The sequence below is a fragment of the Schistocerca piceifrons genome, chromosome 1 (genome assembly GCF_021461385.2).
Source record: "Schistocerca piceifrons isolate TAMUIC-IGC-003096 chromosome 1, iqSchPice1.1, whole genome shotgun sequence".
NCBI lineage: Eukaryota > Metazoa > Arthropoda > Insecta > Orthoptera > Acrididae > Schistocerca > Schistocerca piceifrons.
This window is the reverse complement of record NC_060138.1, coordinates 1219177875-1219322053: the sequence shown is the minus strand read 5'-3', so window position 1 is coordinate 1219322053 and position 144179 is coordinate 1219177875. Positions and strand designations below refer to the sequence as shown.

At 41.4% G+C, this 144179-nt stretch overlaps 2 protein-coding genes across 3 annotated transcripts; one reads left to right on the top strand and one right to left on the bottom strand.

Annotated features, from left to right (window-relative positions):
- Window positions 1-62429: 62429 nt before the first annotated feature.
- Window positions 62430-64615, top strand: LOC124802788 (28S ribosomal protein S2, mitochondrial). Its single transcript, XM_047263792.1, has 2 exons — window positions 62430-62493; window positions 63707-64615. Exons 1-2 carry the CDS (start codon window positions 62460-62462, stop codon window positions 64417-64419), a joined length of 747 nt encoding a protein of 248 aa, XP_047119748.1. The 5' UTR covers window positions 62430-62459; the 3' UTR covers window positions 64420-64615.
- Window positions 64616-78967: 14352 nt separating this feature from the next.
- On the bottom strand, window positions 78968-142138 carry LOC124781866 (alpha-(1,3)-fucosyltransferase 10-like). Of its 2 annotated transcripts, XM_047253895.1 has the most exons (7): window positions 141630-142135; window positions 141473-141551; window positions 136001-136128; window positions 128544-128766; window positions 103093-103276; window positions 97270-97444; window positions 78968-79466 (listed from the first exon to the last, which is right to left on the bottom strand). In XM_047253895.1, the coding sequence occupies exons 1-7, from the start codon at window positions 141711-141713 to the stop codon at window positions 78975-78977; spliced, it is 1365 nt and encodes a 454-aa protein (XP_047109851.1). In that variant the 5' UTR covers window positions 141714-142135; the 3' UTR covers window positions 78968-78974. The 2 variants fall into 2 exon arrangements, with proteins under 2 accessions (XP_047109851.1, XP_047109852.1); XM_047253896.1 differs by lacking the exon at window positions 136001-136128 and having other exon boundaries at window positions 141630-142138.
- Window positions 142139-144179: the final 2041 nt, after the last annotated feature.

The window sequence follows — 144179 nt, the reverse complement described above, 5'->3', positions numbered from 1 at the left end:
TTACTCTGCTCAATATTGACGAACACTGATAGCATGTCAGCCGAGGTCTTATTAAGGCGTTCAGTATGCCCAGTAGTTTGCGGATGGTAGGCAGACGTCATGTGATGAGTAATGTTGCACCGACGGTTTATCTCTGTCACAAGATTCGATTGAAAAACTTTCCCTCGATCCATAATTAACGACCTTGGGGCACCGTGTTTTAATACAATGTCTTCCACGATGAATTTGGCTACCTCGGATGCTTCGGCTGTTTTCACGGCTTTTGTAATGGAATAGCGTGTCAGATAATCAGCGCAAACAATAATCCATCTACTGCCACTAGCAGACGTTGGAAATCGTCCGAGGAGGTCAAACCCAACACGCTGGAAAGGCGTTTCGGCTGATGGAATTGGTGTAAGTCGGCTAGGTGGTTTATGAGGAACTGACTTTCTCCTCTGGCACTTTCTACAGTGCGACACATAGCGACAGACACTCCTAAATAAACCTGGCTAGAAAAATATCTGGCATTGGTTTTTAACAATTCTTGGAGTGGTCTGGCTTCGATACAAAGGTCTTGGATAAAACGACGGCAATAAGAACATAAGCCGAGGAAGCTTTTCACATCTCTAATACTTTTAGGAATAGAAAATTTCGTTTCAGATCTCACCTTTCCTGGGTCTGGCCGCACACGTCGTTTGACACAAGGTGTCCAAGTATTTTGATTTATTTTGCTCGAAAGAGACGCTTTCTTGGATTAATTTTCAGTCCGCCTTGTTGGAGACACTTAAGAACGGCCCTGAGTCTTTTTATATGTTCATCATATGTCTCTGATAACACTATAATGTCATCTTAATAACAAAGACACATCGTCCACCTCAGGTGACGTAGAAGATTATCTGTCATCTGTTCAAAAGTTACTGGTGCATTACACAAACCAAAATGCATTATCTTAAACTCATACAGGCCCTCAGGGGTGATGAATGCAGTTTCCTCGCGATCAGCCTCATCTACCTCGACTTGCCAGCATCCTGAGTGCATGTCCATGGTTGAGAAAAACTTAGCCCCAATCAGACAATCTAGTGTATCGTCAATTCGTGGAAGAGGGTAAACGTCCTTTTTAATTATCTTATAAAGCTTCCTGTGATCAACACAAAAACGCCAATTGCCATCCTTCTTCCTGACGAGGACCACTGGTGACGACCATGGGCTTTGCTAAGGCTGAATGATGTTATTCTTCATCATTTTCTCTACCTCATCGCGAATTATTCGACGTTCCGTTGCTGGCACACGGTATGCTCTCTGGCTTATTGGTTGATGGTCTCCAGTGCTACTACGGTGCTTCACTGTCGATTTATCTAATTTGCTCTTCACCTGTGGAATGAAGCATTCAGAGAACTCTTGAAGAATGGCAAGTAGCTTCTTCTGTTGTTCCTTAGTGAGATTTGGTGATAGTCAAGCTACAAGATATTGTCCCGTAGTGGTAGCACTAATTTCGGCCACAGACTCGGCATGGGAGGTTTCTATGACACTCAGCTGTTCTGCAATTAACAGCTCAGCGTTTGCTACGCACATACGTCTTGGAAGGATCTGCGGTTATCGGCGACAGTTAACTATCCACAATTCAACGAATCCGTTCTTAAACGAGATGACAGAGGCAGGGATGACCAAGTTATTCTCCAGTGGTACGCTTCTCTTACATCCTACTACAAGATCCATGGGTTGATGCATGGCATGACACATGACAGTTATCATTCTAGTGCCGAGTGCAGGAATGATCACTTCATCCAGCATACATAGTCTCCACACATTCGGATGTGCATCTTCCTGTCCACAGTATCTCATCTCGTCTAGCATAATCTAAGGGCTGTGTATGTCCACTTATACCCACACGATGGTACATCTTCCTGAAGGTTTTACATATTTCCCATTAGCCACCTTCAGCAGAAATGTTTTGTTGTCGATGAATACGGTTTTCTGCAACTGGCGACAGTACTTCTCCGAAATGACTGAATATGATGCTCCAGAGTCCGCAAGAGCTTGGGCTGGTCAGCCATCTATGAGGATACCGACGTAGTTTCCTATCATTTCTGTAGTGATCGACGGCGGAGGATTTTTCTCTTCGGCAGCCTCACCTCCAAGCAAGGTCGCACCTTTTAATTTTCCAGGTTGCTGTGGCAGCTAGGGGATTGATCGGCTGGAGCTTCTAAATGGCGATGGAGACCTTGATTGGCGAATTGTGGAGCGTCCTCTCCAGCGGCTAGCTCGTGGTGATGGTGACCTACATCGTCCTGCACCCACAACTTCTTGTTCATCGTCGTTGTCCCGGAGTCGGAGTCGGCTAAGGTTGGTCTGCTGTCTTCTGGCGCGGGCGTCATCAAATATCTGCCGCCTTTCTCGACAATAGCGCACCACATATCCTGGCCGTCCACAGTGGAAACATACTGGTTGGTTATCCTGGGTCCTCCAGACGTCAGTCTTCCTTGGTGCCCAAACAGGTTCCTCATGCGGCATTGTAGGAACATAACCCCACCTAGGTCTCGACGTTTTCACCGTTTTAAAGGGAAATGAAGGACGAGAGATTGGGTTCAATGTCTGTTCCACTTCCTCCCTTATGACCTCTTGAAGCGTCTTGGTTTATTGCTCGCCGTGCAATCCAAGTGCCTTCTGAACTTCCTCTCTCACTATCTGACGAAGAACACTTGTGAAATCAGTTGCTTCCTCCATCGCAGACATTCATACGACGTTTGGAAGCCGTTCAAATTTCTTGCGTGTAATTCTTTTATGATGCATTGTCTCGATATATTGGCACCATTTTATGAAGTCGTCTGCTGTCGAAACTTCCTTCAGGAGTATGGCTTCATACATGTCCTCAGCAACACCATTCATGAGATGTGTAACCTAATCTTCCTCCTCCATTCTAGGCTCAAATGGCTCTGAGCACTATGCGACTTAACTTCTGAGGTCATCAGTCGCCTAGAACTTAGAACTAATTAAACCTAACTAACCTAAGGACTTCACACACATCCATGCCCGAGGCAGGATTCGAACCTGCGACCGTAGCGGTCACGCGGTTCCAGACTGAAGCGCCTTTAACCGCACGGCCACACCGGCCGGCCTCCATTCTAGGATCCACTATTTTACACAGCTCCAAGACGTCTTGAATGTAGGATGCTGTAGTTTCTCCTGGACGCTGTGCCCCGCACTTTAATTTATCTTCAGCCTTGCACTTCTGTCATTGTGTGTCACCGAAGTACTTGTGCGGTTCCGCCTGGAATACTTCCCAGCTTGTGAACTTCTCCTCGTCGTTCTCATAACATTGCTTGGCAGTGCCCTCCAAATAGAAAAATACGTTAGCCAAACACACGGTGTCATCACAGTTGGTAAATTTGGCTATACGCTCTTATACCTTCAGCCACTTGTTTGGGTCTTGGCCATTGTCACTAGAAAACCCGGAAGGATGTCTCATGTGGTGGCACACAGATGCTGTCATTGTAACGTCCTCTTTTTCTTCTGTCTCTGGTAGACTGCGATCTGTTGAATATGGTTTGAAGTTGGGCCACTGTGTCATCGATAATGTGCACTGTCACAAGTTCCAATACCCAGCATCTCCACCAGACTATTGTCACGTAGAAGGAGGTGTAGTTAGGTGAATGATGAACACTAACTTCAGTTAACAAAGGTTTATTCAGCACTTGCACATACAAGAGCATGGAGTGAACTGCCTCCGGCCAGAACACATACAGTATATATACAGCTACAGGACATTCCAGTACAATGTTCTTGACATTTGTGGATGCTTCTAGAATGTACTTGAATCGAATATAGAAATTAAAACTGTACAGTCCAGGTAAGTTTTGAACTCATGACCCTCCATGAAACAGTTTAGTATCATAACCACTATACCACAGTGCTATTTAGCTTCTTCCATGACAATATAGTCAGTTGTTGCAACCTACAAAGTGGGGTGACATCACAAGGTGGCAATCTGAGGTGAGTACTAAGTTTTGTAAGCTTCAGACATGAAGTGAAGATCGGATTTGCAGTACTGTCTCTTGCAACAGGCAAGGTGGCTGAGATTGTGCATGAAACCCAGTTTGTTGCAGCGAAACAGTAAGCAACTGAACTTTTGCATTTCGTGATGCAGAAGACCCAGGAGGCTTGCAGTTTGAGTTATACATATGTTCCACTCAGTTTCCAATGGCTGTATTGCCAGTGAACACACTATCCAGCAAATCTTAAAGCAGGTCCATAGTGAGAGGCAACACAGTTGGCAATTGTTTATAACACATGAATGGTTGCTGCGAGGCAGTACATGGATGTTCATATTGCACACACTATGCAGAAGGCGCAGATCACGTGACAAAGTTCCTACACTTACTCTGGAATTATTGTACACCAGTAACACAATTAACAGCAAAGTTGCACTCATAGATTCATAAGTGGCAGGCGCTGTTGATGTAATGAAGGTTCAACGATGTGCACACTGAGAACACTTCACATCCTGCACTGCGGTTCTTTTGTCACTGTTATTCAGAGAGAGTGTTTTGTGGCAGCCACATTGTTGTGATGAGAAATGACAAAAATCCAAAGACCCATGCATTTCATGACTAATGTTGGTCATCAATGTGGGTAGATTTTCGTAAGAGCCAGTATTTATGACTACCACAAATAACACATGTAGTGGATACATCTATATAAACTTTATTAGCCAACATAAATACATGCAACTGCTTCAGACCAAGACTCAGATCACACTATTCTCTCTGTGCACAGTCCAAAAAATCATTCTCTTCATGAGGCAGAGAGTCTCTGGAGACTGCATTGAGAGCGATACTCCCACAGCCATCAAAGAAATTTTTTTTAAGTAGCAAATTACTTATGTATTGATACAACTTTCTTTGATGTTATTTTAAAAGATCATAAGTAACAGTTCTAATGTCAGTTACTTGAAAATCAATTAGAATTTGAAAATAAATCAAATATATGAAAAACTGTTATGTTATCTGAAAAGTAATTATATTAATACCATTCATATCAGGTTCAAGATTTGCACATATATTCTTATATTTGATCATGAATAAAAGAATACTTTACCATTTGATTGCTCAAAAATCAAATTTTTTGCAATTTCCGAGAATGTCCCTGTACTAATTAATCCTTTTGTTTCTGAAACTTCCTGGCAGATTAAAACTGTGTGCCCAACCGAGACTCGAACTCGGGTATCAAGTAAACCGAATGCTGGTGAGTAAACTGAGTGTTTGTGTGTATTGTCAAGTCAAATACAAGGAGGAAATGAAATACTGATCAGTTTCATTATTGGTGGGATAGTGCCGCTGCTGGCAGGGTAGGTACTAGACGCCCCAGAGGTAATTGTAACACTTGCTTCTGCCATTGGCATTTCTTACAAAGGTGCACATAGTGTCTAACAGATCAGTTAAGACCTGATGAATGCAGCATCTGATTTTCTCTAGAGTTGTCACATATTCCAGGAGACCAGAGTGTCAGGGTAGCTGGCCATAGGTGGTTTGGGATGAGGAGCAACCATTTATGCCACACTGGATCTTAGCTGCTCTTGAAAAATGTTTTGTTTATTAATCAAAATTCTCCTTTGGTCAGTGTCTCCTTCTTCAAGGCTTCTAGGGTTTTCAGCAATGCTAGATCTTCTCTCTATTCACCAGCAATATCATTTAATGCAATGATGACCGAGATTTCATCCACGCCACTGTGTTCTGCCAAAGGATTCCTGGCATCTGCTTTTGTCGATCACTGCCACTTCATTCAACTGAAATGTAAGTGCCCATTTTGCAGTTGGCCCAACAAATTCTTCAGGTTGGTCAGCTAACATAGAGATTGGTGATCTGGCTCAGTTGCAAATGGTTTGTCAAATAAATATAGCCAAAACTTATTGATGGCCCAAAAAACTAAAAGGCACTCTTTCTCATTTGTAGACTAGTTCATCTTGGAGAGTAATGTAATCTGGAGGGCTAAGTTATCACCTTTCCAGCACCTTCCTGTATTATTACTAGAACTGCCCGTATTCCAAAATCACTTGTGTCAATGTGAAGTTCTGTCTCATAATTTTCATCATCCTATGCTACAACTGGAGAAGCTGTTAGCATAAGGAAAATCTCCCTGCAGTAGATCTTGCAAGGGAGGTGTCTTAGTACAGAAGTCCCTAATGAATCGCCAACAGTATGAGTAAATTCTGACAAAACTTTTCACATTACAAATATGCTAAGGACTCGATAAGTCTGTGTCTGCTCTTATTTTCTATTTATCTGGATGGACTCCATCACCATTCACTTGATGCCACAAAACTGCGTTTCCTTGGGTGACCATGAATTACTTTTTTGGATTCAGGCAGAGACCTACAGTCTGAATGCACTCCAACACAGTTGTCAGGTGGCTGAGATGTTCATCAAATATCTTCAAAAAACTCAGTGCCATCCAGACAACAAAGACACATCATTCATTTAAGATGCCAAAGCAGGTTGTCAATCATATATTTGAAGGTGGCTGGAGCATTACATTGTCCAAGCCATAACATTACATTGTCCAAGCCATAACTGTGAATTCATAGATGCCATCTGGAGTTATGAAGCCAGTCTTTTCCCAGTCACCTGCCAGTATATCCACATTTGAAAAATACTTTGCTCCTTTCAAGCAGTTTAGGATGTCATCAGTGTGTGGCAATGGACAGACACCTTTCTGTGTGATTTTGTTCAGTCATCAGTAGTTGACACAGAAATGCATTTGCTGTCCTTCTTCACAAGAACTGTAGGAGAGGACCAAGATCTCTCTGAAGGTTAAATGATCTTGAAGTATCTTCTCCACTTCTTCCTGCATTATCCATCATTCAGCTTGTGACATTCTATATGAGCACAGGATAGTTGTTGGATGATCCCTAGTAATGATGCAGTGTTTTCCTATGGGCCACTTGGTCTGTATTTTCTCCACTTTGGGATTTGAAAGCATCTGAAAATTGACATAGAATGGATTTTACTAGCAGATGTTGTTCCTCTGCCAGGCCAAATATTATTGGCACTTCAATAGTAACTTCCGGCCCTGCATTGTCTGCAGTGCTAGTAGAGCAAATTTGTCACTGATGACACTAAGCTGCCTTTCCTGGACTGTCCAGCTGCCCCTATGCACGTACCTTTGGGGATAAGTTGTAGCTGCTCTTGATACTTTGTGATCCAAAGTTCTCTCTCACTACCATAAACATCTGACATTAAGGAAAAGGAGTTGACTAGCACCTGGACAGGTTGGCTGTTGATGATGATGTCAGTGAGATTTCCTGACATCTTGGTGACTGTCATCCATGGAGGATATGCTTCACTTCCATAGATGCTTGCCTCAATAAGTTTTCCAGAAGTCAGCAGCCAAGCGAGCAGCTGGTACCTCTGTATGGTGATGGAAAATGGTTACAACACATTGGAGAGCAAACATGTCCATGATTTGGTGATGAGCTTTGCCCCACAGTTCAACTATAATTGTCTGCATCTGACTGACATCTATAGAATAGTTTTGATGTTTAAGTAGTAAGTAGTTATATTGTGTATGTATGGATCACAAAACACACCAAAAGAACTCAAGAAAGGGTCATTGAAACGATAACACTCTAGCTGATAAGTAGTGGCATATCTATAATAGTTCTAAGACTGATTATTATCTTATCTCATGGTCGGAGATAAACACCTTTTGTGTCAGGACTCGTTAGATTCAAGGCTGTACCCCAGGGAGCCACTTGAAATTGTTCAAGAACACACAGGAGACCCCCCCCCCCCTGTACCCACAACCCTTTCCCCACTCCCCTCCTCCCCCTGGACCAAAAAGACTCAAGTTACTCCCCCTCCTCCCACTTGTCCTTCATAACGTGTTCAATTGCATAGGACACTTCATTCAAGGTCTGCGCATCATAGGAAGAGATTCAGGTTTGTTACAAACATATTAATATTAACAATAACCCTGTGGTGAAAGGGTCAAGAAATAACAGTAATAATGATTTTCCAAATTAACTTATGTTTTATTTGTAGCAATTACTTTGGCAATACAATTTGTAACAGTATTGTTTGATTTTTTACAAACAATTTTTATTCTTTTGATGGTTTCTTTAAAAACCTATTTGTTTCTGATAAACAATAACATGCAAAGTTACTTTTAAACCTTTTGTTGGTTTATTTAGAAGCCTGTTTTTCTGATGAACAATAATTTTGCAAAGCTAATTTTTCTTGTGACATGTTTACATTGGATTACTTACAAAGCATTTTCTTAGAGTTTCTTCCTGAAGACTTATATACATTACTAATGCTACCAAGTACAGTAAGAATTTAACCACTATGTTTCCCATTTAATTTGCAATAGCTTTTTTTCAGTCTGTATACAGTTTATACATTTTAATCACAGACCATTCTGTACAGGGTGGTCAGAAACAGCCTAAAAAGCTTATAAGGGTGTTGCAGAGGAAACTGTGCAGAGAAGTAATTGTTAAGAAAAAATTCGATATGTTGCACCATTTCTGAGTTATTTAGCACTGAAGTTAGCCAATAAAGCAGCCCACCAGAGATAGTGTCACCAGAGTTGTTCATCATTTGTTTTCATCAGACAGAGCAAACGTAGCTTTCTCACCTAGTTTAAATTTATCACTTCTGAAAAAGCACATTTTCAACTGGTAATGAACATCTGAACAAGCAGTAGCTCACAGACCCACAGATATCTGTGCATTACTGCATTTTTACCGTGTGCAAATGCTTTAATTTGCACATTTAATGACCTGCTGGCTATCTTCAATGCCAAATAAGTTGTAAATGGCACAAGTTGTCGTATTTTTTTCTTAATTATTATTTCTCAGCACAACCTTCCTTGGAACACATTTAAAAGCTGTTCAGTCTGTTTCTGATCACTCTGTATACTTGTTTGATCAGCCTATATACGTTTAAATCACTTTTCTGTATAAAATATATATGAGAAATGAGGGCTAGCAGTGGCAGGAGAGTAATAATAATAGTAATATTTCAGTCAATGTCAAATGATTCACTGCATATGTATAAAAACAGGTTACAGTTCTTGATACATAGAACAATAACACATTCTTCTGAATATGTCGTTAATTAAAAGAATAAATAAATTACAAACAAGATGGTGCTTAACACTATTTACATTTTTTTTTCGAAGCACTTCTTATTCTGCATGTAAGTATGTTATTCTTATAATGTGCAAAATGGATTTTGTAACAGGAATTTCTTTAGTTGAAATGTAAGGTTAATTGTGGATAGGGTCATAACTTTACTGTGTAATGCATTGGCTAATTTTAAACCTGCATATTGTGGACCCTTTTCATAGAGTGCTGCTCTGTGGCTGTTGATGTAAAATTTTTCTTTATTTTTGGTACTGTACAGATACAAATCAGAACAAATGTTGGTTTGTAGTCTCCTAGAGCGGGCGTCACGTATCTTGGCGGGTGGTGGGGGAGTTCTGCACAACCAGCCGCTCCATTCGACTGTCGGCTACTGCCGCCGCGCATTGCAGTACGCGCCCATGCAGGAAAGGAGACGAGCGCAGTAATACCTACCGTATACGTCTTTGTGAGAAAGGCGTTGTCACCGAACCGTCTGCCTTTAAAATATGGAGTTGTATAAATTGTGTAAAAAAAAGAAGCTATGAACATTGGCAAGAATAATAGACAGACTTGCAATGTTTATTGTGTCTGTCGATCAACACAAGAATACCGACTTGAGTAACTGGGAAAACTGCTGCACATTTATTTATCTTTCCTACTCTGGCTCAGAAAATACAATCTTCTTGTGCTGCCTTGAAAAATAAAATTAGAAAAGTAGAAGAAACCTCGCGAAAAAATGTATACCTACTGATACTCAAACGATTTTTATAATACACTTAAAATGCTTTGCAATACGTGCGAGTACTGGGAAAAATCGTGGCACATACAGGGGTATTTCTGTCTCCCTTTCAGCCCCCGAGAATACGTTCATCCTGTGATGGCTTACCATCTGTAGTCAAAATTATTTATTTGGATTGCAAGGGAAATATTCGCACATGTGAAATTTTTACACACCAGTTCTTTTACGTGACCTGAGCAAACGTCTATACGCAGAGCATCGTTTCGGCACATAGCTGAATCATATTTCATAAAATATAAAATGAGCCTGTCATACATTAAAAATCGTTATTAAATCGTTTTAACTAAAAGAACTACAGGCACTTTCTGTTTCTAGACACCTCGCTAACAACAAATAATTTATATTTGATGATATTGTGTCTATTGTACACAGTTATTGTCATACATAATATAAAACAAGTTTCCACGTGCTGTTTGTTGGGACTAATTTTCGGGAAAGCAAGAACAGTTACTTTTTCAGAAATGAAGACAGCATCCCGACTAACATAAACACAAACGAAATTTTACGTATTTTGACGGATAATTCAGTAAGAAAATCAAAGAGTGTAATCACTGAAGACAAGCTTTAAACAAAGTCCACAACGAAATTGTGTAAGAAACTAAAATATTTTTATAATTACTTTACCAGCCAGACAAACCTAGACTCTAGTTATATAATATAGGCTTATGATTTAGAATATATGTTTAAATGCTTATTGCATCATTGCAGTACTGTCACAGGTGTCCCAAAGCATCGTCTTCATCTTCGCTGTCTGATAAAGACGAATCAGAATCGTGAAGATTAATTATGAAAGGCTCCATCACCGAGTCTATGTCGATTTCCTTTTTAAAATCTTCTTCCTGGAGTGTTTCCGAATGTCTGACGCAGTTTGCCCGTGCGGATATGCTTACATTGTCCACTGCTTCATGTGTGAGTCTTTCCACGTCAGCAATTCGGAAGGTGCTGTTTCTTTCTGAGATATGGGCTTTAACTTGCGGCCATACCAACTCAATAGGATTGTACTGGCAGTGATATGGCGATAACCTGATTACTCGGTAACCATGCTGTCTTGCCAGTTCAGCTATCTCGTAAGTGCGGTATTTAGGCTTGTATGCATTTAACAGCATGAGTAACTCTGCCCTGGTCTGTGACGCTGAGTGAGGAATTCCATTAGACGACAACCATGAAATAATTTCATCCTTCCTGGTATTTGAAGTAGGAGCCTTATTCACTTGTACAGAGTGCACGCTTGCGTTGTCCATGACAATAACAGAATTCCCTGCAATGTACGGAAGTAGCTGTTGCACAAACCACCGCTTGTAGACAGCATAGGTCATTTCAGAGCGATAGTCATCTGATTCCTTCGTCTTCGATGCTTTAAATATTAATTTACTCTCTGGTATGAAGCCTGTCTCTGCAGAACCACCATGAAGCACAATAAAGCGTCTCCCTTTTCCCACAGGAACCTTCAGGCCAGCAACATCGTCACTTGTCTTCCAGCACATTGGTCTTGAATGGTTCTGGTGAATGTATGTTTCATCGAGTTAATAAATACGTGCTTTTCCGGCTAGTTTTATCTCGTGCATTTCTCTCAAGAATACAGTTCTTGCTGCTACAATGTCACTTCTCTCTAAGAGTAGCTTTCTTCCGTCATTGCTCTTTCTGTATTTAAATCCCATCCCCCTTAATATTCTGAGCATGGTAGATCTGCTGCCGTTGAAACTTTCAGTTTCTTTCATGTAGGGACATAATTTATCTGCCGTAGGATATGCACTTTGGCTATACATGTTAAATATCTAGCGCCGTAACATATTCTTGCTGAAATCGTCGAGCTCACTTGCAAATTTCTTTCGATTTCGGCACTTACCAGGCGACTTAAAAAATAGGTGATTCGTTCTCTTCAGTAGATACTTTGGCTTCGCTGGCGATCCCTTGTACAGCTCTCAAACCGATACCGCACGCCTCAGCTGTTCGTTCTTGGCACTTTTTTGTCAGCTGTGGCTGCCGCTTCCAGCTCCCGTCTAAAGAACTGCTACACGCGAAATATTATTTCTCTCGCCTGCCTGTGTAATACTGGGTGAGATTTGCTGCTGCCACTCATATTACCACAATGCCTTGCAATAACTTCCGAAAAAGCACGACACACAATGCTAAAACCAGCCGTAAACTTGCTCCGCACAGAACGACTTTAAATCGGGCGCTCGTTACGGCTGACTGACTCCCATTGGTTGGCAGGTCACGTGACTTCCATGCTACTGCGTATCCAGTCCTCACCCGCCAAGTTACATGACGCCCGCCCTAACAAATAATATGTCTTTTAGGATGTACATGTGTACTACAGTTAGTACACCAGTTTTTGGGGACAAGTCACGACATGATTCCTTACATTTTGCTCCATAGATGATTCTTATAACCCTTTTTTGAAGTAGCGATAGCTTATTTAGATTTGCTTTTGTCGTTGCTCCCCAAATTTCTAATCTGTAATTTAGGTGAGAGGAAAACAGAGCATGGTATGAAGTCCTTAGGACATTAGTGTCGTTGCAGAACTTGCTAATCACATTTATTGCAAATATATTCTTAGACAACTTACATACTAGAGTGTCTACATGTGTGTTCCATTTTAGACTGCTTTGATTTGTTAGACCAAGGAATTTTACACTAAACTCTGTTTTTACTAATTCATTGCCTATGTATAATTTCATTTTATCATTAATACTACTGTTGTTAAACTCCATGAGACATGTTTTGCCACAACTAACATTTAAGTGGCTCTCATCAAAGTACTGAGCAATTTCATTTGTCATGTTATTACAGTGAGTCTCTACCTCATTAAATGATTCCTTTTTACAAACAATGGATATATCATCCACATAAAGAACTATTTTGGAACTCTGATTGCAATATCTTAGGTCACTTACATAAATCAAAACCCACACACAGACACAAGTACATACAACATTTTCAACAAAAACAATAAAATATTGACAAAATTATTTAATCGGATTCTTCAAGCAGAAGGGTTGAAGGGGAAGGAAGAAGGGTGAAAGGGAAGTATTGGAGACATCTAGGAAAAGGGGTAGATTTCAGGAAAGTCGCTCAAAATCACAGGTCAGGGGAGACTTACCATATGGGATGAGAAGGAAAGACTGGTTGTTGGGGACTGCAACAGGCAAGATTCGAAAACCTGAGAGCTTAAAGGTGGAAGACAGGGTAATATGCAAACAGAGATTGCTGCTTAACCGTCATGCATGAGTTAATAAGAGTGAAAAGCTAAGTGCATTGTACGTAACAGACGTTGGAGGGGGGGGAGCATGAAAAATAGATGGAAAAGGCAATGAAAGATGTAGAAAACTAAAATGGAGTGAAGCAAAGAGTAGTTACAGTGGAGAAATGCTGGGACAGAAGAAATCAACATAAATTAAGGCCAGGTGGGTGGAAAGAACCAAGGACATGTTGTAGTGCCTGTGGTGAAACAGACACCAAGGTCTTGAATGTCATTTTTTAAAGCACGCTGTGCAACAGGATATTGCGAGTTGCCACTATACACCCTCTGCCTATGCCCATTCATCCTAATTGATAACTTGGTGGCAGCTAAGCTGATGTAGAAGGCCAAGCAGTGATTACATAATAGCTGGTATATGACCTGTGTCATTTTGCAGGTGGCTCTCCCTCTGATAGTATATATTTTGCCGGTTACAGGGCTGGTATAGGTGGTGGTAGAAGGGTGCATATGGCAAGTCTTGCAGTGGGGCTGATCACAGGGGTATGAGCCATAGGGAGATGGGTGCAGAAGGAGCATAGGATCTGGCACGAATATTGCGGAGATTGGGAGGGCGATGGAAAGCTATTCTAATCTATGGTGGGCAAAATTTCGAACAATGGATCTCATTTCAGAGCATGATTTTAGGAAGTCATGGTGATTTTAGAAAGTCATGGCCCTGTTGAAGTAGCTGATTAACACGTTCCAGGCCAGGATAATACTGCGACACCAATGGTGTGCTCCGAAGCTGTTTTGTGGAGGGATCAGCAGTACTAAGACTGGATGTGATGGCGTGGGAAATATAATTTTTAACTAGGCTGCTGGGGTAATTATGTGCAGTGAAGGTTGGGGTGAGAATGGTGGTGTACTGCTGTAAAGAGTCTGCATCTGAACAAATATGTTTGCATTGGATGCCAGGTCGTATGGGAGGGAAAGTTTGATATGGAAAGGATGGCAACTGTCAAAATGTAGGTACTGTTGTTTGTTGGTATGTTTGATGTGGACAGGAGTGTGTTGCTGGTCTTCAGTGAGGACGAGATCAACATCAAGGAAATGGCATGGGATTCGGAAACGGACCATGTGAAATTTAATTGGGAGAATGCATTCAGAGATTCCAGGAATTTTAGCAGGTCAGCTTCACCTTGAGTCCATATGGTAAAGATGTCATCAAGATCTACCTTTAAGCTGTCAGGTTTTCAAATCTTGTCCAATGCAGTCCCCAACAATCAGTCTTTCCTTCTCATCCCGTATGATAAGGCTCCCCTGACCCGCAGTTCTGGGTGACTTTCATGAAACCTACCACTTTTCCTAGACCTCTGCAGTCCTTTTCCTTCATCCTTCTTCCTTCCCCTTCAACCCTTCTGCTGGAAGAGGGAGCCAATGGCTCCAAAGCTTGACAATTACAACCATCTTTTATGCGTGTGCTCTGCCGCCACTTGGTGAGTAGATATTTTATGTACCCAATACAATATTTTCACAAGCATATAACTTGCAATTGTCGTACCCACACAGTGTGCAGTCATTTACACATACTCACACTTACAACCATAACAAGTGGTTCATCCAGCTACATTGCACAAGCGTCCACTATTTAAAAATAAATTTACCAGCCACACACTCAATTACTCAATGAATAGCGTGAGTATGGGAGGATACCTGTTCCATTCTGTGTTGTAGTGCAAGCATGATTTAAAAACTAGCTTTCAGTTTTTATAAATGTCGTACGATTTTCTGAAGTATGGAATACATTTATAACTTTCTCTACTTTCCTTATGTCTGCGAGACCATTGTGTAAATTAAAGCAGGCTGTTTATCGTTATTATTATATATCACTAAAAAAAATTTCTCCATGTTTTTTGCTGTATCTACAATGCTACTACTATTACTACTACTACTACTAGTACTACTATTGACCATCTGTTATCATTGTTATTACGTAAAAATATTTTTTATTTAATGAATTTGTAAGACATTTGTCTTTTGTGCTTATAACTTTCAAAATTACATGTCTAATATCATTGTAAAACATGGTTTATGGACTAAATAAACTAAGCAATCTATCTTCAGTAATCAAATGCGAACAAAACCTAGAACTTAAACTAAATGCAAAGTAATTTTAGTTCTCATCAAAAATTAATTAGTTCTGAGTCACTGAAAAACTGCATCCCATTCTTCTTGATGGAAACCAAGCACCGTTCAGAAAATGGGGAAGAACATGAGTGTCAGTTTTAATACGTAAGAAGCTATGCTGGCCAGAAAATTCAGTTGTTACGGTTAGAAAAATTTCTACTTGGCCCTATGCCCTCTAAAAGTTTCAGAACGTATTTCCAGAGAGTACGAAACATACAATTGTGCACTCACCTATTCTGTGTTAAGTTTCATTTATCTTGACCTCAAAAATAAATTCTGTTTTTTTCTGCTGATTCTTAATATAATATGTTTGACGAACGAATGCCATATGTATTATAGCTTTAGATTAATTTTAATACTCTGTATAGAGTTTTACAATTGACTAGTCACCTATGTCACAAACTTTGTGTGAGTCATGTTATATGATAGTAAAGATCTGGTTTGGTATATTCAGGTCTGGCACTTAAATAAAAGTGGAAATCATCATCAGCAAAGAAATGATATTACAAGATGACAAAGTAGATGACATCTGATTGGCTTATAAGGAGAAGTGGGCACAGGACTGAACACTGTGGCCCTCCAGAGAGAATACCAAAAGCTAAACTGAAGTTTGACAGTATCAATATCGTGGCCTTACAGTTGTGGATGACATTTCAAGTCACCATATACCTGAATTAATGCAGTGTTTGTGTTATGGAACTTATAAAACTACACAGATATTTGTCGCACAAGTTTAGTTTGTGTAAGTGTTCAGTAATTTGGTCATAAACTACCCTGGTGTCCAAAATTAAAGCAACATACTGCTATTTCCCCTTCTTCTGTGTAATTCACGATATAATCATACAAACTGTCAACAGATGTCTGTGCATTCGTGTTCTGCACACAAGATGGCATTTTGGTCAATGGAAAACCACACTGACGATGATGTCAGGCCATTTATCAAACAGAGTAGTGTTTGCTGGGTAGTACCACATCTACAATTTCTGCGTACGCAGTCACAGACAATGCAGTATCGCACAGAGAAGAGCCTACCAGACCCTCTGTGGTGGTGGCCATAGGAATAATGGAAGTGGGTCAGTCGCAAACTCATAAGGCCCGATGGCTTAACCTGAATCCTTCTGTTGTTTTTGGGTTGTGGTGACAGTTTATAGAGACCAAAACTGTATCACAAATACCAGGGCAGACCCAACCACTTGTGACATCAGAAAGAGACAACCATTATGCGGCTGTAAGGGCATGACTGTACTGCCTCAGTACTGTGCAGTGACTGGAATCTGCCCTCACAGCATCCACTTGGAGGCAAATGGTGTAGAGAAGACAATGACAGAGTGGCAGTTATTGTTGGACGTGTGTTGTATGTGTGCCTCTGATGCATTTTCAACAAAAAGGAACATCTAGAGTGGAGTCATCAACATGCCACCTGTACAGTTGAACAGTGAACCAATGTTGTTTTCACAGATGAGTCACGATTTGGTCTGGAGGGTGGTTCTCAATGGATTCGCATCTGAAGAGAATGTGGAACACAATTCTGAGAGCTCAAAATTTCGGAAAAAAGGCCAAAATCTAGGAGGATCGTTAATTGTGTGGGCAGGGATTATGTTGATCACTCAAACATCTTTTCATGAAATTGTATGGGTGAATTGGAAAGGTTTAACTAATAACAGGTATCATGATGAGGTCTTGGGGCCTCATGTACAGTTGTTGCAAAGTGCTGTGCATGCAGACTTGGTACTGATGGACGAGTTGCTCGACCTCTTAGAGCACGAGTGGTTGATGTTTTCTTGGAAATGGAAGATACTGCTTATATGATGTGGCCTGTTCGCTCTCCCAACTTCAATACCAAATATCTCTGGGATGTTTCAGGGAGATGGCTTGCATCACAACAGCATCCACCAATGACTCTACACTCTCTAAGACTTGCGAGCAGTTCTGCGGGAAGAACAGACATTAAGGCCTCAATATGTCATTGATGATGTTACTCACAGCATGCTCCATTGTTGTCAGGCCTATCTTGTTGCCAGAGGTGGTCACACCCCATAGTGACCACATTAACCAGTTATTGGAATATGTGTGCAAATCTGTTAAGCTGGAAAAAACGAAAAATATTTTTTTCTGTTTGTTGCTTTAATTTTGGACACCAGTGTATATGTTTCAAATCACTAGAAACAGCAGATAAGATACTAATTGACCAGCAATCAAAAGGTAATTATGGGTTTTCATTCTTAGGAATAGATTAACTATGTTCCTTTTCCATTGAGTAGACCAAAAGCCATGAAAGAAAAGCCTTTCAACACTACTATCTGCAACTTTCCCTGTCATGCTTAAGCTGATACCATCATTGCCTGTCTCTCCAAGAGATTCTCATTATTACTTCTATTGTAACGTTTTTTTAAATAAAAAGTGGAAAACATCAGGGTTAGGTATATAATGCAGGTATTCTTGTGCATGCTAGTTCTTTGTAGCATTGGATCTGACGGTGCTGAAAGAAACTGATGCGATTGATGCACTAACAATTGAATAAAAGTTTCTGATTTTGTCTTTTCTACAAGCAAGCTACAGAGATTCTTTCATAGAATGGCATGGCTCAAATCGCTGCACGCAATGAACCGAGAATGCCTGATTTTGGCATTGCATTGAAGATGGCGCCGATATAAGAGTGCTGTAACACATCTTAGTCCTCAAAAAAAGGTTAAATTAAATAGTTCATCGTGTCGGAAATGTTCGAAACGCGTCATGAAAGGCATCTTGTGAGTGAAATGTAACAACTGGCTTCACGAAAAATATGCGAAAGTGAATTTAAAACTCATAAAAGACGATTTTCCATGGTCGTGTTCACATTGTTTATGTTTTGAGACAACCTAACTCGTAAGTTCTGTGAACTCAAAAGAAGAAATTATTACTTCAAAGTGACATTGAAGCGCTGAAGGCGGAAATTTTAGCATTGAAACAAAAAAGTTCTAAACTAGTTACTCAAAGAAAATCCTGCGTCTGTAGAAATCAACCCATTACTGAACAAATTGGCAAAAATCCGTTTATGTGTAATACGGCGAATAATGCCACGGACTACAGAGAAATAAGTGATAAGTATACAATTTTCTATTAATAGGTGATTGTAACTAAAAAATGTTTTTGTGCCGGACTGTAAGATCGATGTTCGACCTGGAATTCTATCGCATCAACTCAGCAAACATTTTTAACAGTGTATTGTGCATGAAAAGAAACACAGCGAAACTGGTAACAAAACTTTAAGTACCGACGATTAGAGAGGTGTCTTAATCCTCATGGGCACAAACTCCATCTGCAGTAACAGTGAGGAAGAAATCGTGAATGAAACACAGAATCTGATTAGATAGGTGAAAACTGTACATCCAACATCCAGGCTGGTAATTAGTGGAATTATTCACTGAAGATTGGTAAGTGATACTTACATCAACAGGATAAATACTGGCATTAGGGAACAGTGCAACAGACTTGGTGCAGTGTTCATTGACCCAAACAAGTTCTTAAACGATAAGTGTCTGGGAAAAGACGGCCTGCACTTGAATAGATTAGGCTCTGTAAACCTTAGTAAAATGTTCATAGAAGTGTGTAAAATCCTAAGAAGTAAAGGAAACAAATTCATTCTGATAGGGGTGACAAAAAAAGTACTCAAACTGAAAATAATAAGTTTAGGTACCCAACAAAGGATGCACATTTTCATTTATTTATTTGTTTATTTAGCCATCTGTGGACATTTTAAAATGTATGGATGTTGTCAGTTGCGTACATTCATATATTTATACAGTTTGTTGTTACATGTAGTTAAACACTGTGATATATAAGTTATTTACAATCATTTTTGCTAATTATCAAAATATTGTGAAACAAAAGCTATTTACAATCATTTTGTACTAAGGAATTCACTTATAGTGTAAAAGCAGTGTTCCTGCAAAAACAATTTAAGATTTTTCCTAAAGCGGTACATGTTATCTGCTTCTTTTATTTTCTCTGGCAGTTTATTATACAGTTTTACACGTTCATACAAGAAGCTATTTTGAGTCTTATGTTTATTCTTCCTGTCTAGGTGAAGACAGTGACTTGTTCTTGTACTATAGTTATGAAAACTGCTATTTGTGATATAATTTTCTGTATTTTTATTGATGTATGCTATGGTTTGAAATATAAATTCACAAGAAACAGTTAGAATTTCTAACACTTTGAAAAGTTCTCTGCAGTGGTCCCACTTACTACTTTTTGTTATAATTCTTACTGCTCTCTATTGCATTTTAAATACTGCTTGTAAATTCTGAGCACTGTTTCCCCAGAGAATAATCCCATAACAGATTACTGAATGAACATAACTAAAGTATACAGTTCTCAAACATTCACTACTGCATGCAGATACAAGTACTCTAAGTGCATAACATGTTGTGGATATCTTTTTCGAGAGTTTCATAGCATGTTCATTCGACTTCATTTGGCTGTCAATGTGCAACCCTAAGAATTTTGTTGTGGGTACATCATCTATGGAGATGTTATCTAGTTTTAAATTTAAGGGACTCTGTTTTCTGTTCTTTCTAAAGCATATTGTATTTGTTTTTTACGTTAATACAGGGCCTAGTACACGTCCTTGAAGGACCCCCAATATTGATATATTGTGGATCAGATATATGTTTCTCAACGTCCTTCGATCCACTGGAGACATGTGTGATCTCTAAGGACTGTACTCTGTTTTCTAAATATGAACGAAACCATTTGACAACCACTCCCCTTACTCCTAGTGCCTCTAATTTATATGACACCTTCTGGTGGTCAACTGTATCAAATGCCTTAGACACGTCTAGGAAAAGGCCAGTTACATAGCTGTTTTCATCTAGTGCTTCTAAAATTGTTTTTGTAAATTGTTCTATTGCAGATACTGTACTTCTACCAGGCCTGAAACCATGCTGGTCATTGCAGAGGAGGTTGAATTTACTTAGATAGCTCAATAGCCTGTTTTTCATTATTGTTTCTATCAGTTTGGAAAAGCATGACAATAGGGCTATTGGTCTGTAGTTCTCAAAGTTTTCTACGTCACCTTTCTTAAGAACTCGTAAAATTTTGGCATGCTTCAGACAGTCAGGGACTCCAGAGTTCGAGTCTCGGTTGGGCACACAGTTTTAATATGCCAGGAAGTTTCATATCAGCGCACACTCCGCTGCAGAGTGAAAATCTCATTCTGGAAACATCCCCCAGGCTGTGGCTAAGCCATGTCTCCGCAATATCCTTTCTTTCAGAAGTGCTAGTTCTGCAGAGTTCGCAGGAGAGCTTCTGTAAAGTTTGGAAGATAGGAGACGACATACTGGCAGAAGTAAAGCTGTGAGGAGCGGGCGTGAGTCGTGCTTCAGTAGCTCAGATGGTAGAGCACGTGCCCGCGAAAGGCAAAGGTCCCGAGTTCGAGTCTCGGTCGGGACACAGTTTTAATCTGCCAGGAAGTTTCAGTATAAAGCTGAATTTAGAAAAGTTGTAGTGGCAGCTAAAAAAAAGGCAAATAATAAATACATACGAGATCCAGAAAATTATATGTGAAAATGAAATTACAGTAAACGCAGTTCAGATGTCAAGTTGTTTCATTGAATTCTTCCTAAATGTTGTAAGATCAGATGTGGATATGACATTCTACCAAAGCATCACAAATTTGGAAAACAGCCAGCACACATCTTTAAACAATTTGAAAAAATCACCCAAAGGGATGTGAAAAAGGAAATATTGTCTCCAAAAAACAAAACCTCATGTGGTTATTCCTGATGTGCGGAGCGGCGGCGATCATTAAATAACACACTAACATGCGCTAATACAACTTTATTATGCGAGAATATTTACGTCTTATACAGTCGGCAGTACACAACAGAATGGGAAGCAATATGGCGGCGCACAATAAGTCCACATGGGTCAGAGAGCCTGCTATGGCGGAGATATCTCACTCGTAGAGTCGATAGTCGCCACAGAGCCCCCCCCTTGCAGTGCGGAGCACGGTGGTGCGCCAAGTCCTGTGCCGGCCCAGTGAGGGTGGGGCACTTGATGGTCACAAAAGCACTTGTCCCTGGTGAAATCACACGCACAACACTTAGGGGTAGGTGTAGCAAGCTCAACTGAAGCTAGGACATAATCCCTGTGCCAACGGGGTGGAACCATAGGTCGTCCAGCCCGTGATGTAGGCTGCAAGGGGGGAGGAAGGGGGGGAGGGGTGGTGGGCCCGTCCAAATCATGATGGGGTTCCTGGGAAGGAGGGCAGGCGTCGTGTACATCGGTGTCACTTGCAGAGTGCTCTTGCAAGGTCCACGCAGGTTTCACCCGGTGGAGTGAAACAGTTACTTGTTTGCCATTGTTAAGTATCGACAATGTGGAAGGGCCTCGGGACAGGACTTTAAACGGACCAGTGTAGGGAGGCTGCAGGGTTGTCCGTACTGTGTCGTCACGTAACATGATAAATTCACATGTGGCCAGTTCCTTATGCACGAACACACGAGGCCTACAGTGGGCAGATGGCAAGGGAGGTTTGATGAGTGCGATGTGCCCTCGGACGCTCTCGACGAGTGCTGGGAGCTCGGAAGAGCTTGGTAGCGGTATATCCTCAATGAATTCGGCTGGTAAAACCAGAGGCTCCCCGTAAAGGATCTCGGCGAGGGAGGCTTGCAAGTCCTCTTTGTATGCGGTGCGGAGGCCTAGCAAAACCCAGGGGAGAGATTCAGACCACTGGCCACCGTGGCACATAAGTGCGGTGCCAGCGTTCCACAAGTCCATTGGCCTGGGGGTGATAAGCAGTTGTGTGAAACTTTGCGACGCCACAGTATGAACAGAGGGAGGCGAACAGCTGTGATTCAAACTGCCTACCTTGGTCGGTGGTCAGTGAGGTAGGGCTTCCGAATCGGGAAATCCAAGTGGCAATGAAGGCCCGAGCCACAGACACAGCCGAAATATCTTCCAAAGGGACTGCCTCGACCCATCTAGTGACCCTATCAATAACGGACAGGATATATCGAAAGCCCTTGGATGGAGGGAGGGGACCTACAATATCAATATGGGCATGTCGCAGACGTCCTTTAGGTATGTCGAAAGTGCCTGGCGGAGGAAGTGCATGGCGGCCCACTTTAGCTCTCTGACATGGTATGCAGGCGCGAGCCCACATCCTACAATCATGTTTAACACCGGGCCAGACGTACCTTTCCGTGACCAATCTGGTGGACGCTTTGATGCCTGGGTGAGCTAGGTTGTGGAGTGCATCAAAAACAGAGTGGCGGAGAGCTGCGGGTACGAGAGGGCGGGGGCTACCAGTGGAAACATCGCACCAGACTAGTTCTGTGGTGCCGGGGAATGCACGTTGTTCCAGTTTGAGGGAAGAGGTAGTGTCTTGTTGCAAGGCACGAATATCGGGGTCTTCAGTTTGCCGGCGGGCCAGGTCAGTAAGGTCAAGTGGGGTAGTGATGATGTTGACGCAAGACAGGTAGTCAGCGACTACATTGTCAGCGCCTCGGATATATTGTGCATCAGTGGAATATTGGGATATGAAATCCATATGGCGGAAGCGTCGTGGGGGGAGATCGCGTGAGGGGTTACGGATTGCATCTGCCAAGGGTCTGTGATCTGTATAAATCGTGAACGGGCGACCCTCGACATCGGCTCTGAAATATTTGACCGCCTCGTACAAGGCGAGGAGTTCACGGTCAAAAGCGGACCATTTGGACTGGGATTTGGTTAATTTCTTGGAGAAGAAACGGAGGGGTTGGGGGGTGTCCAATACATGTTGCTGAAGGACCGCACCAATTGCAGTGTCACTCGCATCAGCTGTAATAGAAATTGGTGCGTCGGGAGCGGGGTGAGCGAGTGTGACAGCTTTAGAGAGGGCGGTTTTGAGGTTTTTGAATGAATCGGCCATCTCCAGTGTCCAGACGAGTTTGCGTTTGCCTTTAGTATCCTTACCCGCCAGAGCGTCGGTCAGAGGGATCTGGATAGACGCAGCATGGGGCAGGTGGCACCTGTAGAAATTCACCATGCCTAGAAAACGGCGAAGTTCAGCGAAGTCCTCTGGGGAAGGGAGGCTAAGTATGAGTTCAACCCGAGAGGAGGTAGGGCAGACACCCTCGGCCGTGACTGTGTGACCTAAGAAGGTGACCTCAGGACTGCTAAGCTGAGACTTCTCGTGGTTGATCTCCACTCCATTAGCAGCGAGCAGTGCAAGCACTCTGGAGAGACGGAGAGTGTGTTCCTCAGGTGAGGGAGAGAAAATCAGGATATCGTCTAAGTAGGCATAGGCGAAAGGGAGGTCAAACAACAGAGCGTCGATGAAGCGTTGCCATGTCTGTGCGGCATTTTTGAGACCATACGGCATGGAACAGTACTCAAAGAGGCCAAATGGAGTGATTATGGCTGTCTTGGGGATGTCGTCAGGGAACATGGGAATCTGATGATATGCTTTGCTACAATCGAGAACGGAGAAGATCTGGGAACCATGCAACATCTGGGTGAAATCTTGAATGTGGGGGATAGGGTAATTATCGATGGTAGTGCGTGCGTTAAGAGCACGGTAGTCACCACAGAGGCGGAAAGTACCGTCCTTCTTTGGCACGAGATGGATTGGTGACGACCAGTTACTATCAGATTGACGGAGAATGTTGGAATCCAAAAGATCTTTAACAATGTCTTTAGCACGGCGAAGTTTCTGCGTGTTTAGGCGGCGCGCCTTATGCCGCACAGGGGGTCCTTCAGTTGTGTTTATTCTGTGGCACGTGCCATTGGCAATTGCACGCAAAAATGTGGGAGAAGCAGGGGGGGTAGGGGCAGGGGGGATAGGGGCAGGGGCTGGCCGAACCGTTAATGGGATCACAGCTGCGGCACAATGACCCGGCTGCTGAGGCTTGTCCACGATTGCAAGAGAGAGCGTACAGAGTTGTAGAAGCTGCTCTTGTGTCTGCAACAGTTGTGCATGGACTTCGTCAATGCGAACACGCAGGTCGACATTCTGAGTACGCAATGCATCGACGTCTGAACACTCGCGCAAGAAAGCTGAGAGAGCAGAAGAAAGGTTTGCAGCAAGTGACATACACTCTGAAAGGGCAGAGTGTGAACAGTCAGTAGGAACTTCGGGCTGAGGGGAGGAATGTTGTGACACACCAGGAACACTCGAACCGGAGACGTGAGTCAGACAGCCGGCTTGCAGATTAGGGGAGAGGGCATAGTGATGAAGAAAATCGAGGCCCAGTACAGGTGCATCAACTTCCGCAACGTAAAATGTCCAGGCGAAAACCTGATCTGGGGCAAATTTAAGCAGGAGATGTGAGGAACCTAGCACCAGAATCGGGGAATTGTTAGCAGCTATCAGTGGCGGTGCACATAAGGGATCTATGTTAGGAGCGAGGGAGGGTGGGATAACACTAATGTCGGCTCCAGTGTCCACTAGAAAACGGAGTTCGGTGTTGGTGTCCTCGACGAAGAGGCGCAAAGCAGAAGACAGAGCAGCAGGAGTTGGACGAGATGCCGGTAGGCGCCGTGAGGCAGTGCGGCGGGACGTGGCGCCTAGACGTGCCCGCCATAAGCGTTTGGGAAAGCGCACGGGGGCTTGCAGTTGCGAGCCGCATCACCGAATTTAGCGTGGAACCAGCAATAAGGAGAGCCAGCTTGCACTGCAGGAGCATGGCTGGGCGGTGAGGCGGCCAGAGTGTACTCCGGTGCTCGCTCGGCCGTCTCCAGTGACCTTTGGGGCGGCAACGTAAAAGTAGGTGGTGCAGTCGGGCGCCCACGGGGTGGTGTGGCCGTTGCTTGCGCTGACAGCGTGGCGCGTGTCCTGCCGCGGCCAGGCTTGGCTTCTGTTACTGCATAACGCGTGGGGGCGGCGGATGCCGGACTCGAATGCTGGAGGTACCGGTGTTGAATGATACTATAGGCACGGTCAGCAATGCGCAGGCGTGCTTCGAGGGGCTCAGAGACATGGGACAATAACTGCAGTTGTAGCTCAGAAGGGAGTTTAAGCAGCCAAATTGTCCAAAGTGCGACGTCTGGTAGAAAGTCTGTGTCCACCAGGGCGCGTAAGTGGCGCCACAGCTGTGATGGGGTACGGTCATCGATGTGTTCCTCATGGATGATGCGTTGGATCGACTCAGCAGGGGGATGGGATAAGCGTTCAATGATACAAGCTTTAGCAAATTCATACTTATTCTGCATGGGAGGCGAAAGCAGCAGGTCACTAATAAGATCTGTGTGATCGTGCAGGTGACTAAGAAGGCACACAAATCGGGCTCCGTCGTCTAGCACGCTGTGAATGTCCAACATTTTACCCACTAATGCAAACCATGTCTTAGGGTTCTCTGTTTGTAGGGCTGGCAGTTTTGGGAATCTGCTAGGCGCGAGGTTCTGAGGAACGGTCGGTGCAGACGGTGTAGCAGTGTAGAGTGGTGCCAAATCGGGATTGTAGGCACCAGGAGACTGGCACACAGTAGCTGTACTAATCTGGTTATTAGGGACAAAACCACATGATTTACAAACAGCAGGAGTGCAAGAAGAGAGTTCAGTCTTGACATGTGAGTTCGGTTGCACAGTGTAGGCAGGTACAGTTGCTGGGGCCCCGGCTGGTGGGGGCACAATTGGGTGTGGAAAACTCTCCAGTACCGTGGAAACAGGTGCAGTTCGGACTGGTGAGCACGCAACCGGTGTTTGCCACGCGAAAGAACCCGGCGCGGAAGTCAATAAAACGTTGTGGACCGGCGCGGGTGGGGCGGCCGGTGCCGCCGCGGGCGCGGGCGGTAGGCATGCCGGAGCCGTTAACAACGGGTTCGGGAGTGTAGCGGGCGCGGTTGAAACCGACGCGGCAGAGACGGACGAAACCGTCGGGAAAACGTGCGGAAGACGAACAGGAGCCGGGATGGCGCGCGGCGCGGGAGACGCGGCTGCATCATACCTGAGAGGTTGTAAGATGTCCGTGGAGAGGCGCGTAGTCTGCGGCTGTGGAGCAGGCGTCCTGTGTGGTTGCAGCAGATGAGCAGGAACGGCAGGTGCTGGCAGTGCTGGGGCGTCAATAAGCAGAATGCAGTCCGACGGTCGTGAGGCAGCTGTAGGTGCGGGAAAGTGCTGTGGCGGCCAAGCGGGAACCGTAAAGTTTATCTCGGGGCCACGTAGGTAAAAATCCGGTTGACAGCGGAGTTCACTTTGGCACTGAAACTGCGGCGTGATTTCCGGAATGGATTCATTTTCCGCTTTGAAAAACTGCGTCTGAGGAGTCGCATCACAGGGACTGAACGGTTGTTGAAACATTGTTCGTAGCACAATACAAATCACTGTTAATAGCACTCGCGAATTGAACTAAAACAGATCGGGGTCACCAATGTGGTTATTCCTGATGTGCGGAGCGGCGGCGATCATTAAATAACACACTAACATGCGCTAATACAACTTTATTATGCGAGAATATTTACAACGTCTTATACAGTCGGCAGTACACAACAGAATGGGAAGCAATATGGCGGCGCACAATAAGTCCACATGGGTCAGAGAGCCTGCTATGGCGGAGATATCTCACTCGTAGAGTCGATAGTCGCCACACCTCACATGGTTGAGATGAAATAACCACATCTGTAATCAAGTGTGTGTAAGATATTATTTCTCAACCACTGTCAATTATTACAAATCAATCTTTCGAACCGGGATGCTTTCCAAATGTACTGAAATATGCTGAGATCAAGACTCTATTCAGAAAAGGATCGACAGAAGATATGGGAAATTACCACCCTATCTCTCTTTTGCCAGTCTTTTCTAAAGTGTTTGGAAAGATTGCAACAAAACAAATTAATAAATTTTTACTGTAAATGATATAACTTTAAAAACCAGTTTGGATACCAACGGGTAAAAGCACTGTGAATGCTATAAATGAGTTTATCCAAAAAATATGCTCCACATTAGATAAGGGTAGAAAGGTCACAGGAATATTCTGTGATCTAACTAAACCTTTCGATTTAGTGAACCATGCATTACTCCACCAAAAATTACAGATGTGTGGAATTGGGGACCTGCTTTAAAATGTTTTAGCTCTTACCTGTCAGATAGCAAACAAAGAGTAATTTTAACTTCAAATTGAACCAGTTATTCCTCAGACTGGAAAACAGTTCCCCCAGGGGTGCCACAAGGTTCGATATTGGGTCGCGGTCTGTTTCTTTTTTACGTAAATGACCTACCTCTTGCTGTTGATGTTCATTCAGTCTTATTTGCTGATGATACATCAGTTCTAATTGAAAATGTGGTATCTGAAAGTATTCCAGAAAAAGCCAAAAATATTTTTGAAAAACTTGAATCTTGTTTCCATCAAAACGGACTAAAATTAAAAGTAACTAAAACCAAAATGGTGCAGTTTGAAGCTAAATCAGTAGAAAGGACTGAAATAAAGATAACTTTCAATGACCAGGATATCACAGAAGCAAACCATGTATAAAGTTCCTAGTCCTAAATCTTGATAAAAATATAAATTGGAAGGTACACATAGATTACTTAGCAAATAAACTGAACAGCTTGGCGTTTGCAATGTGTATATTGTCAGGTGCCACAAACATGGATACCAGAAAGATAGTTTATCACTGCTACTTTGAGTCAGTTATTCGTTATGGCATTATCTCCTGGGGAAATTCATCAAATGTCACTATTCTCCTAGTATTACAAAAGAAAGTAATTAGAAACAAGTGCTGAAAAAAACAGAATCCTGTCGACCACTGTTAAAAAATTTGAAAGTACTATCTATCTCTTCACTTTACATATATGAGGTGGTGGTGTTCTTATATAAAAATCAACGTACACTAGACACTTCCCGTTTTGACCACAGTTACACTACTCACCACAGAGAGAATTTCAAACTTCCAACACATCATTTAAAACTTTATGCCCAAAAGCCAGAGTACCGGGAGATCAAAAAGTCAGTATAAATTTGAAAACTTAATAAACCATGGAATAACGTAGATAGAGAGGTGAAAATTGACACACATGCTTTGAATGACATGGGGTTTTATTAGAAACAAAAAAACAAAGTTCACAAAATGTCCGACAGATGGCGCTGGACAGAAAAACGTCAGTGACTGAGCATGACAATCGTGTATAAAAGGAGCTGTAATGAGAGAGAATCTGATGCGCCAGCAGTCGCAGCATGTTGACATTACCTGAAAAGGCGCTTTTAGTGAAGCTGTATTATCAGAATGGGGAATGTGCTAGTTCAGCGTTACGATCCTATCGCCATAGGAAGGGATTCGAACGGGTAAAGGCCCGTTGACAAATGTAGCTGTGGCGAGAATGATTTCGAAGTTCGAAGCCACGGGTTGTTTAGATGATAGACCCCGTAGTGGCCGACCGAGCACAAGGAGTAATACTGCTGAGAGAGCTCAGGAAGAAACGGAGACTGTAGCGGGTTTGTCTATGCACGGGGAAGTCAGCGCTCGTGCTGTTGCACATCGCACCGGCATTCCATACACTACTGTTTGGTTGGCACTTAGACTTACCCTCCAATGCTATCCGTACAAAATCCATCGGCATCATAATCTGTTACCTGGCGATTTAGTGAAGCAGAGGGCATTTGCGGTGTGGGCGTTTCAAAAGATGGCGGAAGATGACGATTGGTTGAGTAACGTGTTGTGGACTGACGAAGCTCATTCTGTCAACGCGCACAACTGCAGAATTTGGACTACCGAAAATCCTAGAACTGTCGTGGAAACTCCATTGCACGACGAGAAAGTCATGGTATGGGTTGGATTTACCACATCTACCGTTATCGGGGCTTTTTCCTTCGAGGAAATGCGTGATTCTGGTTTTATAACTGCTACCGTGACGGATGAGAGGTACGCCGATATCTTGCAGAATCGCATCATCCCCAGCCTGGCTGATAAACATCTGCTGGAACGTACGATGTTTATACAGGATGGCGCTCCACCCCATATTGCTAGACACATGAAAGATCTATTGCGCTCGTCGTTTGGCGATGATTGTGTGCTCAACCGCCACTTTCGTCATGCTTGGTCTCCCAGGTCCCCAGACCTTAGTCTGTGCGATTATTGGCTTGGGGTTACTTGAAGTCGCAACTATATCGTGACCAACCGACATCTCTAGGGATGCTGAAAGACAACATCCGACGCCAATGCCTCACCATAACTCCGGATGTACTTTACAATGCTGTTCACAACATCTTTCCTCGACTACAGCTATTGTTGAGGAATGATGGTGGACATAATGATCATTTCCTCTAAAGAACATCATATTCGCTTTATCTTACTTTGTTATGCTAATTATTGCTATTCTGATCAGATGAAGCGCCATCTGTGGGATATTTTTTGAACTTTTGTATTTTTTTTTTTTTTGTTCTAATAAAACCCGATGTCATTCCAACCATGTGTGTCAATTTGTACCTCTCTATCTACATTATCCCATGATTTATTCAGTTTTCACATTTATACTGACCTTTTGATCACCTGGTACATGGGGTTAAAAATTTTCAATAAAATAAAAGGCAGTACTATATTGAAGATGGAGCTTGGTTCACTGAAAAGATTGCTCTTTAATCTTCTGGTGGAAAAGTGTTATTGTTCTGTCGAAGAATTCATTGAGGACAGTTTCACAGTCTGAACACAGGGATTGTATTACATGTATTATTTTATATACTTGTGTATCTGTAACTTAGAAATGTAAAATATAATGTAAACTTTTGTATTTCTCTTAAAAATAAAAGATAAATTTTCTTATTTAAACCTTGACACATCTCCTGTACATCAAATCAGATGAGATGAATAAATCATATATCACACACACATATCACATACATATTTCTTTAGCCTATTTTGCAGTTTTCTATATTCTTCTTGAAATATCTGTGAGCAGCATCCCTGTCACTCATCGCTCAAAATAAATCCATTGATCATCAAGGAGCAGGAGTTTTTCTTACTCATTCTAAATACATAGGGCCTGTTTTTCATAGAAAGCTGTGATATTAACAGTAAATTTATTAATTTTGTCATTATTGTGGCTCTCAGATTATTTTAAGTCATTAGGTTTCAGAGTAATCAGCTATTACAGCATACAGCCTGTATGCTTAATGTGACTATAAATTACTGGAAATGGCAATATCCATGACATTTCCAACACATTAACAGCAATGGGAAGTGGGAAAATACAGCCAGTCTGCATAGGAGACAGTTTGCAAAATATTTGTGCACCCCATGTAACGATATTGTTGAAGTGTTTGGGACCCATACCAAAAAGTATTAATGGAGGATTTTGATATTATTCAGATCATATCAGTTTCCATGAATGTAGTGGAAGTTTTTGTCGAACACACTTCCAAATATATTCAAATAAGTCTTTACAAAGATAGTAATCATCTTAATTGTCTGATTGTTGGTTTTATGCAGTCTTCCTAGTACTGAAATGAAAAATAGTGGGGATATATTACCATTGTTGACACTGCTACTTGTTTAGTAAGGAGAGCACAGGACAGCAGTCCTGATGGAGCAGATATCGTGACAAACAATCCTGCTTGGCTGCTGAAAGTGGGAGATCAGTTCATCATTCAGCTGAGCAGGATAACATCAAGCATTTCCCAACAGACAAGTTGTAAATATGGTTCTCGCATGATACATTGGATGTCATTGTGAAAGCTCCACAATATTTCGTTGGTATTACTGACTGACATCTTCAGGTGTCGCGAACACACTACTTGGGCCGTGACTAAAGCCTCATATTTATGGCAATCAGAGAAGAAACTGTGTAGGCGTGAATGCGCCAAATTTCGGTGACCAATAGTGTAGATATGAAGGTTGCTAGCGAGAGAGACAAGTACAAAGAATGCAAGGGAAGAGGCTGCCAGTCATAGTGTGCATTGCTAATGGCTGCCCCAGCACCCTCTGTTGGGAGCTGCCTGGCGAAATGTGTGTCCACGCTGCCATTGTCAACCAAACATCTGTGTCACCACCGCAGAGTCGTCCATTGTATGACCAAGTTCTTTTTTGTGTTTGCTGCGATTTTAATGTTGAGCTGCAGATTTCCACTGCTTCTTTAATAATGGTGTCGTGGTTCGAAAACATCCACAAAAGAATTTCGGTGTTTTGTATTCCACACAACATCCTATATGCAATGCTTGGCCACTGCAGATTTCTCCAGCTGGTGTAGACATGTGTCTTGTTGACGTTTGACACTTATGTCCACTACGGTGTGACAAGTTTGTCCAGTGTATGACATCACACTGCTACAGGAAATATCATGACCACCAGGCCTTTTTAAACTAAGATCATCTTTCATTGAGGCTAAAAGAGGTCAGAGTTTTGTTGGCAGACAAAAGACACATTTAACTTTGTGTTTCTCCGGAAATCTTCTTAGTTTTTTAAGAAACACCACTGACAATGGCAAAACAACCATTCCGTTCTGTTCATCACTTTCTTCCAGCTCCTCACTTTCTCCATCATGCACTGGACGTAAGGCACAGCGAATCTCCTGTTCAGAATATCCATTCTCTAAAAATATGGTATGGGGGTGGCATAGTTCATCAGACAAGCTGTGAGAACCCGATATGACTCATGCTCCGTGGACCAATATCCTAAGCAAAGTTAACGCTGCTTTTGGGTCAGCCTGGAATTGTCGTCCGATGAGGACCCATATGTGCTCAGTTGGAGACAGATATGAAGATCGAGCAGCCCAAGGCAACATGTCGAAACCCTCTAGAGCATGTTGGGTTACAACAGTGGTACGTGGGCGAGCATTGTCCTGCTGGAAAACACCTCCTGGTCTGCTGGTCATGAATGGTAGCACAACAGTTCAAATCACTAGACTGACGAACAAATTTGCAGTCAGAGTGCGTGGGGTAACCACAATAGTGCTCCTGCTGTCATACGAAGCTGCACCCCAGGCCATAACTCCAGGTGTAGGTCCAGTGTGTAGGTGCAATGTGTGTAGCCGCCTTGTAACCAAACATGACCATCACTTGCACCGAGCCAGCACCAGCTTTCATCACAAAACACGACAGACCTCTACCCTACCTTCTTATGAGCTCCCTCTTGACCCCACTGAAGTCATAATTGGAGTCATTGGAACACATACTGTACAGCATATGGCTCGGAGGTGTCCCTAAAGTATCTGATTTGTAACAGTTCATTGTGTCAATGTCATGCCAACTGTTGCTCATATTGGTGCAGCAGATGCAATAAGATGCACTAGAGTCAGATACCAGACATGATGGCCTTCTCTCTCGATGATGCCACATGGTCCTCTTAGCCCAGTCATCTTGTGACCACACGTACCATCACCACCAGAAATCATGTACAGTGGCTACATACCTGCCATGTCTTTCAACAATATCACAGAAGGAACATCCAGCTTCTCATAGGTCTATTACATGACCACGTTCAAACTGAATGAGGTTAGTTAGGTTTAAGTAGTTCTAAGTCTAGGGGACTGATGACCTCAGATGTTAAGTCTCATAGTGCTTAGAGTCATTTGAACCATTTGAAGTTATGTGATCCTTCCACTTCATACCTCTACAAAGTGTTACACCAAGTATTTGTACGATTTATCTGATTCTAACAGTGACTCATTAATATTACAGTCATAGGATACTATGTTTTTTCATTTTATGGAGTGCACAGTTCTACATTTTTGAACATTTAAAACTAGTTGCCAATCCTTGCACAGCTTTGAAATCTTAACAAGATCTGACTGAATATTTATGCAGCTTCTATCAGATAGTGCTTCATTATAGATAACTGCATCACCTGCAAAAAGCCTTATGTTACCATTAATATTATCTGCGAAGTCGTTAACCTACAACATGAAAACCATGGGTCCCAACACACTTCCCTGGCGCACACCCAAAGTTATTTCTACATGAGACAATGGCAGTCCATCCAAGATAACATGCTGTGTCCTCCCTATGAAAAATCCCAGAATCACATCAAAAATTTCACTTGATACCCCATATGATCATACTTTTGACAGTAAATCATGATGCATTACTCAGTCAAATGCTTTTCGGAAATCAAGAAATGCAACATCTACCTCTTTGCCTTGATCCAAAGCTTTCAGTGTGTTTCGAGGAATGTGCAAGTTGGGTTTCACATGATCAGTGTTTCCAGAGTCCATGCTGGTTGGCATTGAGGAGGTTATTCTGTTCAAAATACCTCAGTATGTTTGAGATCAGAATATGTTCTAAGATTCTACAACAAATCTGTGTCAAGGATATTGGACAGTAGTTGTGTGGATCACTTCTACTGTCCTTCTCATAGACAGGTGTGACCTGTGCTCTTTTTAAGGAACTGGCCATGCCTTTTGTTTCAGAGATCTACAACAGAATATAGTTGGAAAAAGGGCTACATTAGCTGCAAATTCAGTACAGAATCTGACAGAGATTCCATTGGGCCCTGGAGCTTTGTTCAATTTTAATGATTTCAGCTGTTTCTCAATACAGCTGACACTTATACTGATTTCACTCATCTTTCAGTGATATGAGGATTAAATTGGGTCAATTCACCTGGGCTTTCCATTGTAAAAGAACACTTGAAAATGGAGTACCTGCACTTTCAGTTCCGGTCTCATTCATTAGGAACTGGGCACTAACTTTAGTGCCACTAAAAGCCTTGATTTGCATCCTAACACTGGCACTACTGTGTTTAAAGCAATACATAAACTTTGCTTGCAAATCTGCAATAGCTACTTCTTTTTTGAAATTTACCCTCCTGCAGGGACATAGAACCACTAGTTTTATCATCCCTCCCCGTAATGTCGCTGCCCAACCACAGCAAGAACAACTGTATCTTTGCCAGATCAAATGAGTCCTCAGTCCCCTATAGTACGCACTCTACACTACACCCATTGTGTATGCACTGCGTCAATAAAAGTATTCATATCAATTGATGGGAGTGCGATTTATTATTTATTGTCACAATTCCCATGCCCGCTCTCCATAACCTACAGTAGTGTCCCCGAATTCTCCATCCTGAAGGGCCGTTTCCAATATGTCCACATAGACCTTGGGGGGCCACTCCCAGATTCTCAAACAGATACAAGTACATCTTGTCAGCCATAGACACAACAACTTGATGGGTGTAGGCCATGCCTCTGACTGATATCTCAGTCAATACCAGCTTTCATCACACTATGGATTGCATGCTTCAGCTGGCCCAAATCCCTGACAACGGACCATGGCCGGCAGTTCTAGTCGCTGAGCTATGCCACCTCTGCGGGTGCCAGCGGTTCTATGCGACAGCCTACCATCCTCAATACAATGGACTTGTGGAACGGTGGCACCGCACCCTCAAGACAGTATCCCACGACCAGGAGTGGATGTAGGCCCTCCCCTGGGTGCTACTGGGCATACATGCTGCCTACAAAGAAGATCTGGACCCCTCACTGGCAGATGTGCTCCAAGAGGAACCGATCACCCTCCTAACAGAGTTTGTATCAGAAACCACTGGCCCCATAGGTGTCAACCTGCCGGCCCTAGTAAAATGTGTCAGGGACCACATCTCCCATGTCCACATCCCACTGCCATCCCACCACGCCAAACTGACCATCTTTGTGCACAAGGACCTTCAATCATGTACACACATCTTGCTCAGGACTGACACCGTGAAACCCACCCTCCATCCTGTGTACAGGGGCCCATACAATTTGTTGAAACAAGAGCCAAACACTTTTGATAACTTGCAAGCTGGAAAAACGAGAAGTGTCACTGAACCACCTAAAACCTGTGTGGACTTCAGCAGACACACCCAGTGTTTACCCTCCATCATCCCCAGCTCCAGGTCCCTCAGGCCCATTTACAGTCGGCCTAGACCTGTGAGACTACCTCCCAGAAGACATTTCTGTAACACTGCAGGATTCACTACTCTTCACTACTCACAGGCCAGCCACCCTTTACAGCAACCCAGGCACATCACGACATAAACCAGTCACCATGCTCCTCACTTGTGGGGGAGAGGTGCAGCTCTGTGGGAATGGAGAACCACTGGCTCTACCTCCCAATAATATCGCTGCCCTACTGCAGCGAGAACAACTATATCTTTGCCAGATCATTCCTCTGTAGTACGCACTCTATGCTACACTCATAGTGTAAACATTGAGAGAATGAAAATATTCATAGTAAGTAATGGGAGTGCAAGCTATTACTTATCATTGTAATTACACTGCCTGCTCTCCGCTACCTACACTCTCTTTATGACATTCGTCTCTTCCATATACTCCAGTTTTTGTTTCTTGACTTCAAAGTCCTCTTATTCTACAACAGGAGCGCATCCAGTTTGAACAGTCCCTTGCAACAATCCTACCATTGTCCCCAGTCACAAAGCAGCTCTCCTGACAGTCTATTGGCAAAGTTCTGCGTTATGTCCAAGTCTGAAAGGTAATAGTTGTCGACATTAAGCTGTTGCAATATTCCAGGCATCTCTTGTGTCCGAATACCTGTTCTTATGTTGGCCATTTCCCCTTCATATGGTATAGCAACAGGATTTTTATATTTCTTCAAAATGATTTCCAGTGTCTCCTTACTAATACTGATTTTTCCCAATATTCCTCTTGCTGTTAACTGTCATGTTCATGTAGGAGAAAAGGAGATTTGCCTTAACATTATGTCTTGTAGTGACGAAGTTGGAGAAATTGCTACATGGACAATAATTAAATGATCCACACACATTCTTCTTTAACATTGCTGACCGCCTGATCTCTAATTGCTTCTGACAGTCCACTTGATTTTGACAACCGAATGGTTCTGTAATGGGTCTAAGCATATTTAAATTCTTCTTGCTAAGGAACACGCAATTTTTGGCATAATTTATACTACTAATGTCAGTAACAAGATTGTCCAGATATATGTTTGTAGACTTTCATGATCAGTATCATTTTGGATAAAATAATTTTGGGTACTGGATCACATCATTGCAAACTACTAACTTGCCAACATTTCGATCACCCTGATGAGGACCGCAGCAAGTCGGTCGAAACATCAGTAGTTTCACTAGTTTTCAATGACACAGCCCAGTACCCACAATTATTTTATCCAAGATAGTCGAAGTTCTCCAGTAATAATGGTTGGTCAGTTTTTCTCTCTAATAGGGATGTTTAGCACTTTGGAGGAATCCAAGGTGTACAAATAAATTATAATTTTTTTTTGAAAGCTTACATTACTGGTGGAACTATAGCTATAAAGACCCATCCACATGCAATGATTGGTTTGCGCAGATATCCATGCTTACTGTAAATCGTTGAAAATGTGGAGACTTCACACAACTCAAGTTCCAATCTCTCCTTGTCCACTGAGGGTTGTGTTAGGATTCCTGACAATAGGAGTACAAGGATCTAGAATTCGCTACTGCAATTTTGGAACAAGCACTGAGTGAAACCGTACCTATCACATGGAAAGCTTACAATGTGCTGAAAGATGATTTCATCAAAGTAAGTAACGTACTGTATCTCAATATTCTGCCAAATTTCAGATAATATTTTTACAGTTTTAGGGTGTTTGAGATACAGTATATTCTTAGAAGCTATAAGAGATGTTTCAAAATGAATGACCTGATTTCAAAACTCCGTATCTATTGAAAAAAACATAGTACAAATACGTGATACATTGCAAAATACCTGAACTTTTAGATATGCTATTGCAAATGTTCTGTGTTTTCTCTAGCAGCTTGATCAACTTCTAGACAAAGCTAAATTCGTTTGTTGTCCTTGGTGTCGACATACTGGCTGAAAAATATAGGGGTTAGATGTGCAACTACTGTAAATGATTTACCCAAGAGATGCACAGTTGCGTTTCACAGTGTTTTGCTTTCACTTTTCACAACCGCCCAATAGCATATAGTTATACATGTATACGGCCAATGCATTATTGTTCTACCTTCCCATAATCCTCATTAATAGTTAGCAAGCAAACATCCACATACTGCTATAATAGTTTCCTGTTGAATACATATAAGCAGTAAAAGCCTAACCACAAAGTTCACAGTTCTTGAAGAATAGAATCTGAAACTCAGCCATGGACTGACTGTCTCTTGACCAAAAATCGGGCCCTTATATATCCTCACAATACTGCCAAGATGGCCGCCGAGTAAGTGACGCCAGAAACCATTTCCAGAAAGTTAAGTGATTTAGACAGGAATATAATTTAGTTTAACGCCGACAACAAATTAAATACGTGCATTAGTGTATCGTTTAGTCTTGCCATTAAAGGTTTGACTTTTCTTTGCGTATTTTTTCAGAAAACACGAAAAGATCGTAACTTCGCGAAGTCGCGCTTAGGCTTAAATTTTGTAATCGTGTTTGTTTCTTGTTTCACGGTAATTTAACTAGTTTATCGGTAACAAATAAGTAAACTACCGTAAATAGCGCATAACTTCATTGTTTTAATACAGATTTCAGAGAAACAGCGTAACTTTATATCAGAAACTTGCCTATATACATTTGTTTATAGGCCTAATTCTCGTAACGTTTTTGGAGAATCAAAGTTAAAGTATCTCGTTTAATTGTCCTTTTTTTCATTCCATCGTGTGAAATATATAATAAATAGCGTATACCTGCATTGTTTTAATACAGATCTCAGAAAAACAGCGGAATTTTAAATCAGAAACTTGCTTATATACATTTGTGAATAGGCTTAATTCTTGTAACGTCTTTTTTGATTTTCGGTAATTTAATTGATTTATTCTAGCTAAAGTATTATTTTTGCCATGAGTGAGAAGTGCCTGACTTGCCGTAGAATTGTTAGTTCCGGGGTTTCGTGTGATGGATGCAGTAGTTTTTTTCACTGGGGGGACTGCAGTGGCGTGGGTGTTGGGAAAGTTGATCAGGCTCATCAGTGGTTATGTAGGATTTGCAGCAGAGATAGGAAGATAGTGGAACAGGAGGGGAAAATTGCTGCCCTTCAGGCTGAGCTAGATCAGGCTAGGGAAGATCTGGACAGGTTAAGGAGGGAGAAGGGCAAAGAGAGGTGGGAAGTGGCAACAGGTAGCAGAAGGAACAGGCCTAGAACTAAGTCTGACAGTTTTGTGGTGAATGTCAAAAATAAGTTTGACCTGTTGCTTCAGTTAGAAACTGATGAGCCTCAAGCAGAGGTAGGTGTAGACAGGACACAACAAACTTTCAATAGGAAATTTAAAAAGAATGTAGGAAAGTCATCGAAAAGGAAGAAAGTTTTGTTGTTAGGCAGTTCTCATGCCAGAGGTGTAGGCCAACTTCTGCAGGAGGAATTAGGACCAGAATACCAGGTCACAAATTTTTTCAAACTAAGTGCTAGTCTGGATCAGGTGACAGAGGATTTAGGTTCACTCTGTAAAGGATTTACCAGGGAAGACACCGTGGTTATTGTGGGAGGGCCGGGGAACAGCATCGACAGAGATCCTGGGTACAGTATAGAGTGTGACTGGTAAAGATTGCGTCGGCATCGAGACACACCAATGTTGAATTTGTATCTGTCCTGAGACGCCATGACCGGCCTCATTTGAACTCTTCTGTTGGGAGAGTTAATTTGGAGTTGGAACAGCTGCTTGGGTCGGGTGCGGGGGCTCATATTGGTGTGGTTCCTGTTGATTATCTCAGTAGGTGGGACTATACCAGGCACGGCCTACATCTCAACAGGAAAGAGAAGGGGAAACCGGCTGGGGTAATAGCAGGAAATTTAAGGGGGGGAGGCACTGCCATGAATGGTAAAATACCAGTGGTTACAGGTGTTGGAGCAGCACCTTTTTTAGGATAGGTAAGACAGAAAGATGTCAAGTTCTACGAGAGGTCAGGATTGAAACAAATCTTCAGTTTAGGAAAGAAATTAAACAGCACAATTCTAGCACATTTGATCACCAATCACAGCTATCAATTATAAATTTTCACCAATCACCAGAAATTTTATCTCCACCAAGTTGTATCTCAGTCCTAGGTAATTGCATTGATGAATTAAAGTCACCCAACCCAGTTGACATAATCTGCCTCTCTGAACACCATGTGACCACTGGTATAGGAACTAGGCCTAAGCACAATGAGAAACTCAGACAGGAGAGTACTGCAAATGTTAGAATAAGGAAAGGTTCTCATAAAAGTATAATTAAAAATAATGTAAGTATATTTCATCAAAATATTGGGAGTTTAAAGAATAAAGTAGATGAGCTTCTGGTTTGTTTAGAAGATTTAGAAGCTGAGAATGAAATAGATATACTATGCCTGTCTGAGCATCACATTGTTACTGATATGGATAAGGTAAATGTAAGTGGATATAAGCTCTCTGCACATGTAATGAGAGAAAATATGGAGAAAGGAGGAGTTGTCATATATGTCAAAAGTTATCATTGTGCAAAAAGTATAGAAACAAAAAAGTTTTGTGTAGAGAAACATATAGAAGCATGTGCCTGTGAGCTTAAATTAAATAAAGGCACATTTATAATTGTAACTATATATAGGTCCCCATCAGGAAATTTTAATCTATTTCTGAAAAATTTGGACTCCTTGTTGTGCTATCTGTCAGACAGGGGGAAGCAAATTATTATTTGTGGGGACTTCAATGTAGATTCTCTGAAAGAGGGTAATAGGAAAAATGACCTTGAAGTATTACTCGGTTCTTTCAATTTGACACCCGTTATTGATTTTCCTACTCGGGTGGTAAAGGATAGCAGCTCACTGATAGATAACTTCTTTATAGACCAAGATAAGTTTAACCAGATAAATGCTCAGCCTGTTGAAAATGGTCTTTCTGATCATGGTGCACAGCTAGTTACAATATATGACATAGCTCCATTCAGCAATATTAAACAGTCCTCCAAAGTAGTACGTTCAGTCAACGATTTAACAATTGCAAATTTCAGGGAAAGCCTACAGCAGTTAGACTGGGATGAGGTGTACCGTGAACCTGATGCCAATTTAAAATATAATTTATTTCATGACATTTTTGTAAATGCATTTGAAAACAGCTTCCCCAAGAAAATAGTTAAATATACTCGTAAGAAACCTTGTAACAAACCATGGCTTACTAAGGGTATAAAAATATCTTGTAACCAGAAAAGGGAAATGTATCTGACAGCAAGAAAGAGTAGTGACCCAGAAACTATCAAAAATTATAAAAACTACTGTGTTATATTAAGAAAAGTTACTAAAAATCCAGGAGTATGTGTATCATGTCTGAAATCAGCAGTTCTGATAATAAAATTAAAACAATTTGGAATATTATTAAAAGAGAAACAGGTCAACCAAGAGCAGAGGAAGACAGTATTACCATCAAATTGAATGAAAACTTTACGAACAAAAGTCAGAAGTTGAAAATATTTTTAATAATCATTTTCTAAATGTTGTGGATATAGTAGGATCCAGCTGTTCATTAGAAGATGCTAGGCTGTTAATGGAAGAGGCCATACCTATGCAATTTGATACAATTGAAATCTCACCCACTTCTCCCTCTGAAATTAGGAAAATAATGAACTTGCTTAAAAGCAAAAACTCACATGGAATTGATGGCATTTCCAGCAAAATACTAAAAGCTTGTTCTCAACAGATAAGTAAGATTCTCAGTCACCTGTGTAATAGCTCTCTGGAACAGGGCATTTTCCCTGATAGACTGAAATATGCTATTGTTATACCTTTGCATAAAAAGGGGGATAGATCTGGTGTCAACAATTACCGTCCAATCTCCCTTCTAACAACTTTATCCAAAATTTTTGAGAAAGTAATGTATTCAAGAGTAGCTTCACATATCTGTAAAAATGAAGTACTAACAAAATGTCAGTTTGGTTTCCAGAAAGGTTTTTCAACAGAAAATGCCATATATGCTTTCACCAGTCAAATTTTGAATGATCTGAATAACCGAACACCACCCATTGGGATTTTTTGTGATCTCTCAAAGGCTTTTGATTGTGTAAATCATGAAATTCTGCTAGACAAGCTCAAGTATTGTGGCATGAGTGGGACAGTGCACAAATGGTTTAATTCATACCTAACTGGAAGAGTGCAGAAAGTTGAAATAAGTAGTTCTCATAACATGCAAAGATCAGCACATTCCTCAAACTGGGGAACTATCAAGATTGGGGTTCCACAAGGGTCAGTCTTGGGTCCTTTGTTGTTCTTATTATATATTAATGACTTGCCATTCTATATTCATGAAGAGGCAAAGTTAGTTCTCTTTGCTGATGATACAAGTATAGTAATCACACCTGACAAACAAGAATTCACTGATGAAATTGTCAATACTGTCTTTCAGAAAATTACTAAGTGGTTCCTTGTAAACAGACTCTCACTGAATTTTGATAAGACACAGTACATACAGTTCCATACAGGGAATGGTATGACGCCATTACTAAATATAGACCTTAATCAGAAGCATATAGCTAAGGTAGAATATTCAAAATTTTTAGGTGTGTCCATTGATGAGAGATTAAATTGGAAGAAACACATTGATGATCTGCTGAAACGTTTGAGTTCAACTACTTATGCAATAAGGGTCATTGCAAATTTTGGTGATAATCATCTTAGTAAATTAGCTTACTACGCCTATTTTCACTCATTGCTTTCATATGGCATCATATTTTGGGGGAATTCATCACTGAGGAATAAAATATTTATTGCACAAAAGCGTGTAATCAGAATAATAGCTGGAGTCCACCCAAAATCATCCTGCAGACATTTATTTAAGGATCTAGGGATATTCACAGTAGCTTCTCAGTATATATACTCTCTTATGAAATTTGTTATTAACAACCAAACCCAATTCAAAAGTAATAGCAGTGTGCATAACTACAATACTAGGAGAAAGGATGATCTTCACTATTCAAGGTTAAATCTAACTTTGGCACAGAAAGGGGTGAATTATACTGGCACTAAAGTCTTTGGTCACTTACCAAATAGTATCAGAAGTCTGACAGACAACCAAGAAGTATTTAAGAAGAAATTAAAAGAATTTCTGAATGACAACTCCTTCTACTCCATAGAGGAATTTTTAGATATAAATTAAGAAAAAAAAGAAAAAAAAATTTAAAAAATAAAAAAATAAAAATAAAAAATAAAGAAAAACAAAAAACACAAAAAAATAAAGTTGTTATATTAACTTAAGTATGTTGTTAAATTAACCTAATTATGTCATGTATTAGAAAATTCGACTCGTTCCACATCATTACGAAATATCGTATTCATGATGCATGGAACTAGTATTAATCTAATCTAATCTAATCTACAATAATAGGTGCAGAAGCTACACCATGTTCAAAGCTAAATTTACAGAAATTACAATTAAAACTTAACTCATTTAATTAATTGAATACATCGAAAAATTGGTTCCTTTTAACAGTTTCTTCTACTACAATGGTTAGGCCGAATTATTTGTGTAAATCATGAAATTAATGAATGTATGTATGCAATCAAATTTTTGGACAAAACTGTTAATTACTTTGAAATTAATTAAGGGTGGCTTTGCTAACGTGTTTCCGACTTGAGCCAAATATATACTTTAAGATTACTAGTATTTTGTGTTCCAAATGTTTATACTGTACAGAATTTATATTTGTTTATAAGTCAACAATAGAATTTAAGTTATGAAACAATTATTAATTTCAGCTGTAACAAAAGATGCCAACTAGGAATAGTCAATTACATACATAAAATTAAAAACAAAAGTAGATCTGGTGTTAAATTCTTTTAAACTGAGGGTCAAACTTTCTCACTTATGCTACTAGTAAATAGCTAACAGTAACAAAACGAATTTAAGGAGGCAGATGGCAAAACGAGAGAGGAAGTAAAATTATCCTAGCTGGCTTCATCACACAGTGTCTCAAGGTTCCATGTGCTCTATCCAGGGTGTAGAAAGTGTTTTTGAGGAACTGTGATATATTTTTGTGCCAGTATTGTGGAGTTGCACCATATTGGAAAATGAAGTCATCAGAGTCCCCAGAAAAAGCCAATCCTGTAACATTTGAAGACAGATTAGTAGTTATCTGTCCACACGTTTCTACTTGTCTGCACAGATATGATTTGAACACACAAATTTGAGAAGTTCCAATGAAACCCGCAGTTTCAATGAAACCTTCAACTCCAAGGTTTGCACACATATCACACAGGCCAATTCCCACTGCCTGGCAAGTCAAGTCAATCCAAGTCACATGATCTCAATTCACAGTGCTATCCTCAGCTGTTCTTTCCATGGGAATTGCTATCTTTGCAAGATGATTCTTAACTGTTTTTACATGTGAAATGTGCATACACAATGTGGTGTGTGATATACACTCCTGGAAATGGAAAAAAGAACACATTGACACTGGTGTGTCAGACCCACCATACTTGCTCCGGACACTGCGAGAGGGCTGTGCAAGCAATGATCACACGCACGGCACAGCGGACACACCAGGAACCGCGGTGTTGGCCGTCGAATGGCGCTAGCTGCGCAGCATTTGTGCACCGCCGCCGTCAGTGTCAGCCAGTTTTCCGTGGCATACGGAGCTCCATCGCAGTCTTTAACACTGGTAGCATGCCGCAACAGCGTGGACGTGAACCGTATGTGCAGTTGACGGACTTTGAGCGAGGGCGTATAGTGGGCATGCGGGAGGCCGGGTGGACGTACCGCCGAATTGCTCAACACGTGGGGCGTGAGGTCTCCACAGTACATCGATGTTGTCGCCAGTGGTCGGCGGAAGGTGCACGTGCCCGTCGACCTGGGACCGGACCGCAGCGACGCACGGATGCACGCCAAGACCGTAGGATCCTACGCAGTGCCGTAGGGGACCGCACCGCCACTTCCCAGCAAATTAGGGACACTGTTGCTCCTGGGGGTATCGGCGAGGACCATTCGTAACCGTCTCCATGAAGCTGGGCTACGGTCCCGCACACCGTTAGGCCGTCTTCCGCTCACGCCCCAACATCGTGCAGCCCGCCTCCAGTGGTGTCGCGACAGGCGTGGATGGAGGGACGAATGGAGACGTGTCGTCTTCAGCGATGAGAGTCGCTTCTGCCTTGGTGCCAATGATGGTCGTATGCGTGTTTGGCGCCGTGCAGGTGAGCGCCACAATCAGGACTGCATACGACCGAGGCACACAGGGCCAACACCCGGCATCATGGTGTGGGGAGCGATCTCCTACACTGGCCGTACACCACTGGTGATCGTCGAGGGGACACTGAATAGTGCACGGTACATCCAAACCGTCATCGAACCCATCGTTCTACCATTCCTAGACCGGCAAGGGAACTTGATGTTCCAACAGGACAATGCACGTCCGCATGTATCCCGTGCCACCCAACGTGCTCTAGAAGGTGTAAGTCAACTACCCTGGCCAGCAAGATCTCCGGATCTGTCCCCCATTGAGCATGTTTGGGACTGGATGAAGCGTCGTCTCACGTGGTCTGCACGTCCAGCACGAACGCTGGTCCAACTGAGGCGCCAGGTGGAAATGGCATGGTAAGCCGTTCCACAGGACTACATCCAGCATCTCTACGATCGTCTCCATGGGAGAATAGCAGCCTGCATTGCTGCGAAAGGTGGATATACACTGTACTAGTGCCGACATTGTGCATGCTCTGTTGCCTGTGTCTATGTGCCTGTGGTTCTGTCAGTGTGATCATGTGATGTATCTGACCCCAGGAATGTGTCAATAAAGTTTCCCCTTCCTGGGACAATGAATTCGCGGTGTTCTTATTTCAATTTCCAGGAGTGTATGTGGATGCTGGCATCCATATTTCTACGAAAATGATATTAATTGGAAATTAAATGGTTTGCAGCTTGCAGGGATAGTTTGTATATTAGAGAAAGAAGATACAAGTGGAAAACAACATGAGAAAAATGCTTGGGTCCGAAAAAATTTCGTTAAGTGGTACAGAAGGGGAATTTCATACACCGACAATGAGCTTGCAGAAGAGGAATCTGCATTCTATACTTTGGAAAGTCAAAGCATCAGTCTTTTTCTCATTTTTTATGTCAAACTGCATCCAGAACTACTACAAGGAACACAGGCTTACGAGCAGCTGTCACATACCATGAAAATTTGTTTTAAGGTTAATAGTTGTTAATCCAGTGCAATTTTTTTCAGTAGTCATATCTCCCTAAATACATTTCCCTTCCAAGATATATAGGTTTTCTTTACACACAGTATTTGCCATTTAATAGTTCAATTGCCATGTTTGTACTGGGGCTAGATCACATAAATATTGACCACTGGCGCTTGAAAAACTGTTCCATACACACTTCAGATAGCTACTTAACAATAAACAGGCCTGCCACAAATACATATTTAAAATAAACAATTTGCAGTGTCTGAAGGTTTTCACTGCATTTGTTCATGTAACAATGAAAATGCCTGATGACATAAAAATAAATTCCACAGACCAATCTATCTGATTCTACGCAGCACTTTTGTCACTTGAAGTTGCAATCCATTTCACTGTAAAATATTAAATACAGTACTGGCATGTATCATACTCTGAGCTGAAACATACTGAGGTATTTTGAACAGAATAACCTCCTCAATGACAACCAGCAAGGATTCTGAAAACATTGTTCATGTAAATGTAGTAGAGGGCAAGCAATTTACTATGCTCATATCGTACAACTGTCTCACTGCTTCAGTTAATCTGCCATCATTTATTGCCGATTTTAACAAAAGAAATAAAAAAACGAAACAATTTATATCAAATAACGAGCAACAATTACTGATATCAATCACGAAAACTAGGACGAAACGAGATATGGAGATCCACACATGACCGTTGTAATGGTCGCCTAGTCGTAGATATTGCTCATTGCTGTGATCGCACTATTTCACTCCCATTTACGGAGCTTGTTAGCACTTGATGTTAGGTTGGCGCCATTAAAATGCATTGTAGTAATCGCTGCTGCTTGCTGGATCGCTGCTGTGTCTCGATGTTGATGCTGGCTCTAAATCTGGTTGTCTAGGGCTAAAAAGATAAGGTCCCGTCTTTTTTATGTGCTTTTGATGATAAAGAACGAGCGAAACCAACAAATATGTAAACTTCAAATATTTATTACTCTGGTGGCCATCTTAATTCCACTGTCCACCAAAGACCGTGACACAACACAAAGTAGTACTTCCTTTACATGTTCTTTGCATTGTTTATCCACCTCAAACAATAACACACAAACACACTTTACCAAAGTGACATTCCGACTGCGCCCCGACCAACGAGGTAAATGAAATTTTAACTCGTTGGCCCCGACCCTTCTTGCTGCTTGTATTTATAACATTGTCAAAGAACTACTAAAAAGAGATATAGTTTATAAGTCACATGTACATCTGTTATCATAATTTGTGCAGAAAAGTTATTAATTTGTATCGAGTGACATAATTTAACATGTTATTAAAATGACAGACAGATTTGTTGACTTGACAGAATAATTCTTTGTTACAAAAAGGCCTTTTTTAGAAGTTTGTGAATTGACTTCTCTAATTTGCATAAATAAGTAAATAACATGAATTATTAAGAATTACATTGGTTTTCGTCTAAAATAGGATTGATTACGTGAATACTGAGTGAAAACGCTCCTAGTGAACAAATAGGTTTCGCTGGGTGATTTTTATTTAAGGAGATCCAAAATACCTAAGTTGGCCACTATTTTTCGTACTTCATATTAATTATTTAAGATGAACTTAGTGTTTTTACATGATGACATTTGCTGTATCAGTGATCAAGTGATATTAACTTTTGTGTGGGTCAGTTATTCAGTATAATTCAATGGGTTGACTGTTTATGGAGACATGTTATGCAATCATTGTTAACATACACAATAACTTTTCTATAATCATAAATACTCGTTAAACTGGTTGAATTTGGAGGGTATCGCTTACTTCGGTAAAGTAAAGCCTTTAATATGTTCCGTTACACCGTGTATTGGGAGGAAATGAGCTTGTGGATCATGTGTTCAGCAACAGATGGATGACGTTAGCCGTCAAAACCTTTTCCTCCAGAGTTACCTTGACCATTACAAGACGTCAAGTGACGGGGCAGAATGGCCAATGTGGATGCCACCATTTGATATGAATTGCAGAATGTTTTGACAAGTTGGGATGTGATGTGAGATGACAGCCAGTGTTAAAAGGCTATCAAGACACATCCCGTCCTATCAAAACATTCTGCAGTGCATCCACCCTGGCCATCCCATCACTTCAAGTCTCGTCACATTACAGAACCGTCAAAGTTTCTCTGGAGAAACGTTTTAATGGCTGACATCATCCGTTTGTTGCTGAACATGTGATCCACAAGCTCATTTCCTCGCAATCCACGGTCATGTGTGGATCTCCATATTTCGTTTAATCCCATTTTTCATAGTTGATATCATATATTTGTTGTGCATTATTTGCTATAAATTGTTTTGTTTTGTTATTTCTTTTGTTAAAATTGGGAATAAATGATGACAGTTTAATTGAAGTTGTGAGACAGCAGTCCAAATTTCATGACACGAGTGTACTAAATTACTTGCTCTCTACTACATTCATAAAGTTGATTTTTATAGATTCTGGTGCCAGACTTAATATTTTACAATGAAATGGACTGCAACTTGGCTGCAACTTCAAGTGAAAAAAGTACTGTGGGTAGGATCAGATTTATTAGTAGGTGGAATTTATTTTTATGTTGTCAGGCATTTTTAGTGTTACATGAACAAATGCACTGGAAACCTTCAGACACTGCAAAGTGTTTGTTTAAATATGTGTATGTTGTTAAGTAGATCTCTGAACTGTGTATGGAAAGTTTTGCAATCAACAGTGGTCAATATTTATGTGGTCTGACTAATGTAACTCCAGTACAAATAAAGCACTTGACCTATGAAAGGCCAAACACAGCATGTAAAGAAAACCTATATATCTTCAAGGGAAAGGTATTAAGGAAAATATGACTGTCACAAAAAAAATTGCACTGGGCCAGTAACTAAAGCTAACCTTTAAAAAAAATGTACATGGGATGTGGCGGCAGCTCATAACACTGTGTTCCTTTTAGTAGTTCTGGGTGCAGTTTGACGTAATCCAAAGACAAAGGTAATAACTCAAACAAATGAAAGGATATTGTACCTATATCTCTTAACACTCGAAGAAGTACATACGACTATCAGTAAACTAAAGAGTAAAATGACCTGCGGATTTGATGGTATCCCTGGCAAAATTATTAAATATAGTACTGATAATGATGTCTCTCAACTTGTGGGCATAATCAATGACTCCTTTGAAACTGGTGTGTTTCCAAGTAAATTTAAACAGTCAACAGTAATACCAGTGGTGACAAGTTTGACATTAAAAATTTCAGACCACTATCATTATTATCGATATTTTTGAAAATAATTGAATGAATAATGAATGACAGATTGCTACACTTCCTAAAAAAATAAAAGTCTTGTAAATGCTCAGAATAGTTTCACAAAAAAACAAATCTACACAAACAGATGTCTTCAGTTTCCAAAAACTTGTTTACAAAGCTATTGAGGTCAAAGAACTGATGTGTGTGTTGTTTTTGGACCTTCCCAAAGGATTCAAGATTGTAAATCATAAACTCCTACAGTTAAAACTATAAAATTATGGTGTTTGCGGTGTTTCCTACGAGTGGTTCAAGTCATATTTAACTGATAGGAAACGAAGAGAGGAAATTTCTCAGGATGGAAACATGCACCAGTCTGAATATAAATGAATTAATTATGGAGTGCACCAGTCCTCAGCATTGGAACCAATGTTATTCTTGGTTTTTATTAATGACCTATCATAACAGTTTTCAAAAGCTGATACTACACTCCTGGCTTTTTGGCTTTGAGTACTATGGGACTCAACTGCTGAGGTCATTAGAACCCTAGAACTTAGAACTAGTTAAACCTAACTAACCTAAGGACATCACAAACATCCATGCCCGAGGCAGGATTCGAACCTGCGACCGTAGCGGTCTTGCTGTTCCAGACTGCAGCGCCTTTAACCGCATGGCCACTTCGGCCGGCTACACTCCTGGAAATGGAAAAAAGAACACATTGACACCGGTGTGTCAGACCCACCATACTTGCTCCGGACACTGCGAGAGGGCTGTACAAGCAATGATCACACGCACGGCACAGCGGACACACCAGGAACCGCGGTGTTGGCCGTCGAATGGCGCTAGCTGCGCAGCATTTGTGCACCGCCGCCGTCAGTGTCAGCCAGTTTGCCGTGGCATACGGAGCTCCATCGCAGTCTTTAACACTGGTAGCATTCCGCGACAGCGTGGACGTGAACCGTATGTGCAGTTGACGGACTTTGAGCGAGGGCGTATAGTGGGCATGCGGGAGGCCGGGTGGACGTACCGCCAAATTGCTCAACACGTGGGGCGTGAGGTCTCCACAGTACATCGATGTTGTCGCCAGTGGTCGGCGGAAGGTGCACGTGCCCGTCGACCTGGGACCGGACCGCAGCGACGCACGGATGCACGCCAAGACCGTAGGATCCTACGCAGTGCCGTAGGGGACCGCACCGCCACTTCCCAGCAAATTAGGGACACTGTTGCTCCTGGGGTATCGGCGAGGACCATTCGCAACCGTCTCCATGAAGCTGGGCTACGGTCCCGCACACCGTTAGGCCGTCTTCCGCTCACGCCCCAACATTGTGCAGCCCGCCTCCAGTGGTGTCGCGACAGGCGTGAATGGAGGGACGAATGGAGACGTGTCGTCTTCAGCGATGAGAGTCGCTTCTGCCTTGGTGCCAATGATGGTCGTATGCGTGTTTGGCGCCGTGCAGGTGAGCGCCACAATCAGGACTGCATACGACCGAGGCACACAGGGCCAACACCCGGCATCATGGTGTGGGGAGCGATCTCCTACACTGGCCGTACACCACTGGTGATCGTCGAGGGGACACTGGAATGGAGGGACGAATGGAGACGTGTCGTCTTCAGCGATGAGAGTCGCTTCTGCCTTGGTGCCAATGATGGTCGTATGCGTGTTTGGCGCCGTGCAGGTGAGCGCCACAATCAGGACTGCATACGACCGAGGCACACAGGGCCAACACCCGGCATCATGGTGTGGGGAGCGATCTCCTACACTGGCCGTACACCACTGGTGATCGTCGAGGGGACACTGGAAATGGAAATGTCGTGTGGCTAGGGCCTCCCGTCGGGTAGACCGTTCGCCTGGTGCTGGTCTTTCGATTTGACGCCACTTCGGCGAACTGCGCGTCGATGGGGATGAAATGATGATGATTAGGACAACACAACACCCAGTCCCTGAGCGGAGAAAATCTCCGACTCAGCCGGGAATCGAACCCGGGCCCTTAGGATTGACAGTCTGTCACGCTGACCACTCAGCTACCGGGGCGGACTGAGGGGACACTGAATAGTGCACGGTACATCCAAACCGTCATCGAACCCATCGTTCTACCATTCCTAGACCGGCAAGGGAACTTGCTGTTCCAACAGGACAATGCACGTCCGCATGTATCCCGTGCCACCAAACGTGCTCTAGAAGGTGTAAGTCAACTACCCTGGCCAGCAAGATCTCCGGATCTGTCCCCCATTGAGCATGTTTGGGACTGGATGAAGCGTCGTCTCACGCGGTCTGCACGTCCAGCACGAACGCTGGTCCAACTGAGGCGCCAGGTGGAAATGGCATGGCAAGCCGTTCCACAGGACTACATCCAGCATCTCTACGATCGTCTCCATGGTAGAATAGCAGCCTGCATTGCTGCGAAAGGTGGATATACACTGTACTAGTGCCGACATTGTGCATGCTCTGTTGCCTGTGTCTATGTGCCTGTGGGTCTGACAGTGTGATCATGTGATGTATCTGACCCCAGGAATGTGTCAATAAAGTTTCCCCTTCCTGGGACAATGAATTCACGGTGTTCTTATTTCAATTTCCAGGAGTGTATATTATTTGCTGATGATACCAGCTTCATTATAAAAGAAAAGAATGATTATGATTTACAGCAAAAAATCAACAAAACAGCAGAAGTGGCAGAAAAATGGTTTAAAGATAACTGTCTAGTTGTCTCTGACAAGAAAACAGTAGGATGAACTTCAGCCATATAAGGAACAAAAATAGGACCAAAGCAAAATTCACATTATCAAATAGCCAAATTCAGCAAAAGCATCACATTTGGGAGGATGAGCATCTAAGATGGGAAAAACATGTGGAAATGCTTAACAAAAAAATTAAGCAAGTACTGTTACGTATTAAGAATGCTTAAAGATTGCTGCAATACTGAAATATTGTTAAATGCTTATTACGCATACATGCATAGTCTACTGAGGTATGGTATAGTATTCTGGGAAAATACCTCTTTTGCAAAGTAGTCTTTTAAGCTTCAAAAGAAAGCTGTAAGATTAATAAGTGATGTTGCTTGCAGAATATCATGAAGAGGTATCTTTAAAGAATTAAAATATCATGACCTTACCATTTTTATCCCCCCCCATGAACCATGGACCTTGCAGTTGGTGCGGAGGCTTGCGTGCCTCAGCGATACAGATAGCCGTACCGTATGTGCAACCACAACGGAGGGGTATCTGTTGAGAGGCCAGACAAACGTGTGGTTCCTGAAGAGGGGCAGCAGCCTTTTCAGTAGTTGCAAGGGCAACAGTCTGGATGATTGACTGATCTGGCCTTGTAACAATAACCAAAACGGCCTTGCTGTGCTGGTACTGCGAACGGCTGAAAGCAAGGGGAAACTACAGCCGTAATTTTTCCCGAGGACATGCAGCTTTACTGTATGATTACATGATGATGGCGTCCTCTTGGGTAAAATATTCCGGAGGTAAAATAGTCCCCCATTCGGATCTCCGGGCGGGGACTACTCAAGAGGATGTCGTTATCAGGAGAAAGAAAACTGGCGTTCTACGGATCGGAGCGTGGAATGTCAGATCCCTTAATCGGGCAGGTAGGTTAGAAAATTTAAAAAGGGAAATGGATAGGTTGAAGTTAGATATAGTGGGAATTAGTGAAGTTCGATGGCAGGAGGAACAAGACTTCTGGTCAGGTGACTACAGGGTTACAAACACAAAATCAAATAGGGGTAATGCAGGAGTAGGTTTAATAATGAATAGGAAAATAGGAATGCGGGTAAGCTACTACAAACAGCATAGTGAACGCATTATTGTGGCCAAGATAGATACGAAGCCCACACCTACTACTGTAGTACACGTTTATATGCCAACTAGCTCTGCAGATGACGAAGAAATTGAAGAAATGTATGATGAAATAAAAGAAATTATTCAGATTGTGAAGGGAGACGAAAATTTAATAGTCATGGGTGACTGGAATTCGAGTGTAGGAAAAGGGAGAGAAGGAAACATAGTAGGTGAATATGGATTGGGGGACAGAAATGAAAGAGGAAGCCGCCTGGTAGAATTTTGCACAGAGCACAACATAATCGTAACTAACACTTGGTTTAAGAATCATGAAAGAAGGTTGTATACATGGAAGAACCCTGGAGATACTAAAAGGTATCAGATAGATTATACACTCCTGGAAATTGAAATAAGAACACCGTGAATTCATTGTCCCAGGAAGGGGAAACTTTATTGACACATTCCTGGGGTCAGATACATCACATGATCACACTGACAGAACCACAGGCACATAGACACAGGCAACAGAGCATGCACAATGTCGGCACTAGTACAGTGTATATCCACCTTTAGCAGCAATGCAGGCTGCTATTCTCCCATGGAGACGATCGTAGAGATGCTGGATGTAGTCCTGTGGAACGGCTTTCCATGCCATTTCCACCTGGCGCCTCAGTTGGACCAGCGTTCGTGCTGGACGTGCAGACCGCGTGAGACGACGCTTCATCCAGTCCCAAACATGCTCAATGGGGGACAGATCCGGAGATCTTGCTGGCCAGGGTAGTTGACTTACACCTTCTAGAGCACGTTGGGTGGCACGGGATACATGCGGACGTGCATTGTCCTGTTGGAACAGCAAGTTCCCTTGCCGGTCTAGGAATGGTAGAACGATGGGTTCGATGACGGTTTGGATGTACCGTGCACTATTCAGTGTCCCCTCGACGATCACCAGTGGTGTACGGCCAGTGTAGGAGATCGCTCCCCACACCATGATGCTGGGTATTGGCCCTGTGTGCCTCGGTCGTATGCAGTCCTGAGTGTGGCGCTCACCTGCACGGCGCCAAACACGCATACTACCATCATTGGCACCAAGGCAGAAGCGACTCTCATCGCTGAAGACGACACGTCTCCATTCGTCCCTCCATTCACGCCTGTCGCGACACCACTGGAGGCGGGCTGCACGATGTTCGGGCGTGAGCGGAAGACGGCCTAACGGTGTGCGGGACCGTAGCCCAGCTTCATGGAGACGGTTGCGAATGGTCCTCGCCGATACCCCAGGAGCAACAGTGTCCCTAATTTGCTGGGAAGTGGCGGTGCGGTCCCCTACGGCACTGCGTAGGATCCTACGGTCTTGGCGTGCATCCGTGCGTCGCTGCGGTCCGGTCCCAGGTCGATGGGCACGTGCACCTTCCGCCGACCACTGGCGACAACATCGATGTACTGTGGAGACCTCAAGCCCCACGTGTTGAGCAATTCGGCGGTACGTCCACCCGGCCTCCCGCATGCCCACTATACGCCCTCGCTCAAAGTCCGTCAACTGCACATACGGTTCACGTCCACGCTGTCGCGGCATGCTACCAGTGTTAAAGACTGCGATGGAGCTCCGTATGCCACGGCAAACTGGCTGACACTGACGGCGGCGGTGCACAAATGCTGCGCAGCTAGCGCCATTCGACGGCCAACACCGCGGTTCCTGGTGTGTCCGCTGTGCCGTGCGTGTGATCATTGCTTGTACAGCCCTCTTGCAGTGTCCGGAGCAAGTATGGTGGGTCTGACACACCGGTGTCAATGTGTTCTTTTTTCCATTTCCAGGAGTGTATAATGGTAAGACAGAGATTTAGGAACCAGGTTTTAAATTGTAAGACATTTCCAGGGGCAGATGTGGACTCTGACCACAATCTATTGATTATGACCTGTAGATTAAAACTGAAGAAACTGCAAAACGGTGGGAATTTAAGGAGATGGGACCTGGATAAACTAAAAAAACCAGAGGTTGTACAGAGATTCAGGGAGAGCATAAGGGAGCAATTAACAGGAATGGGGGAAATAAATACAGTAGAAGAAAAATGGGTAGCTTTGAGGGATGAAGTAGTGAAGGCAGCAGAGGATCAAGTAGGTAAAAAGACGAGGGCTAGTAGAAATCCTTGGGTAACAGAAGAAATATTGAATTTAATTGATGAAAGGAGAAAATATAAAAATGCAGTAAGTGAAACAGGCAAAAAGGAATACAAACGTCTCAAAAATGAGATCGACAGGAAGTGCAAAATGGCTAAGCAGGGATGGCTAGAGGACAAATGTAAGGATGTGGAGGCCTATCTCACTAGGGGTAAGATAGATACCGCCTACAGGAAAATTAAAGACACCTTTGGAGATAAGAGAACGACTTGTATGAATATCAAGAGCTCAGATGGCAACGCAGTTCTAAGCAAAGAAGGGAAAGCAGAAAGGTGGAAGGAGTATATAGAGGGTCTATACAAGGGCGATGTACTTGAGGACAATATTATGGAAATGGAAGAGGATGTAGATGAAGATGAAATGGGAGATATGATACTGCGTGAAGAGTTTGACAGAGCACTGAAAGACCTGAGTCGAAACAAGGCCCCCGGAGTAGACAATATTCCATTGGAACTACTGACGGCCGTGGGAGAGCCAGTCCTGACAAAACTCTACCATCTGGTGAGCAAGATGTATGAAACAGGCGAAATACCCTCAGACTTCAAGAAGAATATAATAATTCCAATCCCAAAGAAAGCAGGTGTTGACAGATGTGAAAATTACCGAACTATCAGCTTAATAAGTCACAGCTGCAAAATACTAACACGAATTCTTTACAGACGAATGGAAAAACTGGTAGAAGCCAACCTCGGGGAAGATCAGTTTGGATTCCGTAGAAACACTGGAACACGTGAGGCAATACTGACCTTACGGCCTATCTTAGAAGAAAGATTAAGGAAAGGCAAACCTACGTTTCTAGCATTTGTAGACTTAGAGAAAGCTTTTGACAATGTTGACTGGAATACTCTCTTTCAAATTCTAAAGGTGGCAGGGGTAAAATACAGGGAGCGAAAGGCTATTTACAATTTGTACAGAAACCAGATGGCAGTTATAAGAGTCGAGGGACATGAAAGGGAAGCGGTGGTTGGGAAGGGAGTAAGACAGGGTTGTAGCCTCTTCCCAATGTTGTTCAATCTGTATATTGAGCAAGCAGTAAAGGAAACAAAAGAAAAATTCGGAGTAGGTATTAAAATTCATGGAGAAGAAATAAAAACTTTGAGGTTCGCCGATGACATTGTAATTCTGTCAGAGACAGCAAAGGACTTGGAAGAGCAGTTGAATGGAATGGACAGTGTCTTGAAATGAGGATATAAGATGAACATCAACAAAAGCAAAACAAGGATAATGGAATGTAGTCTAATTAAGTCGGGTGATGCTGAGGGAATTAGATTAGGAAATGAGGCACTTAAAGTAGTAAAGGAGTTTTGCTATTTGGGGAGCAAAATAACTGATGATGGTCGAAGTAGAGAGGATATAAAATGTAGGCTGGCAATGGCAAGGAAAGCGTTTCTGAAGAAGAGAAATTTGTTAACATCCAGTATTGATTTAAGTGTCAGGAAGTCATTTCTGAAAGTATTCGTATGGAGTGTAGCCATGTATGGAAGTGAAACATGGACGATAAATAGTTTGGACAAGAAGAGAATAGAAGCTTTCGAAATGTGGTGCTACAGAAGAATGCTGAAGATTAGATGGGTAGATCACATAACTAATGAGGAAGTATTGAATAGGATTGGGAAGAATAGAAGTTTGTGGCACAACTTTACCAGAAGAAGGGATCGGTTGGTAGGACATGTTCTGAGGCATCAAGGGATCACCAATTTAGTATTGGAGGGCAGCGTGGAGGGTAAAAATCGTAGAGGGAGACCAAGAGATGAATACACTAAGCAGATTCAGAAGGATGTAGGTTGCAGTAGGTACTGGGAGATGAAAAAACTTGCACAGGATAGAGTAGCATGGAGAGCTGCATCAAACCAGTCTCAGGACTGAAGACCACAACAACAACAACCATCTTTATTTATACTTGAAAGTATTTGCTTCATTAAAAACCATGAAGTTTGAGCTTTGAACAGTGAGATCCACAATTATCAGACAAGGGACACAGATGACTATCACAGGGATGTACTCAGAAAATCAATATATAAGGGCAGTGCTGCTCACCAACCAAAAATACTTTGCAGTGAGTTTCCAGATAACATAAAAAAATACCAAACACTAATACATTTAAAAAGAACTAAAACAAATCTACTAAAAACCAGTAGCTTCTAAAGCATTAATGAGTACCTGGAATTTTGCTCAACTCTGTAGGTCTGATTCATAGCTCTCTAAACAAAAATTCATAATTATCAAGCCATTTCTAGATAAAACTAAACTTCTTTTATAATCTAATAAAGCAGAATAATTTTTTTGTTATGAAGATGTGTTGATATAAATGATGAGATTTTGTACATGATGTAAATATATAATATTTTATACTGTTTTGTACTTTGACAAGTCCAGTCTCATGATGTGAGAATACGTGCGCTAAATAAATAACAAAAGAAAAAATTAATGCTTTGACTTTACAAAGTATAAAATGCAGATTCCTCTTCCTCAAGATCCTTAGTGCTTGAAATTCCCCTTCTGTACCACGTAATGACATTTTTTTCGGACCAAGCATTTTCTTTATGTTGTTTTGCACTTCTGTCTCCCTTCTCTAATATACAAGCTATCCCTGCACGATGCAAACCATTTGATTCCAATAAATGTCATTTTCATACAAATGTGGACTCCAGCATCCCTCTTTTTCTTCTTCACAGATGGATCACTTAGGACCATGCGTAATCAACATTTGTTGGCCTTCCTTTTTGCCCAGTATTCCTTCATAAGCAACAAACGGGCTAGCCTTCATTGCATAGACCACTTATATCGGTTAGTTTTTCTCTCTTCTTCCTCAAAACCCTGTGTATTTGTGAATTTTCTGATTTCATTCCTGTCATGTGGATTTGGAAACCCTATTCTCTCAGATCTTTGTAGTTTTGTTCTTTAAAAATGTATGGATTTTTTGCGTTAACTTGTTTGAGTCCATTCTTTCTAAATGCCCCATGAATTGGATTCTTCTAGTGCGCATTGTGTTTGTTGTTTTGGAGATATTTTTATATATTTGTACATTGGGTTTTGGATAATGCACACCATCTTTGGTTCTTGGTCCTAGGATTTTCCTCATTATTTTACATTCTTTCACTTATAATTCCCCTTTTAGTGTTCTGTGTTGAAGATTTAGTGTCTTGGATGCATAGAGAGCTTCGGGTTTAATTATTGTTGTGTAGTGTCGTATTTTGCAGTTCCATGGGAGACTCTTTTTGTTGTAAACGTTTTTTGTTAACTGAAACGCTGTCTCCATTTTCTGGACTGTGGATCTGACAGGTTTCTTTTCATTACAATTTTCTGCAATCTATTCCCCTAAATATTTAAAATCTTTTACTCAAGAGATGTGGTTATTGCCAATTTTGAGATCAGAAGGTGCATCTCTGATGCCAGTCATAAATTTTGTTTTTTAAAATGAAATTTGTGATCCTATGTTTGCTGCCTGCTCATGTAATAATTCTAACTGTTTCTGTGCATTGGTAATGTCTTGGGCGATCAGTGCCATGTTGTCAGCAAATGCTTAACAATCTAATTATATGTCCTTACGTTTTGGTCCCAGTCTGTGTGCTGGTGCACCTGCTTTTCTCCATTCTTGAACAACTTTTTCAAGAGCACAGTTGAAGAGCACTGGGTACAGTCCATCCCCTTGTCATACTCCTGTGTCTATTTCAAATTCTGTGTTCATCATTTAAGACTGATTATGCCTTTCAGCGTTTAGTCTGGAGCATAGTCAATGTAAAGTCTTTCTCATACATCAATGTAAATAATCAAAGTTGTACATGCTATTTCAATGTGGTCTGATGTTATGTAGTCCACTATGCACATCTGTATTTTGTATAGTATTGTTCACCCTATATGTGTGTGTATATATATACTATGTATTTTTTGACGAAATCCATGCAATGTAAATTGTCTCTGGATGAATAAACTACTACTACTACTACTACTACTACTACTATAAAATTCCTCCATGATCCCCTATTCAGTGCTTTTGCTCTGATTGTTGCCAGCATCATATTTAAAGTACCAGGGAAGCAGGTTGCTAGCCTTACTTCCCCTGAGTCCCATTGAGTTTTACCCCTAACGGTTGAGGGACTAACCGGTGGATTTGGTAGTCTTTGCCGTATGGGCACAAAGGTGACCACAACTCAGAATATGTCCGAGATGCCCAGCCTTATTCCAAAGTAACCGGTATCCCGACTGTCGGGACCACTTACTTGGCCACTCATACATTGCCCGTGGTTCATGAACTAGGACATGACTACAGGAACCCACACCATGAACCACTCTGTGTTCAATTCTCCCATAAATTTTACTTTGGATTTGGTCTCCGTGAGTGTTTCTTTTATGATGTTTGTTGTCTTTTGATCTAGTCCAAAATCTGCTAACACTTCAAAAAGGGATCCTCGGTCTATACTGTTATATGCTTTTTTTTAAAGTCAACAAACGTGATGACATAACTTTTGTTTGAAGTACTATGCAAATATTTCATCGAGTTTTTCAAGCTAAAGATTAGTTCTACACATGATCGACCTTTTCTGAATCCACCTTGGTGTTCGACTAGTTTTGAATCCAGCTGAGGTTCTGCTCAGTTTAGTAGGGCTTTAGACAGAATTTTGTATGTTATTGACAACAAAGAGATTTCACGATAGTTGTTGGGGTCTGTTTTACTTCCTTTTTTGTACAGAGGATGTATGATTGCTGTCTTCCAATCTGTGGTGATTTTTTCAGATTTCCAGATTTCACCTATAATTTCTTTGAGTTTTACAATAAGATTTCCTCCTGCATTTTCCCATAATTCTGCGATGATTTGGTCTTCTCCTGATGCTTTGGTATTTTTCAGTGACTGAATTATCTCTTTAATCTACTGTAAACTTGGTGGCTTTGAGTCTGGGTTTCGTTGTGTACGACGGAACTCAAATTTTTCTGCAGCCTTTCCACAATTCAGTAATTTAGAAAAGTATTTTGCAAGAATTTCACAGTTTTTGGTGTTGGTAAGGGCAATTTTTCCATGTTAATTTTTGAATTGGAGTTGTGGAGGAGAGTACTTTGTTAATTTTTGTTTGAATACTCTGTAGAAATTTCGGGAATTGTTTATCTTGAAATCATTTTCCATGTCTTGCAGTTTTTTGTCTCGTGTTGTTTACGGACTTTTCGTATTGTTTTTCTGACTGTTTTCCTGGTATCTTTGAGATCTTCTAGGGTATTTTGTTTTTTGTTGCACAACCAATTTTGCCATGCCTGTTGTCTGAGATTTATCAGTTGGTCACACTCATCTGTCCACCTTGGGTGTTCACGTGTTCTTGTTTGCGATGCTACAGTTTCAGCTGCTTTTAAAAGTCCCGCTTGCAGTTGTTGCCAATTTTGTGGTTTTAAATTTAGTGTTTCTTTTGTAAATTGTTCATTACCATTTATCTTTTGTACATCATATTTACGGTGTGGAGATTTGTTAGTGAATTGTCTTTTTTCTGGAATGACATCTAGGGAGAATTTTAATGGGTAATGGTCAGAATCTAGGTCTAGTCCGTTAAGGACATTAAGTATCATTATTTCTACTGTATTTATGCGGGAGATCATTACATGATCCAACTGATATTCACCTAGTAATGGATTAGGTGAGATACTAGTTTTGGTTTTCGAGGCTCTTTTCTTGAAAAATGTTGATTTGAAACATAGGTCGTGATTTTTGCAGATTTCAATGAGTCACATGCCATTCCAGTTGGTCTGTGTATGCCCTGACCATTTACCTACCAAATATCGATATTTCTTTTCTTTACCAATTTGTGCATTGAAATCACCCATAAGGATTTTGACATGCTTATTTGGGATTTTTTGGAGAATATTATCTAATTTGTTCCAGAATTAGTCTACTTTCTTTTTGTTAGTGATGTTATTTGGTGCATGTCCATTGATTAGAGCATCCATTTATATAACATACCATTTATTGCTTGCATCTTCCGAAAAGATGAAAACCAAACTTCCTGGCAGATTAAAACTGTGTGCCCGACCGAGACTCGAACTCGGGACCTTTGCCTTTCGCGGGCAAGTGCTCTACCATCTGAGCTACCGAAGCATGACTCACGCCCGGTACTCACAGCTTTACCTCTGCCAGTACCTCGTCTCCTACCTTCCAAACTTTACAGAAGCTCTCCTGCGAACCTTGCAGAACTAGCACTCCTGAAAGAAAGGATATTGCGGAGACATGGCTTAGCCACAGCCTGGGGGATGTTTCCAGAATGAGATTTTCACTCTGCAGCGGGGTGTGCGCTGATATAAAACTTCCTGGCAGATTAAAACTATGTGCCTGACCGAGACTCGAACTCGGGACCTTTGCCTTTCACGGGCAAGTGCTCTACCATCTGAGCTACCGAAGCATGACTCACGCCCAGTATTCACAGCTTTACTTCTGCCAGTACCTCGTCTCCTACCTTCCAAACTTTACAGAAGCTCTCCTGCGAACCTTGCAGAACTAGCACTCCTGAAAGAAAGGATATTGTGGAGACATGGCTTAGCCACAGCCTGGGGGATGTTTCCAGAATGAGATTTTTCACTCTGCAGCGGGGTGTGCGCTGATGTGAAACTACCTGGCAGATTAAAACTGTGTGCCCGACCGAGACTTGAACTCGGGACCTTCCGACTACCGAGTTCGAGTCTCGGTCGGGTACACAGTTTTAATCTGCCAGGAAGTTTCATATCAGCGCACACTCCGCTGCAGAGTGAAAATCTCATTCTGGAAACATCCCCCAGGCTGTGGCTAAGCCATGTCTCCGCAATATCCTTTCTTTCAGGAGTGCTAGTTCTGCAAGTTTCGCAGGAGAGCTTCTGTAAAGTTTGGAAAGTAGGAGATGAGATACTGGCAGAAGTAAAGCTGTGAGGACCTGGCGTGAGTCGTGCTTCGGTAGCTCATATGGTAGAGCACTTGCCCGCGAAAGGCAAAGGTCCCGAGTTCGAGTCTCGTTCGGGGACACAGTTTTAATCTGCCAGCAAGTTTCATATCAGCGCACACTCCGCTGCGGAATGAAAATCTCATTCTGGAAACATCCCCCAGGCTGTGGCTAAGCCATGTCTCCGCAATATCCTTTCTTTCAGGAGTGCTAGTTCTGCAAGGTTCGCAGGAGAGCTTCTGTAAAGTTTGGAAGGTAGGAGACGAGGTACTGGCAGACGTAAAGCTGTGAGTACTGGGCGTGAGTCGTGCTTCGGTAGCTCAGATGGTAGAGCACTTACCCGCGATAGGCAAAGGTCCCGAGTTCGAGTCTCGGTCGGGCACACAGTTTTAATCTGCCAGGAAGTTTCATATCAGCGCACACTCCGCTGCAGACTGAAAATCTCGTTCTGGAGATGAAAACCAAATTTCGGTAACCGTTCTTAATACATGTTAATGTCAGAAGGGGATTTGCAAGCCCAGTTAGATACGGCACCTGAAAAACGGCTGTTACAGTTTATGACTTAGTCAGCACAATCTCTATTTCTCTTCAATTAGGGGAGGTATAAATAGCTTCAGTCTAATATTTCTGCGTATCCTTCACTGTACAAATAGCCAGTCCGTTCATATTAGCCGAAAATTTCAAATAGCAAGGCGAAATCTGACATCCTATCACGTTTCAAAACCGCTTGCGTTTAAATGGGAGCGTAACTCGATTGCGGCATTGGAAAACCGGCAACCAGAAACAGTTTGAAAAATAGATTTTGATATATTTGCATGACCAACCCAAGAAGCAGTACTGGGAAATCGGTTTGCGAGATCCCGTTTCGGAAGCCCCATGTAAATGGGTTGAGTGTGAATACACCTTAACGTAACGAAGAGTTTGAGCTGGCCTTTGTCTACGCAAATCTGCCGTTCACTTGCAATGATTTGTCTGTGCAGTTGTGATGTGTGCAGGCAGATAATTGCGTAGGCCTTAATTGTGACTGCGCAACCAAAAGTAAGTAAATCTATTCTCTGCAAAATCGTGCTTCGATTACTCATACTTAATGACCGCACGTTGCATTGTGTATTTGAAGCTCTTTGACATCTATGAAGTTTGTAAACAAACATGGTACCGATGAGGAGGTTATGGGCACTTGTGGGTAAGATTTTTTTTTTGCGCCCAATGCAAACCTGTTGTGGCCAACATATTATTATTATTTATTTCCTTTCTCAGACGTTATGTCTGGTTAAAAAATGGAAAGTGACGCGGACCTTGATCAAGCGTGCCTTCCTTTTAACTGTCCGGTATATGTTACATTGCATGTAGGAATTTTCGGGTAATTCGACATGTATCAATAATTACAGATTTCTGTAGTTGTATATATACGTTTACATGTAGCTATATTGCGTTGATGTACTGGTGGATATTGTGTGGTATGACTCCTGTAGTTGATTGTATAATTGATATGATGTCAACTTTATCCTGATGCCACATGCCCTTGACTTCCTCAGCCAGTTGGATGTATTTTTCAGTTTCTTCTCCTGTTATCTTCTGTATATTTGTTGTATTGGGTATGGATATTTCGATTAGTTGTGTTAATTTCTTCTTTTTATTGGTGAGTATTATGTCAGATTTGTTATGTGGTGTTGTTTTATCTGTTATAATGGTTCTGTTCCACTACAATTTGTATTCATCATTCTCCTGTACATTTTGTAGTGCATACTTGTGTGGGAACGTGTTGTTTTATTAGTTTATGTTGTATTATTTTTGCTACATTGTCATGTCTTCTGTATTTGCGATTATTGTACATCTGCTTGTGATGTGATCTACTGTTTCTATTTGTTGTTTGCAAAATCTGCATTTATCTGTTGTGGTATTGGGATCTTTAATAATATGCATGCTGTAATATCTGGTGTTTATTGTTTGTTCCTGTACTGCAATCATGAATCCTTCCGTCTCACTGTATATATTGCCTTTTCCCTGTGTTGGATGCGTCTTGATCGATGTGTGGCTATGTTAGATGATACCGGTGCTTGCCATGTAGTGTATTCTTTTCCCAATTTACTTTCTTCGTATCTGTTGATGGTTATGAAATTGCAATGGAGTAGCCGATGTATTTATATGAGTGATAGCTTTGTGTATTTTGCTAGTATCTGCTCGTGCTATAAAGAATTTTCTTAACTTTTCTACCTGTCCATAATGTAGGTTTTTTTATGTCGATAAGTCCCCTTCCTCCTTCCTTTCTGCTTAATGTGAATCTTTCTGTTGCTGAATGTATGTGATGTATTCTATATTTGTGGCATTGTGCTCGTGTAAGTGTATTGAGTGATTATTATTATTATTATTATTATTATTGTTTGTTGTTGTTTCAGTGGCCAACAATCGACGCAGTTTTACTTCCCAAGTTTTGCCGAAGACGTTGGATAGTGTTAGTGTAGAGGAGAATAAACCTCAACTTTCACCACTGGAACATCCAGATTACTTTCATGTACATGATTTGTTTACCGTGCGCGATTTATTTAATGCTAGGGTGCATCTTGGCCACAAAGAAGGATCCTTGGACGAAAGAATGAAGCCATTCATTTTCGGATCACGGCTTGGGCATCTTATTTTCGACCTGGACATTACTGCCTACCATCTACGTCAAGCACTGAACTTCGCAGCTCATGTGGCCTACAGGGATGGCATCATTTTATTCATTTGTCGTGGGGCACATAATGCTCATCTAGTGGAACGAACAGCAAAGGAGTGCAAAGAGTTCGCTCATACGCGATTTTGGAGAGGTGGTGTTCTAACAAATTCAACCTTTCAGTTTGGTGCTGTTACTCGTTTACCTGATTTGTGTATTTTCCTGAACACACTGAACAATATTCTCACCGAGCACACAGCAGTTAGAGATTGCGCCAAAATGACTATCCCGACGATTGGTATTGTGGACACAAATTGTAACCCAAATTTGATTACATATCCAGTGCCAGGAAATGATGACACCCCCTGTGCAATGAAATTATACTGCAAATTATTTAAAGAAGCGATTTTAAGAGGAAAAAAGGCAAGGGAGGACCACCTAAAAGGGACAGTCTGAAACAAGCTATAAATTTTCTGTATATCGTTGCCTTAAACTTTATTTGTATTGTATTTGTCAAAACCTCTTTTTGCTGTATCGTTTTCTTGTAAGGAAGTACTACTTACACCTTGTGGTTATACCATGAACCATTTATAGTAGCAGCATGTCTATCCTGTGAAAAACATTAGAAAATTAAAAAGTTTAGTGACATAAATTCTCTTGTAAATAGTAGTGTCACACAAAACTACCTAGTCTTTCAGGGGAGCCAATAAACATAAAGATGCTTAAATAGTCCTTTTGAGCATCAGAAGGTGTAAAGGAAGAATAGAACTTTTACACACATCTTAGCTATAGCTCAGTTCCCTCGACTTCTGAATTTGATCATGGTGTCATAATTGTCACTGCAGTATTCCACCACTCAATATGTCAAATATTTTTTGTTATGCATTTAGTCAGATATACTACAAGAAATTGTCCATTATTACTTTTAAAATAAACTTTATTCTTCGACAGAAGATTGTTATTAGGCTTATCAGTAGTAGGTCATACTGTAACTACGTGTCAAAATAATATTAGGTAAAATTGGATGAAATTTTTTTTATTTATTTTTTTTTAATTTTTTACTATTTTGGGGTACTGACTTACACACCTTTGCAAACATCTAAAGATAATAAAAGTTTGTGGAAGAAGGGAACAAGGTAGGGCTCGATTATGCTCCATTAGATCAAAGGATTGTGCAGGTCTGAAACATTTGAGAACCTCTGTTGTAAATAATCAGTATTTTAAATGTGGATCAGTCAGTCTTTTTAAATCACAACAATTCTTGAAGAATATTTCTCAAAATGAACTGACAAGAATAAAGGTCCTGTGCAATGTGTTGACACTCAGCTGATCTTCTACGTTTTATGTAAGTCTTCACTGCAACTTTCACATTCATCTGTAAAGTTTTCTCAGGGAGTCCTCATTGTGACCACAAAGTTGGCCTAATATTCCATAAGCTCATAGTTTGCTCAGAATGTGACAGTGTGAAATGGTATCAAATGTCTTTCAGAAGTCCAGGAACATGGTATCAGGCTGGGGACTTACTTGTTGCTTATGGCTTACCCAGATAGAACAAGTTGGTTTTCACACGATTATTTTTTAAGAAATCCATGTTGATTTCTACAGGGTAGATTTACATTATTTATAAGGTCATAATAGTAAAAACAGCAATGCTTCACTGCTCCAGATATCTACAACAAAGTACAACTAGATGTGGAGCAAGTTCTTTTGCAAAATCTGTACAGCATCACAAAGGTATTTAATTTCACCCATTTTCTTCCCTCTGTTTTGTGTGTTGTTTTCTATTTCACAATCACTTATTTCAGTAGCCGCCATTTGGGCATTAATGTGATGTTTGAAGGATGGAGTTATTTTAGTCTTCCTCAGTAAAACTGTTTTGGAAGGCCAAATTCAGTATACTATTTTCATGCCAATATGCTGCGAGACTATATAGTTGAGTTTGATCCATTCACTGATTTTACTAGTTATCAAAATTTTACTTCAGTGCCATTGAACTCCACTCTGTGGGATCTGAAGCACCATTTCAGATGCTTTCACCTTTTATGTGTCAGTTATACTTTGGCTTAGTGTAACTTTGTCGTGAAATGTTTTTTACTTTTGTAGCAATCTTGTAAAATGACTGCTGAACCATAGTGAATCCATCTGATTCCTCACTACCTTGATTGACACATTACCATCTAAGTTGTGTTGAACTTTGTTCTTGATATCTCATATCTTCATCCCCAGTAGATGAATGTTGGATGGTGAATATTCAAGTTTACCATCACACTTGCTAAGCAAAAATATTTTTCTTGATGCACATTTTAACATCTGTAGTCAATGATTTTATAATACCCTTCTGGTCACTGATACCCTCATAGGATAAACCACAGCGTTCAGTTCCACCTGTGCCAGCCACTGTGGCCGAGCGGTTCTAGGCGCTTCAGTTTGGAACCACGCTGCTGCTAAGGTCGCAGGTTCAAATCCTGCCTTGGGCATGGATGTGTGTGATGTCATTAAATTAGTTAGATTTAAGTCTAGGGGACTGATGACCTCAGATGTTAAGTCCCATAGTGCTTAGAGACATTTGAACCATTTCAGTTGCACCTGTCAGCTTTGACCAGTGACATTATGTAAAGGTCCAAGATGCTACACAAACACAATTTCAAAATAGTGACAAGTAACAGTACCTATTTCCATGGCATGTAAATATAAACATCAGATACAGACTCATACAAATTCTTAATAATAAATGTTGAAGCTTAAGGGCCAACCATGGTTAATCAGGGATTCTGGTTGGAGACAAATGAAAATCCAAAATAGCAATTGCAAATTCATGATAACAGTAAAATATATTAAATGAAACAACCAGCCAGACACCATGTTCCATTCAAAGGGACACAGCCAGTTTCCTTCCCTATCCTTTCATAATCTGAGCTTGTGCTCCATCTATAATGACCATGCTGTCAGAATGTCATTAAACTGTAATTTTCCTTTATTTTAACACAACATTAGTGCAAACTGACTGTAACTGGTAACAAACGCATTACTTAAAGGGCCGATACCAATACATAAAAGCCTAAAGGCAGTGTCAGTACATATAACAACAACAACAACAAATCGCAGAAATTAAAAAGCGGTATCACGAATATCAGTTGAGCTATATAGCTCAACTTCAACTGCTGATACCAATACAGAAAGCCAAAAATAACTATGGCCAATGAAAACATTACTTGACCTCCATCGCTCAACTGAAAAGACCGTATCAATGCAGAGAACCAAAATCTATGAAAGTAGTTGCACTTGATAGCACTTTGGAAGCAATGTAACAAAGTGGGTAAACAACACAAAAAGATGAACCACAGTGTTAAAACAATTAATCAACTCCAAATACATAATTTAAAACCGAGTAAGGTAACACTTGACTCACATTTGGGAGGACGTCGTTTCGAACCCACATCCGACCATCCCGATTTAGGTTTTCTGTGATTTCCCTAAATTGCTTCAGGTAAATGCAGGGATGGTTCTTTTGAAAGGGCATGGCCGACTTCCTCTTCCATCCTTCCCTAATCGAATGGAGCCAATGACCTCACTGTTTGGTACCCTCACCTCAAATTAACCAATTAACCAAAATTTGAAAATCATAACTGACATATCAAAAACAACTTTAACAGATCAAAAAATCCAACTTGCCAGACAAATTTTGGCATGAAAGAGAAAGTAAACGTAAATAAAAACCCCAATGCCACACATGAAACGCAACAAACTTAACCGAAACCTCCCCATCCCCAACTAAAAAGAATCAAAATAAGCACTCACTGCCACCCACACTCATTTAACTTGAAATCTAGTTGAGGCCTATTGTTTCCTTATTATTTTCATGAGAAATACAGAAACACAGAAGAATGCTATTCTGACCGCTGAAAAGAAACCATCAAATCCATACAAAGACTACATACACTGCATCTACAATATTCTCCCCATTACATCTAACTATTGTAAAAATTTAATAAACTTGTGCCACAACATATGACTATTAAATATTAATGAATTACAGTGTAGTATTGGAAACCAGTAAAACAAAATAATGAAACAAAGAAAAATTTGTTACATAACGTAGAAAATGTGGCGGTCTCTCAAAAGGATTTAACATGCTGGGCAAAAATTTTATTTTCAAAAGGGAAATTTGTTTATCATGTAATTATAAGTCCACATAAATTGTTAGCTCTGTACTCAGTCTTTATTAGGACAACCAGAGGTAACATTTAATCTCTGAAATTTCAGGAGCCTCAACTCATTATCAACTGTCACACTGCAGCTTGAAGCTGATGGGTGGTATCAAATGCTCAAGTTGACCCCCCCCCCCCCCCCTCCCTCTGTCTTACCTAGTACAAGAAGTCTGGGCCTTAAGTTAATAGGAGACCTGAACATGTCAGTTTTCTAAGAACACAAAGTAATTTGAACCAATCTCTCATAGCTTCCTGTCCCTGATACCTTTTTTTTGATTACATGACATTTCCTTTCTGGCAAGTTGAAATCGATCCTATGACCACTACAGTGTACAAGGCAGGTGTTGAATATGATGTTCAAGCCATCTGTGACACTTTTCACCCAGACTATTTCACATTGAGAGTCTATAATAATCTGACTAGATATTATAAATGATTAATGGAAAATCTCATATAAGATGTGAAACAAATACTAACAAAGAGATAGATGGGCTGGCCAGTACTTACCTCAGCTCAGTACAGCCGATAGATACACATAAAACAGAACTGAAAATTTACATTCCTAGCTTTCGGAACTTTGTTCCTTCATCATGGAGGAGAGAGGGGAAAAAAGGGAAGAAGGGAAAGTGGATTCAGTTACTCACAACCCAGGTTATGAAGCAACAGGGAAAGGTAAACAGGGAGGGTAGCAAGGATGGAGGCATGGTTGTCAGAGGGAAGCCAAAGATATTCTACTGTAAGCAGACTCCCATCCTACATCAAAGACACAAACCACTTCCTAGAACGCCTCAAATCCATTCCCACTCCTCTCCCACCTGAAACCTTTCTTGTCACCATAGATGCTACATCTCTTTACACAAACATCCCACATACCCATGGTCTCTCTGCCCTTGAGCACTACCTCTCCCAACGCCCACCCGAAGATCTTCCAAAAACCTCGTTCCTTATCACACTTACCAACTTCATCCTCACCCATAATTACTTCACTTTTGAAGGCCAGACCTACAAACAAATCAGGGGAACGGCCATGGGAACCAGGATGGCTCCCTCCTATGCCAACCTCTTCATGGGCCGCATGGAGGAGGCTTTCCTGAAGACCCAACAGCTGCTTCCCCTGGCCTGGTATAGGTTTATAGATGACATCTTTGTGGTCTGGACTCATGGTGAAGAAACACTCCTTAATTTCCTCCATAACCTCAACTCCTTTTCGAATCTGAATTTCACCTGGTCCTTCTCCAAAACCCAAGCCACCTTCCTGGATGTTGACCTTCATCTTGTTGAAGCTCACATCCACACCTCTGTCCATATCAAACCCACAAACAAACAACAGTACCTTCGCTTTGATAGCTGCCATCCTTTCCACATCAAACGCTCCCTTCCCTACAGCCTAGGTATTCGTGGCAAACGTATCTGCTCCAGTGACGAATCCCTCAACAACTACACCAATAACCTGACCAGTGCTTTCCTCTCCCGCAACTATCCTGCAGACCTTGTCCACAAACAGATATCCCGAGCAATACATTCCTCCCCATCCAACAACAATGTTCCTACCCCCAGACCACACAGAAGCATCCCCCTTGTCACCCAATATTATCCTGGCCTCGAAAACATCAACAAATTACTCCGCCAGGGATATGACTTTCTCAAGTCAACCCCTGAAATGAGATCATCCCTTGACAAAATTCTCCCCACACCACCCAGAGTTGCCTTTCGTCGCCCCCCTAACCTCCGTAACATCCTTGTTAAACCCTACAATATTCCCAGACTACCTTCTCTACCCAGCGGTTCCTACCCCTGTAACCGACCCCGCTGCAAAACCTGCCCCATGCATCCCCCCACAACCACCTACTCCAGCCCCGCTACTGGTAAAACATACACAATTCAAGGCAGGGCTACGTGTGAAACCACACATGTCATTTATCAACTGACATGCCTGCACTGCACAGCCTTTTACATCGGCATGACAACAACCAAACTGGCTGAGCGCATGAACGGACACAGACGAACTGTCCGCCTAGGAGATGCCCAATACCCAGTAGCAGAGCATGTCCTCCAGCATAATTCTAGGGACCTAGGAACCTGCTACACCGTATGTGCCATTTGGCTTCTCCCACCCAACACCAGTCCCTCTGAACTGCGGAGATGGGAACTTGCACTCCAATACATCCTTTCATCCCGCCATCCCCCTGGACTGAACCTACATTAAACCACCTCACTCCCATTCACTCTTCAGTCTTCTCCTCTTTCCCTTTCCTCTTTAGCCATTCACGCATCTTTTCATCCTACATAGTTGTGTTTATCTTTATACTATATACCTCTTTACTTCTGTATGCATCCTCTTTGGTTTGAAGCTGGCACAGTACTTACAGTAGAATATCTTTGGCTTCCCTCTGACAACCATGCCTCCATCCTTGCTACGCTCCCTGTTTACCTTTCCCTGTTGCTTCATAACCTGGGTTGTGAGTAACTGAATCCACTTTCCCTTCTTCCCTTTTTTCCCCTCTCTCCTCCCTGATGAAGGAACAAAGTTCCGAAAGCTAGGAATGTAAATTTTCAGTTCTGTTTTATGTGTATCTATCGGCTGTACTGAGCTGAGGTAAGTACTGGCCAGCCCATCTATCTCTTTGTTAGTATTTGACTAGATATTATCAATTTCTTTACAACAAATCTGCTGCCACTATTGCCATCTTGTCTAAACTTGTGATGTGGTTTTGAATTGGACTTGAAGATTTTGCTGCTACTAACTTCTTAGTTTGACCACATATTTGTTTGCAGTATTGTGTGGGCATATTAGTGTTGGTAAACAAAACTAATTCTGGAACCTTATGACTGGTGCTGCTGTCCTTGACTAATATCACACTTATGTTCTCTCTTTCTGATCTGGAAAGATGAATGTCCTATGTGATTAATGTAGCTGATCATTTTATGTCTCCAGTTATACATAATTCATCATCAAGTCTGGGGGAGTTCCTGTAACTTAAAGATCCCTCAGTATACATGAGGATATATTCTAGTAGCTGCTTGCACTATGGTGGAGTAAATTGTTTCTCAGTTGCTTCAGAATATTTGCTAAAACAGTTGATCATGAGGCTTGGATACTGTTGATCTGCAGTTTGACCATTTATTTGACAAGATGCACTGTAAGCTTTGAAAGAAACCCCAGCAGTCTTGTGGTGTAACAAGTTTTCTCATTTTTGGGAATCAGTAACCTGTGAAAATCTTCAGTGATCTAAGCCTGCACGGCCATGTTAGTCTGATACTTGGCACTTAAAATATTCTGATATTTATGGCCATAATTTTAACAAGTAAAGTAACTCTGATCATGGCATTAATAACTTCAGCATTCCTGAGCCTGCTCATATTTATGTTTGGTTAAAATTACTTCTCATTCAAAGCCCATTTTTATTTGTATTTGCTGTGCAAAGTATACACACCCTCAATAAGGTCTTCATTGACTTTGCACATCTACGTTCAGATGTTTGCAACAATTTCCAAATGAACAGAAGAACCACAAATATTCAAGTGACCTGAAGCTAAAATAAGTGAATGATTAATTCATTCAGATCAATTTGTTGTGGTGTAAATTTTGCAAAAAATAATAGTACTTACCTTCGAAGGAAAAAATCCAAAAGTAAAAGCAGAATTTTGATATGTGACGGTGTAAGAACTCTCTTGATGCCTGCCTTGTTACCTCAAAATGTGGACTGTTCAGTGGATTATAGAACTGCCTAGCAAGTGAATACAAAAGTAAATAAATAAAAATGAAGCATCAATCCTTTTATATACACTGCTGGGCAAAGGCCTCGTGTGCAATTTTTTATGCTTTATGGTCTCCAGTGCTGTGTGTCCATCGTATTTCTGCATGTTCTTCAATATCATCTAGCCACCCTTCATTATCACCTTTTGTCAATCCTTTCTTATATCTTGGAGTTCGCCAAAAAACTTTCTTGGTCAATCTATTCATCTAACTGTGTCTTACACTTCTCTGTTCCATTTTCATTACAGTTACAGTAATGTCTTAGATCATGTCTGTTCCTTGATCCATTTTATTACTTTCCCTGTATCTCATACTAAATTTAGTCAGACATACCCTCAGTTTCTGAATGGTTTGTTTGTCAAATTTAATGAGTGGAGCAAAAATATGACTCCATTTAACTGCACAATGGAGTTTTCTCCAAATTTTAATAGCCAAATGAAGGGTAGGAAGGGAAGAAATTGGGCATCAAATCATGTGGGTTTGTTTTGGGGTGGTGGTAATAATAACAATAATAATAATAATAATAATATAGTAGTAGTAGTAGTAGTTTTAAAGTAATCAGGGTAATTAATTCTCCTGAAAAGGACAGACAAGCATGGTGTAAGCTGTCTTGTCAGTAGACCTGTTCCACTTTTTAAGTGTTCAGCCAATAAATCACAGTCTTTGTTTTTCTTTCCAAACAACATTATTGATGTGATGATTCCAGTTTAAGTTATTTGTAGTTGTAATCCCTAAGTATTTAGTTGAATTTATAGCCTTTAGATTTGGTGATTTATTGTGTACCCAAAATTTAGCATATTTCTTTTAGTACTTGCACAGGTGACTTCACACTTCTCTCTCTTTTCTTGAGTCAGTTACCACTTTTTGCACCTTAACATATCTTGTGTGTATTGTTTTGCAATTTGTTATGATCATCTGATGACTTTACAAGATGGTAAATAACAGCATCATCTACAGTCTAAGAGGGCTGCTCAGATTGTCTCCTGTGTCATTCATGTAAATCAGGAACAGCAGAAGGCCTGTAACACTTCCTTGGGGAACACCAGATATTACTTCTGTTTTAATCAAGGACTTTCCATCTGTTACTGTGAACTGTGACCTTTCTAACAGAAACTCACAAATTCAGTCGTGTAACTGATATGGTATGCCACAGACACGCAATTTGATTTGAAGTCTTTTGTGAAGAAGGGTGTCAAAAGCCTTCTGGATATCTAAAAATATGGAATCTATTTGACACCTCATGTCGATGGCACTCATTACTTCGTGAGAAGAAAGAGCTTTGTGTTTCACAAGAACAATATTTTCTGAATCTGTGCAGACTATTTGTCAATAAATCATTTTCTTTAAGGTAACTCTGTTCAAACACAGTGTCCGTACCAAAATCCTACTGCAAATTGACGTTAGTAACCTAGGTCTGTAATTCCGTGGAGCACTCATATTTATTTTCTTCACTACTTGTGTGACTTTGACAACTTTCCCGCCTTTAACGTATCTTTTGACAAGCTATTGTATCGGTGTACTCTGAAAGATCCTGACTGGTATACAATGTGGACCAGAGGGCTCACCTTTATTAAGAGATTTAAGCTGCTTCACTAAACCAAGGATATTTGCTTCTAAGTTGCTCATGTTGGAAGTTATTCTAGATTTGAATTCTGGAATATTTATTACATTGTCTTTTGTGAAGGAGTTTCAGAAAACCATGTTTAGTAATCCTGCTTCAGTGAACTGTTGTTAGTATCACCACCATTGTTATCACACAGAACAAATATTGATTGCATCTTGTCGCTGGTGTACTTTACATATGACCAGGATCTCTCTGGGTTTTCTGCCAGATATTGAGACACAGGTGTTTTTTTTTTTTTTTTTTTTTTCAAAAAAAGTTATGTTCACAGTAAAAAGAGTCCACAACTTAACAGCATTAAAAAATCAAAAATGGTAATAAAAATGAATGGCCTGAAATAAAACACCCAAACAGTCTAACTTACACAATGCCTAACTACACTGCTCTTCCTTGCTGTTGTGTTGTTATTTATTAGAAATAATAACTGATGGGTTGGTTGGCATATCATATTGAATATTTACGACTACTTCTGAAAACTGAATTTTTCCGAGTCTTTTTTAAAAAAAAAATTGTAAATTGCATGGTCAAGGGTATGTCACATTGTACAAGGTATTAAAGATTTTTTTTCCATTTGTGTAAGACACACAGGCAGAAAGATTATTTAAACAAGCTGTACATAGCCTCTTTGCGGTCCCGATCACAGCAAAACGTACACATTGTAGTATACTCCAAGATTTCTGTACTTTGTACATTGGATTTGATGCTTCAGTTAGTGTCTATCTTTAAGCATTTGCCTATCATTTCCTTGAAGCTCTCCTATGAGTCAACCTTTTAACTATTTGTGCTGCCCTTTTTATACATTCAGAACTGCCAGTTGGTTGTATCTGGTGCGGGACCCACATGTTTGAGTAAAATTCTGTCATGTTAAAGTGCTCCACATGACAACAAATTATCCCACATAAAGTCCAATTATTTACATATATCCCTTTGTATTAACTCTCCTGATTATAAACACTGAGTGGTATGAAGGGACTGACTCAAGTGTTAAATTTTCCCCACAATTTCTCCTTCAGTCTTTTCCCATGTATGCAAAACTGAAAAGTTAACTATATTCTGGTGCCATTTGAGGAGCTAATTGAAATGGTGCTATAAATAATAGTACTAAATTGTCCCACAAAGGAAATTTACACTCTAGGGTATAAATTATATTAGGGAAGCTTAAAAGTGATGCCAAATATAGCTGAAATCCTGGCAGATTATACTGCAGGACCTTATACAAGAGTTAAATTGCAAATTATCAGTAAATAGGTATCACAGATATTCTTGATACCTTTTGGAAAGTACAGGTGGTCAAGCTCCATTTTGAAATGTTTCAGATTTGTATGCCTGTGACAACACAACAAAGGTATCCTCCAGATATATGAGGGTTGTTCACAAGAAAAGGTATGAAAACCACTGTGGGTGTCATTGAAGTCTTTATTTTAATGTAATCATCAAAGGCCTGATCACAACTATCCCACTGTTTCACGGGCCAAGGAATTCCCTGTTCTCTGAATTCCTGTGGCTGGGACAGGAGCCAGTCGTCCACTGTGTCTATCAGGTCACTGTCCAAGTTGAAACACTTCTCTTTGAGATGTTTTTTCTTAGTCGACCAAACGCCAAACGCGTGGAAGCCACAGGGCGACATGTCCTGGCTGTAGGGAAGACACTCAAGTTGCTCCCACTTGAATTTTACCATAACACTTTTTCCTCTTTGAGATGTGTTGACGCATGTTATCGTGGAGTAGAATCACTCCATCTGTGAACAGCCCAGGCCATTTAATCTTTATAGGCTACAGAGTGTGTCACAATGAATGTCACTATTGATGGTTTTTCTGTGTTTGAGGAATTCGTTTAATATCAGATGTAGAAAAAGGCAGGGAGGAACACCTTGTCTGCTGATGGCACAGTTTTGAACTTTTTAGGCGGAGGTGACAGCCCTACGTTCACGTACCTGGGATGTCTTTATGGTATCCCAAAGTTGCATATTCAAATTTCAAACAGTTTGGTTGTTACAGCATTTCAAGCCTCTTCATTTGACCACTCATAGTACCACAAACCAAGAAGTAAGCTGTTTGGTGTCACTGGTCACCTTTTCATTGTACTTTACTTTTTTAAAGTGTACTACCCATTTTTATCAAGTATGCCAATTCAGAAGCACACATTCTAAAGATTAACATTCAAGTTACAGTCAATCAAGGTGCCATGATATCATTAGCCAGAGTGGATCTTAAGTCACATGCTAACGTATATATTCTGACCACATCTTAAGCTTCCGAAGCAATTTATTTGAGAATTTTGCATGCACTTCTTGTCAGCTTCCACAAATTATTAGTGATTCTAGAGCTCTGTAAAACAGTTACAAAATAGAGGGAAACATTCCACGTGGGGAAAATATATCTAAAATAAAAACAAAGATGGTGTGACTTACCAAACGAAAGTGTTGGTATGTTGATAGACACACAAATAAACACAAACAGACACACAAAATTCAAGCTTTTGCAACCAAAAGTTGCTTCATCAGGAAAGAGGGAAGGAGAGGGCAAGACGAAAGGATGTGGGTTTTAAGGGAGAGGGTAAGGAGTCATTCCAATCCCGGGAGCGGAAAGACTTACCTTAGGGGGAAAAAAGGACAGGTATACACCCGCGCGCGCGCTCTCACACACACACACACACACACACACACACACACACACACACACACACATATATATATCCATCCGCACATATACAGACACAAGCAGACATTTGTAAAGGCTAAGAGTTTGGGCAGAGATGTCAGTCGAGGCAGAAGTACAGAGGCAAAGATGTTGTTGAATGACAGGTGAGGTATGAGCGGCGGCAACTTGAAATTAGCGGAGGTTGAGGCCTGGTGGGTAACGAGAAGAGAGGATATACTGAAGGGCAAGTTCCCATCTCCGGAGTTCTGACAGGTTGGTGTTAGTGGGAAGTATCCAGATAACCTGGACGGTGTAACACGGTGCCAACATGTTCTGGCCGTGCACCAAGGCATGTTTAGCCAGAGGGTGATCCTCATTACGAACAAACACTGTCTGCCTGTGTCCATTCATGCGAATGGACAGTTTGTTGCTGGTCATTCCCACATCGAAAGCTTCACAGTGTAGGCAGATCAGTTGGTAAATCACGTGGGTGCTTTCACACGTGGCTCTGCCTTTGATCGTGTACACCTTCCGGGTTACAGGACTGGAGTAGGTGGTGGTGGTGGTGGTGGGAGGGTGCATGGGACAGGTTTTACACCAGGGGCGGTTACAGGGATAGGAGCCAGAGGGTAGGGAAGGTGGTTTGGGAATTTCATAGGGATGAACTAACAGGTTACGAAGGTTAGGTGGACGGTGGAAAGACACGCTTGGTGGAGTGGGGAGGATTTCATGAAGGATGGATCTCATTTCAGGGCAGGATTTGAGGAAGTCGTATCCCTGCTGGAGAGCCACATGCAGAGTCTGATCCAGTCCCGGAAAGTATCCTGTCACAAGTGGGGCACTTTTGTGGTTCTTCTGTGGGAGGTTCTGAGTTTGAGGGGATGAGGAAGTGGCTCTGGTTATTTGCTTCTGTACCAGGTCGGGAGGGTAGTTGCGGGATGCGAAAGCTGTTTTCAGGTTGTTGGTGTAATGGTTCAGGGATTCAGGACTGGAGCAGATTCGTTTGCTGCGAAGACCTAGGCTGTAGGGAAGGGGTGGCAGCTGTCATAATGGAGGTACTATTGCTTGTTGGTGGGTTTGATGTGGACGGACGTGTGAAGCTGGCCAGACTCTGAATGTGGCTCTCCAGCAGGGATACGACTTTCTCAAATCCTGCCCTGAAATGAGATCCATCCTTCATGAAATCCTCCCCACTCCACCAAGAGTGTCTTTCCGCCGTCCACCTAACCTTCGTAACTTGTTAGTTCATCCCTATGAAATCCCCAAACGGCTTTCCCTACCCTCTGGCTCCTACCATTGTAACCGCCCCCGCTGTAAAACCTGTCTCATCCACCCTCCCACCACCACCACCTCCTCCAGTCCTGTAACCCGGAAGGTGTACACGATCAAAGGCAGAGCCACGTGTGAAAGCACCCACGTGATTTACCAACTGACCTGCCTACACTGTGAAGCTTTCTATGTGGGAATGACCATCAACAAACTGTCCATTCGCATGAATGGACACAGACAGACAGTGTTTGTTGGTAATGAGGATCACCCTGTGGCTAAACATGCCTTGGTGCACGGCCAGAACATGTTGGCACCGTGTTACACCGTCCAGGTTATCTGGATACTTCCCACTAACACCAACCTGTCAGAACTCCGGAGATGGAAACTTGCCCTTCAGTATATCCTCTCCTCTCGTTATCCGCCAGGCCTCAACCTCCGCTAATTTCAAGTTGCCGCCGCTCATACCTCACCTGTCTTTCAACATCTTTGCCTCTGTACTTCCGCCTCGACTGACATCTCTGCCCGAACTCTTTGCCTTTACAAATGTCTGCCTGTGTCTGTGTATGTGCGGATGGATATGTGTGTGTGTGCGCAAGTGTATACCTGTCCTTTTTTCCCCCAAGGTAAGTCTTTACGCTCCCGGGATTGGAATGACTCCTTACCCTCTCCCTTAAAACCCACATCCTTTCATCTTTCCCTCTTTCCTGACGAAGCAACTGTTGGTTGCGTAAGCTAGAACTTTGTGTGTCTGTCGACCTGCCAGCATTTTCATTTGGTAAGTCACATCATCTTTGTTTTTTTATATATATATATATATATATATATATATATATATATATATATATATATATACACACACACACACACACACACACACACACACACACAAAGATGATGTGACTTACCAAATGAAAATGCTGGCAGGTCGACAGACACACAAACATACACACAAAGTTCTAGCCAGTATATATATACTGGCAATCAATGAAACATACAAATAAATAGTAGAAACCCCAAAGCAGATGTTTATTTGGAAGCATGTAGGATATAGTTAAGCAGTTGACACAATTATCATGTCAACATTTTGAAGCTTTTATTGTTAAATGAATGATGCAATTTCCTGTGAGGTTTGATAAGTGGATATCAATGTTGTCAGGAATTGAATGTAAAAAAAAAAAAAAAAAAAAAAAAAAAAAAGGCTTATTCATGATTTGCAATTGTGATGGCATTCACTTTAGAACTGTAAACAGCAGCCCACATATTGTCTTCTTATATGAACTGCATGAAACACCTTTTTCTATGCCCTGTCATTAATAACCTGAGTACTTAATAACCCTCCTTAATCCTCAATGTTTGTTAGCCAACTGCTGGTGTGTTTTCCCCACCCTCACTATATTGCAAATGAATTATTGTAGAAATGGCAGATTAATCTGAGAACGGGAGGCCACAGCTGGTGGCACAATGGTGATAAAAATTGACATTAAAATGATAGAGTATTACACCACAAAGATTTTTGTTCAACAAATTTTATCAAAAAACATTTGATCCATTTTGTCATTAAACTCGTCATTTGTAAAGTGAATTACACCGCTGTCTATATAATTGCGCAGTATTTCAGCTTCACATCTGCCGCTGTACCACTGCTCCAGCCAGAAGTTGCTCTTATTTTCTTGTTTTGTAAGAGGAGAAATAGGACGTGGACAGTAGTAGTGATGTATGTCTACTGGTGGCAGAGGTGGTTCTTTATCCATATTTTCACATACAAAACATTCAAATCCATCCACCATATTCGTTTTCTCAAAATCGCCATCGATACCCCATTCCCGCTCTGTCATTGCTTCTTGAAGTTTTTTGTTAGTAATTCTCTGTCCTTTAGGGCCTATTTTATGTTGGAGAAATTCTTCATACTTCTTTCTGTCTCTGTTTACTTCTTTCAAGTAATCTGCTAGTTCTTTTGGAGAACTGAAGTTTTCTACTAGTATGGCAGAATTGTTGTTTGGCAACCAATCCTGGAAAGAAGAGTTGTACAACAGTTTACTAGTATGTCATGAAGGATGTATACAATTTTGCATGAAAGGATATACATATAGTTTGAGAGTTACTTAGAAAGCCTCACTATAAGTACAGACACAAAATCATGATGATGCATGTCCAAAGTTGACACCCAACGAATTTGTGAAAGATATGTACATTACATCAACAGACAGTTATACAGGAAAACAAAAAATGGCATGTATTACTGACAAATTTCCTGGTTTTTCGTAAGTATGAATTTTATTTTTACCGGAGCACAAGAAAAGTAACATATACTGAAATTACGTACAGCCCAAAGTTCATTTCACTCAACTCAGCTGTATATTACAACAAGAACAACAACAACAAAAGTATTACTAGCTTCTCAAAGATTTACACATGTAACTACACAACAAAGGAATTACATCAAAATAAATTTAACAACTTAACTGGCTTTGAGAATCACATGTTACTTCAGAACCTCATGTTTGCTACAATGGTATGCATGATTAGCCAGTTCTGTGCAGAGAGAGAGACAGAGACAGAGAGAGAGAGAGAGAGAGAGAGAGAGAGAGAGAGAGAGAGAGGATATATTTCACTGTTGTTAGTCTGCACTCTATCTTACCATATCCTAAAAGGTTTAGAAATGTGTGTCATCAACAAGATTAATTCTTAATCTAACAAAGCCAGCTCAGTATGCAGTAATATGTGAAATTCACATATCCCAAAAATAAATATTGTTTCTGGTTGCTACATAAAACATCATGTGTAAACTTCCTATGTGTCCAAATGGGCTACAGTGTAATGTCTTAACCGATACATATAAGTTACTCATTTATCAATTTCTTCAAAAAGTACTGCACCCAAGTTAATTCAGGTGTGTGTGTTGATTTTGTAAATTAGTGTTTCTGTACTTTATTCCAGCTTCAAGTGTCAAGTGTCAAGTGGAATGTTGTTTGCATCAGTATCTTTGCAATTTCACCTAGTATTGTTATCTGACAACTGACGAAGTTGCACTGGATGTCCTTCCATGATTTAGGCAGGAAACGCACTGTCAGCAGTGGCCTTTGAGTCTTATGTACACATTCATTAAGTGGAAGGTGAAGAAAGAAGGTGCATTTTGATCAACTATTGCAGCTATGATATGAAAGCATCAACAAAGACTGAAAATTTCAAGAATATCTGAGAAGCTAACAGGCACACAGTGGGAGGTGCAAGGTAGAGCACATCAGAGGATGTCAACATATCCAGGTCAAAAAAATAAAGAGAAGTGCAACATTAACATTTTTGTGTGTGTGTAATTGGGCAGCCTGTAATTTATGTAAGCCTGTAGGATTTTTGTATCTGGGATTTGTCTGTAATGTATGAGCAATCAGGCAGCCATAAGACCAGATCAGACATGCCCTGCAAAGGCGACTATAATGAAATACAAAGAGAGAGTCATCCCTCCTGCATGTGATGACCACTTCAGTTGTCAATACTGAACTTTGAAAATCCATACCTCCAACTAGGGTAGCTAACTACCCATAAACAGCCACTGATGTTATCTTTACAGAAAGGTCTAAAGAACAACGATATAGCACAAAACCAATAGCAATGGCGTCTCAGATAAGGACATGCAGTTTCTTTTGTTAAAAGTTAATACTGAATTGGATATAACAGCTATTTAATCTGAATTCATAAGGTAGTCAGTAAGTCAAAAGTTGATAATTTTGTGCTCATGGCATGAATGAAAAATACATTTTTGTTAATAAAGTGCCTACATTATTTGAATACTGTTTTCTCTCGAAACTAACCCAGATTGGTCTACAAAGAAGTCACAATTACTCAAGGAATAAAGATATCTTGTACACAAAAAAAGAAGAGTAAATGATACATTGGTAACATGTTCAGTGTTGTAAAACTTTGTAACAAGCATTTCATAACTGTTACTGATACGATGGGGTTGTCAGGTTCAATAGATGCTTTCATGGAGAACCTCAGGCCAGTCATTACACATAACTTATAATTTCAGTAATATGAATATGACCATTATCCAAGAAGAAGTAATAAACACCATAAAATCTTTAAAATAAAAAATCTAGTGGTTATGATAAAATTTCAACAAAGTTCATTAAAAAGTGTGCTTACAAGTCTAATAAAATATTAAACTACCTGTGTTACCAGTCATTGATCACTGAAACATTTCCTTGCTGAAGTTAAGCCTTTGTTTAAGAAAGAAGATACAGAAATGCCATCAAATTTCCATAGAATTTCACTTTTGCCAGCATTCTCAAAAAATTTAGAAACAGTAATATACAACTGACTGTAAATAACAACCAGCATCGCACGCGGAGTGCAAGCTGAGATTAATATCTGCAGCATAGTGCCCAGAGTCGATCGCGGTCCTCTGGTTTGGAGCCGTGTGGAGGGTTTAAACTAGAGGCTCAGACGACTCTGCGACTATAATGGTTGCAAATTCATCGATCTCCGTTATTGGGTGGAGAACTGTAGGGCCCCCCTAGACAGGTCAGGCGTGCACTACACACCGGAAGCAGCTACTAGGGTAGCAGAGTACGTGTGGCGTGGACACGGGGGTTTTTTTAGGTTAGAGGGACCCCCCCTTGGGCGAAACGATAAAATACCTGACGGCTTACCAGAGAGGACATTATCATCGTTGATAAAGAACGTCCGTCCTCAGAGACCAAAAACAGGAAAAGTCAACGTAATATTGGTAAACTGCAGGAGTATCCAGGGCAAGGTTCCTGAATTAGTATCTCTTATTGAAGGAAATAGTGCGCATATAGTATTAGGAACAGAAAGTTGGTTAAAACCGGAAGTGAACAGTAACAAAATCCTAGACACAGAATGGAATATATACCGCAAGGATAGGATAAACGCCAATGGTGGAGGAGTATTCATAGCAGTAAAGAATTCAATAATATCCAGTGAAGTTATTAGCGAATGCGAATGTGAAATAATCTGGGTTAAGTTAAGTATCAAAGGTGGGTCAGATATGATAGTCGGATGCTTCTATAGACCACCTGCATCAGCAACCGTAGTAGTTGAGCGCCTCAGAGAGAACCTGCAGAACGTCGTGAAGAAGTTTCGTGATCATACTATTGTAATAGGGGGAGACTTCAATCTACCAGGTATAGAATGGGATAGTCACACAATCAGAACTGGAGCCAGGGACAGAGACTCTTGTGACATTATCCTGACTGCCTTGTCCGAGAATTACTTCGAGCAGATAGTTAGAGAACCAACTCGTGAAGCTAACGTTTTAGACCTCATAGCAACAAATAGACCGGAACTTTTCGACTCCGTGAATGTAGAAGAGGGTATCAGTGATCATAAGTCAGTGGTTGCATCAATGACTACAAGTGTAATAAGAAATGCCAAGAAAGGAAGGAAAATATATTTGCTTAACAAGAGTGATAGGGCACAAATCGCAGAATATCTGAGTGACCACCATCAAACGTTCATTTCTGAGGAAGAGGATGTGGAACAAAAATGGAAAAAATTCAGAAACATCGTCCAGTACGCCTTAGATAAGTTCGTACCGACTAAGGTCCAAAGCGAGGGGAAAGATCCACCGTGGTATAACAATCATGTACGAAAGGTACTACGGAAACAAAGAAAGCTTCATCATAGGTTTAAGAGTAGTCGAAACATAGCTGATAAGGAAAAGCTGAACGAAGCGAAAAAGAGCGTAAAGAGAGCAATGAGAGAAGCATTCAACGAATTCGAACATAAAACATTGGCAAACAATCTAAACAAGAACCCTAAAAAGTTTTGGTCATATGTAAAATCGGTAAGCGGATCTAAATCCCCTATTCAGTCACTCGTTGACCACGATGGCACCGAAACAGAGGACGACCGAAGAAAGGCAGAAATACTGAATTCAGTGTTCCGAAACTGTTTCACTGCGGAAAATCGTAACACGGTCCCTGACTTCAGCCGTCGCACGGACGCCAAAATGGAAAATATTGAAATAAACGATATCGGAATTGAAAAACAACTGCTATCACTTAGTAGCGGAAAAGCATCCGGACCAGACGAGATACCCTTAAGATTCTACAGTGATTATGCTAAAGAACTTGCCCCCTTTCTATCAGCAATTTATCGTAGATCGCTGGAAGAACGTAAAGTACCTAGCGACTGGAAGAAAGCGCAGGTCGTTCCCATTTTCAAGAAGGGTCATAAATCAGATGCGAATAATTATAGGCCTATTTCGCTTACGTCAATCTGTTGTAGAATAATGGAACATGTTTTGTGTTCTTGTATTATGACGTTCTTAGATAATACAAATCTCCTTCATCATAACCAACATGGATTCCGCAAACAGAGATCATGTGAAACTCAGCTCGCCCTATTTGCCCAAGAAATTCACAGTGCCGTAGACACTGGCGAGCAGATTGATGCCGTATTCCTGGACTTCAGGAAGGCATTTGATACGGTTCCGCACTTACGTTTAGTGAAAAAAATACGAGCTTACGGAATATCGGACCAGGTTTGTGATTGGATTCAGGATTTCCTAGAAGAAAGAACACAACATGTCATTCTTAACGGTTCAAAATCTGCAGATGTAGAGGTAATTTTGGGAGTACCGCAGGGAAGCGTGATAGGACCTTTATTGTTTACAATATACATAAATGACTTAGTTGACAACATCGGTAGCTCCGTGAGGCTATTTGCAGATGACACGGTTGTCTACAAGAAAGTAGCAACATCAGAAGACTCGTACGTACTCCAGGAGGACCTGCAGAGGATTAATGCATGGTGCGACAGCTGGCAGCTTTCCCTAAACGTAGATAAATGTAATATAATGCGCATACATAGGGGCAGAAATCCATTCCAGTACGATTATGCCATAGGTGGTAAATCATTGGAAGCGGTAACGACCATAAAATACTTAGGAGTTACTATCCGGAGCGATCTGAAGTGGAATGATCACATAAAACAAATAGTGGGAAAAGCAGGCGCCAGGTTGAGATTCATAGGAAGAATTCTAAGAAAATGTGACTCATCGACGAAAGAAGTAGCTTACAAAACGCTTGTTCGTCCGATTCTTGAGTATTGCTCATCAGTATGGGACCCTTACCAGGTTGGATTAATAGAAGAGATAGACATGATCCAGCGAAAAGCAGCGCGATTCGTCATGGGGACATTTAGTCAGCGCGAGAGCGTTACGGAGATGCTGAACAAGCTCCAGTGGCAGACACTTCAAGAAAGGCGTTACGCAATACGGAGAGGTTTATTATCGAAATTACGAGAGAGCACATTCCGGGAAGAGATGGGCAGCATATTACTACCGCCCACATATATCTCGCGTAATGATCACAACGAAAAGATCCGAGAAATTAGAGCAAATACGGAGACTTACAAGCAGTCGTTCTTCCCACGCACAATTCGTGAATGGAACAGGGAAGGGGGGATCAGATAGTGGTACAATAAGTACCCTCCGCCACACACCGTAAGGTGGCTCGCGGAGTGTAGATGTAGATGTAGATGTATTGTTAAAGTCACATTTCAGATTTCTAATGGGTTCTGATATTAGAAGTCTAGTGAAAATGTACTTAATTCATTAGACAATAAATAGCAAGCTACTGGTGTATTTTATGATCAATCAAAGGCATCTGACTATGTAAATCACAATATACTTTTACATAAATTAGAACATTACGGTGTATCAGGAAATCCCACAAAATGATTCAAATCCTGTCAGAGATACAGGAAACAAAGTTTGTCATTCAGAAAGAGAAATTTAAGCTATCAGGCATCATCCAGCTGCAAACTACTTACATGTAGTACCCTACAAGGTTCCACCTTAGGGCTCTCACTTTTTCTTGTTTATATCAATGCTAATTACCAGACTCCAAGTTTGTTTTGTTTGCAAATAATTCAATCATTGCAATAAATAGCAAATCAAGTGTGATCTGAGACAGATCAGTTACGGTAATAAAATTTTCATGGTTCTTCACCAATTCTTTGTCACTAAAACTTGGGGGGAGAGGGGGACAACACGATGCAGTTCAAAACTTTAAGGAGGCTTCTCACCAGTACATGCCTAAAATATGGTGACAAACAGAAGAAGTGGACAGTGTTAAATTCTTGGGATTAAAGCTTGATGATAAATTCAACTGGAAGGAGCACACCACAGAACTGCTCAAGCATCCAAACAAATCTTTATTTGCAATATGAATGTAGTCAGACATAGGCAATTTAAAAATGAAAAATCTGGCATAGTGTGCTTACAGTTATTCTACAATCCCACATGGGACTATTTTTTGGGGTGACTTCTCAAGGCAAGCTAAAGTGTTCCAAGTCCAAAAATGTGAAGTTAGAGTTACCTGCGGTGTGAATTCAAGAACATCCAATTGAGACTTCTTCAGGGAACTAGGGACAGTAACTATTGCTTCCCCAATATATTTATTCCCTAATGAATTTTTTGATTAAAATATATCTTTTTTTCAAACCAACCGCTCAGTATTAGAAATAATAATACAACAGTGGAAAATACAGGATGGAGTAATGACAATATTATGAAAATGACAGACTGCTACTCACCATGTGGAGGAGATGTTGAGTCACAGACAGGCACAATAAAAAGACTGCTGTACATGTGAACTTTCCACCAAAAGACCTTCCTCTTACACAAAAAACACACACACTTTCACGTGAGCACATCTCACACACATGTCCACTGTCTCTGGCCACCAAGGATAGAGTGAGAGCAACTGTGCCTGAAGGGAGAAGCAGTCTAGGTGGTGAGGGTAAGGAGGAGACTGGGGTGAGGAGGGATAGGAAGGTGCAGTACTGCTTGTGGGAGCATACAGGGACGAGATGGAGAGAGGGTAAGGCAGCCATGAGGACTGAGAGAAAGGGGTGTGGGTGAAGGGGAGGACAAAAGAAGATAAATAGAGGAGGAGGAAAAAAAGAGGTTAGAGGCTGAGTTGGTGGAAGGCTGTGTACCCTGATCCCAAACCCCTCACTTGGTTCAGACTCATTGATGACATCTTCGTGATCTTGACTGGGTGAGGACACCCAACCCACATCCCTCCAAAACCTCAACACCTGCTCCCCTATTTGCTTCACCCGAATCTCCTCAATCCAATAAGCCACCTCCCTTAATGTTGACATGCAACTCAAAGGTGGTTACATCAGAACCTCTGGCCATATCAAACTTACCAATCACCGGCAATACCTCCACTTTGACAGTTGTCACCCATTCCATACCACGAAGCTCCTTCCATACAGTGTAGCCACCTTTGGCAATCACAACTGTTGTGATGAGCAGTCCTCCTCCAAATATACCAAAGGTCTCACTCAGGTCTTCCAAAATTACCTTCCCAACCTCGTACGGAAACTGATCTCCCATACCTTGTCTCTCCAGTCACATACCACCTCCCACAATCTGGCCACAAAGGAGCCCTTTCCTCATGACTCGGTACCACCACAGGCTGCAACTAAATGACATTCTTCACCAGGGCTTAGACTACCTGTTGTCATGTCCTGAAATGTGGAATATCCTACTTACTATCATTCCTGTCCCTCCCTTAGTAGTATTCCACTACCTGCCAAACCTACACAGTATTGTTGTCCATCCCTCCCAGCTCCCAACCCCTTGCTTCCTGGCTCCTATCCCTGTAATTGACTTAAATGCAAGACCTACCCCATACATCCTCCCACCACCACCTACTCCAGTATCGTCACAAGTAACTCCCATCCCATCAAAGGCAGGACAAGTGACAGCAATCATTTGAACTACAAACCAAGCTGCAACCACTGTGCTACATTGTACGTGGGCATGACAACCAACAAGCTATCTATCTGCATGAATAGAGCGACAAACTGTGACCAAAAGACAGCTGGACCAGCCAGTTGCCCCACTTCAATGACTGATTCACAGCCTGTGCCATCTGGATCCTTCCTATCAACACCAGATATTCTGAACTGCAGAGGTGTGAACTCTTCCTGCAATATATTCTATGTTCCCATAATTCCCCAGGCCTCAACCTTTGCTATCATAGTCCCAGTCCTTCACCCACCTCACTCTCTTCCTGCTCCCACTACACAGGCTTCTATTCGAACAATGCAACCACCAGCCTCTGTTGTTTTTTCCCTCCTCTACTTATCTCCTTTTCTGCTCCCCTTACCCCTGTGAATCTTCCAAGTTCATCTAGCAACACTATCCTGTCATCACACACCTGCATGCTACCACAAGCAGCACCACACCCTCCCTTCACCTCCCCAGTCTGCTCCTTTCCCCCACCACCCAGATTGCTTCTGCCATCAGGCACAGTTGCTCGCAGTCTGGCCTCAGTAGCCAGAGACAGTGGTCGTTTACAAAGATGTTGATCAACATACCAACGCTTTTGTTTGGTAAGTTACAGCATCTTTATTTTTTAGATACATTTTTCCCACGTGGAATGTTTCCCTCTATTATATATATATGGCCCAAACTCATTGCCTTTACATATGTCTCCTTGTGTCTGTATATGTGTGTGTGTGTGTGTGTGTGTGTGTGTGTGTGTGTGTGCGCCCTCTCCCTTAAAACCCACATCCTTTCGTCTTTCCCTCTCCTTCCCTCTTTCCTGATGAAGCAACCATGGGTTGCGAAAGCTTGAAATTTGTGTGTGTGTTTGTGTTTGTTATTGTCTCTATCAATGTACCAACACTTTCGTTTGGTAAGTTACAGAATCTTTGTTTTTATATATATTTGTACTGAAACCAGATGGCAGTTATAAGAGTAGAGGGGCATGAAAGGAAAGCAGTGGTTGGGAAGGGAGTGAGACAGGGTTGTAGTCTCTCCCCAATGTTATTCAATCTGTATATTGAGCAAGCGGTGAAGGAAACAAAAGAAAAATTCAGAATAGGTATTAAAATCCATGGAGAAGAAATAAAAACTTTGAGGTTCGCCGATGACATTGTAATTCTGCCAGAGACAGCAAAGGACTTAGAAGAGCAGTTGAATGGAATGGATAGTGTCTTGAAAGGAGGGTATAAGATGAACATCAACAAAAGCAAAACGAGGATAATGGAATGTAGTCGAATTAAGTCGGGTGATGCTGAGGGAATTAGATTAGGAAATGAGACACTTAAAGTAGTAAAGGAATTTTGCTCTTTGGGGAGCAAAATAACTGATGATGGTCGAAGTAGAGAGGATACAAAATGTAGACTGGCAATGGCAAGGAAAGCGTTTTCTGAAGAAGAGAAATTTGTTAACATGGAGTATAGATTTAAGTGTCAGGAAGTCATTTCCGAAAGTATTTGTATGGAGTGTAGCCATGTATGGAAGTGAAACATGGACAATAAATAGTTTGGACAAGAAGAGAATAGAAGCTTTTGAAATGTGGTGCTACAGAAGAATGCTGAAGATCAGATGGGTAGATCACATAACTAATGAGGAAGTATTGAATAGGATTGGAGAGAAGAGAAGTTTGTGGCTGGCACAACTTGACTAGAAGAAGGGATCGGTTGGTATGACATGTGTTGAGGCATCAAGGGATCACCAATATAGTATTGGAGGGAAGCGTGGAGGATAAAACTTGTAGAGGGAGACCAAGAGATGAATACACCAAGCAGATTCAGAAGAATTTAGGTTGCAATAGGTACTGGAAGATGAAGAAACTTGCACAGGATAGAGTAGCATGGAGAGCTGCATCAAACCAGTCTCAGGACTGAAGACCACAACAACAATATATATATATATTAATAGAGGGAAACATTCCACATGGGAAAAATATACCTAAAAACAAAGATGATGTGACTTACCAAACTAAAGTGCTGGCAGGTCGATAGACACACAAACAAACACAAACATACACACAAAATTCAAGCTTTCGCAACAAACTGTTGCCTCATCAGGAAAGAGGGAAGGAGAGGGAAAGACGAAAGGATGTGGGTTTTAAGGGAGAGGGTAAGGAGTCATTCCAATCCCGGGAGCGGAAAGACTTACCTTAGGGGGAGAAAAGGACGGGTATACACTCGCACACACACACATACCCATCCACACATATACAGACACGAGCAGACATATACAGAGGCAAAGAGTTTGGGCAGAGATGTTTGCCTCTGTATATGTCTGCTTGTGTCTGTATATGTGTGGATGGATATGTGTGTGTGTGCGCGAGTGTATACCCGTCCTTTTTTCCTCCTTTTTGCCCCCTAAGGTAAGTCTTTCTGCTCCCGGGATTGGAATGACTCCTTACCCTCTCCCTTAAAACCCACTTCCTTTCGTCTTTCCCTCTCCTTCCCTCTTTCCTGATGAGCCAACAGTTTGTTGCGAAAGCTTGAATTTTGTGTGTATGTATGTGTCTGTTTGTGTTTCTATCGACCTGCCAGCACTTTCGTATGGTAAGTCACATCATCTTTGTTTTTAAATATATTTTTCCCTATAGGGAAACAATGGTGATTGATGGTCATTCTAAAATTAAGGAAATAGAAAAGCAGGAAAGAAAAATTCTCAGGAAGATTTACGGTCCAATCAACAAAAATGGCATTTGGATGAAGAGACCACAAAACGAGCTCTATAGAAAGATCAACATAGTAACAGATGAAATCAGAAAGCGCCGAGCCAAATTTTATACACACTTCTACAGGATGGAAGACTCCAGAACAGCAAAGAAATTATTCAATATTATAACAAGGAGTAAATGTGGCACGGAATGGCTGAAAGAAGTCCAGAGGGATCTACAGCAGATCAACATAAAAAATGTCGAAGATCGCACCGAGTGCCGGCATAAAATCACAAGTGTGAAGTTTGGGGAAAGAACATCGCGTCAACCTGGTAAAAAATAGACAGAGGTACGGAAGAAGGAGCATTCTGAGAGGACGAGGAGGTTTTGGGAAGCAAAGAAGAAAAACATCCGAAGATGAAATTATGAATTCAAGTTCAATTGCTCTCCTAAAGGGGAACAATCGTTATAATAATAATAAAATAATAGGGAAACAGTCCACACGGGAAAAATATATTTAAAAACAAAGATGATGTGACTTACCATACGAAAGCGCTGGCAGGTCGATAGAAACACAAACAAACACATACATACACACAAAATCCTAGCTTTCGCAACCAATGGTTGCTTCATCAGGAAAGAGGGAAGGAGAGGGAAAGACGAAAGGATGTGAGTTTTAAGGAAGAGGGTAAGGAGTCATTCCAATCCCGGGAGTGGAAAGACTTACCTTAGGGGGAAAAAAGGACAGGTATACACTTGCGCACACACACACATATCCATCCGCACATACACAGACACAGGCAGACATTTGTAAAGGCAAAGAGTTTGAGTAGAGATGTCAGTCGAGGCGGAAGTACAGAGGCAAAGATGTTGAAAGACAGGTGAGGTATGAGCGGCGGAAAATTGAAATTAGCGGAGATTGAGGCCTGGCGGATAACAAGAAGAGAGGATATACTAAGGGCAAGTTCCCATCTCCGGAGTTCTGAGAGGTTGGTGTTAGTGGGAAGTATCCAGATAACCCGGACGGTGTAACACTGTGCCAAGATGTGCTGGCCGTGCACCAAGGCATGTTTAGCCACAGGGTGATCCTCATTACCAACAAACACTGTCTGCCTGTGTCCATTCATGCGAATGGACAGTTTTTTGCTGGTCATTCCCACATAGAAAGCTTCACAGTGTAGGCAGGTCAGTTGGTAAATCACGTGGGTGCTTTCACACGTGGCTCTGCCTTTGATTGTATACACCTTCCGGGTTACAGGACTGGAGTAGGTGGTGGTGGGAGGGTGCATGGGACAGGTTTTACATCGGGGGTGGTTACAAGGGTAGGAGCCAGAGGGTAGGGAAGGTGGTTTGGGGATTTCATAGGGATGAACTAAGAGGTTACGAAGGTTAGGTGGATGGCGGAAAGACACTCTTGGTGGAGTGGGGAGGATTTCATGAAGGATGGATCTCATTTCAGGGCAGGATTTGGGGAAGTCGTATCCCTGCTGGAGAGCCACATTCAGAGTCTGATCCAGTCCCGGAAAGTATCCTGTCACAAGTGGGGCACTTTTGGGGTTCTTCTGTGGGAGGTTCTGGGTTTGAGGAGATGAGGAAGTGGCTCTGGTTATTTGCTTCTGTACCAGGTCGGGAGGGTAGTTGCGGGATGCGAAAGCTGTTTTCAGGTTGTTGGTGTAATGGTTCAGGGATTCCGGACTGGAGCAGATTCGTTTGCCACAAAGACCTAGGCTGTAGGGAAGGGACCGTTTGATGTGGAATGGGTGGCAGCTGTCATAATGGAGGTACTGTTGCTTGTTGGTGGGTTTGATGTGGACGGACGTGTGAAGCTGGCCATTGGACAGGTGGAGGTCAACGTCAAGGAAAGTGGCATGGGGGTTGGAGTAGGACCAGGTGAATCTGATGGAACCAAAGGAGTTGAGGTTGGAGAGGAAATTCTGGAGTTCTTCTTCACTGTGAGTCCAGATCATGAAGATGTCATCGATAAATCTGTACCAAACTTTGGGTTGGCAGGCCTGGGTAACCAAGAAGGCTTCCTCTAAGCGACCCATGAATAGGTTGGCATATGAGGGGGCCATCCTGGTACCCAAGGCTGTTCCCTTTAATTGTTGGTATGTCTGGCCTTCAAAAGTGAAGAAGTTGTGGGTCAGAATGAAGCTGGCTAAGGTAATGAGGAAAGAGGTTTTAGGTAGGGTGGCAGGTGATTGGTGTGAAAGGAAGTGCTCCATTGCAGCGAGGCCCTGGACGTGCGGTATATTTGTGTATATGGAAGTGGCATCAATGGTTACAAGGATGGTTTCCGGGGGTAACAGACTGGGTAGGGATTCCAGGCGTTCGAGAAAGTGGTTGGTGTCTTTGATGAAGGATGGGAGACTGCATGTAATGGGTTGAAGGTGTTGATCTACGTAGGCAGAGATACGTTCTGTGGGGGCTTGGTAACCAGCTACAATGGGGCGGCCGGGATGATTGGGTGTGTGAATTTTAGGAAGAAGGTAGGGGTGCGGGGTGCAGGGTGTTGGTGGGGTCAGGAGGTTGATGGAGTCAGGTGAAAGGTTTTGTAGGGGGCCTAAGGTTCTGAGGATTCCTTGAAGCTCCGCCTGGACATCAGGAATGGGATTACCTTGGCAAACTTTGTATGTAGTGTTTCAGAAAGCTGACACAGTCCCTCAGCCACATACTCCCGATGATCAAGTACCACGGTTGTGGAATCCTTGTCCGCCGGAAGAATGACGATGGATCGGTCAGCCTTCAGATCACGGATAGCCTGGGCTTCAGCAGTGGTGATGTTGGGAGTAGGATTAAGGCTTTTTAAGAAGGATTGAGAGGCTTCGTAACCTCTTAGTTCATCCCTATGAAATCCCCAAACCACCTTCCCTACCCTCTGGCTCCTACCCTTGTAACCGCCCCCGATGTAAAACCTGTCCCATGCACCCTCCCACCACCACCTACTCCAGTCCTGTAACCCGGAGGGTGTACACAATCAAAGGCAGAACCACGTGTGAAAGCACCCACGTGATTTACCAACTGACCTGCCTACACTGTGAAGCTTTCTATGTGGGAATGACCAGCAAAAAACTGTCCATCTGCATGAATGGACACAGGCAGACAGTGTTTGTTGGTAATGAGGATCACCCTGTGGCTAAACATGCCTTGGTGCACGGCCAGCACATCTTGGCACAGTGTTACACCGTCCGGGTTATCTGGATACTTCCCACTAACACCAACCTCTCAGAACTCCGGAGATGGGAACTTGCCCTTCAGTATATCCTCTCTTCTCGTTATCCGCCAGGCCTCAATCTCCGCTAATTTCAATTTTCCGCCGCTCATACCTCACCTGTCTTTCAACAACATCTTTGCCTCTGTACTTCCGCCTCGACTGACATCTCTACCCAAACTCTTTGCCTTTACAAATGTCTGCTTGTGTCTGTGTATGTGCGGATGGATATGTGTGTGTGTGCGCGAGTGTATACCTGTCCTTTTCCCCCCCTAAGGTAAGTCTTTCCGCTCCCGGGATTGGAATGACTCCTTACCCTCTCCCTTAAAACCCACATCCTTTCGTCTTTCCCTCTCCTTCCCTCTTTCCTGATGAGGCAACAGTTTGTTGTGAAAGCTTGAATTTTGTATGTATGTTTGTGTGTCTATCGACCTGCCAGCGCTTTCGTTCGGTAAGTCACCTCATCTTTGTTTCTTTATATATATTTTTCCCACGTGGAATGTTTCCATCTATTATATTGATATATATGTAATTATAAAGATGAGGTGACTTACCGAACAAAAGCGCTGGCAGGTCGATAGACACACAAACAAACAAACATACACACAAAATTCAAGCTTTCGCAACAAACTGTTGCCTCATCAGGAAAGAGGGAAGGAGAGGGAAAGACGGAAGGATGTGGGTTTTAAGGGAGAGGGTAAGGAGTCATTTGTGTGTATGTTTGTGTTTGTTTGTGTGTCTGTCGATCTGTATATGGCCCAAACTCTTTGCCTTTACATATGTCTGCTTGTGTCTGGATATGTGCGGATGGATATGTATGTGTGTGTGTGTGTGTGTGTGTGTGTGTGTGTGTCTCCTATGTTAGGAGGAGGCCTTTTGGCCAAAAGCTCACATACGTAGCAGTTTTTTTTGTTGTGCCCCTCTGTGAGTCAACATATCCTCTATATGGTATGGTGAGTAGCAATCTATCCTTTTCATAACATTGTACAAATAAGAACATTCTTCACAAAGATTTAAAGTCATTTACTTTGTTCCAAACAGGTGTCCGCTATTCAGGAACACACATTTTCAATAACTGGCCAACAACCATAAAAAGTTTCACTACCATTAAAGTTCACTTTAAGAGAAGTCTAAAGTATGTACTGGTAGCCAATTCCTCCTACTACAAATGAATTTCCGTGTTGAACCAACTGATGGATATATATTAATAATAATGTCAAATAACATATTAGTACACTCAGACTTCTAAACAAATTCAGTGCTGTGATGCGATCACTGTAAATGAAATTAAAATTATGAAGAATGTAGCAACCAGTCACGGAAACATAATTTATTTATCTTGTTGCAAATTGATTTCGACTGATATCAGTCATCATCGGTGCATTTCTCTTACCGATACATGCCAGAAATAGAAGTACTGTCCTTGGCAGATTTCTTGATAGAATCTGAAATAGAAGTCAGATTTCTTTATAGAAATCTGCCAAGGACACTACTTCTACTTATGACATGTATCGGTAAGAGAAATGCACCGATCAGTCGAAATAGATTTGCAACAAGATAAATAAATTATGTTTCCGTGACTGGTTGCTACATTCTTCATAATTTTATATTTCACAGTTGCTGCACAGAAAGGGAGCCTTATGGAGCCCAACATTCACTGTAAATGATTTGTTGTAAAATGATTTTCCAGTTTAGTATTTTTTATACTTTAAATGAAAATATTTTTAACCTTTATTGATTCATTCAACATCTGTGACGATCTTTTTACTTGACGATCTGTGGAAGGTACATTAGCATATTTGTTTTTCATTCTAAATATTTATTGCCAACATAATGGAAATGTATAGATAAAAAATCTACTCACCAAGCAACGACAGCAGAAAACACACATGAAACAGTTTAACTTTTACAAGCTTTCTGAGCCAGTGGCTCCTCCTTGCAGAAGAGTTGAAGGGGAAGGAAGTGGAGTGAAGGGAAGGAAAGGAAAGAACTGGAGAGGTGAGTTTTCTGAACTGTACCCCTTTCCCTAAAACTCTCCAGAAGGAGCCACTGGCTCCAAAAACTTGTAAAAGTTAAACCCTTTTGTATGCGTGTTCCCCTGCTGCCGTTGGTGAGTAGATCTTTTTATCTCTCCATTTATGTTATATTGTCAATAATTATTTTCATTGTCATAAATATTTATTGCATATTCTTGTTTTTTCTGACATGTTGTACATCCAGAGGAATCTCCTCACTATGGATCAATTGAAATGAAAAGGACATCTAATCTCATCCAATCCAATCTCCTGTTCTTTTTTAGGGATAATCTTCTGGAGCTATGTGTCTAGAGTCAATATATTATATGTTTTAACAATTTCCTCGTTTTGTAAACATTGAGAGGCTGTTGGGTGTTGAATTGTGTGGTACTGCTGAACCTTTGCAATAATGTGATTGAGCACCTGCTCTTCATCTGCAGGGGGTGGCAATTAGTGTCAGCATAAAACTGCAATATGGAGTTAATTGTCACGAAAAGCCAGAGAGCACAAGTGCTGAGTACTGGTCTGTAATTCCATTTCCTGATGAAAGTGCACTCTGTTCATGTTGATGTGACATGGACAGTGAAAACTGGCCACAGCATGGACCATAAAAGGGGAAGGCAGATAGTAATAGACTGATTACTTCCCTTGTATCTGCCGTTGGCACGATTTTGTCACTTCAAGTGCTATATTCGACACTATGCCACGAACTTGACTGTGAACTGCAGAGTAATCATGTACATTTAGAAATGTCCTTGTTCATGAAATTATCAGCTGTGCTGATACGGACAGCCTCTTTGAAAAACCTGTCATAGAAAAAAGAACCAGTAGTGAGGGTGTTGACATTTTTGTAGCCCATCCCATGTTCTGTATTCATACAGTGCCAAAGATATTGGCTTCCCTCTGACAACCATGCCTCCATCCTTGCTACCCTCCCTGTTTACCTTTCCCTGTTGCTTCATAACCTGGGTTGTGAGTAACTGAATCCACTTTCCCTTCTTCCCTTTTTTCCCCTCTCTCCTCCCTGATGAAGGAACAAAGTTCCGAAAGCTAGGAATGTAAATTTTCAGTTCTGTTTTATGTGTATCTATCGGCTGTACTGAGCTGAGGTAAGTACTGGCCAGCCCCTCTATCTCTTTGTTAGTATTTGTTTCACATCTTATATGAGATTTTCCATTAATCATTTAGATCACTTATAACATTCTTTTGTGATTTATCAGCTGCCTGATGCAAGTCTTTTGCTCTGATATCACTTGAGCAGTCTGCATGCAACAATAATATTTCAGTCATGAAAAATAAGGTTATCTGATGTAAGTAAAAGATGTTCCAAACTGACTAAGACCTTACTGACTTATAATTCAAAATAACCAAACTATTGTAAACATTTGAAGGTTAAAAAATAATGTGTACTTTTTTGATGATGTCAGAAATTTTGGGTAAGAAAAATATTTTTTGAGTATTATTAATCAACTCAACTTTGTATCTACTGGTGCAAATTTAGTGATTCAGAGCCTTGTTCCACAGTTTTACCTCTTCATTACATTAGCACTTTTTTTCTCATCTACTATGGAAGAAGGAATGAAGGGAATGTTTGCTTATAAATCTTCATTTTTGGACTGCAAAACATATTTACTGCCTAAAATACCATGCAAAAATTTTTATTAGCACAAATATTTCATACTATCTATCTTTATGTAGTTCTAAATATATCCTTTACAGATTTATAGCACAAGGTATGAGTCATTCAAACAGCACGATCAACACGACTTAAAAATCTGTTGCTATATGCACCAGGATCAATCTTTTTCTCTTGAAGAAAAATGCATTTTGTAAACAGGGTGCCCCAGGTTTTCCTGCTGAGAACATCATTGACATCCCAGAGAAGTTGAGTAAAGTGGAACAGTTTTGTGTGGTAATGGAGTAACTATTTTCAAGGAGAAGAGATAAGTGGCATTACTACTTCTTTTATTTTGTCCATCATTGGAGTTTGTAACTGCAAAAATCACAACATTTTTCCTACACCAGTGTTGTCTTAATACTGGAATACAGATCTTTGCCCTCGCCAAGTTTTTAAGGGCCTCATATATTGCTATTACATTTAATTATAATTACTTCACATGTGTCAATATCTTACCATTACAGAAGGTGATCCCATATACACAGGTACAGAGCCAACTATAAGCGTTCTCCACAACTTTTCTGTTATGTAATCTTCACAAACTGCATTTTCAAATGATAAGGTAAATTTGTACTGAGCCAATATGTGAAAAAAATCTTCTGCATCCATCCCAGTGATAGGCTCTGAAAGACTGGTGAAACAATTTGTTACTTTCAGTAATACCATCTCCTGATATAAAAATGGCAAGAAACAGCAGGGAACAACATAATGATGCAAAAAAATCTTTTAAAAATTAGTGTCACTGAAATTTTAATTTTTTAAAGGGAGGTGAAGACTCTGTGTAAGCTTCAGATTTTTGTAAAATATAAATATACATGCAAGATTGATATCTGGTTGCTTCAAAGTGCAGTTCGTAAATGAACTTAATACATTTTTTTATTTAGAAAAATTCAAAATGAAGGTAACGGTATGTTACACAAGGATGTAACTGTTCTACTTTGCAATTCACGGATGAAATATTTAGAGATGGGAAAAAGTGTTTGGGTCCCTTAGTTCTGAAACAACAAAAGGAAGCTTTCAGAATGGTTATCTGAGAATTGAGATGGTAACCACGAAGATTGAGAGTAAGGGAGCAGTAGTTGTAGGAAGGGACGGAGGGGGAGGGAGGGGGAGGGGAGACAGTACAGAGTTAGACCACTCAGGAAACAGTGTGAAAAGTGGTATGGAAAGAGAGAACAATACCACATAAAATAAACTGAGCTGGGAAAATTAAGAAATAAAATTAGGGAAGGGGGGGAAGGGGATGCTTCCACAGAAAAAAAGTAGGGGACAAGAAAGGCTACAGAGACAAGTGGGGGGAGGGGGGGGGGGATTGATAAAAAGTTGCATGGTCACAGTATGTGTGTGAACAAAAATTTCTCACTAACAAAATTCGGAAAAGATAGTTCTTTTGAAAGATCCATGTTTAATGACTTGCAAAATTTGGGATGAGGCTACAGTTTAAAGTTTCATCAGAGATGGAGCACTAGATCATTTAGCTGCAGAAGAGGGAAAAAACTGACCACAACTTCGTTTCATAAGCACACTCGTCATTTGCCATGTCACACAGGGAAACCATGGCAGCTGGGGATCTGAGTTCTGCCTCTCCCAAACACGAGACCAGCAGCTGCTCAGTAAATGTGAGGCAATTGTTTAAGCTGACCACTATATGCTCAGCACCCAGTAGGCAGGCAATCAGTAAGTGTCCCTCCAACACCATCTGGATGGCTATATTATGTCAGTGATCTGCCCCCACACCTATATACAGGGTGTCCAGCGAAGTAATCCCCGATTTCAAAACTGGATATCATCGTGTGCAATTACACTCATACTCTGCAAGCAGTATTTGCAATCACATCACAATCTTTTTGAAATGTTCACCACTTGCAATATAGAGGTGGTGCAAACAAACAAGGAAATTTGCCATCACAGACTGTGGGGTTTCAACAGTAATTGACTCAAAATGGCATAAGAAATAGGAATCAGGTTGGGTGAATATGGAGACAAATCCATCCCTGCAGCAGTAAATTTGTAATAATCAATCCTGCAATGCTAGTTGTGTGGTTACAAATTTTTCGAAAATTTTAATGAAACATTCACTACTAACTGTCTGTCACACAGAAAAAGGGCTATAACCTCTCTGCTGCATACCACAGAGCAAACAGTAGCTTTGGAAGAATAAACTGACTTCGCTTCACACAGACAGTGATTTTCAGAACCCCAAAAACACTAGTTTTGTTTATTCACGACTCCATTCACCTGAAAGCATGCTTCATCTGTGAACCAGATGCAGCCAACATAAAAGCTCTCATTATCAATTGCTGTGGGAATATGGATTGTTGCAAAGACAGCCTTCTGTCACACAGAAGTATGGCCTTGTGCTTTGGATTTTGAATGGAAATGTGTAGGCTCTGTCTCACCGTTTTCTGCATGCTGGAATGCTTCAAACCAGTTCTGTGGCAATTCTTCACATGGATTTCATTGGATTTTGCTAAATAATTCCAGAAATCATGGTGACAGATCATCAGCTATGCTTTGTGTCTGTTGGAATTTGGAAACGATCCTGCAAATATTTTTCACATGCTGTCCTTTTACAATATTAACTTGTGTTAGAAAACTGTGAATTGTTTCTGTATGGCCATGTTCTCACCTGTGGTATTCCAGTATCAGAAAACATGTTATTCCATGAAATACAAGATTTCAACCTCTTTCTTCAGTACATAAATCAACTTTCATGTTCCAACGGTGGAACTGATTGCTCTGAGCTGCAATGCACTATTTACAAATGCTATATACTTTGATTACATCACCATCTGTTAGCAACATTCCAAACTATTTCAAAACTTTTGTATAAATTTATTAGTATTGATCTTGGTTTTCGAGATATTTAATTTTGGAAACAGGGATTCTTTCACTGGACACCCTGTAGAAAACTGTGTAGTAGATGCAAAAAATTATGTAAATGCCACCTTTCTTCTAATAGGATTGGATCTGCCAATGGAAGTACTTGAAAGGCAATAGTTGGGTAAGCACACTAGACAAGCCTTGGGGCATGAGAGTGGAAGTGGCATAGAGCTGAGCATGAATGATATACTGTCTGTGCTATTTTTGATCCTCTGTCTGGGATTACCACTCAATCAAAACAACTCAGATAAAACGGAAATGTCAGAATATCAAATGAATTTTAATACTGAGGCCTCTGTGTGATCTTACTAATTGTACATAGACAAAAATCTTTTTATATTATAAAATTGTATGAATGGATGTATGTATGAATGTTCCAAATCTTCTCCTACACCACACCAAACATGGTACACACATTACTTGCTACCTAGAAGGAAATACTGTGGTGTTAAGAACCAGCAGCCTACTATTCTGGTGGGGGTGATACCACGGAGAACGAAGAGGTGGAGGAGTGTGCAGGAAGTGGGCACGAGGGCGGCGTTGAGTGAGAGGGGCACATGGACAGGGAGAGGGGGGGGGGGGGGGGCAGCAGAGGAGTGGCAGACGGACTTGCAGGTGGGGGAGGGCGAGTGGCATACAGACATGCAGGTGGGGGAGGGTGAGTGGCATACGGACATGCAGGTGGGGGAGGGGGAGTTGTAGACAGGCACATGGGTTGGGGAGGGGGAGTGGCAGACGGGCACATGGGTGGGGGAGGGGGAGTGGCAGACGGGCACGTGGGTGGGGGAGGGGGAGTGGCAGACGGGCACGTGGGTGGGGGAGGGGGAGTGGCAGACGGGCACGTGGGTGGGGGAGGGGGAGTGGCAGACAGGCACGTGGGTGGGGGAGGGGGAGTGGCAGATAGGCACGTGGGTGGGGGAGGGGGAGTGGCAGATAGGCACGTGGGTGGGGGAGGGGGAGTGGCAGACGGGCACGTGGGTGGGGGAGGGGGAATGGCAGACGGGCATGTGGGTGGGGGATGGCAGACGCACACATGGGTGGTGGTGGTGGTGGTGGTGGTGGTGGTGGTGGAATGACAGACGGACATATGGGTGGGTGTGGGGGAGGGGAACGGCAGATGGACAAAGGGGGGGGAGGGGTAGCGGCAGCCAAAATTGATGGGGAGGGGGGGGGGGGGCGAGGAGAGGCAGACTGGCACATGGGAGTCAGTGGAGGAGTGGCTGATGGCCCCAGGTAGGGTAGAAGCGGTGGACAGGCACGGGGGTGGGGGGGAGGAACAGCAGATGGGCACAGGTAGAGGGCTAGGTGGAGTAAGTAGAATAATTAACAAAGGCTGAGGCCAGGAGGGTTATGAGAACGTGGAACATATTGCAGGGAGAGTTCCCACGTGCACAATTCAGAAATGCTGGTGTTAATGGGAAGGGTCCAGATGGTACAGTCTGTGAAGCAGTCACTGAAATGAAGACCATCATGTTGGGCAACATGCTCAGCAATGGGGTGCTCCAGTTGTTTCTTGGTTACAGTTAATTGGTGGCCATTCACATGGACAGACACTTGTTGGCTGTAATGCCCATGTAGAACACAGCATAGTAGTTGCATCTTAACTTGTAGATCACATGACTGGTTTCATATGTAGCCCTGCCTTTGATGAGATAGGTGATGCTGGTGACAGGACTGGAGTACGTGGTGGTCGGAAGAGGTATCGACAGACAGATCTTGCATCTACGTTTATTATAGGGAATGAGCCATGAGGCAAGGGGTTGAGAGGAGTGGTTGTATTGGGATGGACAAGGATACTGTGTATGTTCGGTGGGTGGCAGATTTCCACGGTTGGAGGGGAGGGAAGAATAGTGGGTAGGGCATTCCTGATTTCAGGCCGTGACAAGAGGTAGTCAGAACCCTGACAAGGAATGTGATTCAGTTTCTCCAGTTCTGAGTAGTACTGAGTCACAAGGGGAATGCTCCTGTGCGGTCAGATAGTGGGACTTTGGGAGGTAACTGGAGATATGAAGCATGGGACATCTCCAGTGACAAGCAGTCCCTCTCAAAACATACCGATATTCTCAATGAGGCCTTCAGAGACCATACTTCCTCCCCCAACCTTGTACACAAACAGATCTCCCATGGCTTTTCTCTCCAATCATCCGCCCCTTCCCTCAGACCCAGTGACTGGCCACAGAGACACAATCTCCTTGTGACTCAGTACCATCTAGGACTGCACAATTCTCCACCAGGGTTTCAACCATCTCTCATCCTGCCCCGAAATGAGGAATGTCCTACCCACTATCCTTCCCACCCCTCCCATAGTCATATTCTGCCACTCACTGAACCTACGCAATATCTTCGTCCATCCCTACAGAACCCTTGCTCCCAACCCCTTGCCTCATGGCTCATATCCCTGTAATAGACCTGTCCCATACATCTTCTACCACCACCACCACCACCACCATCACCACCTACTCCAGTCCAGTCACTAGCATCACCTATCTTATCAAAGGCAGGGCTACCTGTGAAACCAGTCATGTTGTCTACAAGCTAAGCTGTAACCACTGTGCTGCATTCTGCGTGAGCATGACAACCAACAAGCTGTCTGTCCACATGAATGGTGACTGAAAAACTGCAGCAAGAAAGAGCTGGACCACCCCATTGCTGAGCATGCATCCCCATACAATGTTCTTTATTTTAATGACTGCTTCACAGACTGTGCCATATGGATCCTTCCCAGCAGCACCAACTTTTCTGAGCTGCCTAAGCAGGAAATCTTCGTGCAATACGTCACACATTCCCGTAACCCTCTTGGCCTCAACCTTCATTAGCCATTGTCTTTACCCGACTAGCACTATGCCTCCATCCACCTTGTCCCCATATGCTCCCACAAGCAACACTTTACCACCTCCCTCTTACCCTGCTATCCCTCCCCCTGCCCCCCAGCCTCCTCCTTAAACCCCACCAACCAGTTGCTACTCCCATGATGCGCTGCTGCTCCCAGTCTGGCCTCAGCAGCCAGAGACTGTGATCGTGATTCATGATTTTTGTGTGCGTGTGTGTGTGTGTGTGTGTGTGTGTGTGTGTGTGTGTGTGTGTGTGTGATGAAGGCCTTGTTGTCTGAAAGCTCATTTGTTGACAGTCTTTTTGTTACACCTATCTGCGACTTAGCATCTCCGCTATACTGTGAGTAGCAACTATCCTTTTCACAAATTTCATTCAGTATTCACTCCAAACTAAATAATGATATGAAGCAATGTACAATCATATGTTTGTCAAAACAGATATATTAATGATTTTTTACAATAGACACATCTGTCGCACACTTCACAGTGGTCATCAAAATACAGTAAAACATTTTCCATTAATCTGTTACGAAGCATGCATTCTTTTACAAAAGAAAGTACTTACTGTTCTGGCAGCTTTTTGTTCTGTAAGCAGGCACCATACGAATCTACTTTAATGTATTTCATCAGTTCTGCAACATATGTGTCACGTTCAAGTGGTGTGCTGCAGTCTGAATGGACATACACAACTGGGGCGAGATTATCTAGTAGCACATCTTTGAGTTCTACAGGCAAGTAGTATTTTGTACCTGTAAAGAGAAAAAAACTGTAGAAGAAACTTGAAACCCAATTCTACTGCTGAACAAAATGGTGATTACTGCTAAACAAAATCAAAAGTTTAAATGATTAATTTTTAACAATATAGTTGGTGGTAATGTGCTAGACTATGGATCCAGAGGCCTTGGGTTCAATCCCCAGTTGGCACTAGGATTTGTCTCCTGTCACTTATTTTTTTCACCTTTGGCAATGTTTGTTGATGTGAAAAATGCTGAGCAGCACCATGGTTCGTGGTCCACATTCAGTTGTAGGTCCCACTATAACTGGCTGGGTAAGTAAGTTCAAAATTTGGAGGAAGACAACAGCATGCCACTTTTAACAGCACCATCTTTTTTTTTTAAGTGGAGGTGATATTCCATCAGACAAAACCCACTATTTAAAGACTCTAGTATTTGTGCTCAGTTTTCAGTTCCACATTATAGTTAGTGTACATAAATTTTATTTTATGAACTTAAACATTATTACAAGTGCTCATTATTAAAATTAATAAAAAAGTAACTAACTCCAGAGGACCATGTGACAGTGACTGGCCGCTGTATCATCTTATATCATATGGCATCATGTGGTTGTGGTACTGAGGGCCATGGGGCCAGCATACTGTTGTCTCGGCCATTACCGGTTATCCAAGCCTTGAAGTTACAACTTCTCATTCAGGTAGCTCCTCAGTTGGAATCACAAGGCAGAATGAACAGCGGTAGATTCCTCTCACCAAGGAATCATCCCTGACAGTACCAGGAATTGAACCTGGGTCCTTAGCATGGCAGTCAGCCATACCAACCACTCAGTTACAGAGGTGGCATATAATCCTACAACCACCAAGCATGGACAAAAATTGCTTGTACATTTTTCTTTTAATAAATTTCATTTGGTAACATCGAATGCAAGTTTTACAGTGCCTTGTTGAAAATCTAATTGTTCAGTTTCATTTTCATTGTTGATTACTAACCATTATTATTAGCAGTTTGTCACAGTAGGGCAAACACCTTTCTTGTGAAGTAGATTTTCTAAAATGAGTTTTAGAGGCTTGAGGAACGCAGAAATTCTTGCTGCACTTTTAGTAGATGATGAATTATCAGATTTTGGCGATTTTGAGTTAGATCACACAAGTAGAAGAAAATTCAAATGGCGAAGCGGAGGACAGTGAGGAAACAAACCGTGCAGGTAACGCTTCACACAAATATGTTTCCATTTCTGGTAGAGTGTACCTTGCAAAAGCTCCAAGGCATTGTAAAAGGGATTTTGCCAACATAAATCGTGAACATCAGGGAATAACTACTGCTGGGAAAGTAATAAGTGTATGTGAGTCATCCAAGAAGTTTTTAACTACCATGATAGTACAGAGAATTGTTGACCATACAAATGAAGAAGCTGAAAGAAAAAAACATCTCCTGCTAGCATTTCTGAAATATATGCTTTGATGGGAATTTTATTTCTAATGGACATTTACCAGAACACCAATATTTTGTTATCTGATTTATGGTCAAATTTATTGGGAAGAGCAATATATAAGAACTGAGTAAAACATGAGCATATCAGCTACTGAAAATTCTTTGCTTTTATGACACAGGCACCAGGGCACAAAACATGCAAGAACAAATTTGCACCACTGCGTGAAGCATTTGAAGAATTAAATGGAATACTCCAAGGTACTTCAGAAATGAACGTCACAATACAATTGATGAAATGCTACGTCTTTTCAGAGGGGGTTTTGTCCTTAAAAGTTTTCCTCAAAGACAAATCTGGAAAATATGGTATACTTGTTAGAATTATTAGTAGTGCAAGTGAACAATATAAAATAAAAATGGAAGCGTATGCTGGAAAAGACAGTAGAGCTACCTGTGAACAAGGCCCTCTTGATATTGTGAAGAGGCTGGTGGAACCAATAAAGAATAAAGGCTACAATATCAAAACTGACCGTTTCTACACTCCTGTAGAATTGGCAGACATTCTGTATGAAGATTATAATCTTACACTGGTTGGGACACTCAAATCCAACAGAAAACATATACCACAAGAACTTAAGATGGCAGCTGGCAGAGAGCTGTACTACTACAAATTTGGATTCACAGATACAACTACTAAGAAACCTCCAGTAACATCTTGTTGACATTGCCAACACAACATCATGATGCAGGAGCAGAAGTTGATATACCAAAAAGAAAACCCTGAATAAACCTATACCATAATTCCACTAAGGGAGGAGCAGATGTCATAGATCAAATGGGTAGGGCATACTCTACAAGAAGGGGTACGAGAAGACAGCCACTGTCAACGTCCTACAGCCTACTTGATATAGCTTCAGTTAACACACACACACTGTTCAAGAAAAATGTACCTAAGCGGAACAAATGGATATTGAACACCAGAGAACTATCTCCCTGAATTAAGCCTTGAACTTTTGAAACAATATATAGAAGAGCAATCCAAGGATTTTAAAGGACTCCAGTTGCCTATTATTTGTGCAATTGGAGATGTCCTTGGAAATAAACTAGAAGTAACCAAAATTGCTGCAAATGAGGAACCAACTAGGAAAGCAAGATGCTACACATGTCTGAAGAATGCAAGTAACCACGGAGCCAGAGAAAACATCACGAAAACCAAGTTAACATGTGGAAGCTGTGGTCCCCATCCATGTAAGAGTCATTCAGAATCAACCATTTTGTGCGCAGGAGGTAAATGTCATCTGTAAATGACAGCACTCTCCAAGTGAAGAAAGTTTTCAATGTACCATAACCTTACAAGTGTTTTTATTTCTGTTTTTGAAACTTTCCATCAAAGAGAAAACTGTATTATTCAGTTATCAGATCATAGAAACTTTGGACAGTCTGTGTACTCAAGTACAGCCTTTATGTCTCTATTGAGGGTTGAATAACACTTAGGCTTTTTTTTATTATTTGTATGAACTAGTTCCAGCTTATTAGGTCATCTTCAGATAACTACTGGCTATTGTTTACATGGAGCTTGTGTTCTTACAAACCAAACATTCTGGACTAAGATACAACACACTTACATACGATCTTTAGTAGTGGAATTGTCTTTGGAACTGTCAAATGGGTCTTTTGACTTTTTGTTCTGTAAAACAGTTCTTTAACATAATAAATCACATTTTATGGTTTGTCAGTACCGTGAATGACAACAATCTGGTGGGATTACAAGAGGGTCATGACTGATGCTGGGCTATTTTCTGGACACTGACTTGGACTCTGTTATTCCCTACTGTCAACATTTGTCTTGCACATGGACAGACACATTTTCTTAACATGGACCTGTCTCTCTTCTCCATTTGACTGTGTGTTGCACCTACTGTCAGAGCACTAACAATATGTGCATACAACAAAGGAGTGGTTTGTATTACAGTGCTTCCCAGCCTGACACAGTTACTGTGTTTTCCAGCCCTAATGTTTGAGCTATCGTCTAAATCTCCAGAGTACTTTAACTGCCAAGAGGTAACAATCTCGAAGTCTGTTTCTGTTTGGTTCAAGAAGTGCCAGGATCTATAATTTCATGTGATTTATTTGTACTTAACTGGTGTGCAATAAAGCCTGTGTTGTTGAAGAAGCAGATATACACTGTCCTTTATTGTACACACTCACTATCCAATATTAGTCCTATTTGGTATGGGTCACACAAGTGTTTCGTAAGCAGTCTCTTTTATAGACTGATTGCGTTTCTCTAGTATTCTATCAAATGAGCCAGTCTGTCAACTGCTGTACCTATGAGTGAGCCTAAATGATCATTCTGTCTCATATCCCTACACCTAAGTATTTGTAGGAGTCTATGGATTTGAATTGTGACATGGTATTGCAATCATAGCATACTGCATTTTAAAAAGAATGCTGCACATACTAAAACAGCCATACCACATTATTTAACACACTGGTAGATCTTACTGCCACAGAAACAGTCATACATTATGGGCAAATACCTTCCTTTTCTGTTAAGCAAAAAATGCTGTCCACTGATTGTTTGCTTACTCATGAGTGGTACACATTCTACACCGACAACTTAGGGTATATGAAACAGCACCATTTGGTCTAACTGGCCAGTCCTTCAGATAAAATATTTCTATAATCCAGTCTGCACTGGTACCTGGAAGACAGCAGCAGTAATGTCTTCTTGGGCTCCAAGGCACATCAAGTTTTTCAAACTCCAGTGGCTTCCAGCTGGTGGACACTGTTAGGAGATACGTACTGACTGCCATGTGGCTAACAGCAATAGTCACATATGGGGTATCTTAGAAGGAACGGTCAATATTCAGTGATGACAGGAATCATAATTTGAAGCAAGAAAATTTAGTAATAATTTATCTTCATTATTGTGAAACAAATATCTTCTGCTGCAACCTCTTTGCTTCCATATTTTGAGAGGAGGTAGTTATGTACCAAAGCAAGGAAAAAATTGTCTAGTAAACATCCATTCTACGCTGCATACCTTAAGAGATACGAGCAGCTTTTCAGTAGAAGAGTTGTGTTTCACAGCAGCGAAGATGACGAAGTGCTCACAGCTTGTGAAGTATGCACCTTTGAGCCCATGTTTACTATACTTTTTTACTTCAGATGATTGTTCCTGTCATGTCCCTGAATATTGACCATTCCTCTTGGGACACCCTGTTTACAACCATGCTACAATCTCTGACATCAGTGGTACCCAGTCCATAGTCATAGCCTATAAAGCCATGTCTCTCCCCCCCCCCCCCCCCCCCCCCACCACCACCACCACCACCACCACCACATCTGGAGCCTGTTGGATCCTGCAGAATACTCAATTGCAGATCTTCATCTTTAACAGGTGGGTTCTCTGAGTATTCTGATTTCTACAGCTTCACTCACTGTGCTATTTCAGACACCTATTGTCCATGTGGCAAATCAGGGTATCAATGCATACAGTCCAATGTCCACTATCTAGAGTGTGTTCTGCTGCTGCCTGGATCTGACGATCTACAGATACATGCAATTGTCCCTGCCTGTACTTTGACAAGGTGCCTCTGAGTCCACAGTCAACATCCTTCTCCAGCTTCTCTCCATCTTTCTTCCCTTTGCCACTCTCTTCCTCTCCTCATCTCTTTTGTGTTCACCCTGCCTGCTCTGTCTAGAACAAGCATACTGCTAGGAGAATGAATCAACATTATTCATTAACAAATAAGTATCTGCTTACACTAGTCTTAAACCAACATTATAAATCCAACAGGCTATTTTGTAAACAAAACACATTTATATCACAATTCTGCTTATATTAAGCAACATTAAGGTTTCTTTCCAATATACTACTCATTTTTCTTCATTACTACATACATACTGTCATATTTTAGCCCACAACATGCCAATAATATGAGGAAACTTGATCTGAACTTTGTTTCCTTTTGGCTAATACCTTAAACTTTCAAAACTGATATTTGTAGATTTGTCTACGTAAATCTGAATTAGTCTGTAATGTGCATGTTATGTGTTATGTGTTACACATTTTTTCAATTCCTTGGTTTTATTGCTTGCCAACAGATTTGCTGCAGTGGCAACACTGTTTTCCGTCTGATCACCAAAGTTAAGAGCTGTTGGGCTCTGCTAGCCAGGAGAGCCATGTGCTGACCAAATGCCCCTCCATATCCACATCCAGTGACACCTATCAGCTGAGGATGACACGGCGGTCAGTCGGTAACGTTGGGCCTTATGAGACCTGTTTGGGTGGAGTTAATACTGTCATTGTTTAACGCTACCATCCTTACCATAGGAGTGCATTTTTATGGAAGCTCACTTTCTGTACTGGTTTTGTGCTTTAGGAAACGTTCTGTGTGTTGTTGAACCTAATTGCCTTACTTACCACGTACCAAGATTCCTTTCTTCAGTTTTTTACTAGCATGGCGGTATTGATCTCCAACAGTATTCATTTATGTTCATATTTTTTATCTGTTTACAGTCAGAACTGCAATTTTGGTATTAAAGTTTGTCTTTTGGGTGACAGCTGCTGAAACAGTCATCACTTGTTAAAATGACTTCTACTGAACTGTTGTATGTACTGTGGTACAAGTAGGTGCAGGTGCAAGTAAATCTTCATTTCCTTTGGCCACGATCAGACTGTAATAAAGTACACTACGTATCCTTGGGAGAAACACGGCAAAACTACTCCACATGGTATGTGATTGTTTTGCTTGTTCTGTTTGTTTTAGGGTGCAAAAACAACTAATATCATACACATCCATGTCAGAACCATAGAACATGAACATGAAAAAAAGGAGTTGAAAATGACTACATGTTAAGCCCAATCGACAGAAGGAAAAGACAGTTGAAAACTGAGACTTTGTGAAAGGTCCATAAAACACACCACAGAGATATGGAGGTCCAGAACTAAAGATTAACTGTCCTTTGCCATAGTGTTAAGACAGATAAAAAGCAAACCTGGTCAACAGCTTGAGAGTCATTCGCTAAAACAGCCGATAACTCAGATGACAAACGTAAATGAGAACATAAGTTGTTAAGAAAAGGGGCAATCCGTCAGGAAATGGCAAACAGTCAAAGGTTGAGGGCAGTAAGCACAAAGTGGTGGGGGAGTACCACTTAACAAATGGTGATGGCTAAAAAGACAGTGCCCGATACGCAACCTAGCTAAAACAGTCTCTTCAAAGTGAGAGAGTCGAGAGGTGGTCATCCAAACTAATGGGAGAGGTTTATTTCCCTGGAGCTTGTTCCATGAAGGGAGGACCAGTGGTGAAGCCAAAGTGACACCACCTGTTGACAGACGGCAACACAGAGATCACTGAAGAGAATGGAAGAACTAGGGGGCCGAGGAACAAGCACTGCGGCCTTGGCAGCAGTGTCAGCAGCCTTGTTTCCTGTCAGACCAATGTGACCAGAGCCCCACAAAAACATCACAGTGGCTCCATCAAGAGTGAGCAAATGACAACTTTCCTGGACCCGTTGCACTAAGGGATGGACAGTGTACAGCATGCAGAGGCTCCGAAGGGCATCGAGAGAGTCGGAGCAGGTGACAATTGAAAAGCCTGTGTCGCCGGATGTACTGCATGGCCTGATAAAGGGGGAAGAGCTCCACTGTAAATACTGAGCAGTGTCCCAAAAGCCGATACAACAAAAACATCAGTGCCAGCGCCATCAGTGTACACAAAGGTACTATCATGAAGTTCTGTGCAGAGGTCAAGAAACTTATGGCAACAGAGCGAGGCTGGAGTAGAGTCCTTAAGAAACGAATGAAGTCCAAGGTGAACGTCGGCCGCTGCATAAAGCCAAGGTGGTAAAGGATTCACAGCCATTGGGAAAGCGGCAGGTAGCATGAAGTTAAGCTGTTGGAGCAATAGGTGAAAGCAAACTCCAGGAGGTAACAGAGAAGAGGGACACGCCCATACTGGCTAAAGAGGCGTAGGAAGGGGGGCCACACATGGGAAGCAAATGGCATGCATATCTGATGAGGAGAAAATCATGGCGGTATGACAGTGGTAGTTAAGCAGCTTCTGCATAAAGACTCTCAACCAGGCTAGCGTAAAAGGTGCCAGGGGCATAACAGAAGCCACAATGGTGAATAATATTAAGACGGGGTAAGAGGGATGGATGTGCAGATGCATAAATGAGCACCCATAGTCTAGTTTCACACTGATAAGGGACCAGTACAAATAGAGGAGGGTAGTCTGATCCACTCTCCAGGAACTACCACTGAGGACACACACGACATTGAGGTATTGCATACAGCAGGCGGCCAGGTGAGACACAAGGGAGGACCAAAAAAATTTCCTATTGAGCATGGGCCCTAGGAATTTCATAGTTTCAATGAATGGAAGAGCAAGAGGCCCAAGATGTAAAGACAGCAGAAGAAACCAATTCCGCCAGCAGAAATTCAAACAAACGGTTTTGTCAGTGGAAAAGAGAAAGCCATTGTCAATGCTCCAGGTGTAACACAAATTTTGGCAAGCATTCACTTTGAACATCTACATCGATAAAGGTTATTGAACAGTTTTGTTATCCAGGGATAATAGGATCCGTGCAATAGACTCTGAACAGCTCTGATAGTACAATAACTGATATGGGTAATCATTTGTCTGGAATTTTACACTTCATCATTTTCAGAATATAGTGAAAATTGTTATACTAAACTACATTTTCTAGTAATCCCAGACATCATCCTAAACCCTCATAGTAACGAACTTCAATAATCAACAACTTTTATTCTCCATCATAGCGGGCACAGTGAACTCTAATTACAGGCATCACGTTTTTGCTAATCACTTTCTGGTTGCCAACATTGTAGTTAGAGAGCCTGTGTTGAGAATGCCAATATAAACAAAATAATAACTAAATTTTCCACCCGTCGCTCCACAGACTGCAGAACAGCGTGCTCAAAATCCACATTACAAGACTCGAGCCACTGTGCCAGCCAGGCATGGATCATACATTCCCCAACCTTGCAAAAACAGCTGGTGAGAGAAATGGAGCGATAACTAGAAGGAAGGTGTTTGTCCTTATTGGGCTTATGTATGACAGTGGCTTTTTGAAGGCACCTGGAAAACACGGCCCTCTGCCCAGATGCGATTGAACTTATGAAGGAGAAAGTGCTTGCCCACAAGAGAAAGGTTCTGCAACATCTGAATGTGAACATCGTCTGGCCCTGTGGTGGAGTATCAAGATGAAGTGAGAGCATAATCTAACTGCCTCTTAGTACAGGCAGCATTGTAGCACTTATGATTCTGAGAAGAGAAAGGTAACACCCGAGCTGCCTCCACTGGTTTCCGACGAAGGAAGGCAGGGTGACAGTGGGTGGAGATAGCAGGAGATAGCAATGGGGTCCACTATGACATCATCTGCTACTGTCAGGATGGAAATTGAGGGATGGATCTTGGTCGTAGAGAGCTGTTGGAGGTTGACCCACACAAAAGAAGAGTGACTGGAACTGTTAAAAGAACTAGTAAGTGAAATCCAGCTATCTTTTATGCTACCACAAAGAATACGACAACACTGTGTGAGCAACTGTTTATAACAAATGCAGTCTGCTATCATAGGACGATGGTTAAAAACATGGAGAGCATGTCTTCGCATGCAAATTGTATTGCAGCATGCCTCAGTCCACCAAGGGACCAGGATATGGCACAGTAAAGAGGAAGTATGAGGAATGGAACATTCTGCAGTGGTAAAGATAATGTTTGTAAGATATTCTACCTCGTTGTCACAACTGGTGAAATGTTGCTCATCAAAGGTCGCCAGGGAGGAGTAAAACCTTCCACCAGCCTTAGAAAGCTGTCATTTGGGTGTAAACTTGGGTGAGGTAGAAGTCAGCAAATGGATAGCTACACATTAAATGGTTGCTCGAGAATGAGTCAGAGAGAATGGAACACTCAAGACAATGGGCAAGCTGGGCAGTGCAGAAGGAGAGGTCCAATTGGGAATAGGTGTGCATGGAATCTGTAAGGAATGTGGCCGCTCCTGTGTTAAGGCAGACAAAGTTAAGTTGATGGAGAAGATCAGCCAAGAGGGCACCTCTCTGACAGATTCTGGGAGAGCCCCAAAGGGGATGGCACACATTGAACTCACCTAGCAGCAGAAAGGGTTGTGGGAGTTGCCCAATAATCTGGAGGTAGTCCATCCTGGTGACACTGAATGATGGAGGGATGTAACTGGTACAAAGGAAGAAGGTGATGTGAGGAAGGAAAATGCAGAATGCAACAGCTTGAAGCTGGGTAGTCAGGGAGATGATCTGACTATGAACGTCATCCCAGATGAGCAGCATGACTCCCCACGATATGCAATGCCATCCTCAAGGGAAAGGTCAAAGCGGACTGGGAAGAAATGTGAGACCTCAGAGGGGGTGTGAAGACGCAATTTTGTTTCCTGGAGGCAGATAACAAGAGGATGCTGCGAGTTCAAGAGCAGCTGTTAAGTCCTCTTTGTTGGATCTAAGGCCACAAACTTTCCATTGGAAGAGAATCATGACAAGGAAAGGGGAGGAGGGAAAAATGTAGGGGTGTCACCTCAGCAGCTGCCGACTGCTAGCCTTTGAAGACTCACTGCTACACGGTGCAGAGGCTGCAGGATCCTGCTCAGCGAGATCTACAGAGGCATTGGTATTCTCCCTCTGTCAGTCTGCGGTGTCCAGGGCAGAAAAACATTTGGCGGTGTGCACCAGGGACATGGAAGTCGACCAGGTGAGGGTATCACATGGCAACACTGTCAAAGAGGATCTCCAAGTCGGCAAAGGAGAGGACTGTTTGACTTTGTTTCATTTCTTGGAGCCTCTCTGAGAGGTACAAGAAGACTCATATGTGTGTTGGCTGGAGTGACATAAGAAGTCTTTGCAGTAGTATTCCTTCTGTCCTTACTGACCTGCCTGTTGTGTGGCAGGTGACGGTGACTTCATGCCATGAGGCGAAATTCTAGTAGTTTGTTGCACAGCTGGCAGGGGAGACAGGGATGCTACTGTGACAATGGGTGACTTTACAACTGCGGTGCTGAATTTGAGGTTGCATTTCTGTGTGGTCAGTCCTTCATGGAATGAGGTGTAGCAAGAACAGTACTGTAAGTGGATGGTAGAACACAGCCAACAACTTGCGAGCGACCAGTAAGGCACCTTCCTTCACCCAGTTCTTCTGGACGGCCTGCTCATCGAGATACACAGGACAGTCTTGGGAGGAAGCTGCATGGTCACCATTGCAATTGATACAGCAGGGAGAAGAAGGCAGACAATTGCCCTTATGAGTATCCCTACCACAGGTTACACATTTGGCTGCGTGTCAACAGGACATTCAAGTGTGATTGTAAAGATGACACCGGTAGCAGCACATCAGGTTTGAAACATACAGTCAGACTGTGATAACTTCATAGCCTACTTTGCTTTTTGACGGAAGTACCACTCTCTCGAAAGTGAGAAAAGGAGTGCATGTGGACACTACAGACACATCTACCTATTTCATCACCCAATGGGCTGCAATGACACCCTGATCAGAGAGGTACGTTTGGATTTCTGCCTCGGTCAGACCATTGAGCGGCCTAGTGTAAGTCACACCACGGCAAGAATTCAGTGTTCAATGGGCCTCAACACAAACAGGGTCAACACAAACAGGATAGTTATGGAGGAGCAAAGCAGTAGTAGTAGTTGTGCTTGAGAATCAGAAGTAGGCTCCAAAAGCAAACTGCCACTGCTTAAACGATAGCAGGAATTCACAGGGCCGGGAACTCGGCAACTGCATCCACTCCTTTCTGAATAATAAATGGATTTACTGTAGCGAAGGACTGACCTCCTTCATTACATGAAATCACGAGAAACCTTGGTGCAGTTGGGAAGGTCTTCGAATTGTGAGATTCATTCTGTTTACGTTTAGTAAGTGTTGCCTGTGAAGACGACTGTCTCATTGCAAGAAAATCCCCATGATCGCCAGCGTGTCTGATGACACACTCTTTCCAACTAGCCCTCCCCCCCCCCTCCTCACAGGGGACACATACGCCTTAGGTGATTGTTCGCACCTCAGGTTATACCTCCTAAACACCTGACACAGGGGCAAATTGGCAATTTGGGAAGGTAGCAGCTCAGGAAATCACCCCTCCCTGGGCATGGCCTGTACCAGGGGGTACGTGCATACCCTCTCAGTTGACCTGGGGCTGGGAATTACATGTTACCCAGGCTCATGTTACATGTCATACACATGAGCCAGCCTTTAGGAGCACACAGGGAGTAAGAAGAAGAAGAAGAAGAAGAAGAAGAAGAAGAAGAGGAACCTCAAACGCCAAAGTGAAGGAAGAATAGGATAAGGGGAATAAAGAAAGAAAAAAGGAACGAAAAAGTTGAGAGACTGTTCTGATGCTGGGTACTGAAAATGCAGAACACATTCTTAAAAACATTCCAGACATGTTCCCCAAGGGAGAGGAAACAATAGCAAGAGGATAGACATGGAGCACTGTAGATGGTGTATACAACCAATACTCGATAGTGATTTGACCCTCCACTGCTGAGTTCAGTCATGGCAGTAAAAGGGTATCGGTAGCACAAAATCAGAAGTGAGGTGAGTTAAAGTTGAGACATAACAAAAAGGAGCTACCTTGTTCTGATGTGCCCGTAACTACACCATGAACAAAGTTGCTCAGTATGTTGGTATATTAACACAGCCTATCCAATCTAGAAGCTATGGACACCATTCGCAACAACATAACACAGTGCAAGAACAGTGGTCGTAAAAAGATCCATCTGACAGAGACCATAGGTGAGTGTCATGCCTTGCCAATGACAACTGATTTCAAACCCAACAGCAATTGCTGCAGCCAGTAAACTTCAGTAAATATCCATCTCAATCCGTTTCCGAGCAAACACTGAGGAGGGGACTGGAGTCTATGATTATTTTGAGCCGAGGACCTCGCAAAAAGCCACTGCTCACAGCGACACAATGGGCCAAACAATACAGAAACTGGGCAGTAGCTGACTGGAGGTGTGTAGTGTGGTCCCACAAGTCATGATTTTGCTTCTTTCCAAATGCTGCAAGGCATCACGTGCACTGACAACCCAAGACAATGTGGAGAGTTAAGATGAGGCTGGAGGTGGTTCTGTGATTTTTTTTTTATTGTGGCATGACTAGGGCCAACTCATTCAGGTTCCTATGAACATGAACGAGGATTTGAACATTCTCAGTCACCATGATGAGTAAGCTGTTTGTTTATTTATCTGTCAGGTTCCACGGGACCATGGTAATGGAATGAGTCACTACACAGTTTACAGAATGCTGACTAGAAATTCTCTAAACAAAAGAAATGAGAGATTACATGAATAAATAACACATTACAGAGAAAAGTTTTCAACTGCTGTGAAGAACTTCTGTACAGAGGAGGAGTGTGCCACAAGGACGCATTTCAACCTGGATATGAATAAATGGGGTTTATCATTCAATTTTTTCAGATCATTTGGAAGCCTACTTCAAATGAAACCTGCTGTATAGTGTAGACCTTTCTATACAATGCTTATGGAAATATTATACACGTGCATGTCGAGGACAGCCCTGTCTACCACAATGATAACAGCACATTCACAGGGCTGCGTGCATACGTTCCTTGCTTGACAAATACTATGGCACCTTATTGTACCTCAAATGTCCACTAAAACACACATTCTTAATCCCACAGAAAATGTCCAGGAATATTTGGAACAGCAGATGAAACATAGTAATTGACATCCCTGCTATTTGGTAATTCTTGTGGGTTCTGATCATCAATGAGTGACTTCAGCTGAATACAGTGTAAAGGAAGAAACTTATGAACTCTCTTCTCCACTGAATTGTGAACTGAGGACATTATCAAAGTCAGAGCTGGTGTTAAATGGTATTGGTGTGATGTCTTCTGGGCGAGGGGGGTGGGGGGTGGGGGGGGGGGGGGGGAGGGTGGGGGGGGGTAATAATCCACTTCCAGTTACAATGAAGTCAGGCACTGACAAGTGTGAATATTACTGAACTATCAGATTAATGTAAAATATTATCAGAAATTGCTACAGGACAATGGAAAGACTGGTCATCCCTGGACTTGGATAAGATCAGTTTGTGTCCCAGAGAAACACAGGGGTATATGAGGCAATATTGACCCCATGACTAATCTTAAAAAATATATAAATAAATAAATAAATTTTCAACTATGACTGCTGAATACACCCTTAGTAGGTGTCTAAACCTAGGTCAGTGTAACAAATGGTAATTCACAACCAGATGGCTATGTTGAAACAAATAATTGGTTGCTGAATAACAGCCATGTTTAAAACTGTAAAATAAATAAATGAATGAAGGAACAAATTTGTGGATTTCAAGAAAAAAATTTGACAATGTTGGCTGGAATAAATTTCTCTAAAATTCTGCAGGCAGCAGGAATAAAATTCTGGGACTGAAAGATTGTCTACAATTTGTAAAAAATTAGATTGCAGTCATAAGAAACTAAGGACATAAAAGAGAAGCACCAGATGAGAAAGGAGTGAGACAGTGCTGTTGTGTATCCTCCACATTATTCAGTCCGTTCATTGAGGAAGTGAAAAATGGAACTGAAAAGGAACTGGTAAAGGGAACTAAAGCTCAAGGAGATGAAATAATAGGCATTTTGCTAATGACACTGTAATACTGTCAGAGACGGCAAAGGACTTGGAAGAACAGTTAAATGGAATGGTTAATGTCTTGAAAAGTGGTTAAAGACAAATATCAACAAAATAAAGATGAGGATAATGGAATGTAGACAAATTCAGTTGGGTGATACTGAGAAAATTATGCTAGGAAATGAGACCCTAAATGTAATATGGGAGTTTTTCTACTTGAACAGCAAAAGAACTGACACTATCTGAAGTAAAGATGATAGAAAATGTACAAGGGCAATGACAAGAAAAGTAATTTTGAAGAAGAGAATTATTTTATCATATAATTTAAATTTAAGTGCTCAGAGGACTTTTCTAAAAATATTTGTCTCGGCTATAAGCTTTGACACAACTAAAACATGCACAATAAACAGAAATGTGGTGCCACAAAAGAATGCTGAAGACCAGATGTGTAGAGGAGATAAATAACGAACTGATACAGAATGTGGTTCAGAAACATTTGCAGCAACAACAGTACGGTTGCTAAATAATTTTGTGGCCACTCAATACGAGAGAAGGAAAGTTGCTACTCACCATATAGCGGAGATTCTGAGTCGTGATAGGCACAATAAAATAAAAACAAATTCGCACAATCATAGCTTTTGGTCATTAAGGCCTCTGTCAGCAGTACACACACACACACACACACACACACGCACGCAAGAGCGCAAATTGCACACACATCTGCAGTCTCAGAGAGCTGAAACTACACTGTGAGCAGCAGCACCAGTGCATGATGGGAGTGGTGACAGGGTGGGGGTAAGGAGGAGGCTGGGGCGGGGAGGGGGAGGAATAGTATGGTGGGAGTGGCGGATAGTGAAGTGTTGCAGTTTAGACAGAGGGTAGGAGAGAAGGTGTGGAGGGGGGAGGGAGTAAGTAGCGGAAAGTAGAGAAAAAAAAAAAAAAAAAAAAGAAAGAAATTAAAAGACTGGATGTGGCATTGAAATGACAGCTGTGTAGTGCTAGAATGGAAACAGGTAGGGGGCTGGATGGGTGAGGACAGTGACTAATTAAGATTGAGGCCAGGAGGATTATGGGAACGTAGGATGTATTGCAGGGAAAGTTCCCACCTGCGCAATTCAGAAAAGCTGGTGTTGGTGGGAAGGATCCACATGGCACAGGCTGTGAAGCAGTCATTGAGATGAGGGGTATCATGTTTGGCAGTGTGTTCAGCTACAGGGTGGTCCACTTGTTTTTTGTGTACAGTTTGTAGGTGGACGTTCACGCGGACAGACAGCTTGTTGGTTCCAGAATGAAATTTTCACTCTGCAGCGGAGTATGCGCTGATATGAAACTTCCAGGCAGATTAAAACTGTGTGCCCGACCGAGACTCGAACTCGGGACCTTTGCCTTTCGTGGGCAAGTGCTCTACTATCTGAGCTACCGAAGCACGACTCACGCCCGGTCCTCACAGCGAAAGGCAAAGGTCCAGAGTTAGAGTCTCGGTCGGGCACATAGTTTTAATCTGCCAGGAAGTTTCATATCAGCGCACACTCTGCTGCAGAGTGAAAATCTCATTCTGGAAACATCCCCCAGGCTGTGGCTAAGCCATGTCTCCGCAATATCCTTTCTTTCAGGAGTGCTAGTTCTGCAAGTTTCGCAGGAGAGCTTCTGTAAAGTTTGGAAAGTAGGAGATCAGATACTGGCAGAAGTAAAGCTGTGAGGACCTGGCGTGAGTCGTGCTTCGGTAGCTCAGATGGTAGAGCACTTGCCCCCGAAAGGCAAAGGTCCCGAGTTCAGGTCTCGGTCGGGCACACAGTTTTAATCTGCCAGGAAGCTTCAGCTTGTTGGTTGTCATGTGTACATAGAATGCAGCACATTGGTTGCAGTTTAGCTTGTAGATCACATGACTGGTTTCAGAGGTAGCCCTGCCTTTGACTGGACTGGAGTAGGTGGTGGTAAGAGGATGTATGGGACAGGTCTTGCATCTAGGTCTATTACAGGGGTATGAGCCATGAGGTAAGGGATTGGGGGCAGGGGTTGTGTGAGGATGTATGAGTATATTTTGTAGGTTCGGTGGACGGCGGAGTACCAAGGTAGGAGGGGTGGGAAGGATAGTGGGTAGGACATTTCTCATTTTAGGGCACGATGAGAGGTAATTGAAACCCTGGCGGAGAATGTAATTCAGTTGCTCCAGTCCCGGATGGTACTGAGTTACGAGGGGAATGCTTCTCTGTGGCCGGACTGTGGGACTTTGGGAGGTGGTGGGAGACTGGAAAGATAAAGCACGGGAGATTTGTTTTTGTACAAGGATGGGAGGATAATTACGGCCAGTGAAGGCTTCAGTGAGATGCTCGGTATATTTAGAGACGGACTGCACGTCACTGCAGATGCAGTGACCTCGGGTGGCTAGGCTGTACGGAAGGGACTTCTTGGTATGAAACGGGTGGCAGCTGTCGAAGTGGAGGTATTGCTGGTGGTTAGTAGGTTTGATATGGACGGAGGTACTGATGTAGCCATCTCTGAGGTGGAGGCCAACATCTAGGAAGGTGTCTTGTTGGGTTGAGTAGGACCAGGTATAGCAAATGGAGGAGAAGTAATCGAGGTTCTGGAGGAATATGAATAAGGTGTCCTCACCTTCAATCCAGATAGCAAAGATGTCATCAATGAACCTGAACCAGGTGAGGGGTTTAGGATTCTGGGGTTTTAGGAAGCATTCCTCTACATGGCCCATGAATAGGTTAGCGTAGGATGGTGCCATGCGGGTGCCCATAGCCGTACTACGGTTGTAGGTAATGCCTTCAAAGGAGACGTAATTGTGGGTGAGGATATAGTTGGTCATGGAGACTAGGAAGGAGGTTGTTGGTTTGGAACCCATAGGGCATCTGGAAAGGTAGTGTTCGATAGCAGTAAGGCCATGGGCATTAGGAATGTCAGTGTACAGGGAGGTGGCATCAATAGTGATGAGCAGGGCACCGACTGGTAAAGGGAGAGGAACTGTGGAGAGTCAGTCGAGGAAATGCTTAGTATCTTTTATATAGGAGGATAGGTTCTGGGTAATACGTTGAAGGTGTTGGTCTATGAGAGCAGAGATTCTCTCAGTGGGGGCACACAGTAACCGGCCACAATGGGACGTCCTGGGTGGTTGGGTTTATGGACTTTAGGAAGCATGTAGAAGGTGGGAGTCGGGGAGTGGTAGGGGTAAGTAGAGAGATGGACTCTGGGGAGAGGTTCTAGGATGGACCTAAGGATTTGAGTAGTGACTGGAGATCCTGCTGGATTGCTGGAATGGGATCACTGTGGCATGGTTTGTAGGTAGAAATATCTGACAGCTGACTGAGTCCTTCTGCTACGTAATCCTTGCGGTTCAAAACTACAGTGGTGGGGCCTTTGTCTGCAGGTAGGATTATAAGATCGGAATCAGTTTTTAGATGGTGGACAGCAGTTCTTCTCTCCTTCTCCCGGGCCCTTTAGTGGAAACACTTTTTCGCCACCAACCCGACCAATCAGACTCAACCAAAGACCAACATTACCTAACTCAGTTCACTCCTCCATAAAACCGTGATCCACCCCTATTGGCTCCAAACCACCCCCTGTTAACTTTCGAGAATTTCTTATCCTCGAACCTTGCCCCACCATCATTCCCCAAATCCCTCAACATACATACTAACCTTACATCCGCAGAAAGAACCACAGTCCCACCCCTCCTACCGTGGTATTCCACCGTCCACCAAACCTACAAAATATACTCGTCCATCCTTACACAACCCTTGGTCCCAATCCCTTACCTCATGGCTCATACCCCTGTAATAGACCTAGATGCAAGACCTGCCCCATACATCCTCCTACCACCACCTACTCCAGTCCGGTCACTAACATTACCTATTACATCAAAGGCAGTGCTACCTGTGAAACCAGTCATGTGATCTACAAGCTAAGCTGCAACCACTGTGCTGCATTCTATGTAGGCATGACAACCAACAAGCTGTCTGTCCGCATGAACGGCCACCGACAAACTGTGGACAAAAAACAAGTGGACCACCCTGTAGCTGAACACACTGCCAAACATGATACCCCTCATCTCAATGACTGCTTCACAGCCTGTGCCATGTGGATCCTTCCCACCAACACCAGCTTTTCTGAATTGCGCAGGTGGGAACTTTCCCTGCAATACATCCTACGTTCCCATAACCCTCCTGGCCTCAGCCTTCATTAGTCACTGTCCTCACCCAACCAGCCCCCTCTCAGTTCCCATTCCAGCACTACACAGCCGTCATTTCACCGCCACACCCAGTCTTTAAATTTTTTTTTTTTTATTATTTCTCTCCTTTCCGCTACTTACCCCCTCCCCCCTCCACACCTTCTCTCCTACCCTCCGTCTAAACTGCAACACTTCACTATCCGCCACTCCCACCATACTATCCCTCCCCCTCCCCGCCCCAGCCTCCTCCTTACCCCTCACCAAGTCGCCACTCCCATCATGCACTGGTGCTGCTGCTCGCAGTGTAGTTTCAGCTATCTGAGACTGCAGATGTGCGTGCAAGTTGCGCTTGCATCATGTGTGTGTGTGTGTGTGTGTGTGTGTGTGTGTGTGTGTGTGTGTGTGTGTCTACTGCTGACAAAGGCCTTAATGGCCGAAAGCTTAAATTGTGTGAATCTTTTTGGTGTGCCTATCGTGACTCAGCATTTCCACTATATTTTATGATCCAGTTACGTGATTAAGAATTCAAAAGGATCTTATTTTGTGAAACAAATTGCACTGAAATTTTATGAACTGTTTGATGGTTATGAAATCAAACAAGGTGTAATGACGAAATTAATCATTGTAAAACATTCAGATACACTGAATATGTTGTCACAACTGAAAATGTACACCAAACAAACTCAAACTCAGATTGCCTGTTTTTCACAAGCAGTTGCCTTAACAATTAGGTTATATGATCTCAGATACCCTAATGGTTAACATGACTGCTTGTAGAATGTAGGACATCAAGGTTTGAGTCCTGGCCACACACAAAGTTTCAGTTGTCACAAAATATACATCACACTGCAGATTCAGCATCTCTAAACAGTTCACAGCGATATTATTGTTTTGTACTTCACTACAAACAGCATATATCAATTTCTGGCTACAATCTCTCACTGACTTACATTCTGCAGATAATGGTAGTAATGAGATAGATAGATAAACTGATTAATTTGTTCATTCACTCACTCATGTTCTGTACATTCTATCACGGAAGAGACCCTTCTGGGATATGGAATGAGTCAAGGTACACATAAACAAAAGCAAACAACTCATAGAAACTAAATCTATACTCACTGTTAACAATAAGATTTCCTGTACAGACTGGTATACTATCTGTGCATAAGTCAGCTAAATGTATCTTACTAAATTAGGGGTAGTGCCACTAATTTGAAATAGGCTGCTGTTTCCTCTGTTATATTAAATAACTTCTACTTGTCTCATATTGGCATCTTAACATTTATTTTTACACTGATATTTTTCAAAGAAAATAGTCACTTACACCTTGAACAACAGAGGCCTGTTTATAATACACTGCTCATCACGCAGCTTTATCATGAACAGTGCTACTTGTCATGCAGCTCACAGGAGTTTCCAATCCTTGAACTGATAATCATTAGTGATGGGGAACAAATCAAAGAATGCATTAGCAAAGACATCAAAAATAGTAAATAGCTTTTGAGTGTTCTAAAATCATATAAGTGAGAAAATACATTACAAAAAACTCACAATTTTGGTAAGTCCCAAGCCTACCAACTTTTTTCAAACAATGGAAAATCCAGGATGGAAGGTAACAATGTTATGAGAAGGAAAGTTGCTACTCACCATATAGCGCAGATTCTGACTCGCAGATAGGCACAACTGCCTATCCGCGACTCAGCATCTCCGCTATGTGGTGAGTAGCAACTTTCCTTCTCATAATATTGTTACTAACTTTTTAGTTACCTATGGGACAGTTTCAGTCATGTGCAATTGTTTTAGTAACACTGTCAAAATTTCTTGCTGATAATAAGAATCAGTTTCAGTTACACTGTAATTTACACAACCACAGTACAAAGCACATAAATAATTTCCATGGACGCTTCATCTCTTTGTTCTGGGTGGAGATGATTGTTCCGTAATCTGCTTGAAAGTCTTCAACAAACTCCCATCTGACACAAAGCAAAAAACTGAGAATCTTTATAGATTCAGAACAAATTAAAACATATGTCCTCTATAAATTACTGTTATCTAGATTCAAAGATTGGTGATCTTTGTTAGCTTTGCTGGGAGTGACACTGTTTGTGTACACGGGCGTCTTCTGCTTATAGAACAGAGGAAAGTGTTGTTCTATGATGAAAACCAATGTGGCCGTGCAGATATTAAGCTAGCAATAGGGGACAAAAAGCAGCTACTTAACAGAATCGAGGAAGCAGCAGCCTTTTTCGAAGTACCAACACCCCTGTTCACTTTACTGTTATGGATTTAGCTTGAGTAAGCACTGGTATTTTAGAAACATTTAATGATTATTCACTCATTAATGAAAGTGGCTGCATAAATATTCAGCCCGATCCTAATAACATTTCAAAGTGGGGCATCTTCGTAACTGCCGTCTGCTTCACGTCTGCTGTGCAGCGAGCTACCTTAATTTAAGTATTAACTGTATTTTTCTTACTTGTCACTTCTTCTTCCGTGTGTATTTGCTTTTAGGAAGCTTTAATTGTCGGGTGATGGAGCCCCTTAGGGAAATAGCGGGAAGGTCGGGGAAGAAGGCCAGTGTTCACTCTGTCTGCTTGCCGGGGGGTCTCATCCGAGATGTGGAGGAGGCCCTACCGGCGGCGATAGAGAGCACTGGGTGCACCCGACTGCAAATTGTTGCTCATGTCGGCACCAATGACTCCTGCCGTCTGGGTTCAGAGGTCATCCTCAGTTCGTACAGGCGGTTGGCGGAATTGGTGAAGGCGGAAAGCCTCGCTCGCGGGGTGAAATCAGAGCTAACTATTTGTAGTATCGTTCCCAGAACCGATCGCGGTCCTCTGGTTTGGAGCCGAGTGGAAGGCTTAAACTAGAGGCTCAGACGATACTGCGGAGATCTGGAGTGCAAATTTCTCGACCTCCGCTATCGGGTGGAGAAATGTAGGGTCCCCCTGAATAGGTCAGGCATGCACTACACACCGGAAGCGGCTACAAGGGTAGCGGAGTACGTGTGGAATGCACATGGGGGTTTTTTAGGTTAGATACTTCCCTCCCTAGGCCCGACAAGACACCTCCTGAGACGCGGCAAGGTAGGAGTAGGCAAAATGCAACAGGGAATAACAATATTAATGTGCTAATAGTAAACTGCAGGAGCGTCTACAGAAAGGTCCCAGAAATGCTCTCATTAATAAACGGTCACAACGCCCATATAGTACTAGAGACAGAAAGTTGGCTGAAACCAGACGTAAACAGTAATGAAATCCTAAACTCAGATTGGAATGTATACCGCAGAGACAGGCTGGACAGTGAAGGGGGAGGCGTGTTTATAGCGATAAGAAGTGCAATAGTATCGAAGGAAATTGACGGAGATCCTAAATGTGAAATGATTTGGGTGAAGGTCACGGTTAAAGCAGGCTCAGACATGGTAATTGGATGTCTATAGGCCTCCTGGCTCAGCAGCTGTTGTGGCTGAGCACCTGAAGGATAATTTGGAAAATATTTCGAGTAGATTTCCCCACCATGTTATAGTCCTGGGTGGAGATTTTAATTTGCCGGATATAGACTGGGAGACTCAGACGTTCATAACGGGTGGCAGGGACAAAGAAACCAGTGAAATTTTTTTAAGTGCTTTATCTGAAAACTACCTTGAGCAGTTAAACAGAGAACCGACTCATGGCGATAACATATTAGACCTTCTGGTGACAAACAGACCCGAACTATTTGAAAAAGTTAACGCAGAACAGGGAATCAGCGATCATAAAGCGGTTACGGCATCGATGATTTCAGCCATAAATAGGAATATTAAAAAGGGTAGGAAGATTTTTCTGTTTAGAAAAAGTGACAAAAAGCAGATTTCAGAGTACCTGTTGGCTCAACACAAAAGTTTTGTCTCAAGTACAGATAGTGTTGAGGATCAGTGGACAAAGTTCAAAACCGTCGTACATAATGCGTTAGATGAGTATGTGCCAAGCAAGATCGTAAGAGATGGAAAAGAGCCACCGTGGTACAACAACCGAGTTAGAAAACTGCTGCGGAAGCAAAGGGAACTTCACAGCAAACATAAACATAGCCAAAGCCTTGCAGACAAACAAAAATTACGCGAAGCGAAATGTAGTGTGAGGAGGGCTATGCGAGAGGCGTTCAATGAATTCGAAAGTAATGTTCTGTGTACTGACTTGGCAGAAAATCCTAAGAAATTTTGGTCTTATGTCAAAGCGGTAGGTGGGTCAAAACAAAATGTCCAGACACTCTGTGACCAAAATGGTACTGAAACAGAGGATGACAGACTAAAGGCTGAAATACTAAATGTCTTTTTCCAAAGTTGTTTCACAGAGGAAGATTGCACTGTAGTTCCTTCTCTAGATTGTCGCACAGATGACAAAATGGTAGATATCGAAATAGATGACAGAGGGATAGAGAAACAATTAAAATCGCTCAAAAGAGGAAAGGCCTCTGGACCTGATGGGATACCAGTTCAATTTTACACAGAGTACGCGAAGGAACTTGCCCCCCTTCTTGCAGCGGTGTACCGTAGGTCTCTAGAAGAGCATAGCGTTCCAAAGGATTGGAAAAGCGCACAGGTCATCCCCGTTTTCAAGAAGGGATGCCGAGCAGATGTGCAGAACTATAGACCTATATCTCCAACGTCGATCAGTTGTAGAATTTTGGAACACGTGTTGTGTTCGAGTATAATGACTTTTCTGGAGACAAGAAATCTACTCTGTAGGAATCAGCTTGGGTTTCGAAAAAGACGGTCATGTGAAACCCAGCTCATGCTATTCGTCCATGAGACTCAGAGGGCCATAGACACGGGTTCACAGGTAGATGCCGTGTTTCTTGACTTCCGCACAGTCGTTTAATGAACAAAGTAAGAGCATATGGACTATCAGACCAATTGTGTGATTGGATTGAAGAGTTCCTAGATACCAGGACGCAGCATGTCATTCTCAATGGAGAGAAGTCTTCCGAAGTAAGAGTGATTTCAGGTGTGCCGCAGGGGAGTGTCATAGGACCGTTGCTATTCACAATATAAATAAATGACCTTGTGGATGACATCGTAAGTTCACTGAGGCTTTTTGCGGATGATGCTGTGGTGTATCGAGAGGTTATAACAATGGAAAATTGTACTGAAATGCAGGAGGATCTGCAGCGAATTGACGCATGGTGCAGGGAATGGCAATTGAATCTCAATGTAGACAAGTGTACTGTGCTGCGAATACACAGAAAGATAGATCCTTTATCATTTAGCTACAAAATAGCAGGTCAGCAACTGGAAGCAGTTAATACCATAAATTATCTGGGAGTACGCATTAGGAATGATTTAAAATGGAATGATCATATAATGTTGATCGTCGGTAAAGCAGATGCCAGACAGATTCATTTAAAGAATCCTAAGGAAATGCAATCCGAAAACAAAGGAAGTAGGTTACAGTACGCTTGTTCGCCTACTGCTTGAATACTGCTCAGCAGTGTGGGATCCGTACCAGATAGGGTTGATAGAAGATATAGAGAAGATCCAACGGAGAGCAGCGCGCTTCGTTACAGGATCATTTAGTAATCGCGAAAGCGTTACGGAGATGATAGATAAACTCCAGTGGAAGACTCTGCAGGAGAGACGCTCAGTAGCTCGGTACGGGCTTTTGTCAAAGTTTCGAGAACATACCTTCACCGAAGAGTCAAGCAGTATATTGCTCCCTCCTACGTATATCTCGCGAAGAGACCATGAGGATAAAATCAGAGAGATTAGAGCCCACACAGAGGCATACCGACAATCCTTCTTTCCATGAACAATACGAGACTGGAATAGAAGGGAGAACCGATAGAGGTACTCAAGGTACCCTCCGCCACACACCGTCAGGTGGCTTGCGGAGTATGGATGTAGATGTAGATGTAGATGAAGGATTGGGAACTTTCTTTAAATGTTCAGAAATGTAAAACTGTGCACTTAGCAAAATGAAAAAACATAATATCCTATGACTATAATATCAATGAGACACTGCTGGTATCAGCCAACTCATACAAATGCCTGTATGTGGCACTTTGCAGGGATACAAAATGGAATGATCACATAGGCTCAGTCATGGATAAAGCAGGTGGTACACTCCAGTTTATTGGTAGAATACTGGAGAAGTGCAATCAGTCAACAAAGGAGCAGCTTACATATCACTTGTTCAACTGGTTCTAGAATATTGCTCAAGTGTGTGGAACCCATACCAAATAGGACTAACAGGGGATATTGAACACATGCAGAGAAGGGCGGCATGAATGGTCACTGGTTTGTTCAATCCATGGGAGAGTGTCACAGAGATACTAAAGGAGCTGAACTGCAGGGTTCTTCATGGCAGATGTAAACTATCACGAGAAAGTCTATTACTGAAGTTTCAGAAACCAGCTTTAAATGACGACTGTAGGAATATACTACAGTCCCCTATGTATTGTTCACATTGAGATAATGAGGATTACTGCATGCATAGAGGTATTCAAACAATCATTTTTCCCACAGACGGGAAGAAATCTTAGTAACTGGTACAATGGGACGTACCCTCGGCCATGCACCTCACAGTGGTTTGCAGAGTATTGATGTAGATGTATATTAACACATTTTCTCAAAACTGCTTCACTAAGTTAATGTGAAACTTGACTCTTTCAGTGTACCTAAAGTTTCTTCTTCATGATGGGATCTATGAAACACAATAAATTAATGAAAGAAACATGTCATTTCAATAATGTATTTTCTTTATAAATTTGGTAATGGAAAGTCCTTGGTATAATATAAAAAATGGAAGGTTTTTATTCAAACTGAAATTGGTCACGGAAGCCTCATTTATGTGCATATATGAAGCTCAGCAGTCAGTTACTTGGTAAGTTGTTGCCTTTAGTCCTTCCATTATTTATTTTCCTTATAGTCATTCATGTCATTCAATAACTATCTTCTCTTTACAATCAAAGTTAAAAAATCTAATACTGACATCAGTTACAGATATAACAAATTCATACAAGAAAATTATGACTTTATAACTTACCAGTCAAGACATCCAAATCTTTTAAGTACTGAAAAGTCAAAGGAAAGTGACTGTGCCTGCTAAATGTGGCAGTAATATTAAATAGTGAAAGTGCCTTTGAATGTGAAAAAGCAGGAATATTTTTTGGAGATTCTTCGTGAAATAAAGCCCAACTGTATTTCTCCCAATTACGTGGTAACGGAAGATCAAACATATCAAAACGGGAACCGTAGAAAACAAATGCCTGGAGAAAAAAACAACAAAAATAGTAATTAAAATTAAAGTAAATAAAGAATGAATACTAGGAATGGCAGGAATAGAAAAAGAATGTTCTAGATGCAAGCTGCTGAAAGAGAGATCACTAAGTGAGGACTGACAGACACCCAGTTTAAAAATTTTTAAAAATTTTCGAAAATAGCTTCATTAAGAGAAATGGAAAGATAGGAAACACAGTAAGCTAAGGCAGGAAGTACAGGTCCTGAAGGGAAAGGAAACGCCCTCCAATCTTTGTATTAAGACACACTTCATGCAAGTGAGCATTCGAAAGTCTGACATTACTGTTTTGCATTATATACAACTATGAACTGATCATTAACAATTTATTAAAATAAAAAATCATTAATCTGGATGACAGGACAAAGATTTGAACCTCACTCCTCCTAAATGAGAGACCCATCGCTTGACCACTGAGTCATTGGACTGTAAAAATGTGCATGATACATAGCTAATTTATGCAGGTAATGTTTACAGATAAGGTGTCCATGCATACCAATGAACTAACTTTTTTAAATATATATTATGAGCTTTTGAAGATGGTACATACTTTCTCTGTCATGAAAACCAGAAACCTCAGCCAGTGGCTGTGGTTGCTGTTTGCTTGAAGAGGGCAGTTTCAAGAATGAGTAATATTCTAATATTATCCAGTTTAAGGATTGGAGGTAGCAATAGGGTACTTTTTTAAATGCAATATAAACTTCACTGAACTAAAAACTAAGGAGGAACAAATGCAAATATTAACATTAATAAAAGAAAAAATAGGAGTCAAACCTTTCCATCTATTTTTGAACTATTAGCCAAGATTCTCACCTGCATTCATGTTGCATTTATTTGTTTGTTTATTTATTTATTCATTTATTTCAGACATTGTCATGGCTTTCGTTCACAGATATATATTGAGATACAAGGCTGTACTAATTAACTTATTAGTAAAAAACAAATGCATACATTACATAAAAATAAAGATCATAAATTATCAGTTTCTTTTTTTATTAAAAACTGATTACACATTATCCTGTGTAGAGTTGCTAGCCTCCCAGCAGATGCCTCTGGAGGTGGCAGACAGAGAATGTCTGCCAAATGTGGTAGGTATGAGGGATAACAAATACCCTAGCTGGACCAAACCTAGCAGTGTTACCTTGAAGTTTTAGATTGGTTCATCAAATGTGATAGGAAAAAAACCTTGAGAATAAATTAAATCAGTCCTCCAGATTGGAGGACATAAATAATGAAATTCTAAAAAGCTTAACAATATGATTGGAAAAAGAAAACTTTTGGGTGACAGACTGACAACGGAGAAAGGAAACTGACATCTGAATGTTGAAATGTGCAAGATATTTCTGCTAAACTGAATGTGTTACCCATAGAATTTGACAAATTCAAAATGGATGCTTTGGTAGTTACAAACACATTTTGAGTCCAATATCCAAAGCTGTACAGGCCAGAGCAGGAGTACCCATTATGATACAAGAAAATACGGAAGAAAATAATCACAAACTGGGAATTTATCAGCAAAAATACTATTCTTGCTGAAGTGAAACCATTTGCCAGGGAAAATGTGATTATTGGAGTATATGCATCCATGAAGAGTACAAATGACCAGGAGAAATATGCTTTGTGGACAACTCTCTGAAAGATCATGGAAAAATTCCAGGAAGGAAGAAAATAATTATGAGAGACATGAATGCAAGAGTAGAAATCAGGGACTCGTACGATAGCAGGAAAATGCAGAGAAGCAGTACTAATCATGATGGAGAACAACTGATTGAAATTTATCAGGTATTTGATCTAAAACCCAACAACACATTAACACAAAAATATTCATAAACATTCTTGGCAATAGAATGGCAGGTAACCAAATAACAGATCTACAATAAGACTACATCGTAATTAGACAAAAAAGTACCTTCAGTGTGGCTGATGAAGGGCTTATACAGGAGCCCAATGTTAATCTGACCAATACTTAATAAAAAATGAAACTTTCTGGCTGTTGAAAACACTAAGGAAAAATAATAATGCTGCTATAAAAATGAAGCATACTGGAAGGATGAAAATAAACATTATAACAATAACTTCCAAGATGAATGTATAGGAACTTTATTTGCTACCAGAATAGGGAGGATATTGGATGAATCATTTGAAGGAAGTTCTGAAGAAATTTACGAATATATAAGATCAATATTAAAACACAGAGGAGTTTTAGTGCCAGCTGGACATACAGGAAAATAACCACAATCGGAAAGCAGAATGGTGATCAAAAAGAGATAAAGACAGCAATGACAGAAAAGCAGAATGCAGTAGCTGAATGATAAATCATAAGAAACCAGGGTAGTCTATAAGGAAAACAAGAATTAAATGGAAGAAATAAGGATAGCAAAGAATGAGACATGGGAAGAAACATGCATCAATGTCAATAGTTTGTTACAATTTGGGAGAGCAAAAGAAGTGTTGACATTATTAGAAGGACTGACTAGGGAACCTTCTGATCTCAGAAATTCAGTTCGCGATGAGGCTTTGCAGTTTACTAGTATGCCTCAAGGATGTCCACTCATGTAAGTCTTAAAGTGTACTATCCAGGGAGGGAGGGGGGAAGTCTCTTAAGTTTTAAACATAACTCATATACACCTCATATATGGACATAAATAGTTAGGCAGCAGATAAGTGAAGTAGCCCAGCCAGTAGTGTGCTGGATAGCCATGCAGCTGTTGTCTGTGGAGTCCTACCTACCTGCAGATACGGTTTCATTTTGTTTTAACCGTTTTAAAATTATAACAACGGTTGTTAGTGACCTAAAGTATTATCAATTAAATCATAAATAATTTTATTTTGTTTATGAATGGCTGTCACAACTACTTAAAAAGTGATTTACACTCATCAATATTTCCTTTTTAAAAAGTTGAATAATTTTAAATGTATTTTTAATGCAAGAGTAGGTTTAATAATGAATCGGAAAATAGGAATGCGGGTAAGCTACTATAAACAGCATAGTGAATGCATTATTGTGGCCAAGATAGATACGAAGCCCACACCTACTACAGTAGTACAAGTTTATATGCCAACTGGCTCTGCAGATGACGAAGAAATTGAAAAAATGTATGATGAAATAAAAGAAATTATTCAGATAGTGAAAGGTGACGAAAATTTAATAGTCATGAGTGACTGGAATTAGGTAGTAGGAAAAGGGAGAGAAGGAAACTTAGTAGGAGAATATGGATTGAGGCTAAGAAATTAAAGAGGAAGCCATATGGCAGAATTTTGCACAGAGCATAACTTAATCATAGCTAACACTTGGTTCAAGAATCATAAAAGAAGGCTGTATACACGGAAGAAGCCTGGAGATACTGACAGGTTTCAGATAGATTATATAATGGTAAGACAGAGGTATAGGAACCAGGTTTTAAATTGTAAGACATTTCCAGGGGTAGATGTGGACTCCGACCACAATCGATTGGTTATGAACTGTAGTTTAAAACTGAAGAAACTGCAAAAAGGCAGGAATTTAAGAAGATGGGACCTGGATAAACTGACTAAACCACAGGTTGTACAGAGTTTCAGGGAGAGCATAAGGGAACAATTGACAGGAATGGGGGAAAGAAATACAGTAGAAGAAGAATGGGTAGCTTCGAGGGATGAGATAGTGAAGGCAGCAGAGGATCAAGTAGGTAAAAAGACAAGGGCTAGTAGAAATCCTTGGGTAACAGAATAGATATTGAATTTAATTGATGAAAGGAGAAAATATAAAGATGCAGTAAATGAAGCAGGCAAAAAGTAATACAAATGTCTCAAAAATGAGATTGACAGGAAGTGAAAAATGGCTAAGCAGGGATGGCTAGAGGATAAATGTAAGGATGTAGAAGTATATATCACTAGCGGAAGATAGATATTGTCTACAGGAAAATTAAAGTGACCTTTGGAGAAAAGAGAACCACCTGTATGAATATTAAGAACTCAGATGGAAACCGAGTTATAAGCAAAGAAGGGAAAGCAGAAAGGTGGAAGGAGTATATAGAGGGACTATACAAAGGTGATGTACTTGAGGACAATATTATGGAAAGGGAAGAGGATGTAGATGAAGATGAAATGGGAGATATGATACTGCGTGAAGAGTTTGACAGAGCACTGAAAGATCTAAGTCGAAACAGGGCCCCGGGAGTAGATAACATTCCATTAGAACTATTGACAGCCTTGGGAGAGCCAGTCCTGATAAAATTGTACCATCTGGTGAGTAAGATGTATGAGACAGGCAAAATACCTGCAGCCTTCAAGAAGAATGCAATAATTCCATTCCCATAGAAAGCAAGTATTGACAGGTGTGAAAATTGCTGAACTATCAGTTTAATAAGTCACGGCTGCAATATACTAACATGAATTCTTCACAGACGAATGGAAAAACTGGTTGAAGCCAGCCTTGGGGAAGAGCAGTTTGGATTCTGTAGAAATGTTGGAACACATGAAGCGATCCTGACCCTACGACATATCTTAGAAGCTAGATTAACGAAGGGCAAACCTATGTTTCTAGCATTTGTAGACTTAGAGACAGCTTTTGACAATGTTGACTGGAATACTCTCTTTCAAATTCTGAAGGTGGCAGGGGTAAAATACAGGGAGCGAAAGGCTATTTACAATTTGTACAGAAACCAGATGGCAATTATAAGAGCCGAGGGACTTGAAAGGGAAGCAGTGGTTGAAGGAAGTGAGACAGGTTTGTAGTCTCTCCCCAATGTTATTCAATCTGTATATTGAGCAAGCAGTGAAGGAAACAAAAGAAAAATTCGGAGTAGGTATTAAAATCCATGGAGAAGAAATAAAAACGTTGAGGTTCACCGATGACATTGTAATTCTGTCACAGACAGCAAAGGAAGTGGAAGAGCAGTTGAACGGAATGGATAGTGTCTTGAAAGGAGGATATAAGACGAACATCAACAAAAGCAAAACGAGGATAATGGAATGTAGTCGAATTAAGTCGAGTGATGCTGAGGGAATTAGATTAGGAAATGAGACACTTAAAGTAGTAAAGGAGTTTTGCTATTTGGGGAGCAAAATAACTGATGATGGTTGAAGTAGAGAAGATATACAATGTAGACTGGCAATGGCAAGGAAAGCGTTTCTGAAGAAGAGAAATTTTTTAACATTGAGTATAGATTTAAGTGTCAGGAAGTCATTTCTAAAAGTATTTGTATGGAGTGTAGCCATGTATGGAAGTGAAACATGGACGATAAATAGTTTGGACAGGAAGAGAATAGAAGCTTTCGAAATGTGGTGCTACAGAAGAATGCTGAAGATTAGATGGGTAGATCACATAACTAATGAGGAAATATTGAATAGGATTGGGGAGAAGAGAAGTTTGTAGCACAACTTGACCAGAAGAAGGGATCAGTTGGTAGGACATGTTCTGAGGCATCAAGGGATCACCAATTTAGTATTGGAGGGCAGCGTGGAGGGTAAAAATCGTAGAGGGAGACCAAGAGATGAATACACTAAGCAGATTCAGAAGGATGTAGGTTGCAGTAGGTACTGGGAGATGAAGAAGCTTGCACAGGATAGAGTAGCATGGAGAGCTGCATCAAACCAGTCTCAGGACTGAAGATCACAACAATAACAATTTTTAATGGAGGTAAATTAATTACCACTGTCACAAAATTCTGGGTGTAGTTTCAATTACATAAATTTTTTACACTATCATGTTCATTTGCCAATTTTGTATTTTATAGGCAAGCACCAGAATAATAATTGTCATAAAAACAATGGAAAAACATATTTTGGCACATTGGGGATGGGTCTACATGAGATATGCAGTTTTCTCAGGTGGTTACCTGTATGTCCTCCTCTGTTATGGTTTGTGAGAATGTGCTCAGTTCATGTCTGCATATCTATTGTTAATTCTTGTAGGTCTGGAGTTTATGTGGTTATTGTTATAACATTAGTGAGTTGTCATGATGTGAATAACTAATGCTAGTTTTTAATGAGACTCCATTGATGTATCCAACAAACAAAACTTCCTTTAGACACTGATTTTTTCCTCCCAGTAAGTCCTCTCAATAAATTCTTCAATGGTGCTTCAAGGTGACATCTAGAGGGATGATATAGTCGGGCTGTTTTTCCTTAGCTGCAACCGCAATTACCATTTCAGTACTCAAGATTGTTGAACCATTTCACTCTATCACATGCTGTATCATTTGTGCTATAAATGCCTACTGCACCAAATTTCAGCATTTTTCTACAGAACAAATTTATGAGTTTGTAGTTACTTAGCTTGGAGCCATATGCTTCATCTTCCTTGCAACCCAATTTACTCACTATGAGGAAATGTGGTTTAGTTTCATTTAGGTATATGCCCAAGAGCCTTGTTTTATTTGCTATATACTGAACTTTCTGGTAATTTATTTTAACTTCATTTCCTAGAGTTTCACAATCACCTGCACGAGTCAATTTGCTACGCTGTATTCTAAAAAAGCATCCCTACTGTCTGTGTTATAAAAACTACTGTTATGAAATAAATAGAAGCAAAATACCTAATTCTTCTTTTTGTGTGTATGTGTGTATGTATCCTTGAATGGCATGACATGGGGATGTTATGTGATCCAACTTTCAAAATCCCTTCTGAAGTTCTTAATGCCATATTCCATTCTGAGAGAGAGGTGGAGCTCCACTAATATTCTAATCTGCATCCGTTAATTTTTTTTAAATAAGAGAGATAACTCAATAATACACATAAATTACGAATACAGTGAACAGCTAACATTTATTGTAGAAACAGAACAAAAAATAAAAGAATCTCATCTACTGATGTCTCAGTTTATTATTTATTACTGATAATGAGTAAACCTGTGTGTTTTTATACGGCAGGGACAACTTACAGCATATTCTATTATGCAGACAAGTGTGAGCACAACTACAATATAGTGTACTACAACATAGGATAGCATGTTTATTGTGAGACACAAACCTGACATGGAAAGAAACGATGCAGCTTTTATTATGCTGAAAATTATGTGAGACAGAAAGAAACTAACTTTGTATACACAAGTTCGACAGTACTTATGAATACACTCATAAATTTTGACAAAAATTCTTATATACTCAGTATGAATATGCTATGAACAAATGCAAAGACAGTACATACATGAAACTACTACACGGGGCATGAAGAAACTTCAAGGATGACAAACCCAATAAATGAGTCAAAACAAAACAACATATACCTTTGTTAATGGATGGTTCTGAAACCTCCTGTCTTGTGTGAAGAAGCATCGTTTGTTTCCACACTGTTTAACAGATCCTAAGTCTCCGGTGAATGGTGTCCACCAGAGTACAATCGGATCTTTAACATCTGAAATTAATATTTGCACTTCTCAGTTATTGACAGTATGAATACACTATACTGTGGGGTCAACTTAGAATCAGGTAAGAAAAACAAAAGCATTAAAAAGGACACTGAACAGAAATAAATCTGACTTCATGTTCATTCGTTAATGTATTACAGCGATGAATCTGGGAAAAAAAAGGTAATAGCATACAAAAGCCTTCTTTTCCCTTTCATGTAATGTCTGTGAATGCAGTAGCTTAAGAATGTTACGTGATTCAATTTTCAAAATGTTGTCGCTATCACCCTGGGAGGTCTGAGTGACCTACCCTCACCCCTCCCCACCTCACCTCACCTCCTCCCTTTCAAGCTTCCACAATGTCTCCCGCTTTCCACCCTGAGAAACAAACTTAACACTTCCAAATACTAGGAACAGATTTTTCACTTTTCAATATGTCTAATCAGTACTAAGAATTTGCTTCCTTGAGGTAAATAGCAGCCAGCCATTCCACCTCTTCAGTGTAATTTTATAGCTCGTTTATTCATTTACATATCATGTTCTGTAAGCCCATCACGAAAAAGAGCCTTCAAGAATGTGGAACAAGTCAAGTTATACATTAAGAGCCAGACACAGTCACTGTAGGCTACTTCTGTAAAGATACAAACGATCTATTACAACAAGTGCTAATCTGCTCAGACAGACAATTACGTGACTTTTTTACAAAAAGTAGCTTCTTTTGAAAAAAACCCATTGCTCTTTATTTTACACTGATCAGCTGCTGTTTTTTATCTAACACTTAATATTAAGCATATACCTAACTGTCCTAATTTATCATAACGTTATCAGCTGTCCGTACCTGGGATTGTTATGTTGCTTTTATGACCATTAAACTCCTGAGGCCAAATATTCTGGCAAATTATGGACGAACTGGTTAATAAGGCATTCTTATTTGTAAGTCCAAAGATTTTGGGATTTGCAGTTTCCTCACTTAACACTTCCTTCTTTTCTTGTTCCAGTCATGAGCGATTTTCAGGAAGAACGATTGCTCGTAAGTCTCTAAGTGAGCTCTGATCTCTCTAATTTTACCTTTATGATATTCCCACGAGATACACACAATAAGAAGCAATACACTTTTCGACCTTTCTGCAAATTTATGCTATTGGAACTTTGGCGTAAAGCAAAATGTGATGCAGCACAACTCTCTTGCAGCACCTCCCACTTTCACTGGCCGAGCATTTTGTGGTGCTGTTGCATTTGCTAAAGTAACCCGTGACAAATAGTGCTGTTTTTCTCTGCATTTTCTCTATTTCCTCTATTATTCCTATGCTACTTGCCGATGATGGAAAAGAAGGCAAGACAGATGATCAGAGTAGGTTATGGGAAATGTTACGGGAAGAATGTATAAACAATAAACTTGTGTACCCCTTTGCACAAGAAAAAAATTACATAAATAATTTTAGGATTGAAAAAGAAAAATCTCCAGGACCGGACAGGATTCCTGCCCAAGTAGACAAACCTTATATTATCAATTAGATAGTTACTCTCTTGCAAGGAAGGGTCCCTGCTTTGTGGAAAAACACTGAAGTGGTAATAATTAGTAAAAGGCAAGAAAAGGATCAAATTATACTCAAATCCTACAGACCAGTTGTCTTTTGAACATTCTCAGCAAGATATGAAAAACTATTGTGCAAATAACAACAAGATCAAAGACTGCTACACAGTGTGAGCCCTCGCCAGTATGGGTTTAGAGAAGGCAAGCCAACTGAAGGCACAATTAATAAGGTGATCTCGCTAGCGACAGATATTCATTCTACGTACGCTCCAGCAATGATGACTGATATTGCTGGCACTTTCGATAACCTATGGTGGCTGTATTTCTTTGGTCACCTTACGGATTTGGAGTGACCAGAAGCACTGTATAACTGCCTGAAAGATTATTGCCACACACCACATGCTGCTTTAACATGCCCAGGAAAGAAAATAATGAAGACAATAACGAAATGTTGTCTGCAGGGGTCAGGGTGTGGTCTGAAGTTTTGGGATGTAGCACTGGGGCCCTTATTACACAAGTTATATGAAGTGGAAACATATGGGGACTGGTGGCATTTGCAGATGACGTGCTGTTCATTGGAAGTGGTAACCCCAGAAGAATTACAGAAGACAAATGTAATGCAGCCCTCCACAACCTTGAGGGCTGATGTCTAAGTGTTAACTTTTCACTAGCACCTCACAAAACCAGATACCTCCTGCTGAATGGGAACCTAATAAGAAACCCTAACATAAAACTAAATGATTTAACAATTAGGAGGAATGCAGTAATGAGATATACTGGGGTATTTCTGGACAAAAATTGTAACTTTGCACATCATGTACAGGAAGCAGATAGGAAAGGTACAAATCTGATGAATAAAATTACAACCATTGTAAATAGGTAATTTCAGCTTCCCTTGAAGACAACCATACCACCAGTCTATATTAGCAACAGTCTTAGGATATGGTGCAAGCATTTTGGCTCACAGACTGCAGTTAGTGAAGCCAGCCTCAGTAGTGAGAACAGTTGATTTGTTAGTAATTCTAGGAATATGACCATTGGACTTGGAAGTTAGGAGAAAGGGAGCCTTCTACTGGTTAAAGAAAGGTAATCAAATGGAGGTATGAAGGATGCTTGGAACTGAGGTCAATTTGAAAAAGGCAATGAGAGATGCATATTTTTCTCCCCAACATTAGGGAGAGATTCAAAATGAGATTTCTTAGCCCTTTGAGTGGGTTAATACATTACCTGACTGACCACAGCTCTTATGCCACATATCTGTACAAAACCAGAACACAGATGAATTATAGCTGTGCCTGCAGTAGTATGTGTTGTGACTCGCCGATCATTCAAAGCGCCGCCACGCAATTACGCGCGTCCTCTATGTGCGGCGCTGTCTGCCAGCCGTGCAGCAGCTGCGCCACCTAAGCGGCCAGCCGAGCAGCGGCCGCTAGACTGGGACTCAGTGCTCATTCGAATCCTAACGTGTACACATGTCTTGCTTGTCAACTTACTCTGTGACTTATATGTGTTGTGTCGTTCTGAAATATGTGTGTTAAACTTGACGTTGTAACAGTATGGACACACCAGAACACACATTGTGGGACCGCACACTATGAAGATGCAGCAGGTAATGGATGTCAGATATTAAGGATATTCTATCCCAAAGCAGCGATAAGGAGTTAGTCAATCTGGCGCACCTTTGACGACACTGCAGCCGGAATATCCAAGAAGACCAAAGAAGATTTCACAAGGGATTCAACCGTAAGTCATCACACTGCCACCCAGGGTAAACAACACACTCTCCACATGGAGAGAAGGTAACCGAGGTTGGCAACCACTGAATGAAACCCTGTCCCAAGAACCTACATTGCGCTGGTGCCAATGATCATGCAAGTGTGGACTTTTTAAGAAGTAAAAGTGATGGGTGGAACTACTTGCAGTAGTGGAAGTACATTCAGAAAAGTCCATGCTTCTATGGCCTTAATTAGCGTGAAAAGTTTACATGTTACAATTAGTGAATTATGTAAAAATTTGATTACAGAAAGAAAAAAATCTGAGCAGGCCTTACAGCAAAGCAGCACACAATAAGCTTGTCATTACTGTGTACTTTATTCTTAAATGATAAAGAAAAAACTTTCTGTTTCTAAATAAACTATTTCCTTATGTGACCCTGTACATGACTGATTCTTGTATAAAACTTAACTTCATACTTAACTTCGACAAAGTGAAGTGCGTGAAAAAATACTGAAAGGGAAATAAAGATTCTGATTCATTCAATGCATTTTTTAAATTCCACACATTTTGTATTCACAAAATAAAAAACTAGATACAAACATTTCAACTAAAGTAAATCGTATAAAGAAAAATAAATGTTCTTTTGAGGTAGGAAAGTTAGAAGAAATGTATGCAGTAGGAGCCTACACAGTCCCACTTGCAGAGTAGAATTTCTTTAATATAACAACTGATAAAAGTTGTCAAGCATCCAGTTTCAAACATCTGAATCTGGTCATTGAAATAAATTCTATTGCGCAACAGAGACTGTATAGGGCTACTACAGATAGATATGGGCTACTGTAAACTGGCAACGGTCTGTAACACGAGCTCTTTTATTATATGGGGAAACTGGACATCCCTCCTGAAGGTTTCAGCATACTGTTAGGCATTCTGTTGCAAAAATCTTTAACAAGCTACTACCAAACCTAGGAATTGGAACTCTCAAGAAATAAAAAAGAACAAAGACCTCTATCTTATTAGATGCTCCATTCTTACAGCAAACTGGCAATACTGAACTGCAAAAATCAGTAATCAGCCACACTTTTTGATGAATGCTTTATTTTTACAAATTCCACATTATTCTGGTTGGTCTTATAACAGAATATCCACAATTTTCTTGTTTAGGAAAGCTTTTACATTATATATAGGATCTTTACACTTTACTTACTTGAGAAATGGGTATTATTTATGCTTTACAATATCCACCAAAAGGTGTGGCCGGTTGCAGTTTTTTTCTCCTCAATGATATTTATGAAAACAACCATGGTGTTCTTAGCTCATTATGGATAAAATAATAAAATTGGTAATGATTTTTCTTTGACAATTACCAATACAGTCAACTGATCTAAACATTAAACAAGTCTATCGAGGAGCTTAGTTGTATGTTTAGTACACTTAGTGTGTTACATGTAAACAACACATGGTACCATGCTAAGTAGTCTCTGCTACCCACTTCAGACTAGTTTGCAGAATATTTACTATGGTGCATGTAGTGCTTTAACAAGTTTAAAAGTCTTTGTCAATGTGAATTGGCCATTTTGGTTGTGATGCAGGAAATCCTCTAGTACAGACTTGAAGAACAGCTTACTTAAAAATAATCAATTCTAAGTGAAACTGCCATCACCTTTCCTCACTATATTGCAAAAGCAACTGTTATCAATACATCCATAATTCATGTTACTCATCTGATAAGGCAGATCATGATGTTAACAGTTCTTTTTCCTTGAACTGCAATCAAAATTCATTTTTACGAGATATATTTGAAAACATGTTTCAGTAATCAGATCTATGTACAGTTGTCTGTCCAATGAAAGAATATAATTAAAGAGATAAACATATTCTATGTAAATGGAAACTTGACTAATTATACAACAGTGTTTAGGTTGTGAGCTAAAGACTGTCATGAGGCAACATCTGTCATCTGGAGGGCGAATGAAAGGAAATACATACAGGGCTGCGATCTATTTCTGCTGCTGACTTTGACTTGGGAGCAATCGGATTTAATTCGAAAGTTGCATGACGTTTAGAAAAGAATATACTATTATTTCATGAACACATCCTACCATGCAGACTGATGCTGGGTACGCTGTTGTCCAATTGAACATATTCTTTCTCAGTGGACTTCCGCACGTCGTGAAAACCCTAGGCAAAAACCACAAGATCACTCTCTGCAAGAAATTACACGCAGAATGCGACATGGAATTAAGTAGGGTGACGCACCACCAAGAATAACTGTAAAGCTGTTAAAAATATTAGTAGTATACAACAAAGATAGAAAATCACAGCGAATTTTAACCGGATCATCACTAACTACTGGAACGATAAACGCTCCTTATTTTCATTTACTGCCCATTGCTTAACAAATGTCTTCTGTCAGCTCCAGGGCGCGTCTACATTAAACTGGCCTGACGTACAATCTTCTCTGAGAAACCCATTAGAAGTTATCAACAGGATATGACAATTCATATCCACGTTTGCTTCGAACTTCTGCTTCCTTAAGGACTCGTAACTGAGTTTACGACGTTGTAAACAACGCCCTCTTAAAAAAAGAGTCTAGTTCGCTGTCGCAAGCCTCTCCTTTAATACGCGTATTGCCACTGCAAACAACGAGACTACGGCAAGGAAGCAACAGGAATGTAGTTTCTCCTGCACATAACTCTTTAAAAACTTGTCTAATAAAATAAAATGCCCATCCTCATGATCACTTGTTGGCTACACTGGATAGATCGTCAGACATTTCACTCTTACGCTGCAAAACAAGGACATGTGACATTTGTCGTCTGCATAGTTTGCGGAGAACAGTTGGCTTGTTCGTTATGGATTGGGACGCTTGTAAAAAAACATTAGCGTAGCGATGAAATCGGTAGAAAGATATGAAGAAAACAGTAAACCAAGCACAAAGATACAGAAATGATACGTAAAACAGACTTCAGTCTTCCAATAAAGGATTGGGATAATTACAGTGATGGAAGTGGCAGGTGTGACAAGACAACACGCGAAACTATACTTACGCAAACACTTTCTGTGAAAACTATTTTGTACATATAGTTCGGAAGCCCACTCATAACGGTAATATATTGGATGTATTGGCGGCAAATACACTTACCTCTTTGAGGATGTCCACATTGAAATAAGTACCTGTGACTACGATACAGTTGCAGAAACAATGATTATCAACACAATACAAAGGGAAACGAAAACAAGATTTACATGTACCGTAAACTAGATAAGGAGGCTGCAGTGACATGTATCTAGGACGAACGTTAATCATTTAGCTGTGGGCTATATGAGACTCATGTTTACCAGAATGGTTGAATAAGCGCTGGATAGCAAGACTTGTAGCTAGTGGAACGGTTGTTGACGAGGAAGACCATACATGCTGTACAGTCTCTGTGGTAAAGAATCGCGTAATGAAACAGCTACTACTTCACAATAGATGCAGAACCAAGCACAGGGCTGTAGAGAGGTGTTAACAGAAACTTGTCAACTGAAAGATCTCGCAAAAATTAAAGAAATTCTGGTCATATATTAGGACTGACAGCTGCACAAAAGTTGGTGCCATGACACGGGAACCCGAAACTTAGGGTAACAAAGCAAGAGTAGAAATGCTGGGCTCCATTTTCAAATCTTTATTTACAAGAGAAGATCTAGGAGTAATGACACAGTTTAATTTTCACACTACTGCAAAGATGTATGATTTAGATAGTAGTGTATGTGGCATCAATAATATGGGCCTAAGTATCAACACCAAAAAGACAAAATTGATGAGTCACTCACAATTCAAACGAATATTACAATGTGGAACTAATGCATAAGAGTCAACCCACAGAAAGGGAGAGTAGATTCTACTACTTACAGATGTGGTTATGCGAAAATTGGTCATCCAACATGGAAATCAGATATAAAACAGAGAAAGCCCACAGAACATTCATGAAATTTAACAAAATTTTTACAAGCACTGACACTGAGCTTAATCTTAGAATTAGATTCATGAAGAGCTATGTATGGTCATTGCTTTTGTATGGCACAGAAAGCTGGATGCTGAAAAATGCTTTTGTATGGCATGGAAAGCTGGATGCTGAAAGTAAACACTATGAACAAGTTGGAAGCATTTGAGATGTGGTGATATTGAAGAACTCTTTAAATTACATGGACAGGAACCCTTTAAATTCCATGGACAGCAAGGAAAACAAATGAAGAGATCTTGAGAATAGTAAAAAAAACTAAGAACTGCTAACAATAATCACACATAAGGAAACAGGTTATTTAGGTCATGTGACACGAAACGAAAGGTATCGCTTTGTGCAACTAATAACTGAGGGGAAGACTGAAGGCAAGAGAGAAATTGGTAGGAAGAAGATGCCATGGCTCCACGACGTCAGACAGTGGACAGGAATAAGAAATGTGAGGGACGTGATCAAGATTGGGCAAATGTGATCACAAACATCCATTAATGGATATGCAACACAAGAAGAAGAAGCATCAAGAAACAAAATAAGTCACCAAAATTGGATGAAATCCCCCACAATTTGTGGCTGAACTAGCCTCTTTGTTAATCATAATATACACTCGATCCCTCACATAAAAAACAGTGCTCGTTGGGTAAAGAAGGCACAGGCCACATACAACTATTTGATTAGTAGCATAACTGATCCACAAAACTGCTTTATGTGCAATATTATTGATGTCTATCTGTCATAGAATCTTATAACATATCCTGATCTCAAATATAATGACTTACCCCAAACAGAATTAGTTCTTCCACAACAG

Excerpts from the sequence above, each read along its gene's own strand:
- LOC124802788 (XM_047263792.1), top strand. The coding sequence starts at position 62,460 with ATGGTACCGATGAGGAGGTTATGGGCACTTGTGG. Across the intron at positions 62,494-63,706 it reads GAGGTTATGGGCACTTGTGG|TGGCCAACAATCGACGCAGT; the intron begins GTAAGATTTTTT and ends TTGTTGTTTCAG.
- LOC124781866 (XM_047253895.1), bottom strand. The coding sequence starts at position 141,713 with ATGATCCGGTTAAAATTCGCTGTGATTTTCTATCTTTGTTGTATACTA. Across the intron at positions 103,277-128,543 it reads AGATTTGGATGTCTTGACTG|GTACAAAATACTACTTGCCT; the intron begins GTAAGTTATAAA and ends TTCTCTTTACAG. Across the intron at positions 97,445-103,092 it reads AACAAAAAGCTGCCAGAACA|TCTTTCAGAGCCTATCACTG; the intron begins GTAAGTACTTTC and ends TTGTTTCACCAG.